This window comes from Melospiza melodia, chromosome 3, assembly GCF_035770615.1.
Source record: "Melospiza melodia melodia isolate bMelMel2 chromosome 3, bMelMel2.pri, whole genome shotgun sequence".
NCBI lineage: Eukaryota > Metazoa > Chordata > Aves > Passeriformes > Passerellidae > Melospiza > Melospiza melodia.
The window spans coordinates 37,120,246-37,238,843 of NC_086196.1; the positions used below are offsets into that span (position 1 = coordinate 37,120,246).

The 118,598-nt window shown below is 39.2% G+C and overlaps 3 protein-coding genes across 9 annotated transcripts; 2 read left to right on the forward strand and 1 right to left on the reverse strand.

Annotated features, from left to right (window-relative positions):
* The first annotated feature begins 977 nt into the window (after window positions 1–977).
* On the forward strand, window positions 978–89,875 carry TIAM2 (TIAM Rac1 associated GEF 2). 5 transcript variants are annotated; one of them, XM_063151329.1, is made up of 26 exons: window positions 978–1,091; window positions 2,151–3,353; window positions 9,074–9,509; window positions 13,411–13,583; window positions 14,595–14,819; window positions 24,209–24,394; window positions 25,341–25,487; window positions 28,938–29,000; window positions 33,267–33,434; window positions 36,131–36,232; window positions 36,653–36,734; window positions 37,663–37,755; window positions 38,804–39,064; window positions 58,176–58,279; window positions 76,479–76,658; window positions 78,090–78,158; window positions 78,535–78,660; window positions 79,884–79,992; window positions 80,606–80,785; window positions 82,218–82,336; window positions 83,472–83,580; window positions 84,598–84,656; window positions 85,490–85,595; window positions 86,338–86,425; window positions 87,054–87,208; window positions 88,055–89,875. In XM_063151329.1, the coding sequence occupies exons 2-26, from the start codon at window positions 2,157–2,159 to the stop codon at window positions 88,687–88,689; spliced, it is 5,172 nt and encodes a 1,723-aa protein (XP_063007399.1). In that variant the 5' UTR covers window positions 978–1,091; window positions 2,151–2,156; the 3' UTR covers window positions 88,690–89,875. The 5 variants fall into 5 exon arrangements, with proteins under 5 accessions (XP_063007399.1, XP_063007400.1, XP_063007402.1 ...); XM_063151330.1 differs by having other exon boundaries at window positions 33,270–33,434; XM_063151332.1 differs by lacking the exons at window positions 978–1,091; window positions 2,151–3,353; window positions 9,074–9,509; ... (8 more) ...; window positions 37,663–37,755; window positions 38,804–39,064 and adding an exon at window positions 57,897–58,102.
* Window positions 89,217–115,975, reverse strand: TFB1M (transcription factor B1, mitochondrial). Of its 3 annotated transcripts, none has more exons than XM_063151336.1 (8): window positions 115,919–115,975; window positions 115,110–115,267; window positions 113,535–113,686; window positions 109,923–110,031; window positions 108,030–108,181; window positions 103,758–103,877; window positions 92,798–92,925; window positions 89,217–90,134 (listed from the first exon to the last, which is right to left on the reverse strand). In XM_063151336.1, exons 2-8 carry the CDS (start codon window positions 115,240–115,242, stop codon window positions 89,873–89,875), a joined length of 1,056 nt encoding a protein of 351 aa, XP_063007406.1. In that variant the 5' UTR covers window positions 115,243–115,267; window positions 115,919–115,975; the 3' UTR covers window positions 89,217–89,872. The 3 variants fall into 3 exon arrangements, with proteins under 3 accessions (XP_063007406.1, XP_063007407.1, XP_063007408.1); XM_063151337.1 differs by lacking the exon at window positions 115,919–115,975 and adding an exon at window positions 115,544–115,624; XM_063151338.1 differs by lacking the exon at window positions 115,919–115,975 and adding an exon at window positions 115,472–115,573.
* On the forward strand, window positions 96,731–101,991 carry CLDN20 (claudin 20). Its single transcript, XM_063151339.1, has 2 exons — window positions 96,731–96,915; window positions 98,893–101,991. Exon 2 carries the CDS (start codon window positions 98,972–98,974, stop codon window positions 99,629–99,631), a length of 660 nt encoding a protein of 219 aa, XP_063007409.1. The 5' UTR covers window positions 96,731–96,915; window positions 98,893–98,971; the 3' UTR covers window positions 99,632–101,991.
* Window positions 115,976–118,598: the final 2,623 nt, after the last annotated feature.

A 118,598-nucleotide genomic window follows, 5' to 3' on the forward strand; every position in this document is an offset into this window, starting at 1 on the left:
TTGGCAACATTTACCTTTGTTTTTGTTAAGGTTGCTACATACCAATGGATTAATTTAAACTCTTTCAAGGTTCTTATACAGTAAATAGGCACAAAAAGAGTCAACGAGAACAAAATTCAGCATGGTCAAATCAAGTAGCTATTCAGTTAAAAATTATGAACAGTAGCTATGGCATTTAGGCAGAAAGGAAAAATGTTGGTGGTTGTGTGTTAAAAAATAGTTGTAACTTAACTGTGTGTTCCAAAACTTAGTCTGACATCTTGTACTATTTTTTTTATATAGAATGTTTCAATCCCTAAGTGGCTGGTGTGTTCTATGAGATCCAGATTTGGTCCTTTGCTTTGAGTTGCAGTCTTAGTGTGCTAAGTGAAGAGCCAATACTTTCAAGAGGGTTATAAAGAGCTTGTTTCTTTTTACCTCAGGGTCTGTGCAATGCTTGGTACAGCCTTTTTCTTGTTTTACTGACAGATTAACTTAAAATCAGAACAAACCTAAAGAGGGAGGTTACTGAGTGGCTGCTGGAGTGAATTTCATGGTGGCCTTTCACTGCAAAGGTTGTGGCTGGAATCCAGGCATAGGGAGAGATAAACAGATGCTGTGGGACATTGCTCTGATCAGTCTGGTCCACATTGTAATGGACCATTGCACAATACTGTGAACTGTACTTGGTCTCCCAAAAGGAAAACTGGAGAGGGATGAAAGTTGGTCCTGACTTGTCAGTAAGAGGAGAGAAAGACAAACAAAGAGGAGAGAAAATGAAACATTTACTTGATGACTTATTTCTACTAATTCAATGTCAGTTGTTAAAGTCTGTTTGTAAAAATGTATGTCTAAATTCCAGGAATCCCCCTCATCAAATTTCTCTTAATTTGTAACTTTTGATTTTTTTTTCTTTTTTTAAACATTTTACATACAGTTGGAGTAAAGTGTAAGTTATATTTGACTGAAAACGCTTTTTTGTTGTTTTGGTGTTTTCTAGGAAGGCTGTGTGCAGCTCCATTCTGGTTTTGGCAAGCATAGTGGCTGGCCACGAAGACAATGCAGAGCATACTGACTGCTAACCGTGCCCGTGTTTGAGAGTGTTCCTACAGGTTTGCTCTTTCTTTCATACTGTGCTTTTAATCTAAAAGTGCTACGGGCTTGAAGTAGGGATGTTAAAACATAGAAACTCCAGAAGATACTCCAGATTATGCTTTTGCTGTGGCTTGTTTTGACAATTTTTTAATGAGGCAGCCGCGTATCCTCCTCCGGGTGATAGTCTGAGATTCCATGTGTAAAGAAGCGTAGTGCTGATGGAAAAAGCATTTTGGTGTTGTTTCTGTATATTACAAACACTGGAGATTCATTCTGAGTTACGAAAAGAACAGAACTGTCTTTTTTACTGTGGGGTGCACTTTATGCGGGTTTGAAATCTTCAGTCACCTCAGTGGGGCAATTTAACTGGTCCAGTGTGTGCTATTCACTACAGACACTGTGAAAAACTGAAGAGCATTTCACCAAGCAAACTATCAAACTGTGCTGTGCTCAATGAACATAATGCAGTTTTGTGCTGTAGTGGAAGATGAGGCTGTTTGCTAACCAAGTTCTTTTTTATCTGATTTTTTGCATCTTTTTTTCCTCCTAGATGAGCTTCATTTAAACACATAGCTGGGGTTTACTGAACATTTTATTGAGGCAACACTTAGTTGCACAGAAATCAGTCAAGCTGAAACTGCAGTGGGCTTGTCTGCTGGCAGAAGGGATTTCTCTGAAAGTACAGTTCACTTTACATCTAAGTTATGATTATCTTGCTGTCTCCCTTTCATTATGCCATTGTTCTTGGGAGCCAGAGATTTTGTAAGTTATAAGAAAAGGATGTTGCCAAGGGTGTGGGTGGAGGAAGGTGTTGACATGATTTCAATGGAGTTAGATTCCAGCTTTATAACAGAGGGGTAATGAACCACAGAGAAAATAGGCTTTTCTAGCTTGCCCCTAAAATAAGTTCAGTTATGAATTTAATGTTGTACATCGCTATCTAATGGCTTTTTTTGAAACAATTGTTTCATATCATTTTTTAAATAGGCATTTTCCTGTGTAGAGGGTAAAAATGGCCTGTTACTTTTTGCTCTGTCTTTTAGCCATTGTTTCTAATGAAACTCTTCTTAATTTAGTGGAAAATGGGGAATTCAGAAAGCCAATACAGTCTTCAGGGATCGAAAAATCATGCTGCTGCTACAGCTGGTGCCAAGCAAAAGCCTTGCTCTCTGAAAATTCGCAGCATTCATGCTAAAGATGAAAAGTCTTGCTCTATGCATGGATGGGGACATACCAGCAGCGGCTCAAACTACAAATCAAGGTCCCTTGCTAGAAGCTGCCTTTCACACTTCAAGAGTAGTCAGCCTTATTCCTCTAGACTTGGTGACACTGTGATGAAGGTCTCCAAAAGCAATGTCCATGCCAAACACAGGACAAATGCCTCAGGGGACTACTGCCAAGGGAATAATGTGATGTTTTTGCCAGAGAATGGTTTCCACTATATTGGCCTCCAAGCTGGAAGTAATCATGCTGCCTCTGGAGAATGCAATGGCCACATTTTAAATTGCTATGGAAAGAATGAGAGTCTTGCATCAACCTCTCCATCAGAGGACAGGAGGAGTCCTAAAGTTCTCATTAAAACTCTGGGGAAGCTGGACGGTTGCTTGAGGGTTGAGTTCCACAACAGCAACAACAGCAAGGTACCAACCGAGGAGTCCAGCGGGCCAGTGCAGTTGCTGAGGTATTCCCCTGCCTTGGAATCTAAGCCAAATAACCTGCTTGATGTCAGGAGGAACTCCAGTGCAGACTGTTCTTCAAGCCATCGTCTGTCACCTACCGACTCAAGGCTTCGGTCTAGTAAAGGGAGCTCCCTGAGCTCTGAGTCTTCGTGGTATGACTCTCTCTGGGGGAATGCTGGGGATATCAATGAGCTGGATGGCTCATATTTGACCAGGAGCACTCCAGATACAAGCATTCATGCCAGTTTCCCAGCAAGCGACAACAAGAAGTCCTTCAACCAAAGTTCATCTCTTTCCTCACTCCGAGATCTCTATAAGGATACAAATTTGGAAAGCACTCCTCCACCTGGGATCAGGCTGTCTGATGAGTATATTGACACTCCTGGCAGCCTAAGCAACCGTGTCTCCTTTGCCTCAGACATTGATGTTCCCTCCAGGGTAGAGCAGGGAAGTCCTGCACATTACAGCTCCTACACCCTCCCGTGCAGAAAGTCTAAGCCCCTCGGTGAGGATGCATCCAAGAAGGATACATTAAAGAACCGAATGCGACGCATCAGTGACTGGACGGGAAGTCTTTCAAGGAAGAAAAGGAAGCTGCAGGTATGTACAAACCAGCCTAAGTGTGTGAAAGTTGGTTTTTATATTCCTCTTATAAGCATAGCGATTGCATGATATTTGTCTTTTTTGCAGGTTAATTACTTGCTTATCTCATTTAGTAATTTGTGGAATTTTGAGAAGTACTGCATCCCTGGTGCTGTCTGAAATGTCAGCCGCAAAAAAGGATACACATTATTTTGTGCAAATTTTCCCTTCCTATTTTCATATTTTGTCACCTTCTAAGTTAACTCCAGTTTTTGCGGCCTAATATTTCTGTGAATTTGCTTTTGAAATTATTGCATTACTTAAAAGGTGACTTGGGGTTTAAACCTTCTTTTTATTTCAAGTATGGAAATACAACCTCTCTCTATATATATGCTATGGATTATCGTACATTATCTGAAGAGTGTGGAAGAAGCAGTAGAAGGAGGACATTGTATCCATCTTTTCAGATGTTTCCTGTCTGTTTTACTGTTTTACACTCATTTTTTGCTTGTTGGTCCATTTCTATCAAGGCAAGCAGCTGTATTAACCAGAGGTGCATTACATGGAGCAACCTCCTCCTTCCTGTGTGTCAGCTTAGTTCACCAGATGGAAAAACCTGAGTTGCCATCTGGCTTACTGGGAGATGGTAGTGTGAAGGAGATGGGAGGGGAGAGCAAGAGGGAGGGAAAGGATGTTTCTTTAGAAGAATTCAAGACTAATCCCATTAATAGGAATTTAGGATGCCTGTGGTCAGGAATGAAATTCTCATCTCTAGCTGCAGGCCCCAGAATTGGCTCTTTAAATACCAGACTGTGCCTGGTCTCTGTGTGTGAGTTTGCAAGCTGAGATGAGACCATTTTTGGATTTGGTTTGGATTTTTGGTTTTTTCCCTTCCTTTTTTTTCCTGAATCTTCCCTGGTGTTTTTCATAGAGTCACTGTGCTTCCCTAAATGAAGGACGCTCTCTTTCAGCAACATTGATGTGCTGGCCACTTCAGAAATTTCTTGTCTCCTGTGCTGGAAATTCAGACAGGTCTTGTGCTTAACCATGTACGTCTGTCATTGCACTGTAAAACTCTGACAGACCCTTAGGCTCAGAAATGAGCTCAGCGTAAGGTTTGCTGGAGTGTGTCCTGGCGGGGGGGCTACAGAACTGGAAAATGAAAATGAAAGCTGTTTATTTGCATCACTTCTTTTGTGAGTTGGTGCTCATGTACTTTATCAGATGCTGTCTTTTCAGCTGTGAAAGAGAGGGCAAAAAAACCTGGAATCATGGAGGAGCCTCAGTGCTGTGTTCCAGGATTCTTCACTGATTTCAACATCTGTAGCTGCTCTGGATTTTACTGCCAGGCTTTACATATGATTTCTGCATCCCAGACCTTTAGTATGTATTACTTAGTTATGACATTTTCAGAATGGCATTTGTGGTGTGCAATTCATTGCTATTTTGAATTCACAGTGCAGTGCGCTGACTTCAGACGCGGCAAGGAAATTTGGCTGGCGAGATTGCACCAAGCTTGAATCAGATTGTGGTAGAAGGAAAACAGCCCTTACTCCAAAAACGGTGGTTTCTTAGAAAAAGGCATAGGAAATGGTTAATCACTGATTTTAATCAGACAAGTATCCAGCAACAGGAAGGGTAAGAGGGAGGTAGTGAATGCTTTGTAATTTTGCAGTTCCTTGTGTGGCTTTATTGGTTCATTTCCATCTTTCACGCTTTGAGTAACCTGCTGTCTCTTCTGGGGGTTACGGGGTTGTAGTTTAGTAGTGCTTATACACTTAACAGGTCCTTTAGCTTAAAAAGACAGAAGTGTGGCGGATGATTCTGAACTGTCATGTGGTTGGTCCCTGTTTGTGCGACTTCATCTCGTCGTGGCAGCATCTGTGCTCTGCTCTGAACAACGCGTCCCTTCCTCCGTACATTGGTAATGACTGGCTGTGAGTCACTGGGGCTGAACGTAGGTGAAAGCTGGAATATTTCCCTGTAAGTGGGCCTAAGTGCCAGTGGTGGCTGGGTAGTCCCTCAGCTCCCCAGTGGAAACAAACCAGCTGAGCCCCCTGCTTCATGGAGTACAGACCTAGGAGCCACGGGCTTGGGATATTGAGGCCAGACCCCAAACACTAGAAAGGCAGTAGAGTTTAATCCTCTTTGTGAACAAATTGCAGCTAAAACACAGGTAGGATTTTCTCCATCTTGAAGGCTCCTTCCAGACCATTTTATTCAATGCTTGCTAACAGGCAGAGTAAATGTAGTTCCAGACAGTTTGTTCTGATGTCAGTACTGCCTTCTACATTAGTTATTCTTTCCTGTTTTTTAATCTGTTATGATTTGTTTTAAGGGAGAAGTGGTGTCTTTTCTTGGCCTGTGTTTGTGGGGCTATACAGACTTTCCTCGGTCTCCTGTGTTAAGACTGGAAATCTATTTCCTTTTCATTCTGGCACCCTTCCTCCTCATCTGTTTTAAATCATCCACAAACACATTTGCATATGGGGTATTCCAGAGGAGTTCTTGGTTATGCCCTGTCCAGTTACTTGGATGTTTCCTTCTGCCTGCTTGATCTGACGTAACCTGGAATTGAATTTACCTTTCTAATAAGGGTCTTGCATCAAGACTTGCAATAATCTTTTCCAAGACCTAGTTTTCCTTGCATGAGGGTGTCCTAAAGTGTTCCTTCAATGGTAATCACTGGTACTGTACTGCAGTACATACCTTCATTTAGTTTAATCTGTGCTGAAATGGCATTGGGATGATGCTGAGTTGCAATTCAATGTGTGTGAGCTGAAAGGTGTGTGTGATGTATGTGAGACCTGTGGACAGAATTTAGGCAGACTTGCTGCACAGCCAGATATGGCTAAAGATGGTGGTGTAAACTCTGTGCAGCTCTTTAACATGGAGAACATAAGCAATTTCTGTGTAAAATGAAAATCCATCCATGAGAAACAGCTCCTGGAGAAAGGTTCTTGAATTAAGTAAAATAGCCTCACTTCAGGAATTGTATCTGAAATTTTATGACTTTATAAGCCAGAGCCCTGATGTGGGCTGTAAAGACAATTTAAAAGTAAAGTACATTGAATGAACCTTTTTATTTGACTTGAAGACTGGTATTAGATTCTCCTTTTAGCATGGCTCCTGATGAATGCAGCAGGCTGCGTTTTTCCTGTGCTGTTCTTTACAGCTAATTATTACGTGTGTCGCTTTGTCTAATTGGTATCTTAGCCACTTCATCTTTTGCCTTGTTTTTAGCTATTCCAGAGTGTATCTGAAACATTGAGAGATGTCCTTGAATGCAGCTGAGCAGAAACAGAGATCGGTCATTACTACCTTCAACAGAGCAAAAACCAGCAAAAACCAGCCTGGCAGGGAAGCCACCTGGCCAACTTAGGTCAAACCTTTACAGTAGTGGCAGATATTGCTGCAATGACAGCCTTCTCAAGGACCAACAGAGACTGGCAGACTGACAATTCAGTTCTTTAGGAAAATAAAAATACAATTGATGGTGTCCTAGTGAAGTGTATATATTCATTTTGGATTCTTTATCCATTTTCTCTATTCTGGTACTTCCTCATTTCTACCCCTTTCTATGTGTGAGGAGAAAACATAGGATTTGGTTAGTGGCTTGTCATTGACAGGTTGCATCCCACACTTTTCCTTAGTGTTTGCTGTTCCAGTGGTGGGTTTTCACAACAGACCCCTTCTATGTATTTGCCTTGTGTTGTGTCTCTTACTAGTTCTTTGAGACTAAAAGAAATACATATTCTTAATAAGCTGTACACTACTGTTTTCCAGGGGACACTGGCAGTTCCTGGAGAATAGTCAAACAATTAAAGTGCTGGATTTTGGCACACAAGTACAATGGCAGTAATTAAAACAAGGGTGGAGAAAGCTTTCAGTTTCCCCCTGAAATACAGATTGCCAGCACAGTTCTACAATCCATTTTCTGGAGTTGCTTTGTGGCATAAATGCATTACATGTGGGATTTTATCCTGGCTTGCCACTCCATGTGCTGATCTTCCTCCCTCTACCATATAAAAACCAGTTAAATTGTTGATGTTTAGGGAGTTACTTGGGCAACTCTGGGCAACACTGATTAACACTCTGCAACAAGATTTGAGGAAGGTGTTCCTTTCCCTTGGAATTGTGATCTGAAAAGCCAGACTTGAAGTTCAATGTACTGTCGGTGAGTGTGGGTCTCAGGTCAAACTGGCTTTTGTGAGGCCACAAGCAGCAGTGTCCTGCTGCTGGAAAAGTGGTTTGTCTGGCATTGCCTGGGAGGTGTACAATCCCAGTCTTGGCTGCACACTGGAGGTCCTGATGCTACCAAAACATAGCACAGCTTTTCTGCTGCAGTTTTGAAGAGCATCAAGTAAGAAGCAAAGAAAAAGTAGCTGTTTTCAAAGCTGCTGGGGAGAACAGCTCCCAGGAGACCAATGTTTATTTACTTTGTTCTTAGTACAGTAGTCTGTGAAAAAATAAATGCTTTTAGAGAGGCAGTCTAAACTTGAAAGTATAATGGCTTTGTTATTACCGAGGGTAATAGCTTCACTTCTTGAATAGTTTATTGCAATATCTTTTTTTTTTTTTCTTCCCTTGCACTTTTACTGCAAAAGGCAACATGTCTTTTGTGTTTTAGGTTCTTAAACCTTGGTTGCTTTTAAATAGCATTGGCATCGCTTGAGTTCGGAAGACAATAAATGGCTTCTTAGGATGGATGGTGTGGTTCTCAACAGTGAAGTTAGTACAAGGAGGGCTGTTTTGGGTAGTAGGAAAATCCCTGTCCATCCCTGGAGCTTGGGAGAGTTGGGATCAGAGAGCATATTACTTGGAAAGGCTTAAAAGAAAAAAGGTCCAAACTGCCAACAAAGTCCCACGTTGACAAGCAGTGGCAAGAAATAGGCCTACTCTAGCATCCATATCAAAGGCAAAGTTGAAGTCATACCATCAGGCCTGATTATTTCAAATAAAATTAGCCAGCCCTCTCAATCCAAGGGATGAAGTTGCACAGTGCAATTAGGAGAAAGGCCTGCCAGTGCTTGATGGGATGATCAAACTCTCAGGGTGTTCCCAGCAGCTCAGAAAATACACAGCTCTGCAGTCTGGAGACTGGATTTAAGCCAGTCAGCAAGCATGTATTTCTTTTTTTAAATCGCGTATTGTTTTAGATTAGATTTCAGTCAACTGATCAATTCTAACAAGCTTAAAACATTCTTTACTTTTGACCTTTTTTTTGTTGGTTAAGCACCATTTGTATGACAGATAGAAACTGGAGGTTAAAATCAGCCTTGTTGTGTTGAAGCTAAACCTGGCCACCTTGCACCAATGTGATAGCACCAAAGTATCGAAAACTGTGTAATAATAAAAAAACCTGTTGTGACACTATTCCTGCTTGCACTCAGACAGATGCCAAACATGGTGCCTGCATTTCAGATGGAGGATGTAGTTGTCTCCTGGAGTACTTCAAGTTTCAGACAGTAGTTTCTAGTGAAATTTGAGATTACTCGAAGCATACTGGAATTACCAAAGTGCTCACATTAGTAGATAGGGTTTAATGGGGTTCTGCTGAAAAAACTGAATGGTAACAGTGGTGGTGTGAGTGGCTGAGGCAAAGGCTATGATGTAATGGTGAAAAGATGAAGGAACTGGAAGTGGCTAAACATGAAAAAAAATTAATTGACAAATGAGGTGTGTCTTTTGATCATAGCTCTGGTGGCTGATGGCAGATAAATTCCTTTTATGCACAGGAGCCAAAGTGTAAAGATGGGAGTGACTACTTTGACAGCAGAATGGACAACTTCACTACAGACACACTGGCACCATCACAGCTCTCCTCTTTACTGTGGTCTCCTGGCTCCAGCCATGCCCTGTCCCAGAGAAGCGAGTCCACCAATGCTGTCAGCAGTGATGCCTTGAGGCAGAACATTTATGAGAACTTCATGCGTGAGCTGGAGATGAGCAGGATGAACTTGGAGAACACGGAGACCTCGTCGGAAACAGAAGACTCCAGTGGCGAGTCCCTTAGCTCCCTGGAGCAGCTGGATTTGCTGTATGAGAAAGAGCAAGGAGTGGTGCGCAAGGCAGGGTGGCTGTTCTTCAAACCCTTGGTGACCCTGCAGAAGGAGAAGAAGCTGGAGCTGGTCACACGACGGAAGTGGAAGCAGTACTGGGTTACACTCAAAGGTAAAACCACCACGCTGATCCTTCATCTTGGCAGTTCTTTCTATTGTGTCTCAGCAGCATTTCATGCTTGCTGGCTTCTGTTAGCAGATTTAGGGGGATCAGAAAATCACACCTAACTTTACAAGGTCTACCCACCAGCTAAAGTGGAGCTTGTGCCTAGGCAGCCCACTTAACTGAGGTGCTGCTCAATGTCTTTGGGATTGTGTGCAGCCTTGTGTTTCATATCATAGTGGGAATTGTTTTGTCTGACTTCCTAATTTGTGTGTTCAATCAGACTGGGGAGTTAGAAGATGCTTTTGGATGTTTGGAGATCAAAGACCGAACTGAACCAAAATTTAAGGGTCAGGAGAAGTTGCTGGAGCCCAATTCCTTGTTAAAGATACAGTTCCTTAGGCTCTGCTATGAAATTTACTGAAGGATGGGGTAGTTTATTGAAAAAATGTTTTGTTCATTTCTAGCACATTAGGTCGCAGTATAATGGAGAGGTGAACTCCCAGTGCCAGAGCCTTTACACAGAGAAGTGTGTGTGGTTCAGAGCAGGGGAAGCTGAAGTGGTGCCCAAGGCAACCATTCCCAGGGGTTGAAGGTCTCCCTCCTTTTCCCTGTGAAAGCAGGTCTTTCACGTTCTCTGCTCCCAGCAATACCAACCCCTTCTGGCTTTTGGCATGCCCAGCTTCCCGTCGCCTGCAGCTGCTCCTGATGTGAAAACAGCCCCATGGGAGGGGAATCCGCTCAAGGGGGCTGCTGCAGGTGTGATTGTTGGGCTCCATTTGTGCTCAGAGGGTGCTGTGAGACGTGTACAGGGTTCAGGAAATGTGAGAAGGAAAATAATATCTATTGTGGGGAGGAAGGGAAATTTATTGGGTGAGTTAATACGCCTTTTTTAAATTTTGAATTGCACCCAAAGGATTTGTCTTTCAGTAAATATACTGAATTGCACCCAAAGGATTTGTCTTTCAGATACTAAGTTAATGAGCAAGGAAATGATTAAGCTTGATTATTTCCTATCATATCTGGGACTAGAGAAGAGAAAATGGCAACTTTGCCACAGGTTGCCCTTTTAAAATTGTGCAGTGAGTGTAGACTTGAAGAAAAATGAACAGCAAACAGCAAGTCCTGGTAATGTTCTGCTTGATAGTGCTGATTGAAAAGAAGCAAACTTACTAGAATGAGGCAATTCTGCCTAAAAATTGTTAGAGACTTGTTATCAAGTGATCAAAATGTAGGCAGGCATAGCAGTTTAAATCACTTGTCCTGATAGCATCATCAGATAGTATGATTCATGCTTACAAGCAGTGTATACAAAGGGAAAAACAGCACCTGAATTCCACCCTCTTATTGTGTGTGTTTGTGTTATGGAGTGTGAATATAGTTTAATCTACCTCTTCTAAAATACAGTTTCTAAACAATTCTATCAAAACTCTAAACTGAAATATGTTATAAACTAGTAGTTTGTGCATTTCTGGGATAATGAAGCTCTGGCAAGCAATTTAGGTGCTTCATGTTCATTTTTTTGGCTATAAAGTTGGCTTATTGGTGATTTTGAAAAAATTGTGTCTCTTCTTACTACCTGAATTTCTGCAGCTACCAAAAAAAAAAGGAATAATAAAGTTCTTTGGAAAAAGCTTTAACTTTTAACATTATAACTGTTAGATATAATGCTTTTTACTTCAATGGTTGATCTGGCTTCATTCATGGTACAGTCTTTTGCACTTTGCTAGCTGTTTTAAATATACATTCCTAATTTCCTTGATCTCTTACCTTTATTTTCCTGTGGAGACTTCTGATTCCAAAATAAACTTGCCTGTATGGATATCAAGGCATAATTCTGTTTTCATAATCACTATATCAAGATCAAGGCACTTGCTTTGGTTCTCTTTACACAGGTGTTTGAATGAATCAGTATTTAATTTGTTCTTGAAGTTTAAATAGCCAAGATATTTTAAAGCATGACTCTAAATATGTAAATGGAGAACAGCATGTTTATTTGCACTCTGTTGAGATGTGTTTAATTATAATATGCAGAAGGCTTATAACCATCTAGTTACCTGCCAGATTTAAAAGTATACATGTCCTGAGGCCTCTGCTCTGCTTTCAGGGCCACCAAGACCTGAGCCTGAATAGTAACTGTGTACCAAGAGAAACTCTCTTTTCCATCTGTCCTGTCCAATTAGTTTCCTTTAATGAGGGAAATTGCTTTCCCTTTGCTCTCTCTCTTCAGCTCAAGTTTTAATTGAAATATTTGGACAATAATCAGTCCCTGTGGGTCTGACAGACCTTATGAAACTGGCTGCTTCCAGGGATCACTGGATTTGACCTAAAGATATACCTGGGGTTCCATACACTGAAGCATACAAGCATGCCCTTCAAAATTTTTAATTTGTGTACATATAAACTCTCAGGATAAAATATGAGTTATCTTGAGTTAGAACAAATAGGGGAAATATGGGAATATGGAAGTATTTTAAAATAAATCTTAAAAACTTTAAACTTCTGCACTTTCCTAAAATGCAGAAGTGGAAGTGGTTATAAGTTGCTGCTGCTGCTGAATACAAAAGACTTGGCTCTGTTTGTTTAGTTTGCCCTGTTATGTTCAAGTGACATTTCTGATATGCAGAGTGTTACAAACCATGTCCCTTTTTCCAACTGCAGAGATCTCCAAGTGTTTTGGTGGCACAAAGAAGATAAAGTGAGGGCTGCCCAATGGAATAGATAGGACCAATTCTATAGGATTTCTTCTTACCCAAAATATTCTGCCAGTAACTTTCGACATTAACAGGAAAAGGTGCAGTTATGTAGTATAGAGGTATTTCTATGTATTAGATTCCTTACTCTAGAAACTTGTCAGTTAACAGATGATTTGATCAGAAATCTCTGATACGGGTTTCCCTTTGTAATGGTATTTTAGAAGTGCACTCCAGTCCATGACCCCTTGAACAGGCAGATTGGTGCATCTTGGAGGACAGTGGGTTATACCGAGGCAGGAAGGAAAGGGATGGAGGGCACAGGCCCTTCTCGAGCCAGCATCGCTGCCAAAGGCAACTCGGCCCTGTAGTCATACTGCTGTGGGCTAGGATCAAGTGTCCTCTGCTGGGATCAAATCTCCTCCACTCTCCTCCAGAAGTAATTCCACTTGTTATACTCGGGACTGCTGTCATCAAGGATGAAGTTTGTTTTCTGGATACAAGCTTCATACCTTAGATATTACGCTGTTTACAAGACTGAACATGCTTAAACTCAACCCATTTAAACTATTTTAAATTGCTCAGAATTGTCTGAGTTTCCAATTTTCAGCTAGACTCAAGGAAATCTGGTTTAAATTTGAGAAGTTTATTCACTAAGCATGTTGTATGAAGACAAAGGGTTCTGCAAATCTTTTCAACAAATACAAAGATTTTTTTAAGTGACTGTTATGAGAGAGTTGGTTCAATTTAATAAAGAAACACAAAAGCTGATTTAACTAAGCAGGAGTTAATCACTTCTACATGCCTTAACATTTTAATAGGCTGAGTTTATTGATAGAATATTCTAGGTTAGAAGGGACCTTTAGTCCAGCTCCCCTGCCATTGGCATGGACATCTTTCACTGCAGCAGATTGCTCAAACCCCATCCTACCCTAACCCTTGGATGCTTCCATATTGAGGTGTCCTGATTTATTTAAAGTCCATAAATGTTTGTTGTGGCCCTATTAGATGTCTATTTCAACTTTTCATTGGCAAATTGATCATTAACTGTTCTTCTGTGTAGAAGATCATCCTTTTTTTATCTGTTTCGGAAGAGGAGTGGAACTGATGTTCCCAGTCTCTGAAGGGTGTCTTAATTCACAAAAACACTATGTAATGTTGGGAGATCCATGACTTACTTTCTCCTCATGTTTTTTTGTCCCTCTGAACTGCAAAAGGTTGTACTCTACTGTTTTATGAGACCTATGGAAGGAACTCAATGGAGCAGAGCAGTTTGCCTCGATACGCGCTGTTTGCAGAAGACAGTATAGTTCAGTCTGTGCCAGAACATCCCAAGAAAGAAAATGTGTTCTGTCTCAGCAATTCTTTTGGAGATGTCTACCTATTTCAGGTAATCGGATGCATGCGCAACTTGGTGGTTGTTTCCATTTTAGGATGTGTTTGTGAGTCTACACATGTATCTATATGATGGTATGTACACGTGCACACACACATCATGTTTCTGCCGTTGACTTAAAAATAAAAGCACGACTGCACTGTTGCATTACACTATTATAATATTAAATATATGATATGACTGCAGGTATTACATCAGTTGGCTCAGTCAAATATGGTTCAGAAACAAAAAGAACAAGGACCACAAATCTGCAAGAAGCTCTGGGTACCTGGTTGATCACAAGCTTATAAAAAATCAACTTTTTATCAATTTTTTTCACATTTATTAGCATTCCACCCTTACAGAATGGTGTGTTCAACCCTGAATCTGCTGGCCACAGAGAGTTTGCTTGAGCAAGATACTCAAGAAAGAGAGCTAAAAATAATCAAAATACCTGGGTTGCTCAAGGGCACCACTGGAAATGTCAATAAAGAACAGGGTTATGCGGAACTGCCTGCATAGAAACATGTTGATTCATAGGCACACTTGTACATATCTCCAGAGATACTTCATGCAGATTGCATTCTCTTTACCTCGATGTTGCCTCTCCACTAACTTGGCACATTTTAAGTAAGCAAATACCTCACATATAAAATCTTCTCTGCTGTCACAGCAGTGAAGAAGGTTTGTCTTTGATATCTGGTAGGGATTACTTTAGTTATTTGGAGGGATGAAAGATGCCAGTCACATCTTTCCCACAGCTTATGTGGCTCTTGTCCTTCTGGGGCTTTTAGACTTTGCAGGTCTAAGAAGCAGAAGCTGGGGTTTGGAGACAAGTCATGATGGAGTGTAGGAAAATCTCAGACTACCTTTATTTGCTCAGTTCTAAAGAAAACTTTATTTCACTTGATTAAGTTCCTAAGGCAACAGTGAGCCCATCAAGTGCTTCATGCCCTAGAGCATGTTGATTTTATTTTATTTTTCTCTTATCTGCCCATAACATTGCAGCATTGATTGGTTTCACAGGCAACAAGTCAGACGGATCTGGAAAACTGGGTTACTGCCATACATTCAGCCTGTGCTTCCCTCTTTGCAAAGAAGCTTGGAAAAGAGGACACTGTCAGGCTGCTGAAAAATCAGACCAAGAGTCTCTTCCAGAAGATTGACATGGATGGCAAAATGAAAAAGATGGCAGAGTTGCAGCTCTCGATTGTTAGCGATCCGAAAAACAGAAAGGCCATAGAAAATCAGGTACTGGAAATAATTTATTTATGAGAGCATATTTATCATAATTGTTGCTTTGGTCTCTATTTGTGATTTCTAGGCCTGAGAGTAATTGTCTTAGCATAGCTGGCACAGTGGTTGTAATTACTGCCAGGTTTCTACAGCAATCCAGAGCAGTGCAGGAGGCAGGCTCCCGAAGCTGCACATCAGACTGTTCTGTTTCAAGAGCACAAAGCTTTTTCTTGTCTCTTCTGTAAAAATGTAATTAATTTTTACTGTTTTATGTTACTAAGATCTAGCTGTTACATTGCATAGCACAGAATATACAGTATGTTCTGTGAATAATTTATTATTATATTGCAGAAGAAATTGAAGAGTAGGTGCTTGGCAGTATTGTTCTGCACCTCAAGACAGCACATGAGGAATACTTAGTCCTTCCTCCGACTTTATTTGTGTGGTGGCAGACAAAACCATGTGCTTCCAGTTGAAATTTAGCCACGACTAATGATCACCTGATTGTCTGTGTGGTGATGAACAAACATGAAGCCTTACTCTGCTCTCAGTTCTAGCATGCGAGGCAGGAATGACTCCAGGGATACCTTATGGAAGTACATCGTGCAGTGTTGATGTCTTGCCCATGCCCCCAGTTTTGCAGACAGTAACAGGCAAAAAGATGCTTTAAGTATTTAGACATGCTTAATGTTCAGTCAACGACCTTGCTACCCACAGCTTCTTCTGCACTAAACTTGTCTAGTAGTTTAGCCTACATAAGTCTGTGGACTGAGGCTGCTGTATCTTTAGTTTTATTAGGCCATTTACAGAAGACTTCTGATAATTTGAACTGATTGACTGATCTTTGAGAGCCTTTCCCGTCAGAATAACTATTCCTCTGTCAGTACTTCATGCTGCATATTATGGCCCCTTTAGTAGCGAATGAGGTTTACTTCCTTCAAACCAATACAGCATAATTATTTTTCTTCTGTTAACAAAACACTTGTTGTTTCAGCAATTTGATGCTTATAATATTTAAAATTCTTACTCTACTGGCTTGGACTTGATGAAGAGCAGACTAAGTACTGACGTCACTGCCAAGCTCTTGTGGCACGCTTGAGTCTGAAGCTCTATGAGCCGAGTTCAAATAACATGCAGGTTTGTGTAGGGATTTGCAGTGCAGATGTTCATAAGCCCTTCGTGTGCTCAGATGTTCATAATTTATTTCCAGGTCACTTTATTTCATGGTCCAGAGCTGAGTGAGGTGAATGGAGGAGGAAAAATGTTAAGCATCCTTTTATTGCTGTAGGCTTTGAGACCTAGGAGAAGATACAGATTTCTATAGATGTCTAGTGCTTGTAACATATGATGCACTGAGGAAAAATCCTGATGTATATTAACTTAATTTATCCCTCCCTCATCAGATATTCCTCTTAGTAGTTGATTTAGAGTCAGCTGAAGAGTATTAATGATTTATCTTAATATCTGCTAATTAGGTGTTTTGTCCTTGAAGAATTGTCATTGTTTTTCAGCTCTGTAAGAAGCTAGCTTCATTCTGTAGAACTGAAATCCATCTTCTGGACTGCAGAAGATTTATTCCTGTTAATCTTCTGTCTATGTGTGTCTCAGAACATTGAATGGGGGCAGACCATTGCCACAAAGAATGAAATGGATCACTGCAAGCATCCAGTAGTTAGCAAAGAATAAATTTATAGCAAGAATTTTCTCCATTCTTGATCCCTTTGATCTCTTTAAAATCTCTCCTTACGATTACCTAAGGTTTGCTGGCGTAGTCACTTGAGAGAAAAATTGATAGATAACTCAGTTGCCTAATCTTCTAATTTGTTGTCTCAGATTGGCTTTTGCAAAGAAAAAAGAAAATCTTCATGCAATTAGTATGAAAATTCTTAATATACTTAGTAAGGTAATGATTTTGAGAAAATGTTATTCCTGAGGGAATAGTTTGCATATATGTAGCTATAGTTGTTTAGTAACTGTGGGTGTTTAGTTGTCTTTTGCCTATTTTGAGAAACAAGAAAATATAAATTCTAGTTTTGGTTTTGTGTAAATTTGATGATGTGTCAATCATGGGGCAGATATTATTCCTCCATGCTGAATTACATAGTATTGCCAATACTGTATTTCTCAAGAATGCATTCTGTGCTGGAAATCGTCACTGATGATTTATTTTGGGAAGCCAGCGGAAACAGTGTGATTGACTTCAGAAGGACTGTGGTGGTTTTTTACATAAAAAGAATTTATTTTCACTGGGGAGTTATCTTGGAAACTCTGATTTCTCTAGCCTTTCTCCTTTTCCTTCCTCAGAAAAGCAACCACCAAATGTCAACTTACTCTTTCACTTCTGTATTGACTTAACACCCATACTTCTCTGCTGAAGACTTAATAATTCTCAAGGCTTTAAAAGCAAGCAAAACCTTTTGTATTTCACAGTTTCTACCACCTGAAAGACAGTTGTACTAATGAAACTTGCACTTCTAAAGTTGCTATGGGTATTTTGATATACTTTGACACACTTTTTTTTTGGTGTCCAGCAATTAGACTAGAGAAGCTCATCCAGTTCTGTCTGGTAACTTTTATGAATTTGAAGGCAATCAATTGATGAAAACAGTGCTAAACAGAAGTGCAAACAAACAAACAACAACAAAGACAAGAAAACATTGTTTTTCTAGTGAAATTGTTGGTTTACATGCTATCAAATCTGTTTTATATGGTATCAAATGTTGTTTATATGCTATCAGACTGGTTGGGAAATGTTTTCAGTCTCGTGGCTTACATGACGGATTCTCTCTAGCTGGGTTTACTGGCATAATAATAATAATAATAATAATAATAATAATAATAATAATAATAATAATAATAGACTTTTTAAGTGTTTAAGAGAAAATTGTAGCCCTTCACAAAGCTATTGGTAATGCTGGTCAGTTTAGAAGAGACCAGTGAAGCATCTACAAGATGGCAATGTGGCTGGAAATCTGGAGTCTGCACATGCTACCTACAGCCATGTATGCTTATTATTACTATGTGAAATAAATAGGTTGTATGTGAGGATATTCTCCCAACATGTAACTTCTCTCCTCAAGTGAAGACAATTAGGACAAAAGGTAGCAAGTTTGAAAATCTCCTGGTGCCAAGATGAATTTTAAAGCCTATCTTTAATTTTTTTTTAGTTTTCCTAGATGTTTAACCTGCTAGAGAAACCACAGTGTTTGCTGTGAATACGGAGCCCTGTTAGTGAAAGGGATTATTAGCATTTATTCAGACAATAATCTGTCTCCTAACAAAGAGAGCTCTTTTAACAAAATATTGCACATTAAAGTCAGAAGTGAAGCTGCCTCTGCCTGCAGAACTGGTTTTAATGGGGTGGAAAATCTATCTCGCAAGAGAGACCACTGCAGCCCTTGTGTAATTGTTTATGTACTTGGTGCATAAGTCTATACTGATGTCTCACTTTAGAACAATAGCATGATTAATAGTTGCTTGAAAGCATTATGGAGTTTTGTCTTCAAATTTTAATATGTTGGCATAATCATGTTTTCCGAGCTGTTCAGAGGTTTTGGATGTAATTCATATTTTCTCTGCCTATACTTCTTAACTTTTCAGAGGGTTAGGAACATGTGTATTTACTTGCAGGCACTGAAATGGTGAAGCATTAGTGAGAAGACCAGGAACATGCTTTTTTTGGAGATACTTTTTTTGTAAGTTTTCAAATGTGTCCTCCACCTAAAAGTAGTTTGTCTGTTGCCAAAAAAAAAAAAAAAAAAAAAAAAAAAAAAAGATCAGTAAGATGGTGATCTGTAGTGGTCTCCAGCTTTTTACAAAGAGCATAGCTTCACTGCTGTGTTTTGAAAATTTACTTGACTCTTTCTCTTTTCTCTCACATGTGAAGAAGGATTATTGGAATAGGTCTGGAAATTTATTCTTCAGCCTCCACAAAGCTCAAATTTCATGTCTTAACTTTCTATAAAACATCTGATGAAGTATTTTCTGACATTGAGATCCAAATTCTCAACAACACTCAAAGACAGTCTTTTCAGGGAACTTTGCTAACATACACCATCATTGCTGCGGACAAATTCAGCTGGAATCTCAATGCATAGTAATTTTTCATTCTTCCATATCCTCTTAAACTAAAAAAAAAAAAAAAAAAAAAAAATTAAATGTCCAAGCTTGTTAGAACAGACCTTCAGTTTGTGTGGTCTTTGAACTGGCTAAAGCAGATCTCTGCTTCCTGAGAGGTTGGTTCAATATCTTTCCAGGTGTTACTCTTCAGTTACATTTTACTTCATTGTACCTTCCCTACATCATTAGCAAAGTGCTTCTCTTTCGCAGCAGTAGACTGCAAGTGAAGTGAGTAGGCAGACAGAAGGTTAGGGAAGTTCATCTCCATTCTCTCTGCACTGTTGTTACTGTTTTAGAGATTCGTGAATTTCCCTCTTTGTTTTGCAAAGATTTAGCATAAGGTAATGAAAAATTATTGTGGAGTTGCATAGCATTATCTCATACAATGGGCAGCCTGTTCAGAAAGGGATGGTGGTCTGGGTTTTGGAGAGGGCAGCTGGATAATAAAATTCAGTGACTTCCTTACTTACATTCCTAGCTGTAGACCTATATATGATACCACCAATTTCCATTGGATTTTCAACAAGATGTAACATACGTGTCCACTTTTGTGCTATCAGTGGTATTGGGAATACAATTACCTCGGTCTGTTTTGGTTAAAAATTATGAAAATTCTGTTCTTCCAATGCATCCAAAAAGATGACATTTATTGAAAAAACACCCTCCATTGTCTTGTTATTTCAGGAAGATTTCTTAACCTTTTTAAGTCACCATGCAGATGAAGAATAAAGTGTTGCTAATTTCACATGAGTGTTGTTGTACTCTGTTACAATGCCTTCTTTATTTCTTTAAACTAAAAGTTATGATAGCATCTCAGTAGTGTTTTTTAAAGTAATGGAATTTCTGGAAGAGTGATGGTTTTGCTTCTTCGAGTTCTCTTTAGGAAGTAATGACAATAAAAATCTGTTCCCTGTCCCCAGAAACCAAGTGACTCATTTTTCCAGATGGATACAATATGAATTGTGTCTGAGAACCAGGGACTGGAATGCAAAGAGTTTGGTGTTGTTTGTAATGTGGTTGAAAAGCTGTACATATGAAACAGCAGCAGAAGTTTCCTCTCAATCCACAGAGTTCCCTACATCAGCCTGCAGAGACACTTTCCATCTGGAAATATGATATTGTGTAGGGAAAAATTAAGAATTTTTATTGCTATAGATAGTGAATTGTGTCAGCAAGGCCCTCATGCTTTTGTATCGTATAAGAACTACTACTCAATAAAATCAATTTTGAAGGCTGAAGTATCGGGAGAAGGCCCTCCTTCCTGTGCATCTTTTCTTTCGTGCTCCTTTGAATAGGTGCCAAATGAAAAGCTGGTGTTATCAGGTGAGCTGTCCAGGAAGTTTTCCTATCCTCCTTCTGGGTCCTTGAGGTATTGTTACATTGAGTTGATATGGTGTAATTTCTGGCCTGGCTTTACACCATTCACAGGCTGGTTTGGGTTTTATTATACTGAATTCTTTTTACTTTGTACCAAGCATGTGCTTGCGAATGAAACAGTTCTTCCTCAGCCCCCCAAAAGATACTGTTTGCGCTGTGGTGGATGAAGGATGAGGGGCCAGGGGCCATCCCTGAGCCACCCTGCCTTTGCTGGCACTCTTGAGGCCTTCCCTTTCTCAGCCTGAAAACCATAAACCTGTTCCAGCTGAGGTGCTGGTGCCACTGCAAATGCCACCTGCAGAGAGAACTGTAGAGCATGTAGGAGCTATGGATCCCCAAATCACATGCTGGAAACTGTTAGCATGTATATATTTACCCCTTGTTTTCCCAAGCTCCCACTTTTAAGTTTAACTATAGAAAACTAAGCAGGTTTATTGGTCTGAGAGGGACTTGCTTTCAAATAACTTTCTTTAGCTCCTCTGTTTGTGCGACTTAAAATGTAATTAATTTGCAATTTTTTCTTAGTGTCTGAACTGATTTTTCACTAACCTGGATAACATTTGACTATTTATGTTCTGAAAGTGGTCTTACTGCTGAAGTACTGCCAAAAGTACCATGCTGATCTTCCTTTGTGTGTTAACTCTTAATAAATCATTCCTGCTCTAAGTCTTTGATGCTAAAACTTATCCCTCACGTAATTACTGTCTTGTCCTTGCACCAGGCTTCCTTCCATGAGTTCTCTTGGTGGCCCAGGCTGAATAATTCTCAAGGCTTTCCACATATTTACTCCTTTTTTCTCTCTACCACAGCTTCCTTTTCCGCCCTACCTTATAGGATCCTGCTAGGTTCAATACATTTATTTGGGTGGCCCTCTCTTGCCTTTCTTCCAAGCGGTTTCATGCTGCCATTTAACCAAGAAATCTTTGCTTAACATTTCCCTGGACTGACAATGACATCCTCCCTTTCCTCTGGACAAACCCTTTAATGCTTTCATGTTTCATGTGTGCTCACTTGTCTTGGTATGCCTCATTTCTGGCCATATCTCTTATCTCTTTTTGGACTCACTTCATGCTGGTGTTGGCCTTTGTTGCCCATTCCTGCTCCCACAGCTGTCTGCTCCATCCACTTTTTCCTGTTTGCTTTTGAGCAGATTTCAAAGGGCCGTCTTTTCTGTGCATGATGAAGTTAAGTCCTTGAGCCTTCTTTCGGGTAGTCCTCCCACGTGGGCCAGAGATTTGCCTCACACAATAGCAGAATAGGGATTGCAGCAGCGAGTCTGCAGGCTGTAAATTAACTTCATGGACCAGGTCATACTGTGCTTTGAAGTTGTTGCTTTTTTATTTGTGTGCTTCTCCCGTTTATTCTTCAAGAATATAAATCTCTAGGAAGAATTATCGTAGTTTAAAAGCCCTAGACAAATAGCAGCTGGTATTGGTTCATGGTCTGCAATTGGTTCCAGACATCCCTGGTTTTGATAAGACTACAAGACACTCCCAGAAATTCCTTGCCTACAGCTTTTGCTAATGCCATTAAATGTAACATTGTGATTACCAATGCTTTTGGAGCTGATTAGCCAGTATCCTGTGTGACTGATAAACACTGTAATTTAATTAGTTCTTCAGAATGCCCCCATCTCGTATCCCACTTCCCTTTCTTAGATTTTTTAAATTTTAAAATACAACTTCATGCAAATGTTTACTGGGGATTTTGAAGAAGGCCTAAGACACACAAGGATGCCTGTTCTCAGCCTGTGTTCAGTGAGGACAGGATGCTCCACTCCAGCAGTGCCCAGAACAAAGCTTGCTCTGTTCCTGAGCTATTAAAAGTTGACTTGGCTCTGTACCCACAGAGGTGTCATCTCGAAGGGAAAGACACTACCTGAGCTTGTAGCTTTTGGCTTTGTGAAGAGCTGACAACCATGTTTTCATTCTAGTTGTATGTTGACACAGAGAAAGAGACCATCTTGCAATCTCCTATTGAATTCATCCCATGTGTAAAGTACTGGCAAGCAGAAAAATGCTCTGAGAGGCATCTGAGAGTATAAAGAAAGAAAAAAGAAAAGGGGAAAAAAAGGGGAAATTATGAAATAAATGCAGGGAAAAGAAAGATTATTCTTTCTGTAGTGCAGAGGATGCGTGTTTCAAATGTTTGTGATGAGAGATTAGACAAGGCATCTTCGTTATGTGTATGTCTCTGCCCATTTTCACTAGATTTCTGAGAATTGATCTCATTGTAAGCTTTTGTAAATTCTCTCTTTTGCTTTTAATAGCCATTCTTTGAAAGATTTTTCAAGTGTAATGTGAATTACAGTTTAGCATTCATACCTGTACAAAATGGTATATTGTCTTCTATTTCTCACCCTACCCACCAAATAAGATTTACCTCTTATTTCCAAAAGTAACTGATGCAACAATTTGTGAGCACACATGTAAGGAAGCTGGACTGAGTGGGATCTCTATCAGTTGTAGCAGAAACCTTAGCACCATGTTGTTAACAGGGCCTATTTTGCCCTTTCTCCGCTTACGTCTTAATTCTTGAAAGTAAAGTGGCAAAATACTTGTTTAATTCTTGAAATATTTGGCAGCATTATAAGGAAACTGAACTGATTTTTCTTCTAAACAAGCCTAAAGGGCATAGTCCACCTGAGTTTTTTATATTTGTCAGCTTGTTTCCTGAGCCACAAAGGTGCTTGTCCCAGCCTTGGCTAATCCCAGTGTGAGGTGATAATGTCCTGTGCATGTGGGGACAGGCAGGTGTGCCAGGAAAAGGTATGAAGCCAAGGCTTATTAGAGAAAATGTGATGAACTTTGTCCACAGACCTAAACACCTGTTGAACAGGCAGCCTGCAGTGGTTGGAGCTGACATTGGAAGCTCAGTGTTGTCAGGGGCTCAGTAGTCGTCAGTACCCAATCTGTGTTCCTTGCCTTTTCTACCTTCTCATTTAACAGTGTGCTTGCTGCCTTTTTTATTTGCACTACCTATGGGTATTACTGTGTGATGTACATTAATTGTACAATCACCAGGACAGAATTTTTACTGCTACTACCAGTATGTAAGTTGGGGAAATGAAGAGCAAAATTTGACTTTGGTGCAGTGCATAAGAATGTATGTTTAAATAAGTGTGTATGTTTTAAATGCATGTGAATATGTTCAAATGAGTGTGTATTAACACAAATACTTAAAGTCTGTAATCTAAACCTTGATTCAGAGCTTTCAGTCTAGTAAATATTTGAGTCTTCACTTTCTAATTTTACATTGAAACTGGGTTAAATTGTTACATCTTCATGTACCTGTGCTAGATATATTGTAAGAATTGCATGTTTACATTCTTTCTTTGGGTACAGTGGTTTGCATTGGGTCTATATAGCTGATTTTTTGCAGTTTGCAGTATTGTCTCCTGTTTACTACCATAGGATGGTAGTAAAGAATGAAGAGAACCTACCACTGTAGCTACTTTGCTTTTCACAGTGTGTTAGAGTATCTGTTTTCTACTTTGCTTTCAGCCAGCCAGCTACACAATCTAAGCTAAAAAACCCCAAAACTAATTTCCAAAAGGAAGGGGGTGGTGGGAGGGAAGGAAAAAAAAAAAAAAAAAGCAAGCTTTTGTGAACCACAGGGTTGTGTTTTTATGTAGCTGTTTTTGTGGCTATCAAACTACCCGAAGTTCATGGTATGTTCATCTTGTCAGTATGTGTTTAAGACCACCAGCTTTGTTTTATTTCAAGTCATCTTTTGGGTTGATGTAACACAATATGACTGAATGCGTTTTGGCAGGGAATAACTAATCTAATCCATATACTACCAGATGAAAGCAATTTACTCAGGGTTTGGAGAAGTGCTCGAATTTTCAGTGCAGCCCACAGAGGCATTTTCCCCCCATTTAATTGTCCCTTTTTATATCCAAACAGATCCAGCAATGGGAACAAAACCTGGAAAAATTTAACATGGACCTTTTCCGAATGCGATGTTACCTTGCCAGTTTGCAAGGTGGGGAGCTCCCAAACCCCAAGAGCCTTTTGGCTGCTGCCAGTCGTCCTTCAAAATTGGCACTGGGGAGGCTCGGCATTTTCTCTGTCTCATCCTTCCATGCACTGGTAAGTCCAAATGCACTTCCATGGGTGTAGTACACAAAACCACCATGTGCTTAGATGTGGAATTGTGCTGGGATAATGCATGGCTGCACCCACATGCATTGCTGAGGCAGCCCTGTACCCTTCTCACCCTCTCTGCCTGCTCCTTGACTGTAAATACATTTTCTTCTGCAGGATATGGCCATGGCTTTTTCTTTTTTTTTTTTGCCCCAGAGGACTCCAGACTTGCAGTCCCTCCTAAGAAGGAAGTATTCTTAGAAAAGGCTAAAGCTAGAAACAATTCAAAATTAAATATCACTTTTTTAAAAAACTGTGGGCGTGTTTCTAAAGAAGGGGTGAGATCCTCAGCTGTAACCTGTTGCCACCCCGTCAGCTTCAAGGGAAGTACAGCAGTAGCAGGGTTCGCCTCTGCCCTTCAACCCTGGAAGGGCTGAAAGGCTGATCTTGGCAGAGAGTCCACATTTGCTGCATGAAAAGTCTGAAGAGTGGCACTGAAAGACCCATCATGGAATGTGTTCCTCTCTGCCACTGTTTTTATCTGTATGGTTTGTGCATTCCTTGTTAATAACACAAAGCCATAGCATTTACCTCCTATGTTTGGCAATTTGAAGAGTCTGTCTTCCTCTAGAAATTTCATATCTGAATGATAGGTTATCATTCTTATTCAGAGCCTTTTCATTAGCTTTTGTTTAACAGAGCAGTACTTTCTCAGATTTTCCCTTCCTATGGCTTCTAATTTTGCCCCATGACAAAAAGGTTATGCTGCCATGCCACTGGAATACTGAAACTAGCATCACTGCTGAAAGCCTGAAAAATTGTCCTTGCACTTTGGCATGTTACACTGAGATGAACTGAAGTAGCCCCCATCTGATGCCTCAGATTGAAATAACTGTCAATGTTTTGCTGTTATGAAAGTGATACAAGAGGCTCTGTCTCTGTGTTTGAATAGATCTGCTCCAGGGATGAAGCTGCTCTCAGGAAACGTACCCTGTCTCTGTCCCAAAGGGTTCGAAATAAGAAGGGTTTATTTTCTTCTCTAAAAGGACTGGACACATTGGCAAGAAAAGGAAAAGAAAAACGACCTTCCATAACTCAGGTAGATCTTACTTGCTGGGGATGGCATAGAATGGCTTGTCTCTCCTGGAGTTCATCCTGCAAGGTGCTGTTGGTGCACAGGGTAGAAGACATTTGTCCATCAAACCTTCATCCAAGGTTTCAGTAGGTTTAGCAAACTTGCAATGGGATCATCACCTGTGAAGAGTATATGTCTAATTTGGGGTTTTTTTGTGATAAATAAGATTGGTGAATGACAGGCTTTGACCCAGTAATTTAATTATTGTCAGCATAAGAACTTCAGGCTGGAATTTGTAACAAAACTTCTCTTCTGGTCCATTGCAAACTGTTTGGATGTAAGGTTTCTTTCAAGATAGCCTCTCTGTGCAGACCTTAGTACAGTATGTGCTTATTTGTGCTGGGACTCTGAAGCACTGTTGCAATTCAATATAGCGACATAGGTGAGTCTTCAAGGGGAAAAGAGACTGTGCAAAGACAGACATCTTTGGCATGGCCTCTTAAAGCAACATACAGTGTCTGGAAGTACATTTTAGCCACTGGAGAAGACTGCTGTTGTGCAGGGAGTCAGCTCTTAGTACAGACAGCTGACAAATAATGCCAAACCAGTTTGCTGAAGACTTGGCACAGGTCTGGTGTGCAGGGTCAGGCTGGCTCTAGGGAGAGGGATTATGCTGATGTGTGCCCCCACTTAAGGGCTGCACCATTGGTGAAACCACAGCATCTTTTTCTCTTTCTGGAACTAATGGCCCATGCTTACATTTAGTGCAAGCTCCACACTTCAGGAGTCTGTGTTTTCTCAATAAAAGCTCAGTTATATGCAAAACAAAAGTTTGCTGCCTTTTCCCTGAAAAAAAGGTAAATAAGAGCAGAGACGCTTCTTGACAGTGAGTCTGAAGTTACAGAGGTGCATTCTCACTCAGAACACTACTGTATTCACTAGCCTCTGCCATTGCTGCTGTTGCTACTGTAAAGCAGTATTTTGTGCATTGTTCATTAGGTAACTTTGCTCCTGGCCCTTGATTTTATTAGTCACAAAATCTCTGATCAGCACTTGAAAATTGGCTGTTCTTGCATGTGTGGTAGTGTGTTGTGGAATATTTAAGCAAGCCTATCTGTACATGTCCTGCTATAGACACAGAGCTGATCCAACAGATTTCATGTTGCAAAATAACACATCAGGATTTTCTGGTCTAGTGGTTTATATTTTTAGTAGGTAAATATCTGTGTATTACACTGGCATCAAACTTCTGCCTGTTACACATTTTAGCATATTGATCGAGGTGTGTTAGCATGGTGAAATTGATTAATGAAACTCTGCCTTACAATAGAAGGAACCAAAGGAGAAATTTTCCCTAGGTCATCCTTTTCACATAACTTCCCCTGTGTTCCCCAGCAGCAGCGTGTGGTCTGGGAGTCCTGCACCTCTATTTCTTTATTACTATGAGCACTGAGGGAAGGAATGTTATACCCTTTAGCTCTGTTCCCAGCAGAGCTGATACCTTGCCCTGTTTTTAACTGGGTAATATGTCTTCTCTTATGCTTTATAGCCCATGAAGGGGATTCTGTGGAGCTCAGGGACAGGGAATATTGCAGCTCTGGCAAGGAGAGGAGGCTCCTGCTGCCCTCCCAGTGCTGTTCTGAGCAAAGAGAAGGGAGGCCTGTCGCAGGCAGAGGTGCCCCCAGTGGGTATTTATCCTTATTATTACAAACCTTGCAACCAGGTGGTCCAAAATTGTTTTCGTTTTCATAGACAAGCTGAAGTTCTTGATTTTTTTTTTCTTTTTGTAATTAAACATCCTGCAATATAAGTAAGGAAATTTAAATGCTTAGTGTTGCCCATAAAAGTGAGGAATTTTTATGGGCATGGCTTGGAAACTGACCCATGAACCTAGAAGATGGCTGAATAGAGAGCCACATCCTTGCTCAGACTTGTGTATATGCACATAATTCTATATCAAAATCAGAACAGGCCTGAGGATAACTTTCTTGTCTCTTTCAGCCAACTGGGTTAAGCAGAGAAGTGGAGGTTCTTTCTCTGCTCATTGTGTTGAGGTGTTTCTGTCAAACAATAGATTAAAAAAAGTCTTGCTTTCTTGGATTTAAGTTAATTTGACTGTAGCTGGTATGCTTTAATCTACAGTACCCTAGCTTCAAAATCAGATGGTATGTTCTTGAAGATCATTGTGTCAGGGAAGCTTTTAATTTTATCTTGTTTATTTTTATGGCATTAATAAAAATGTTCAGAGTTTCTGTGCTGGGAAGCTTTCATAAACATTAATGGAGTGGCTCAGTCTTCTACAAATCAGTTAATAAAACTGCACTGTAGCAGATGGGGGATGTCTAGGCTCACATTATCCTCAGTTTCTTAAATGCTTATCTGCTTTCTTATGGCTAAATGGTGAAGTGTTTTGACAAATCATAGGCAATAAAATACTTTGATTATATCTGTGGGTGAGACAAGGAAGTTCAGAAGTGGTACCTTTTATTTGCATTGGCAGAAACTGGATTTTGTATGAAATCTAGAGACTTTGTTGCCTTGGATTATCTGAAAGGCTTTTGCTAATACCAGAACCCCCCAAAACCTCAACTGTAAGTCCGATATTGTCCTAATTTGTTGTCTGCAGAAGGAGTTGAAAAAATGGTTTTTAAATTTGCAGTTTAGGAGGGCAATGATATTACTTGCAAATCTCAATGTCATATATAAAGTATATAGGTCTATCCTTGTGTTTGCACCAGCCTTATTACTGAAATATTTGTATCCATAGCCATTTACTTTGTTAAAAAAATAATAAAAATCTTGCCAACTTTGTGAGATATCAGTAGTTAAATTTCCAGAGCATGTGGGCAATGCACATCTGAGGTCCTGCCTTCATCACTTCCAAAGCAGACACAGTAGTCAGCTACTTTCATTGCTTAATAGTGTGGGGTTGGGTCTACTATGCCTTTAAAGCTAAGCTAATAGTTTCAATCAATAGTGCCAACAAAACTGGTTAGAAAAGATGAAAAACTGTAGGGTAGGAGGTTTTAGAAGCCAGCAACAATGATTTGAAATAGTCTCTTGAAGTCATGATGAGATTTGTAGCTCTCCCTAACAGTATCCTGAAGGGTGAAATTTATAATTCCAGTACAGTGTATGGTTTGAAGGCAAATGACTTTAATCTTATTACTAAATAGTAGATAGGAAAAAACAAGAACATATTTTATACATATTTGAATCTGAGTGTGCTTGTAGCTTAAAAGAGAAAATCTACTTAAATTTCCTTTATATGGAGAGAATTGTATTTCTTTATTACTTCTAGTCAGAATAAATCAAAAAAAGGTACAAAAGATCCCTGGGGCTTAGCAGGTTGATATATATTCCTTAATTTAATTTTATTTTTTGTTTTTTTTTCGATGGGTTTATCCAAAACAGGTCAGAAGCAAAGGTGTTTATTTGTTCAACCTACTTATTTATCTGTGATGTTTTCAATAGGTTTTTGATTCAGCAGGAGGACATGGGTTTGCTGGTGTGCAGAATTCAGCCAACTCTGCTGAGGTATGATATGCTTGTTCTCATTCTGCATCATCATGTCTTTGAATTCCTGAATGCATTTTTTTAATGTAATGGTAGGGCTGATTCAGAAACCCTGAAAAGGTTCATAAAATGTATTTATTGTTAGATGAGAGGATTATAACTCTGCTAATGAAACCACTTCAACATAAGTTTCTGAGCATTCACGGTAAGCTTTAAAAAACCAAACCAAAACCCTAGAAGCTTCTTCACACACTAATGCATACAGTCTGAACACTGTGAGAGAGACTTGGGGCCAAGCTAGTTTGAAAGCATCTTTCACAGTATGGCAAATCATAGGATGGGTTGGACTGGAAGAGACCTTTATAGGTCATCCAGTCCAACCCCCTGCAAGAAACATGAAAATCTTCAACTAGATCAGGCTGCTCAGAATCCCATCCATTCTGATCTTAATGGTTTCCAGGGATGAGATGAAACCCAGGATATATTTTTCCCCTTTGTCTTCTTCAACAGAACCTTTTTATTTTGAGTTTTAAGGCAATGAAGTCTGTGCAAAGTCTATGGACCATCCCATCAGAGAAGTGAGATTTAATATAAAGCTGGAGATTGCCCAAATAAAGGAGAATAATGGAGCATCCCTCAGCATCATTATCCAGTAAATAGCTGTGATCTTCCCTGATACCCAGGAGAAGGAGATCTGCTGCTTTTGCCTGCCTGGCCTCAGTCATGGTCCTTCTCCATTCCTTCAGCCTCCCTGGGGCACAGTGTTGCCATCCCCCAGTCTGGAAGGACATCTCCCACTGACAGCAGCTGTCCTGTAATCCTGTAACACTGTTTTGCCTTCTGAAAGTATCTTTACGTTTTGTTTGTTCTTTGAAAAATGGATTGAAATACCAGAATTCCCTTTATTACTTAGCCACTTGCCAGTTAGTTTCTGGAGTGGGAAAGTATTTAAACCAAATCACTCCTCTGTTTTCAAAATAGATTGTAATTATCGGGTTGAAATCAACTCCTGTAGACAACACTCAGAAAATTCCTCCAGAATGTACCATGGTGTGAGATGGCATCCATCTCCCATCTCAGAGACAGCAACCACAATCCATTCCTGGTCAAACATGCTGAAACGTGGAGAAGTTTGCTGCATGAAAAGTGACCAAATCTCTTGGGCACAGCCCTGGAAGTTTCTCCTGAAGGGCTGTGACACCAGTCCCTTGGTTGATTGGATGCCAAACCCCTTGGGGCTGGGAGGTTGATGCGGCTGCCTTATACAACAGGGTCTGCTGTGGTTCTCCCATCCTCTGGCTAACAGGAGCATTTACTCCTCTGAACCCTTCTTAGGAGACAGAGAAATGTTTTGAACTAGAGAGCAGGCAGAATGAAATGCTCTCCCTTTGGTGAAATGTCAGCAAATGGATAAGGTCTGTCTTCTTGTCCCAGCTCTAGGTAAAACAGCCTTCTCCAAATTCAGGCAGAGGCTCACAGTCCTGTTCCACAGGTAGAGGGGGACCATCAGAGGTCAATGTGGCTGAAGGTTTTGGGCCAGGATTTAAAAATTTAGCAGGCTTGTCTTTCAAGACTAGAAAAACACACACAATTTAGGGTGCTGAGCAGACCTCTGGAGCTAGAAAAACATTTTTTTTTTCCTTATTATTTCAGTGCTATTTCTGAAACCTTTTTTCAATGGGGATTAAATACAGCGTGGGCATTTTTAAGATCCTGACATTTTGGTGAATCATACAACAACTCAGAAATGATTCATCATAACTTTGAAAACCGTTACTCTGGCATCAGCCTGGTTTCGCTGATTTAAAATGAAAAAAAAACAAAAACAGCATCAAAACTTTTATAAAATGCTGCCTGGGTATGACAAATAGTGAAGTCTGCCAGGGAAGCTGTATTTTCCCTGAAAAGGATGATAAAACTAGAGGCAAATAGTGGGAGGAAATTATGAAGTAACCTATTGGTCCTGCAGCAGCCCTGTGGCACAACATGTGACAGTCCTGGCGCCTCTTTCTGGAAAATTGCATGGGTTGTTATAACTTCATGTGGCAATGAATGAATGAACTATTGTGGAATTGGTCACTGCAGGCATAACAGGAAAAAAAAAAAACCCTTTTCATGTCAGATTTTCTGAGACGGAAAATGTGGATCAAGCAACGGTTCCTTGACTGCAGTTAAGGAACACAGTCATGCTTAATAACAGAGGGAAGTTTATCTCAAATTGTATGCTTGAGCATCAGTGTACATGGCAAGGAAAGGATGTAGTTCACATTGGCTGCAAAGCTTTCTGTCCTGTTATAAAAGCTTACATCAAAAGATGGCCTTGAACCTATTTCTCATCACCTTAATCCTCTATGATATGAGGTTATGGGGTTTTTTTCATCTCTGGTAATAGTGAGATTTATTTCCGTTGCATAGATTTGGAGTGCTAGCGTTTCAGGTTCCAGGGCAATAAACCAATGTAGTAGTTGCAAACCTCCCTTGCTGAGGCAGGCATAGCATTGGTTTTCCCCAGAGAAAGCCACCAGGGAAATTCAGCCTGACTCATGTGTGCTAATCTTTCACTGCCTCCCTGCCTTGCCCCCTTTCTCCTTTCTGTTATTTACACTGTAGAGGTAGGTCAGGCTTCATTCTCAGGCAGTTAATTTAGTGCTGAGAGGACTAGAGTTCCACAGGAATTATCTTCTTCAACATCACCAGCATTACGAGCAGGCTGCACCTACAGCCACCAAGGTCAAACTTCTCCTGGTGTGAATTTCAACACTGTTAATTGCAGCAGCAGAACATGACTCCTGTTATGTATAAATTGATGAATTTCAGTAGGACTTCCAGCACCTGTGTTAATTGAAATTTCATGTTCAACTAGTTAAAAGGGATGGTTGAGCAAGACAGACAAGATTAATGAAAAGACTTAGTTCATTAATATTATTTCACCAAACCATTGTTATTCTGGCATCACATTAATACTATGCCACAGTCTGGGTTGTCTGTAACCTGTATTTCTGCATTGTTTGGTAATTACCTGGACAGGATTGCTTGCTTCACTGTTTTTACAGGCACAGTTGTTATTTGCAAAAATAAAGAATATTGGTCTCTCTGTTGCTACTGACAGATTGTTGTCAATAACTTTGCTGCCTGCAGCAAGGAAAAGAGGCTCTGTGCAGCTTTTACAGCAGCTTTTAATTGTGGTGCACCCTTGGGCTTGTGTCCCGGTTGAGAAGGGGCAGAATTGTGTAATCAAGGGTCTTTATGTAGGCAACAAATCCCCCCAGCACAACAAACAAACAAAAAATACTAACAAAAAGCACAAAGGAAGTGGGGATGCCTAGGAATAGCTCAGGATACCTTAAGATATGCCTTGGGTGGAAGTCTTGCCACTCCATTGAGTTATTCTCTATGGCTGCATGGGGAATCAAGGGACCCTATCTGCATAAACTTAAATGCCTTGATATAGATATTTAAGTGATGTGCTGAATAGGCTGACCCAAATAATATCTCCAAATTCTGAACAGCTCTTGGTGTTTGTCTTTTCCTGTGTGGCTTCCTTTGTACTGTGCATCCTGAAGTGCAGTACAGGAGAAAGTGTAAAAGTGAAGGGTGAGAAAGTGACAGGGAATTTATTTAGGACTGATGTTATTTGATTAAGCAGAGTGGCGTTGGAAAGAGGGAGAATGTGAAGCAAAATGGTAAACAGGCAAAATACCCTCTGCTGCCAATGAAACACAATGTTCTCAAACTGTAAATAAAATAGGAGCACTTTATTCCTACTTTAGGCCTTTATTTTTTTATGGCTAGCCTTGCTCCACAGTGCTCTCTGCTGGAATTTTGTTGTCATTTTCTGTCAAAATGACACGAATTCAATTTATTTATTTATCTATTTATTTACCAAGTTATTTTACATGTATTGGTTAGGTAAAATTGTAGTTGCAGTTCTTCTTAAAAATTTATTTCCACTGTGATATAAAACCAGGTAGATACATATTTCCACAGTCAGTTAAATCAGTGATTAGTATGAGACAAAGGCATGAAACTCCATCATGGGAAAGCACAGCAAGTTCAATCTGAGCTCTAGAAAATCAGGTCTTCAACAGTGAATGAGAGCAGGTAACAGAACTCTGCCTGGATTGCCATGGGGAAATACACAGCACTGTTTTTGAATTATAGCCAAATTAGCAAACTGCTAATGTAATTGAAATGTTTTGTTTTGTTTTTTTTTTGGGTTTTTTTTGGGTTTTTTTTTGTTTTTGTTTTTTTTTTAACATTCATATATGTTTTCTCTCTTGTTTCCAGCAGCAAGTCGACGATTTTTTGAATGTCTACAGCTCAGTGCCAGAGAGCATCCAGAAGGAGAATGCTTGGGAAACACAGACGTACGTTCATTTCTGTGATGGCCAAGCTGTGGCACTGACACTCAAGCCAGAGCACAGGGTGGAGGATGTTTTGTCTTTGGCATGCAAGGTACTTATTTTTTATGCTCAATTGCTCCGTGTAAATAGCTGTGGACTTGAGAAGGAACATAGTATATCAGTGGATGCATGAATAGGGAAAACTGTGGTAAGATTATCATTGTATATAATAATACAGTAATGAGATAATATATAATACTAATAATACATAATGAGACAGCAACAGGGAGATGCTTAAGGCACATTGCTCTCTTTTCTTAGTTGTAGTTTTTATATGCTGTAGCTAAGGCAGCAGGGTTGTGGAAAGTTTTTCAAGAGCCCTGCTGGAGACAGCGCACAGGGGGTGCTTCAGGAGCAGCGACAGTGCGCCAGGCAGTCAGAGCTGGGCAGTCTCAGCACGTGTCCACTCTGTGTTGTCCTTGCACCAACCTGGTTGTTAATTAATCACAGAGGAGCAACAGGGACTGGTTGAGCTAGAGTAGGAGATTAAGACATTTAAGACTGCTGTGACAAGGGCTATCATATAGGTTTGCTTCTGAAATGACCTTTATAAGCTTTTAATGAAATACAAGCTCTATTTGTGAATTTCAAAGAGTGAGTTCGCTTGTGAAAGTCAGTGCTGGCAAATTGAGAGGGATTGCTGTAGACCAGGAGCAGAAAACTGAGTCACAGGTTGAAGGTAAAATAAAAATACCAGTTTTAGCTACAGACAAAACACCAGCACCTCTGGAACATTGTAATATACCTAACATTTCTGCCTCCATATGTGTCAGTGCTTGAACTCCATAACTTCACGATTCAAGACACTTAAATGATGCTAAACAGCTTTTTGGAAAAAATTACTCTTTACCCCCAAGTTCTGTTTTCTGGCCAACTGGTAAATATATTTTATTTACTTCACAAGGGGAAAAACAGGAAAAAAGGAGTCCTGTGCCGGACAAGATCCAGCTGTAGCTTTTGGCTTAGGTTACGGTGAATTTCCATGTGAACTCATTGAAGTGGCTTGACGTTAATGAAGTTTGAGGAATGGCTCCTTTCACGTGCTAATATTGGGTGGGGTTAAAAAAAAAAAAAGAAAAGCTTTTAACAATCCAGAGTAAACTATAGTTTTTAAAATGAAAATAAGCGCTCTGATTTAGGCAAGTCCCAATGCGTCTCCAGAGCATCATTAAGAAGAAATTATCTTCTTATTGCTTCTCCTGGTGGAGACTGAGTCCTTGAGAAAATGTTTAATGTTAGGCTTTATTTTTAAAAACTTTGCCGTGCCCGGTCAGGCTGAAGGGATTGTCTGATACAGGGCCTGGCCACCAGGTGGCACGGGAGAGCCAGAACATTCTGAAGTCCTTGGGGTGCCATGCGAGACCCCTAAAGGAGGAAATAAAATTTATAAAAGTAAAATTAAGATGGAAAAGGAAATTCCTTACCTCTCTTATTCTGTCATTCCAAAATATTTTTAATTGTAAAGCTGACTTTTAATTGTCATTGTCTGTATCTCATGAAAATTTAGTTTTAAATTCCTTGATTTTTTTCTTAAATGTTTTTCTGTTTTATTTTGTCTTTCTATTCTGTGTGTAAAGCTTTTCATAAGCATTCTCTAATGCTGAATACTTTCTGCTCATCTGTCCTGGTTCTTTTCCTTCTTACATTTTCATTCTGCTCTGGTGAGTGTAAGGAATCTTTCTTCTTAACAGAAAATGTTTGAATGCTATGTGGATAAGGCTAAAGTTCAGAAGAGTTGTTAGGGTTTTATTTTACCCCTTCATCCATCCTTTATGAGGTTTATCCTTTTCTTATTGCTGTTTTCCATCTGAGGTTTTTGGATAGCACGTATAAAACAACTTGTGCATTTGAATTCAATTTTTCAGGATTCAGAACACATGTAACTTGTAAACTGCAGCATGTAATGAGAGTTAAGTTAATTACCAGTTACTCAGTAGAGTTAGATATTGTAAGCTGCTGAGATGCATTAAAGGGGTTAAATAACCCTCAGGGAGGGTGTCAGTCCTCTTCTTTTGGAAATGTTGCTTCCTCCTGTTTTAGAACTGTTGGCCTATTAATATGCTAAAATGAAGTGTTTTGTGCCTTGGTCTCACCAGTATCCTGATTTTTTCAGAGCCTCCCATCAGGGGCTCAGCACTTTCAGGCTAATATCCTTTGGGAATATCCCTATTTCCCTTTGGCTTCCTGTTGAGACAGGATCTTTGCTTTGACCTCATGTGGTAAAATAAAAAATAGGGGAAACTCTCTGATCATAGATGAAATCCAGCAATAAAAATAAAATCTAATAAAGGCAAACCCTCAGGGAACCTGCTTGCCATCCCATCTCTTCTCCTGACTGCCCATACATGCACAGACATTTTCTACATCAGAAGCAAAAGCTGCTGAGCAGAAGTAAATCATCAGAAGTAGTCATAGAAAAAGGTGCTTGTGAGTGTTAAGTTCAAAAGGACAGAAGACTGTTGGGATATCTTTGGAAACATATATTAGTACTTAGTTAATCTAATAGCCAAGACAGTGTTCATTAAAGGATTTGGGAGGATCATAAGGCAAAATAGAAATAGCACTGTAATCTTATATTTTATTTTGATTCCATCTAGTTTTGTTTATACAACAAAAATAAGTAGAAAATTACTTTTTGAGATTTGGTTTTGCATGATTTTAGAAGCTTGTTGTGTGTGTCATTTCTCTGTCGTCTAGGATTCTGGAAATAAATAATGAATTCCAAACTCCATTCTTTTTCTTCTTTAGATGAAACAGCTGGAGCCAAGACACTATGGCCTGCAACTCAGAAGACTGGTTGATGAAAATACTGAGTATTGTGCTCCTGAGCCATATGAATACATAGTAGACCAGGAAAGTGTAACTCTTTTTAGATAAAGTTTTGTGATGTTGGTTGAGCTGCAGTTGAGTTATCATCTACAAACATGTGAAATTTAGGTCTAAAATGAGGTTTTAAAGCTGTTCTGGGACTGCGTTTTAGTTCACAGTTTTGAGTAGCTAGGCACTGCAAACACTTTCTTCAAGAAATGTTTGAAGATATGAATGAGGCTTTTAGTACAAAAGTAAAGTGTCAGCTTGTACTGCAGAGTGGGTTTTTGGTCTTTAACTTTAGTCCCACTAATAGCAGTAATGCTTACAAAGTAGCACAGTTCTCTGTGTAAAGACAGCAAGTCTTGATGCAAAGAATTTTGTGCTTGTTTCTCATGCTGAATCTGGGGTTTGATGCTTGCATTTTCATTTTTGATGACTTGTGCTACTGTTCTTTTCTAACAGGTGTATGATGAAATAGAAATTTGTCCATTAAATGTTTATCATGTTCATCTTACAAAGACTGAAAACATAAGTGATTATGGTAAGCTCTCAGGAATTCTTCTTTTTATTCTTCTCATTTGGGACTTCTTAGTTTCTGAGAGCAGACAGAGCCATCCTTGATAGCTCAAAATGTGACTCTGCAAAGAACTCAAGGCATTATAACAAAGACCCAAACTGATTGTTTTACACTGGCAAGTGCATTTCTTAGGTTTTGGAAGGGTCCACTTTCTAATTTTCCTACGGTGGCCAAATAATTGAAGCATGGACTTGTCAGAAATATGAATGTGCTTTGCCAGGACTAATATAAGTGCTCTCAGTCAGGCACAGGTCAAAGTCTGCCTTTTTTTTTTTTTTTTTTTTTTTTTTTTTTTGTAGAGATCCTCTGTTGGCACAGTATCAAAAGTACACTTTGGAGCTAATTCTGACAGGCTTTTTGTCCAGGGGAGGTAGTTATGCCTAGGAATAATTGCATACCTTGGAAAGATACCTCTGTAAGGCAGCTTTGTGCTGTGCTTTAGCTGCAAGTCAGTTTTAAATTATTATTTTCTGGCCTTTCCCACTCATTAGTCTAGTATAGTTTGTTGCATTATAGTTTGTGTTTCCACTTTTTGGAATTGTTTAATGCACCTCTATGTCTGATGGATACTCTGCAGAGTTCTTACTGCAAAGATGGACTGTGCTGTGTTATGCAAATGTCATGGAGCTGTGGTAGAAAATACTTTTTTTGAAACCTTTTTTTTTTTTTTTTTGCATCAGAGCATGGCATTTTCTGGGAGTTGAAAAGTCTTACTAATTTTAACAGGTCTTACAATGGTAAGACTGGGTAACCATGTGATAATTTCTATATGCTCTCTGGGTGTGTTCTCATGAGAAGTATCTTTCTTCTCATGTTAAGTCTGCTAAATACAGGAAATAAAAGGGAAATATTCCCAAGAAAGTTTATTTGATTTAAACCTCTTTTGCTTCAGGCTTTGCTGTCACAGCCCAAGTTGCTGAGAATGAACATCTCACCCATATCTTTGTAAGTGATGTTCTCCCTGACGGACTGGCATACAAAGAAGGTATTGTGTCCTGTTTGTGTTTAAAACTATTCATTATCTTTTTTGAGTCCAAAAACTTGAAGGAGCTTTAGTAATGCTGTCTCAAATATTTCTCGGCTTTTACTGTTCACAGTTTTCTTTCCTGAAGACCATGGAAAGTATGTAACAGTAGGGAAAATACTGTGTACAGAGTAACTGAATTATCCTTTCAGTGTAGTGGGGACAGTTCCTATTCACCCTTGGAGACAGTCTGTATTCAGCCATCCAAATGAGTGCTTTTGCACAGAGGAACAGACTGGAGAAAGAGTTCATCTCACACCAGGGAACTTCATGGGCTTGATCAGTTTCTATGACCCATTGCTTCCACTTCTGCTGGCAAAAAGCCTTCCTCCCCAGAGCAGTTTTCTGCATACATTTCTGTGAGCACCTTCCCACTGCACTGCTCAGAAAATGTGCCTCTCTTCATTGGCACGTGTGAGCATCATGTGAGTTCTGCTAGCTGAAAAATAGCCCCAGAGAAATGGAGACCAAGATCTGAATTTGCTACCTGATGGTAATATCTGCTTGGTTTTGCTGACTTAGAAAGACAGCACTTCCTACTGTTTAGATTTATATAAAAGCTGATAAAAACCTCCATCTTTAGTTGTTGCAGCTTTGCATGAATAATTTGATCTGTGTGACTAGTGCCTTGCTCTTCACAGCTGATGAAATATGTGTTATGGTGCTGCATAGTGATGGTATCTGGTTGTGAGAGGTGCCTCTATTCTAATCTTCTTGAAAGCTGTGCTACTCTCCCACCCACCCAATTCTGTAGCATCTTTAAACAAAACCAACTTGATTGCTGTACTGTGGGTAGCACCTATCAAAGTAAGCAAGCATGAGGTCAATCTGTATAATTATAGCACAAATAAAGCTCCCACTGGTTCTAATGGACTTGTGGTAGGATTAGGGTATTTGAATTAAAACCAAAAAGATAAAAAGCAAGTCAGCATAAGGTTTGAGTTGTTACCCTTTTTATATTATATTACCTTTTTTTTTTTTTTTTTCCTTTGCTTTCACATGCTGCCAGGGCTCCGAGTAGGCAATGAAATCCTGAGCATAAATGGAGAGGATGTGTCTGATCTTGATCTCAGGCAGATGGAGTTACTGTTTTCAGACAGAAGCGTAATGCTTACAGTGAGAACAAGCTATTGCGGGACCCAGCAACCCTTATGTGTGTCCTGGTCAGATGGTGACATTTCCAGAGACCCAAAGAGTTTGTTGCCCCCTCCAAACCAGTCACAGCTCCTGGAAGAGTTTCTAGATAACTTCAAAAAGAACACAGCAAATGGTAAGAAATTGACAATAATTCTATTACTTCCACCTCACTTCAAATATAACTGTTTTTTAAAACTCAGTCATGATCAAAATTGTGTGCTTGCCTTAAAAACACAAGTACAAACTGTTTAAGTTCCATTTAGGCGCAATATCTGTCTGTTATTATTTTTTTAGGGAGCAGAAATGGAACAGAATATGATTGTGTCTGCAGGGAAATGATAATATTTTAATCTGTTTGTCTTTGCCATCCAGTATTATCAAGTGTTCACTTAAATGTTCTGTGTCATCTCAAGTATCTCCAGCACATCCATTTCCCAGGCATCAGTGGTTGAAATGATGTGATGGCTTTCAGAAGCAGAGTATTGTTCTGTGTTTGCCATGCTTTCTGTGTGGCAGAGTACCACTTACTTATATTCAGGGTATCTTCACTGCAGTAGTCATCATCACCTCAGAAAGGAGTCATTGAGCTCTGCTCCCATCTGGTGACATGGTGCTCCTGTTGGGTACAGAGGCCATTGTGTAGAATAAAGCCTACGGAGAGAGCTTTTGTGGGGATTGTTCTGCTTCTGCCTGCTCACATTCCTTACTCAGTGTAATACCTCTGTTTTAAGCACTGGGTGGAGGATGTCTCCTAAGAGTGCTGTGTCAGGGTCAGATCCTGGTGGGATGTGAGGAGTGCCAGGCAGGGAAGGTGCCTATGTGGTAAGGAATGCTCCTGGATGACATCACAGCCCCCCAGTCCCAAGGAGGTGCCAGTGCCCACTGCTGGGTTGCCTTTTCAGCTGGATATAGGAGGTGGCACATAGAGGGGCTCTGTACTGGGGGTGGAGGCAAGCCATGGACTCCCTTCCTTTCCTTTATCTCATGTTACTTCACTGGAGCACCACATCTTGTGATATCAGAACACTTGTGAATGTCTGTCTGAAATAGAAAGTACGTGGGGCTTTGCTCCCCTTTCGTCCCCCGCCTTGACTATTTTTCAGACAAGGTAGAAGGAAATTTAACAAGATTTTCAGGGTAAAAGGTGCAGTTTCGTCGCTATGACTCTGGAGGGTGCTAGTAAAATTCTGCAGGAAAGCTAGCCAGGATGCAGTGCTGTGTGAAGGGAGCAGCAAGAGATACAAAAAGAGATCGCTGATTTTTGCATATAATTACGATGGCGAGTGTTTTCTGATTGGAATTTTTTTCGTAATTAAAAATGGGAGAAGAGAAAGAATCACATAGGAGAAGTTAGAGTGGATTTAATTATAAAGCAATTTTATTAGGTCATCTTTTGAAATTAAAAGAAATCTGAATACAAGATTTGTGATTCAGTAAGTAGCATCTCTCTCAGGGGCCTTATTTCAATTTAAAATGCCATTAAATTGACTAGTGGCACATAAAAGTTAGTGTCATAAACCAAAAATTATGATAGAGCTAATTAATTACATAATTATATCAGGGCTATCATCAAGCTTGTTGGCTTGTTATCATAGGCCAGCATTACCTCGAGTATTCAGTGTAATAAATGTATGTGTCCATTCACTAGATTCCTCATTCCTCAGGGATAAATTTGCAACCTGTGCAAATATTCCATTATAATAGGAAATTACTGTAGTATGTATTATACTTTAAGCACTGGTGGATAAAGGGACATAGTGTATTTGCGTTTCTGCTTAAAAGCAGTTAAGGAAGATTTATTTTATTCTGAAAGAGAACAAATAGTTCTAAATTAAGCTTCGTGAGAAGAACTTTTATGTTAATTGAATTCAGTGCTTAGTGTCTGATTACCTGATCAGTTCAAATGGAAACAGAAGAAAATGGCATTACTTTGAATTAATAGATAATCATAAAAGGTTTAACTATTCTGTGTCCTGTTACTCAGGAATTGAATAACATTTTAGATTAGTGGAGGTGATATTTAATGATGCAAGCAGGTATTTGGAGGTCAAGGACTCTTAAATTCATATCCAGTCTTTAGGAAATTCATAGAATCATTAAGGTTGAAAACACCTTAAAGGTCATCGAGTCCAATGCTTGACCAAATGCCGCCATGTCAACCAAACCACAGCACTCAGTCCCACATCCAGCTGTTCATTGAACACTACTGGGAATGGTGACTCCACCACATCCCTGTGCATTCCATTCCAATGCTTAACCTTTTCAGTAGAGAAGTACTTCATGATGTCTGACCTGAACATTCCCTCATGCAGCTTGAGGCCATTTCCTCTTGTCCTGTTACTTGCTCTCTGGGAGAAGAGGACAACCCCCACCTGGCTACACCCTCCTTTCAGGGAGTTGTAGAGGACAACAAAGTCTCCTCTGGGCCTTCTTTGCTCCAGGCTAAGCACCCCCAACTCCCTCAGCCATTCTTCATATGACTCACTCTCCGGACCCTTCACCAGCTCCGTTGCCCTTCTCTGGACATGCTCCAGCCCCTCAATATCTTTGTTGTAGTGAGGGGCCCAGAACTGATCACAGCCTCACCAGTGCTGAGTACAGGGGGACAATCTCTGATCTGTTCCTGCTGGCCACACCATTGCTGATCCAGGCCAGGATGCCATCGGCCTTCTTGGCCACCTGGGCACAGCTGGCTCATGCTCAGCTGCTGCTGACCAGCACCCCCAGGTGCTTTTCTGCCAGGGCACTTCCCCAGCCTGTAGCCTTGCCTGGGGTTGTTGTGTCCCAAGGACAGGACCTGGCCCTTGGCCTTACTGAACCTCGTAGCCCTGGCCTCAGCCCACTGCTCCAGAGATCCCCCTGCAGAGCCTCCCTGCCCTCCAGCAGATCAACACTCCAACCCTATTTGGTGTCACCTAAAAACTGACTGAGGGGGCATTTCATCCGTTGTGCAGATCATTGATAATACATTAAACAGGACTGGCCCCAGCACTGAGCCCAGAGTAGCACCACCCGTGACTGGCCTACAGCTGGATGAACTCCATTCACCACCCCTCTCTGGGCCCAGCCATCGAGCCAGTTCTTAACCCAGTGAAGAGTGCGCTTGTCCAAGCCATGGGCTGGCAGTTCCTCCAGGAGAATTCTGTGGGAGACCGTATCAAAGGCTTTACTGAAAGCCAGGTTGGCTGTGTCCACAGCCTTTTCCACATCCACTGGTTGGGCCACCTTGTCATTAAAGGAGGTCAGGTTGTTCAAGCAGGCTTTCCTAAACATGTGTTAGCTTTCCTAAACCATGCTTTTCCTAAACCTGTCCCCTGGTTGTCCTGTTTAATACTGTTCTGCTTGTGTAGAGTTGAGTGAGTCACTGTTAAGACCACAGTTTTCAAAAATAATTTCTAACATTTGCTTGTCCATATTGAGTCTGTTCTTCTGAAGTAGCACCTTTGAAAGTCAGTTAGTGCTAGAAGAGGGGACCTTTTTAAAAAATCAAGCTCAATTTGGCTGAAGGTACATACCAGGAGTTAAAAAAACCTCAACAGCTTCTGCTGTTGCTTTCCTGTTTTTAGAAATTAACCCTGTCTTTCTACAGTGCTATGAGGATTAATGAGCTAAAATTAACAAAGTGCTTAGAAAATGGAAATTTTCAGCACTGAGTCATACAGTAATGCCCTGCCTAGTGGTTGGTGATGACCACCATGTGAAAGCAAAAGTAAGTTATGAATCACTAGCTTCATATAACTTGGACAGTAATAGTTTGTGCACATTTGTTTGCAGTTCTGTAACTGTTTGTAGTAACTCTGATGAATGCCTTTTCCTACATATTCTGCTGTGTTGAGGATACCCAATTATACCTCGTGGCAAACCATGGCAGCTTTTACTGTACGGAAGGGAAGTGATTGACTTTCTCCAAAGCCACTAATTCTGCCACTCCTGAAAATTATTCCCAGGGAATTTTTGATGGGAGTGATTCATTTTCTCCAAGAAGTTGTTATACCCTTGTAGCTGTATTTTGGACCTGCTGTGGTTGTATCATTTGATCTCCCACGTGGCACCACTATGTTCCTGCTGCTTAGCTGCTTGGTGAGTAATAAGCTTATCCTGGAAAAGAGATGAGATTAAATACTTTTAAAAAATGCACTCATAAATGTGGAGCAACTAAATTTGTTCCAAGCCCCAGTGCCAAGAAACTTAAAGAAATATTTATGTAGGATTAAAAAATTATGTAGGATTAAAAAATTATGTAGGATTAAAAAATGAGGAAATTGCAATGAAGTTCTTACAGCTGTGGAGCAAAAAAAAAAAAAGGAAAAAGTGCCTCATTTTAGGATGGCATGGATATTTGAGGAAAAAACAACAGAGGAGGCACAAGAATTGAAAGCTATATTTAGGGCAATGCTGTGTGGGTTTATGGTATATCTATAGATATACTATATCTATGGATATCTATGGTATGAGGCAGGAGGTGGAAGCATTAGTAGGTGTGAAAATTGGTTGCAGAATTTTAGTTACTGTCAGAGTTGAGCAGAATTTTCTTTTTCCTCAGAAAGTGTGGTTTCTGGTTAGCTGACACTGTTAAAATCAACCCTAATTTGTAAATAGAAATCTGTGATTAAAAAGCAAAAAAAGAGAAAAAAAAAGGTGGGGATGGAGGGTTGGAAATGCTTTAACAACTTTCCATTATGAAACACTTTCATCTCTGAGGGTTAGAAAGTTAAATGGGAGCTAAATGGGAAAGAAACCACTTTAAATAAAAAAGGGAAGAAGAAAATTAGAAAGTAAAAAATAAATGGGCATGTTGTTCCTGTGCTCCATGTTGTACTCCTCACCTGTGGGGTGGGGTGCTTCCCTTCTGAGCAGGGTCTGGGTTCCTGTCTGGCCCGTCCTTCTGGAGGCGCAGTCCCAGGAGCAGTGAAGAAGCCCTGGGTGCTGCTGACAAGGAGGAGGCTTGCTCCTCCTCCTCTTCCTCCAGCCCCATAGCACTCCTCCCACCGCTGTGCTGGCAGCAGCGCTTGCTGCAGCCCCTGCAGCTAATCAAGGAGAAATATTCCTCCCCTGCCCCCACAGTCAGGGAGTTGAACTGATGGGTGCAGAGTTCTGACAAGGGCCAGAGCCAGGTAAGGAGGAGGAGGAGCGGGAAGCAGGCAGGTGCCAGGGGAGAGCTGGTTGCAAGGAGAGCTACTCTCAGAGGCAGAAAGTTCTCTTTCAGCTGAGCTGCACACAGAACACTGCTCTAGCCACTTTGGAGCAAGGCTTTTGCCCTCTGCTTTCCCTCCTCTTGCACTAATGCCTGGGCAGCAGTGTAGTCTGGGATGTGCTGCTCTGAGTCACTCCTGCTGAAGGTGTTTTGTGCTGTAAGAGGCATGGCTGGAGGGAGAGTCAGGCTTCGTGCTTTTTGACAAATGGCTGGGCTGTGTGCTGGAGAGGAGCAATTACATTTTAGTTCCTGATCTGCTAAACATTGAGATATTTTTGCAGTGTCAGTGCTTCAGGAGGAGGATCAGTGGTTTGAATCCTCACATGGAAAGTGGCTCTTCTGTTCACCAAGACATGTGCAGCATCTGATTTCAATCTTAGTAAGCACCCACAGAAGCAAAGCACATCAGTTGGCCACAAGTTTAATTTTTATATTACTAGATTATTTTAAAAATGACCCTAATAATAACAACTGATTTGGATTCAATTCCAAGGTACTTCCTGTTTCAAATGCACTTTGCTAGGTGTTCTAGATGCCTCTGTAAAGTGTGATTACAACTCACTGCTTCTCCAGAAAACTTTGCTCCATTAAGCTTTGTCAGATACCACTGTATCTGACCTCCCAGTAAGGGGAGGAAAAGGAAGGCAGAGGCTGGTTCTGTTGCCAGCTGTCTCTCTGCAAGTCGTTGTGCACACCCTTCCACACAGCACCCTGTACATCCTTTTTCAGCCCCAATCTACCCTGAATATCAGAAAGACCTGTGTGTCCTTCTTAACAGAAGAGATAAAGTTAGGAAGAAGTTGACACTAAGGTGGCCTCTAGCTCTGACAGCTGGAGGCTGTGCCTGCATCGCTGGCTCAGAACACTCTGCTTCTTTCTGTCTGCCCCTAGCTTTTTGTAAATGTCTTTAATGTATTGCTGAAAGCATTTTGTAAACTAAAGGAGAACTAAAACTTAAAGGAAAAATATGCCTAAAATGAGTTCTACTTTTAGTTCTGCCTAATCAGGTCCTGTTTGTTTGCTTAGATGCTGTTTCAATATATAAATTGTCTATGTTGTGCTGTAGGGCATCTCTTTCCTTGTGGTTTGTGTGTGAGATCTCAAAGAAGTCTGGCTTTATTTTTTCACAGAAAATTCCTTTGAGTTCAGAAGAGCTGAATATTGCTTCTTAGCTTTTCAAGTCCCAAGGACACCCACAGTCCTGTTAGATAACGGGCCCTGGTATCTGTTAGTTGCGCAGATCTGCATACATTGCTCCCTCTTTCCTGGTGGATCTAATACCAGATATAAGATGCTTTTGTGTGGTGTAAGGCAACGTACTGGGAAAGCCTCTCTGTAACACGGACATGTATCTGTCTGTGCAGCATGACTGCTTATCTGCCTGAAGATAGATGACTCTGCTGGGCTTTCTTTTCCTTACTTGTTACCCAATTCAGTGGGAAACCACAAAGATGTGATAGGACATGCTCGTCAGAGCAAGTGCAAGGGGCGGGCTGTGTGTTGACAGTAGTCTTGGACAGCTGTGGAGGGTTGGCTCCTGCTCTAAGCTGTTTGTGCACTGTGGACACCACTATCTTTGTCCTGCACTCTTGTGAATCGCTGAGAAAAGACTAAGTCTGACCTGTGGCAATTCCTGGGACTGTAGCAGTGTAGGGATCAGTTCAGAGAAAGCATTTGTCTCTTCAGAAGCTGGATCCATTGGAGCACTTGTTGCCCTACTGCGTATTTTGCAATCCAAGTGTTACCCAAGAGTGGCAGTTTAAAGAGCTCTTGCTGACACTTGACAAACTGTCCTGTTGGCTTTCTGCTAGGTGTGTGTGCACCAAATTAAAAAATTGCTTATGCTATAAAATGCTCTTCGTTGTGCTTTCCTACTGGAAGAGCATTCTGTTCTGCTTTGCTAAATGCTGCTATGATTTAATCCCTGTGAAGTCAGTGGGCCAAATTGTTGGGGTTTTTTTTCCTGGTGTAAAATTCATTAAACCCTGTATAGCTGCACCTTCTGGCTCAGTGATATGTAGGCATAAATCGTCATATTGCCCTTCCTACTGAATTCTGTAGAGTGACAATATGGATAGCAAGGAGGTTTATTAATTATGATAAAGTTAGAGACATCCACATATAGACTAGTGCCGTAGGCATGATTTAAAATGCATCAAACAGCAGATGTTCTGTTTCACAGAGGTAAGGTAGGTTGAGTAATGATAAAAACTGTCTAAGCTAGCCACGAACTCTTGCTAAACTATTAAGTAGGTAACTTTTCCTCTCCTTTTTCCTTTCTGTTTTCATTACTTTTGTGCCTATAAATCTGAGATGGAGAAGAAAATGTGCTGCTGAGGTGATGTACTTGGAACTTGGGCAGGGCTAGCTCCATTTGCTTTCCAGCTCTCCCCAGCGCAAGTGACCTCTGAGGGCAGCCAAAGCTTCCCATGTGAGCAATCCTGCAGAAGCAGCAAAAACAAGGAGAGGGAACCCCAACAGCACCCCTGCATGTCCAGCAGCTGTAGCCTGGAACACCTAATGGCAGCAGTGGGTTGCAGCCTTTGCTGACTTAGAGGGGATGGTGGTGTTGAGGAGCCGGCTTGGGCTCTGCTGTGTCTTCCTGCTCCTACTGCAGGCACACATGTCCAGCTGTTGAACTGGAATCGCAGGGTGATGCAGTAGCTATGGCTAACACCGGCCTCCAGTGAGACTGTATGGGAGGAGGCATTTGTTACACACTTAGGAAACAAAAGCATTTAGATAATAGTCTGAGAAGCCGGTGTGAATTGTTAAACTTCAAGCTGAAAAGGCTGAACAGCTGCCCAACCAGAGAAAGTTTAGAATGTTAAATAACCGTATAGAAAGAAATCACTGAGATGCAGGGGCTAATCAGGCATTGCTACAGAAGTGCAGGCAGCAATTTCCTATTGTGTCGCTAATTTGTATCTCCCATTGATAGTTGAATTAGCTAATGAGTCAAATGACTTAACCTCAGCATGAGCTGTTAATGGACAAAGGAATCTAAAGGACTCTGCTTCAGCGTCAAAATGGATGTTGCTGTAGATATTTAGAAAAAAAAAGAAATATAAGAGCATAAAGCAGCCTATAGAAAGTCAAACTTGTACAAGTAGGTGGTTGATTGGAGTGAAGCCACTGTTCAGCATGTTGCCCAAAATGTCTTAAGAAAGCTATATGATACAAGAATATTTGCATGAACATGCTGCCTTTTTCTATACTTGAAAATGTGGAATGTTAAAAGGAGAAATGTCACTTTCCTCACTGAAGGGTGAGAACAAAGGAGAAAGACTTGTCCTGCTTGATCATTTCAGATCCTGGCCAGAAGCAGGAATTTCTCTCTGTCTAGGCAGTATCACGTATGCAAATAGAAGCAGCAAGGTTGAATTGTACATTGGGAAGCATGTAAAGCACCTTGTGATGTTTCATAGTTTGCTCCCTGAAGCCAAAACATATGGATGAAAGGGGCCATGAAGGGAATCTTCTTGGCTGGTATGTAACTGCATGTCTTGTTTGGTAACAATTACTCTAGTTAGTGACAGACCTCTAGTAATGCTGTGTTTAAGAATCCTGTCTAGGAAGTCTGATGTTATGACAGCTGTATGCTAATTTTCTTTCCAGATTTTAACATATGGAAAGGATTCCTGAATGAGTTTCCAGCTACACCAGGGAGTCATTTGTTACAGCCTAACTTGAGAGTATACCTTCTAGCCAGTCTCAAAATGTCCAGACCACCAAAAAGTGATAAAAGCCAAATTATCTTACAGAGATTTAATCATTTCTGAATTACTAAATTCAGTTAATTTTATTTATGTTCTTCTAACATTCAGTTTTCTAGAGACTGAAGTTAATAGTGGTAGTAGATTCAGGTCATGATAATATAGCAATAAGTACTTGAGCTAGTTGTTACCTTAGTTAGTTCAAAGGCTTTCAGAAGAACTTGAAAATTTCCTAGGCAAAAAGAGGAAGGTGGTTTTGAATTGATAATAAATTTAATGTTTCAGTGTCTTTTGAACTTTTGGTTAAAGCAGCATGAAAGCTCTATAGTTAGTAACCAGAATTACTGCCTGCAAATACATTTGGGCTTACTCCAGCATTGGAGTGAACACTGTGAGTACCAGCTGTGGGGAAAAAAAATGGACTGGCACTGTGTAATAGTTAAAAACTTACACAGATTCCATTAATTGAGCTAACATGAACACTCAGTTAATTGGAGATGAATAAGAATCTGCACTTGGGGTCTATGGTACCTCAGTCTCTTGCCCAAATCCACAGAGAACCTCAATGAAGATAAAAAAGTGAACCAAATTACTTTGGCTTTCAGCTTGAAGTGGTAGAGAATATGGTGGGTTTCAATGGGCATTTCTCATCTGTGGCTGCAATCTACCCACCTTCCCTTAAAAATCTGTTTTCTTAATGCAGAAGTTACCTAGAGACAGTTTTCAGCCTAGAAATCAAATATGACCATACAAACTCCTCATGAGTGAGCTCAGTGTATAGCAGCCATTTTTCATATATTGAGGGTTGTACTAGTAGTATGTAAGATGCAAAAAACTGATTTGTGTATTTATTTGCTACTATGACATGCACAGGATATAGATGAATAATGAGGTAAAGTAGGACCTTACAGTCCACTTTTCCTAGGTGGAAATTAGATCTCCACTTGTTACTTGGGCTGGACCATTCTTGGGCCATGGTCTTTGAATTTTTCTTCAGCTGACTTATCAGCAAATTTTGGATAACCTTTCTCTGGCCAAAGATTATTTAGAGTAAAAAACCTGCTTTTATTTGAATGTCTCCAAACACCTCTTGATGTTTACCCAGACATGGGCCTTCATGACAGAAACCCTGGAGCAGAAACTCCCATTTCCTCTTGTATCACAACTTCACTAAACTGACCTAGGTGTGTCGCCAAAACTTCATCTTCTAGACCCTCCTGACTTTTACTTGCAATTTTTCCAGTGCAAATGGCCATTGTGGGACAGTTAATGAATCTTCCATGGAGTCCTCTATTGCTTTTCTTCTTTCAGAGCATAATTATTGTGTTCTTTGCAACCTAGAGAAAAATCTAAAGGGCTGTAGAGATTGTGTGGGCTCTGTCATGTATACTAACTGGTGGGTGCCCCTTGCATGCTGATCCCAGGGGATAACATGAGCCAAAGAGCTGAAAATACTTATCCTCTCATAAGAAGACATATGAGTTATTCATAGTTGAACTAGTGAACCCAGAACCCTTCATCTCTCTGGTGAAACTTGGATGTCTTCTCTAACAGAGACTGTGAGAATGTCTTTTGAAAGCCATTCAATAAATTATTTTGGATCAACTGTTACTTTTTGAAAGATATTTCTTGAAGTTTTTCAGAAAGGAAAAGGATACAGAAGGAATGCTTACAGACCTATTTTTCAACTTCATTACAAAGGAGTAAATATACTGTTGAAAACCTGAAATGTATTAGGTTGTTTAAAACCAAAAGAAATAAGCACATGCATGCTACCTGCCAGGCTGAACTGTTTAACTGAAGTTATGAGTGGTGGTCTCTGAGGGAGCATTTTAGAGCTCAATATGCTGATATTTATCTTCTCCAGGCTGTGCTGGAATGGTTCGCCTACCACTCCCTGTTTTTCAGTAAGTCTGAAGGCATGAAGACCACCAAAACTTTGTTCCTTTCTGAGAGTTGGCTCAGACTTTGGTATTATTTTTGCACCAGGGATTTTGGAAATATTTGTTATCTTCTCTTGGAAGTTTACTTTTCTCTTGATAGTAACATTGGCTAGAAAATGATAACTGTAAGCTTATCATAATTAACTGATCAGTCTGGGGAATTTGCAGAACAATGAAAAATGCAGCTTTCCATACACCTGGCTTAAATTTATTACCCAAATGTAATATCTCATTTCCAGATAAACCATACAGGGGATTATGGAAACTCTCTGTAACAGGGAGTGGAATATCCTACATGCTGAAGATCAGCTGAGTTGTGTTTTGTTGGTGGTTTCTAGAACATTTGGGAATTACTGAAAATATTGAATACATTCTTTCCTAGTGGACATTCTGGACCTCCTGCAATCTTTTACAGTTGTGGATCCTATTTTTCTTTCAAGCTAAAATTCATATTACTATTCTCAGAAATAAGTTGATGCCTGCTTTATTGCTGTTTTGCATAATCTGTCTGAAATCACTGGACAATACTGGTGTTTAAAAAAGGCTGTCAGTTGCTCTGATCTGATGTCAGGATATCAGTCTTTCACAGACTAGGCCAAGCCCATCACAACTGCTTGAGTGCCCCTGTATCTACAGCATCTAACTACTGCAGATTATAAACTGCAGCAGAGAGGACAGGAAGTGAGAATCCTCTTTCCCTTTCAAGTGCCAGAGAACTACAAACAAGAAAATTATCATTTTGTTGCAGTGGAGTTGTTAATGAACATCAGAGCTGGAGTCAGCAAGAAACTGGGTAGGACAACTGTCAGGGCTCATCACCCACATGCACTTGTGAAATAAATGTTCTCTTAGTCGTAAACATTCTTTGCCAGTATCTTTAGGCGCCAGTACTGATGAAACTTAAAGTATTTCTTGTGTTCTACTGAAGATACAGAGGCTTCTGGCTATTTTAACCTGTGTAGCTGGTATGAATGTATGTATGTATGTATTTGTGTAATATTTGTGCTATGCTGGTGATAGATAAACCCAGCATGGGAAGGAATTTCCAGACTCAACATGCCCAATCCTCTGCTTGTTATGGCTTTGGACAACCCTATTGATACATTTATCCTATTCCATTTTAAAATATATTGTTTGCAATCTTTGTGCCTAGGTAAGTCTGTTCTAGAAATTTATTTGTGTGATGGTTGAAAACCAGTCTTCTGATTGCCAGCATAGACAGATTCCCGGCCAGTGGAATGACTGGTTGGTATCTTCTGGCCTTTGCCATTGCTTAAGTAGCTCTAGCTCACAACTACATGTTGTCAACCCCTTCTCCACACTTCCACATTTTTCTTTTGTGTTTCCAACTCAAAAGTCCCAGCTTACAGAAGCAATGGTTCTTACAGGTCCCTGAAACTGTCTTCCATGTGATTTCATTCTAGGACTGTGCCTTCATCTTCAAGGTCATCCACATCCCCTTTATGCATCTCCAGCTGTGCTCCTAATTAATGCTCTGTAGTAACTTTGAATGATTTGAGTATTTAATTGGAGTACTTACTATTGTACTTTCTTTGCTGAGACAAATAATGAAAATATCAAATAAAACTAGTCCCCCCAAACCCACCTTGAACAAAATCTACAATCTAGCCTTTCCCAGGCCTAGGAGTTAATTCAGACAAATTGATTCTCATCTTACCTGCTAGTCAGTTTTGTCTTGTTTTAATTCCTATCCTTTTCATTTTGGCTAAAAACTTCCCCAGGGATATGATAAAAGTTTCCTATTTCTTTTTTTCTTTTTAAACTAAGTTTCCAGAAGGTTATTTTTATCCTTTATTTTTGTCTTTAAAAAAATACTTTATTGAAGGTGGATGTCAGATTAGTTTGACACCATCTGCTTACCCATAATGTATATATGTTATAGTCCATTTATCTTCAGGCTTCTGATTTTTCTTTCCTTGAATTTATTGTGAGAGCCTAAGGTTACTACATAGGTTATAGATCTGTATTTTCCAAAACTAGATTACCCCAGAATTCTCATTCTTTCTTTAAGCATAGGTATTGGATGTTATTCACCAGCTGTATAGCCTCATCCTCTTTTCCCCATCATCAGTTGAGTTATTCATTGATATCTTTGCTCCTGAGTTTCAATTTCATATGCCAAGTTTTATACGTTGAGAGCTTAAGTTTAGTCCTCTGCTCAGCTGCTTGAGTGCAGCATGGCTTACACCCACCTCAGACATGGCCATTTTCTGATCATTAATTCCTGTCCTGCCTTACTCATCCCTCTTGATTACAGACATATTTCAGCCTGGTTCAGCCAAGCCCTGTGGGACTGGTTTTACCATGGCCTTTAGAGTCAGACTCTGTTTTAGTGAGTGTTTGGTGATGTGGTAAGTGGATCAGGTGAAGTCAGGGATACCAGGAAAGACTCACAGCTGCTAACTGTTAATGAAGCATCTCCACTTACCTGGGTGCAGTTCCCTTGCCTGATTCTGACAAAACATGAGACTTCATCTCTCTCGCCTTCTCTCTCCTACAGCTGAGGATAGTTATCAAGTAGTGCCCAGAGCTGCTGCTCCTCACAGATCTGAAAATGATGCCCTGCAGTGGTCTTAGTTTGTCTTGGAGTGAGAGACTGAGTACATTTAATTTATCTGTGTTGTCTTCTTATGTAGATGTAGAAGGAATTTTTATTCAATTTATCATTGTCTTTGGAGTGGCAGGTGGAAACACTCCTCTTTGCCATAGTTTGAAAAAAGAGGTGGTTACACCACCTACACAGTGCTTGACATTTGATAACACTTGACGTGCTTGTGATGGTTATTTGGCATTTTTTAAATCAGTGAGAGCAGTCTGAAATGGAACAAGTTCTGATGCATTATGAAAAGAGAACTATGAATAAAGAAACAGGATCCTCAGTTCCTACTCTCTCCTCATGATGATTGTGGCTTTGCAGTGAGCAGCTGAACTGGTAAGAACATCTATGACTTGAAAGTAATTAAGGCTTCTTTGTTAATTAAACAGAAGAAGAAAGATAAGTGACATTTGCAATTGCTGATGGCTTCTTTATGGTAAATGAATTGCCGGATGGTCGGTGTTGATGTTTTCCAGTTGATTTCCTTTGGATTCTTGGCTGGGATTGCAGCAGAGATTATTATTGTCTCACACATCTGCTAGACGATGAGTTTCCATTGTACCTCACTGCTCACAAACACATGAATAACTTCCACATTCACCACTTGTACGTGTGTCACTGCATCAACATGGGAAGAAACATTCCCGTAGGCATAGAACTCTTGGATATGCTGCATGTGTTTGTTTTTCAAACCAACTGTCCCATCTGTGTGCTCTGTGCCTGTTTTTAATTGAATGTTGAGCAGTGAGGAACACGATTTAAGAAGTATATTTTCTCTCAGTTTTGAGTGGTTTGACTGTAACTTCTCTTGAATGATTGAGTCACTTACCTGCCTGCCAGCAACAGGAGTACATTGCAGGAGTAATGGCATTCTTTGGCGATGCTGTTGGTAACTAAAAGTGTGAGTGTGTTCTTAGTACTTGATGGTTCTTTGCTAGACACCAAGCAAAGTGTTTAGTATGCATTTCATGTGATGTAGTTTAAGCTTTTCACGAAGATGTAGTTTAAGCTTTCCCCCCTGTGCTTTTCTGGGAATCCTAGCATTTATCTGCTGTTGCTACTCTTCTTGTTTGCAACAAGCTGATTGCATTGGGTTTGTGTTTCAAAGTATTGGTGGCAGGGGCCTACAGGGTTGGCTTCTGTAAGATTTTAGATGCTTCCCAGTGCCAGTTGGCTCCAGTATGGACTCACCACTGGCCAAGGCTGAGCCCATCAGCAGTGATGGTAGCTCCTCTGGGATAAGATATTTAAGAAGGGGGGAAAAACCTGCATGATCACAGCTGGAGAGGGGACTGAGAATATCTGAGAAAAACAGACAGCAGGATCAGTGAAGAAGGAAAGGAGGGCTGGGATGTGCTCTGGGTGCTGGAGCAGACCTTGCAGCCCTTGGTGCAGACCATGGTGAGGCAGCCTTTCCACTGCAGCCCACAGAGAGAGATCGACCTGCAGCCTGTGGAAAACCCACACCAGAGCAGATGGATGCAGGAAGGAGGCTGTGACCCCATGGGAAGCCCATCTTGGAGCAGGTTTGCTGGCCAGATTTGTGACCCTGTGGGGGATCCATGCTGGAGCAGTTTGTGAGGAACTGCAGCCTATGGGATGGAGTCATGCTGGAGAAGTTCAAGTAAGACTGCATTCCATGGGAGAGTCTCCATGCTGGAGCAGGGGAAGAGTGTGAGGAGTCCTCCCCATGAGGAGAAAGGAGTGGCAGAGCCAATGTGTGATGATCTGACCACAACCCCCCATTCCCTGATGCCCTGTGCTGCTCAGGGGAAGGAGGAAGAGAAAATCAGGAATAAAGTTTAGTCCAGGAAGAAGAGACGGGTGAGGAGAAGGTGTTTGTAAGATTTAGGTTTATTTCTCATTATCCTACTCTGATTTGATTAGTAATAAATTAAACTAATTTTTCTAAGTTGCCTTGGTTTTGCCTGTGACTGGTGAATGATCTCTCCCTGTGCTTATCTCAACCCATGAACCATTCATAACATTTCTCTCCCCTGCTCAGCTGAGGAGGGCTGTGATCGAGCTGCTTTGGTGAACACTTGGTGTCCAGCTAGGGTCAACCTGCCACACTATTTAGTATTTTCTTTTCTGGGGACACTCCTGTTTGCTAGGCTGGAAAAAAGCATTTGTTTCAGAGGTTCCTGTATCCCAGCTGGAAGTGATAAACATTTCAACTCAGCAAGCATGAATGTGTGTGTAAACAGGACAGAGGTGTACTGCAGCAGAGAAAAATTATGTTAAAAGATTTAAACCATGTTTTGTTTAACTCATTATTATCAGTCCCATTTTTCTTCCAGACAGTTTTATAACAAGTATGTCAGTAGAATAAATCAAATGTACTACTGTAATGGAGCTGTAGGGGCAGATTTAGCCGTGGCACACTCACCATTTACTATGCTGGAAAGCCTTGCAAGCAATGTATTCAGTGAAGTATTCCATGTTTTCTTTTAGTAGAGAGAAACATAATTCTAGTAACATCAGAGTTTTCCAGGTTTTCTTTAATCATTATTTTTTAAAAAACCTAGTGCTGGTTTTACCTTGAATTTCAATGATTTTTCGGAACATATATCTCTCTACATGCATCCTCATGGCCAGCAAAGAACTAGAATAATATATACTGGAACAAATTTATACTTGCATGGTGATAGCATCTTTCTAAATCTTGTGCAAATTCTATACAGTTTTGTTGCTAGTTTTACCTGAAAGAATAGTGGTTAACCAGCCTGTAAGAGAACACTTTCAACTTTCACATTATTATTTGTGGACATCTTTGATAATGTGAATTCTATTGTAGAGCTAAATCCAAATTTCAGTGTTTAAAGAGAATACATTTTGTAGGGTTTGGCTTTACTAGTCCCCTTGCATATATCACTGGAAGTAGAAAGAATTTCAGTGTTGAACTTTTTGCTGTGTTTATGTGCTTAAGCTTTGCATTTGTAATTACCCATCCTCTAATACTACCTCTTTTTTTGGGGGGGGTTGAGCTATGCAGCTGATATTGGTGCTTCTGTGCTTTTTGGGAATAATCTGTAGGAGCAGATCCACAGGAAGTCCCCTTCCACAGCAAAAGAAGGAAGAGGAGACAGGATGTGGACCCTAAACTGATCAACAACCCATACATCCTTCCTTCCTTTCTTACTTCCCTCCCCATGTTAGTTCTGCATACAATGTAGGATGCAGTAGGATGTCTTTTTTCACCTTGGATTCTTTCCGTGTAACTTTTTTTAGGTTTTGCTATTTAAAATAACATTTACTGTTGCTTCTCCATCGTCAGCAACTCGTTCTGCCAACAGCAAATGCTATAAAAATGGGCAAGGCTATATAGACCTGGCTCTGATAGTCCTGTACACTACAAAGGAAAGAGAAAATGAGGGTAAAGGCAGGAAAAGATGGGTCATCTGGAAAAGGCAATACAATATTCTATTTGCCTTCTTTGGGTGTTGTTATCCTGATTCCTTCTGTTTATGTTGTTTGCTGATTGTTTTACCCTATTTTCCTCTTCCCACATTTATACTCTCGCTTCATTGCTTGTGTAAGTTAGTTTTACTGCTTCATGAAGGACAAATATGTTTAATGATCACTTTGTAAAATCAGGGAAATAGTTTTTTTTTTTTTCTTTAGCTAACTACCTGAGATCAAGCTCTTGATCCTTTATGCCACTGCAAAATATAGCTCAGGTACATGCTGTTTGGAGGGGAGAAGGGCATTAAAACCCAGAGGGCAAGTAAAAAGGGTTCACCTGGGAAGCAATAGGAAATAATATCTTTGGCATCACCTTACCCTGAAGAAAATGTTGTTTAAAAGTCAATTTAAGTTTTAGGGCTTGGCTTACGCAGGAGTTGACAATGGTGGAAGTCAATAGGCATTCATGTGTTCTTCATAGACAGAAGAGAGCCTCAAAATTACTTTAAAAGTCTAGAGGGAAGGAGAAAATTATTCAGACTTGGTGGAAGAAGAGAGGTAAAAGCATAATCAGGGAAATAGACAAGACAGACTCTTTCTTAAGGTCTTAAAGATGATGGATGGCTGGAGTGGAGTTGTATAAAATGTGTTTTTTCTGCAAAAGTGATAACTCCTGGGGTATTGCATGTTACACAGGCTCTTATATATCAGGAGCAGCACCTGGCTGGGAGCAGAAGGTAAAAAAGCCTGAGGGGAGAAAAGTGTGACCTTGTTTCTGTAAGGATAGGGAAATGAGAAAGTGGTCAAGTATTTGACATGTGGGTGGAAAATGTCAGCCTCGATGCTAAGCTTGACCTGAGCATCTTAATAACAGATAGAAAAACCCAAGCTGACATTGTGCTGAATTATTTGCATGGCTTTCTCTGAATTGCCTCTGGAGTCTGTCAGCCATGTTTTGTCTTACCAGGAAGGCACTTTGTGGGTTGCAAGGTGCTCTTTTGGGCCTAAAATTCCCATTTTCCTCTCTGCTTCAGTCTATGTAGTTCAATTCTCTCTGAGAGGAACTGGTCCTGCTCTGCATTGACAGGAGAACAGCAACACCCAGGCAGCTAAATTCTCTTGTCCTTCTCAATTTCTTTATTGCAAGCTGTCATGATATTACTGCAAGATGGGTGGTATTTGTTTTAATTACCATTTCAGTTGCTGGTGTTAGTGATTAAATAAGACTCTTACCTTTCACTTAAAATAAATCTTCAGAATTTGTAGGTATTGAGAAAGAGTTTGAAAATGTGGTAATGTGGTGTGAATTATACTCTGGAGGTTTAAAGGCTAGGAAACAAAGCAGCAAACTTTAACCTCCCCTTTATTTTATTGCTGTTTTAGCATCTGAGGTTGCTGAAAATCCTCTTTCCTTTATCTTTTCTGTCCTTTTTTTTTTTTATTTGTTGGTTGCTTTATAATTTTAAGCTACATGGATTGATAATACTGCAGATCAAAAATCACTTCTTCACTTCTAGAATTTTTAATTAGAATTTCCACATGAACATCTCTGCAGATTTTCAGCAGCCAATTGAGGAAATATAAAGAGAAAGAACATGATTTTTAAATGAATGCTCAGCATTGTTGGATAGCTCTTGAGTTTAAATGTAGATGTTACTGAAAGCTACAGTCTGTCAGTAAGTAGAGCAGGGCAGTGCTCTGGTTTCCAGCTACTGTGTAGATAGACTGCAAACTTGAGAAAATTGGTAAAGTGTTTGCAAGAAGAAGGGATTGTGTCTGTATTATGAATTACGGTGATTGTTACAGGGCAAAATTCTTTTTTCTTCTTAAATCTTTAAAGGATTGAGGACTAAGCCATGTTGAACAATGGTGTGCTCATCCAAGGAGAACTGCTGAGTGCATTTAATAATCTTCACTGGTTGTCTCAGCACAGAATGTGCTGATTATAGATAGTGCTGCCTTCAAAAGCATGCTGTTAGCAAGAGCCTTACGTTTATTTTGGTAGATCAGATATGCACATTGCTTCAGACACTCTCCCATGTCCAGCTCCTGTTTGGAAAGCAGAGTTTCAAGGCATTGTTGCTTCTTGCTTTGACCTCTCCCATTGTTTGCTGAGGGGTGATTGCGAATTTTGTATTTTTTCTGGACATGGCACTTAGTGTCCTGGTCTGGTTGACATGGTGGTGTTAGGTCATAGGTTGGACTCAATGGTCTCAGAGGTTTTTTCCAGCCTAATCAATTATGTGATTCTCTCCTGCTGTTGTAATTGTACTGGACAACTGAACATGTTCGCCAGGTAAGAGCAAATACTTTTCCTGTTTCTGTCCTATAACCCTCTAATTTGTTTATGTGTTTTATTTCAAATGCAGACTTTAGTAACGTGCCTGACATCACATCCAGTTTGAAAAGGAGCAGTACTGATGGCACTCTGGACCAAGTGCCACACAGGGAGAAGACTGATCCACCCTTCAGGGTAAGAAAATGCATGACACAACAATCCTTATGAACCAAAAGACAATGGTGTAGTGTTAATGCTCTGCATTTTGTTGGAAAGAATTTACCATATGGCATTAGCTTGAAAAAATTTTTATGCATATTAGGTGCACTTGGAGTTTTAGTAAATTGACCCTGACAGGTCAGCATCTACAGCACAGCTGCTGCATCTGCAGGAGCAGTGTGATGGGGGCAAATGGCAAGCAGGTGGAGACTTGTCAAATTCATTCTTCTGTGTGGCTTGAACCCAGTTCCTGCAGAGAAGAGTAAAGCTGCTACAGCTTTCTAATTCATTCAGTTTATTTTGTCTTCTCTTTATGCTGATATTTCCAGGGCTTACTGATAATATTGCAGTGACCATAGCAATACTACTATGTCAGTTGTTTTAGACTGGCTACAGGCTTGGAGAGGTGCAATGTTCAAAAGACAGTGATTGCCACCCTCTAATCTGGAGACCCTTTATGTGTCTGCAGTTTCTATCTGACATGGCTGGACTAATGGTTCTCCTTCCTTCAGCAAGGGCTTTGGGAGCTGAGGCAGGAATGCGCAGAATTAGTGCCCACCTTCATGCACTGGTCTCCAAAGAGCAGCTTTTTGTCCATTTTGCTCTGAGTCAGGCTAATTGCAACCTGTGTCCAATTGGAGTGCATATTGTTTGGAACCTCCCAGCTGCAAGTGTGGGTAGTGTTTTTGAGTTGGTGGCCATGATTTTACCTGGCATTGCTATTCTGACAACAGAGATGTGTTTTTAAATTCTGTTGATGAGTTGGTTGTATCTTCAAGCAAATTTGGGATAACACTTGTGTTAGCATTCTTGCATAACAGGAATGACGTTAGAATTTTTATGGTTCTGGAATATATTACTGTCCTTGGTGGGTTGTATGAAAAATTGGTAGAGATCAGACAGAATGTTAAAACTCAGAAGACTGGAATAGGAAGATACATTGTGCCTTTAACTATACCTGCTGAGGGGAGCTGTCAATCTTACTTTATTAATTACTTCATAACCTACTTCAGTCTTATACAGGTGATTTTATGCCCTTTCCCTAGAGAATAAGGAGAAGCCCGGTGATTGTGGGTCCTCAGCCCATCTCCTGCTGCACAAGGGGATTCCCACAGAGATGATCTGTGTCCTTATGCTTCCCCAAAGTCTTTGCAACCAGACAAGAACAAGCTGGATTTTCTCCCTTTAGGACACATTGCATTGCTCCTTTGAAAGAAGTATTGTGGATTTCTCTGCTCTGCTTGGCTGTGGGACTTCTGCCTGGCTTTAGAAGGCAGGGATCTTTGTGGGAGCACAGCAGAGGTGACCCCAAGGCTTAGGATGATTTGATGGCTGTTTTCACCAGGCCAGGCTCCCCGAGTACCTTGGGGTGCCCTGCTCACCTGGATTATGCAGTGTCCCCCATGCACTGTGTGGACATAAATGCTGACCTTCTGTCCTGCTGTAGGGGAGGAGATTCTGGGGCATCAGCTTTGCCCTAGCAGAAGAACAAAGCCAGTCCTGATTGCCTGTGTCAAATACACCAGGTGCCAGAAAATTAGGGAGAGTTCTGCGAATTTAAATACACAGGGAACAATTGATGTACACTAGTTGCTGCTTCTAATGCACTAAATTTGCTCGAATGCTCTAAATTGCATGCTGCAATTAAAGCTCAAAAAAAGAGGGGAAAATGGACAGGTCTGCTCCCTGTCCTCCCTCCAGCCTCAAATTTGTCAGATTCAGCAGTTATTAGGGCTTTTGCATGATTTGCTGAAGTAATTGCCCATTCTGTATTGCAGTGCACTTCTTGAGCTGACATGCAGGTCTGCTAGTATCATTTTAAAAATTATCTGAGGCTGTCCTGGTTTTGTAGGTACAAGGGTGGAAAACAGCCTGGCAATCAGAGGCAGTCAGACTGCAGCTGTAAACACATATGTGACAGGTCTATAATTTCTGCAAATGGTTTGTAATTGATTGCTGTCTTTCTGTTGGAGGGTGCCTATTACCGTCAGAGCTTTTTGTCTGACCCTCTTGATGTCCCCAATACATGTAGAAGTAAAGAAAACCCAAACCTAACAGTTAAGTTCAGGTGGTGTACATTGGATGTGCTTTTGTTGTTATGTATAACAGGAATTGAAATTATTTCTGTTTTTATATCTGTGATTTGAGACTGCTCACCAGATGAACAATAACTATTGCTAATAAAAGCTAGTTTGAGGAAATTGTGCAGCCTTGAAAAGTGTAGCATCTGGATTTGGGGTTGTGGAATTTTTTTTCCTTTGCCTTCTGTTTCCTGCATGTGCTGCCTTGACCTCCCACGCCTGTGGACACCATTAGTGCAGTAGGCAAGTAGGCGATGCTGCAGAAGGATGGGGGAGAGGAGCTCTGTAAGCACAGCTCTGTGGAGGAGAGGCTGGTGGTGCTGAGAGGTTCTGAGCACAGCCTGGAACAACAGGCAGTTTGGGATTATTTCAGGGGAGACACAGCTAGAGATGCTCACTTTCCAGCTGACAGCAACCGTAGATGTGCTTGTTTGGCTCTGAGGGAGCAGGCTCCTTTGAAGTTTGGTTGATTTTTGTCCCATAACATGTAAGTAAATAAAAAAAACAGTCTTAAAGCTTTGGATTTAATAGCTGCATGTCTGATTTCTGGACTTTATGTTTCTTGTTTTGAGCATTTTCATTTGTCTGTTTTTCACTATTTTCTTGATCTCATACCAAGCTAAGTTTAGGCATCATCTTAACTAAAAGTACAGTGAGGCATTTGAGAAGTGCCTTATAATCTCAAAGAAATACATCTTTTATTGCATGTGAACTACATGCAAACATGCCTTCATTTAGTCAGTCATTCTTGGATTTTTTTTTTTTTGTAGACTGGGAAGTGAATGCATTTAGGAGGGCAAGAGAGGCTAGTATCGTTCTGGAAATGGAAGCTGTTCCTTATGTTATAAAATATTATTAAAAATACATGGATATCAAGAACCATCCATTCCAGATGCACATTTGTTCTGACAACTCTCTATTCTCTGGGATACCCCATCTGTACTTTAATACCTTTAACCTTATCTTCAATTTTATTTAACAGGGGTAGATATTGTGCTTGTAACACATTGTGCTGAAGTACATTTCTGAACTCTGTTAAAATACTTTTATGTGGCAACAGCATGTTGTCCTTGCTCTTGTTTCTGGAGTATGTAGATGTTCTGTTGACAGAAGAATATGTGACCTCAGAAAATCTGTGAATTGAGCATGCCTGTCAATGTAATTAAGTTTAGTTATGTTTAATCATTTTGAGAAGTAATTGTCTGTGCTCCTGGTGCTCATTAAATCCTGGTATGTTGGCAGTTGCCAAGAATCAAGCTCTCTTTACATCAAAATAGCATGAAGTCGAATGAAAAAAAATTGCAACTCTTCCTTTAGCTAGTTGTGATTTCCAATTGCAAACTATATTGACTAGAAATGTTTTCTCTAGCTCACTGTTTAAGATTAAGGTTTAGTAGTCTTTTACTAACTCACTTATCTTTACTTTGTATTTTCAGTGTATTAAAAATAACCTTTTATGAAACATACTTAGAAGGGGAAATTTTACCATTTAATTACCTATTATTTTAAGGTCTCTAGAAAGAGACCTGCTGTGATCTGAATCTTGGTTGCTCTAAATCTTTTGAGTGTCATCAGAGATACACATTTCTGAAATCACATTAAATCTAACAGACATAAAAAAGTAACTTCATATAAATGCATGTCTGAGAAGGGGAAGATGTATTTTCACTTTAAGTATTTTACAGATCATAAGAAAAACCTTAGGGTATACTCTCTGCAAATATTTCACATAACTTCATTATATCCTCAGCTGTATCTTAGAGGTCTTTAAGAAACTCAAGAAACCCAGTAAAAATAGCTAGTGTGATGGCTTTTAATCATTAAAGAAACAGTCAATGAATACTGAATTGTTTTATGGTGGCATCCTCAAAAATTAACATTGCACGTGCAGAAATGGAAGCTGCTGTGTGAGAAACTTTGAATGTTAACAAGAATTGGCTTTTTAAAGAATGGCCAACTGGTTTCACTTTGTAAGGCTTTGAAATGCTTCCATATTTCTTTCAAACAATGAAGGAAAATTGGTCCTGGGAATAAGTTCAATATAGAAACTTGGGGAAATTTCCTTTGGTGTTGCCTCTTGAAATAGTCACTTTACTCTCAGCACGGGTTATTGATCATACATGAATGTGTGTATATGAGGACAAATCTATCCCCATCATCTCTTATTAAAAAAGAAATCTATACACTGCAGAGACAAACCCCATTTTTTTTCCCTTGACAACACCATTCTTAATGCAATGAACAGCAGTTACGGTTAAAAATCCTAGAACACCTTTCCCTAGCTTGAGCTTATTTAGATTATCTCAACTAATTAATCTTTCCCTCCTGTTGATGACCATGTTCCCTTTTCCTTCATCTGATAAGGAAATGAGAATCCATGGCAAGTCTGATCAGTGGAGTTCATGACACTTTTGGCAAATGCAAACCTGCATCTCCTACAGGATGGAGCATTTTCATCCAATGGTTTCAGCTTTTCATGGGGATGAGGTCTAGGTCAATATGATGGCCCTACTTGAAATACCCATTTTTACAGATATAGCAAACAAAAAGAAAGTAGAAAAAATACGTCCTTGTGTGTTTCAGAAGTCTTGTTCTTGGATGCTTGAGTTTCCTGTGTAATATCAAATCATCCTTGCAGTGTTTTTGAAGCTTGTGTGTTCTGTTTATTGTGGTGCCAATTGTGGCCAGTGCAGTGAGAAGTACATTTCCAGGAAGTCGGCATGTCTGGGACCATGGTGAGAATTCTGGTTTTTGGTTTCCCTGCACACAGCGCCGCTTTTTGTGTTCAAGGAGCCAACGTGCACATATGCCTGACTTGGGCAAGTGTTCAGGTTTTTTTGTAGCCCTTCCAATCAAAAGTGTATGTGCAATTGAGCAGCTCATTTGCTCATATCTGATGGTGGTCAGGAGGTGTGAAAGCAGAGAGAGACTGGGTCAGAAAGCAAACTCATCTTCCAAGTTTTACATCATGCAGCTACCTTAGGAAGATTCCCAAAACAGTGCTTTGAGCAGATGCAAAATACATGTGTTGGGATTTCAAAAAGGAAATCATTCTGTTATCTATTAGCTGATTTCACACAGCTCTTTCTGTAATGAAAATCAGTGAGCATTGTAAAGAGCTTTCTGCTTTTTGCAATTTTGGCCTCTTGTATATACAACATAGCCACAACTGGAAGGGTGGTTTTCATAAGTTGAAGAAATTAGCATTTTGTCTTCAAAATCTCTAAAGCTGATTTCAAAACCCCTCCTTTAGTAGCATGACCACAGCCATCAACTTCTGATGCAGAATAATTCAAGGGTAAAAATCCCTAGGTACAATATATATTGAGGTCTAAGTTCAAACCAGGATGAGAGAAAATGTATCTGATTGCTTGTCTGCCTGAATGTTCAGTTGTTAAAGAAAAAAAGCATGGTTGGATTTTTGGGGAGAGGAAGGGGCAACTGTGGTAGTTGCCATGGAATGGCAGGAGTGGAAGGTAGTTGGTAATCATTACTCATACTTTCAGTCCAATCCCAACAGAAAATTCATGCAATTGTTCAATGTTTGTGGAAGATTTGAATGGTATTTTCTCTTCCAGAAGAATGCAACTGGATGCTGGTAATGATGTATTCCTATGATTTATCACCTAGAAAACATTGTACATTGTGATCTGTAGCAGATGGGCTTTGGAGTAGTTTGGGGCACTGTTGTTCAAAACACACCCAACTGCTTTCTACTGCTGCTGTCCGTAAATGTAATCCTATTTTTTATATGGATCATATGTTATTATATATATGAGGTGGTTCATTTATTTATTTTGATCTGGTGATGACATTCATCACTCTCAGAGATGAGTATGGGATCACCCGTCTGACTGTGTGTATATAGGCAGTGTACATGAAATAATTTTGTTAAGCAGCCTGTAAAAATTAAAAACCTTGGAAAGGGAATGTTAGTACTAACCAAGTTGTTGAGCTCCACTGAAAGAAAACCTAGCAGAAATGACCAGAAGCTTAACAGAGCCCCATACCCACTTCTTGCATGGAGGCAATTCCAGCTGAATGTCGTGATGGCTTCTCATTAGCTCTGTTTTGCATTGCCCGGGCAGTTCCCACTTGCACAGCATGTCATTAATTGCAGGAGAGCTGCCTGCCTCAAGGTGTACTCAGCATCCATAGGACATGAAGGATTTTTCCTTTATTTTAATCATGAAAACTTCTTTTTTGCAGTTGATGACATCCAAAAGCCTGGGGAGTAGTCTGCAATTAACATCCTTTTTTTTTTTTTTTTACTTTGTAGGAGGGGAATTAACAACATGGTATCATGTATAGCCTCTGCAATCCAAGTGTCATTTTCTTCCAGATGTGACATGCATTTAGGGAATCTCAGAGCTGACACGGAAAAATGGCATGTTTCTCAGCAGTGGTTTCCTTGATTCATTTGTGCCTGGAGGGGACTGTTCTGCATTGAAAGCATGACAAGCCTGTGGGGAGTTTTGCTAATTATTGTGCTTCCCTTGCACATAGCCCAGCCTACGGTGACCCTACCAGAGATGGTGGCTCCAGCAGTGGGGACCTGCTGCTGGACCTCTGCTCTCTTCCTGTGCCTTTTGAGAAGGGTATCAGTGAAACTGTGGTCCTTCAGAAGTTCATAAGAATTTTGCAAATTAATCTAATTAATTAGATTAATTATTCAGTGTATTAATCTATCACTCAGAGAAGGCACCAGAACTGGTAGACTACAGGTTACAGAAAGCCTAAACCTACCAGTGAGTGCTACTGCCCAGTCCTGGATTTCACTTTGTTGTGTTGATTCTGGAGTTCTGCATCCCCTATGGATGGCCCAAAATTCAAGTGTAAGATCTGTGAGTCTTGGCTAACACCGCGAAGGAGCTGCAAAACCACAAGGCTTAAAGCATGCAAAGTGCTGTACCTAGTGTGAACCTGTAACCAGGTCAGGCTGTGGATGGAGACCTGCTTGCATAATTACTGCTAGGGAGGCACAAGAAAGGGTACTGTAGGGTCTGCACAGTATGTGCAGTTCCTGCATGCAGAGGTGTGACCTTGTGCAGCTTTGTTTTGTGCTGTTACATTGAGGCCCTGGGACTTAGGAGGGGGTATTTGTTGTCTTTCCTCCAACTGAAGAAAACGTCCTCTCAAAAGTACTGAGACAGCTTTTGATGTAAAACATACAGATGGTTTTGATCAGGAAAAGAAATTGTGTTGTGTTGATGCTTGCAAATGAAGGAAGCCAGTGGGAGAGGACTTACAACACAGATTTTCTTTGTAGTCATCTGGGAAAAATCCATAAGGCTTACCTGCAGATGAAAAGGGAAGCATATGACAGGGGCCCTGAATATTTGCAACAGGATATGGTTAGCAGTGTCTCTGGAGACAACTGTGATTTCAGTGATGAAGGGCAGGAAGCTGCCTGGAGCCCACCACCCTGTGCCTCCAAAAGCACCCCCGGTCACCTGCAGTGCAGGATATGATGCCAGTGTTTCACTTTGCAATGAAAGGCAGAGATATCTAATCACACTTCTGATAGACACAGGGAACTGCGTAACCTCTCTGCCAGCTGCAGAATATTTGGTGGTTTGGTTTTTTTTTTTAATTAAGATACTGTTCAGTTGCAGTGTTGACAGTAATGTATGTGTTTTTTCCTTGTGATGCAAAAGCATCTAAACCCAATTTGAGTGTGTGCCAAGGTATATGATGTGCCCAGCAGTCACCCATAGCCCACAAAGTCACTTTAAATTTGCACAAAGTTTCAGTATAGGATTTCAGATAAATACTGCATCCTGGATACCATCATAACTTCAATAAAGCTTTGATTCCTATTTTGCTCTGTCAGGAACATGTAATAACAAAGGTAGACCTGAAATCCCAAAACTGAAAAATGTCTGCTACCTGCAGCAAATTCTGCAAAATAAAAGGTAACAAAAAGGTACATGAAAGAATGGAAGAGGCAGAAGAATTAAAAAAAAAAAAAAAAGGTAAGGGGTCAGTTGTGTCAGATGCATAGGGAAGTTCCACCAGACTTTCAGGTTTTGTTACCTTTTGTCTCTTGTTAACATATTGTGAGCAGACATAGACATCCTCTCACACGGTGATTATTTCCTTCTGGGACAGCGGAATTCTCCTGTACTTCCTAAACAAAGCCTTGCCAAAACCAGGGGAGAGGTTGGTGTAGAGTTCAGAGAATCTATATTTGTCTTTACAGGGAAGTTACTGCATCTTTTAACATTTGGAATGCAGAATGCTGGCTACTAACAAGAACACATAGGCGTTGCCTTCTCTGCCTCCAAAGGTGTCACACTGCAAAACTGTGTTGTGAAACATGAGTGCAACTGCAAAGATAATGTCTCAGTGGTTGCTACAGTTTCTAACGCAATACTTGAGAAAAGTTTTTGCATTCAGCACAAAACATTTTGAGTGAGAATGTTGCAAGCAATATTTAAGATGCTTGAAATTTAAAATAAAACAAGAATTCACTTTAAACATTTGGAATGCTAACTGATTTTTTTAATCTCTGGAATTAAAGCAAGTGTCTTCACTGTGGTCAATTATGCTTTGAAAATACATTTTGACGGGATTTTGAAAACCATGTTATTAGTTTAATAAGCATGACAGGAAAATATGCAGAAAAATTATCCACCCACAGTTATAAAAAGTAAAAAACAGACTCCCTCTAGATCAGTGCAGAGGTCTGGAGACAAGCTGTATTAATCCTGAGCTTATAATGCTTAGAGAGCACTAACATTGCAGAGCTCCTGTTAGTGCAGGGTAAGTACACGTATATTTTTAAATATATGTGTCTGCGTGTGTGTCTACATATGTATGTTGTGTGAGTTATATGAGTTATGCTTCTGTGTCACCAGTGGTCCAGGCTGGTGTGACAAAGCAGCCCACAAGAGCTCGGGATTGTCCTGCGGGCAAGCCAGTGTTTCCTTTCATTCAAAGTGTGCACTGATGGAGCAAAATTAGCCTTTTACCTTGATGCATTTAGGGCAAAAGCAGGATGGGAAATGAACTGGAGGCAGATAAGCACACCTACACGTATGGGGACAATAGAGGGAAGCCCGTATTATGAAGGATGTCACTGTTATGGTAACTATCAAGGCTGGTGCCACTGAAATGGAAAGATGAAAACCAGATGTCGGTAAAGGGAATGTGCGTTATTCAAAGTACACAGGAACAAACAACAGGGCTATGTCATTTTTCCAGTGATCTTAAAAATATTTCACAGTGATGGATTATTTCACTTGTTTTTGAAAAGTGCTTGAGTACTGCTTGTGTGCTTCTAGAGAAAAAGAAAGGCTAAATGAAAAGCATTCATTCATTTGCTTTGCTTTAGTTTGTGTTGTTCCCCTTTTTGATTTGTCCAAGTTCCTCAATAGGAGATGGAAAGATTACTGAAACATAATTGTCTTTTTTCTAATGAATACACATTAAAAAAAAGCTGTTAATTGGTAACATCTTTTAGCTGACATATGGCTAGCTAATAATGCAGGCTTAATTAGCAAATCTGGGGAAGAATAACTTCCTAATATGGAATTAAAAAGGCCTGTCATTGTTTTTCATCAAGATTGACAATATTGCTTGTACCTGAAATTTAGCAACCTTCTTTTTTTTTTTCTCAGTCCCAGTGGATGAGCTGTGTTTTTAGATGTATCTATTAGAAAAAATAGAGCTTGAAAGTGCCACAACTAATGCAGATAGAAAACAAAGAAACAGTAACTCTCTAGAAAGTATAGTTATACTCTTAATACACTCTATTAATCTTAATCTAGTGACCTGGCCTGTGTTATTTTTAAAATGCCATATGCAGCACTTGAAACTTTTAATTTCCATGAACTACTTATTTAATTTTGTTTCATGTCTTCAGACTTACTCTGTGGATCCCTACAATCTGTGGACTACTGCAGAGGCACGTACTAATGGTGGATAAGAACAGTAACCATGTACATGCTACACAGCAATCTATGAATTTGGATTTTTAAACCAGACTGTGCGTCCACTGAAAAATGAAATGTTAGGGAGCAGGCAAAACCTCTGTTGGTCCTTCAAGACCATTTCCTCAATTTTCTGTTTACAGTCTTCTCCCCCAGTGACCCTGATATGTCTCCAAGAGGAAGAAAGGGCACGGTCCATCTGCTAAGCAAGAGGTTCCTGCTGCTGTGATGTGTTCTGCATGTCTTATCAGCAGCATGTTGTTTCAGGGCTCCAGCATCATTTTTCCTCTGATAGGCAGCCTCTCAGTGACTGAGTGTACAGTTTGGCAAATGCTGAGCTGTCAAGTTGTGCTAATGATTTGGAAAGAGATGGATGTAAGTTTAATTGCAGTAATTAAAGGAGAAAGCTGTGTTATTCCCTTGCTTGTATGAAGGTGAACATCCTTGAAACCTTGGAAGCAGTGCACTCATAACCAAGGATACAGATACCCAGGCTTGGTGTATCATTGGGGTTCAAGAAAAGGGTTTCCTAGGGAGCAGTAGGTGCTGCCAAGGGGGCAGTGTTGAATGAAGCCTTACAGCTCAGCTTCATTGCACTCTTAAGAGTGCTGTGATAGGGGCAACATGGGAGTTGCTGTGTTTTATTATGCCACTGGTGTAGTTCTCCTTTTATTAATGAATTGCTTGTCAGTCTTTTATCTCTTCAGTTCAGTGTTGTCATGTCCTATAATGTTTTATTTAAAGCTGCATTGTTCTTAGAGTAATCTATCTGTAGACCCAAATGATTCTGTATAAATATGTCACCATCAGAACTCTTACTTTCAAGCCTGAATTTATTAGTGAGATCATTTTAAATTTCTTTTTATTGATGTAAATATGGCTAAAAAGTTCAAACAAAGGACAAGCATAATTATATAAAAAAAACATTGAGAGAGCTGCCTATTTGTTTTTCATTTTATCATTGTAAGAGCATTTGTATGCCTCAACATTTAGCAGCATATACCCTTGACAGAACATCAGTGCTATTGACAAATTATGCTGACCTTCAGGGCAGTCAGCACCCTCTAGATATTTTTAGGTATTTGGCTAACTTTCTCAAAGCACCTGATGTTTTGTTTATGCAGTAAATTTCACAGGCAGGGAGGCAGGTATATTTCTGGGGAGATCAAACCCTTGTCATAACTGAACTTTGTCCTGCACTCACCACATCAAGCTATTTGTAAAAAAACCTTCTCATCTAGCATGTTTTTCCTTCATTTGTAGCAATAAAGGGAGGCATGGCAGGTCTGTCTGTACTCTCAAACGCTGCTTAGCCTCCTCTCACTGGGATGTTGTCAGCATCTTTGATTTTTGGGTAATTGGCACAAAAGAGAAACTTGTGCAGCTGAGCTCAGAGGGAAGGTGTGTTTGTGGGGGATCACAACATCCGCGGCTTCCTTCCGAGGGCTCTTTCCTTTGGCAAAGTTTGCGCTCCCGAGCCGCAATGCCCGCCTTCAGGAGGAGTAAAGCCAGAGCTAAGAGTTTGGCGCTGGCTCGCAAGACCCAGCAGCAGGCAGCAGCAGCTTACGGCTCCCTGCACAGGATGCTCTCTGTGGTGAGTTCTGCAGCTTCTGCCGTGCCTTCAGCCGGGGGTGCTGCTTAATTAGGCTGGGGTTGGGGTTAGGATGAGGCTGCAGGAGCATCCAGGCTGCCTGTGCCTAATAAATAATGACAGTCCCAGCATTAGTCATCAAATGATGGATTCTCACTGTGTGTAGTTGGGGGCTGAGTTTGTACCAGTGCTCTGCATGGGAAAAGGTTTGGGGGTTTCTGAAGTTTGGGGGAGGGAAGGGTGGGTTGGTTGCCTGCACTGCTTGCTGCTGGGCTCGAGCAAATTGTTATTTCTTGCATCTCTCAGAGAAAGGACTAAGTAAGATCCATATTTTGACAAGAAGTGGGAAGGTTTTAAAAAGATTCCTCATGGAAATTTGGAAATAACTGCAGCATGAATATTTTAACTGTTTCTCTGCTTTTTCAGAATCCAGTTAGTATTGTGGAAATAGGGAGGGGGAAAATATGATCTATAATCAAGGTAAAGATGGCAAAATATATGTATTACACAGATGGCTGTATATATGTATATATATATATGTGTTACACAGGTTGCAGAAAAATACCATGAGCCTCCTGCATTAAAAATTGACAACATCGGGATAAGGACCTGGGGTAGGAAGAACTGACAGCTTTTTACAAAACCAGAGTTTGGGAAAATTTTTATTGTGTGCTTTGATGTTGCCTTATAAGACTCTCCTTTTTGTGACCTGGGCTGTCAGGGTTCCTCTTTCTGTTTTCCTGATGCTCTCATCTTTACATTTTGTACAGTCAGGATTTAGTGTCCTGTGATGGAAGTCACTTCTGTTTTGCTTTTGACTTTGGTATGAGTTGGGTCAGATGACTTTGGAGACTGATTCTAGAGAAGTTGAACATTGCATCTATGAACTCAGTGGCTGCTGCTTGTCCTGGGGACATGGTCAGTGCTTGGGCTCTTGGGCCCAGGTGCCTGCTGCATGACATGGTTTATAGCAAGAGTTTTGGTCAAGTATCTCAGTCACCACTGATGGTTCTTCTGTGCTCAAAGAGAAAGATGGGCATCTCTCTGTGTGGCCGGTGAGCGGGAAGATTTTCCACCATGCAAATATCAATATCTCAGGCACCACATAAGTGGGTTACATCTTGGCTGTGTTACACAGCTGTATGTTCAGCCTTTTTTCAGGCATTACCCTGTGCTCTCTGGAAAGAAATACTGGGTCAGCAGCCCCTCCCTCACTATTATCACAAATACTATTATCACAAATAGTATTTGTGATAATTCTAAATGAGCTTGGTGACATCCGATTCTGTTAACAGGCTGATTTGCTAATGTAAATCTCTCTGAAATTGGGAAATTCTAACTCAAAGACAAAAGTTCCTTGTTAATTCCTTGCCTTTTGTGTGATCTAGTAGTGTGTCTAGCAGGGCACCTTCTAATCCTGTGGTGCAGAGGATTTGCTTTTCCCTCCTTAAAACATAACTCCAACTATGATTTACATATTTCTATGAAGCAACTGAGTAAACACTGAAAAAAATACCCTTCTTTTAGCAAAGTTTTAAATATTATTATTAAAAGACAAGCAAGAGACAGAGTGAAACAAAGCAGACCCCATAATTTTATTATCAGTCAGGAACAAGTTCATACTGAGTGGCCTTGGAGTTGGGAAAAGAAGGAGCAGAAGATAACTAATGGCTGAGGCTACTGCTTTGGTTTAGCTTCTATTGCTGAAAGCTGAGCAGCACTTTTGCCCAGACTTCTGTGGTGAAAATGCCACAAAGTATTTTTCAGTAAAGCTCTGCTGTCATTTTTCAGTTTCAATAAACAAATTACAGGAGTGAGGTACTTCATTGATCTCTAACATAAAGCAACTTTTTTTCTGTGGTCTTTAAGGAAGCTAGAGCCTTCAACTTTCTAGCCTTTTATATTGCTTGGTTACAAAATACTTCCCAGTATGAGGAGATGCCACAGATGCCCACAGAGTTGTGCACACAAAGTAAAAGGGATGGACATCTCCAAGAGCTTTCCTTTTGCACAGAGAGAGGGATGTAAAGGTGTCTCAGGCTAGTTATTCATTGCTCAAAATTCCATGTAATTGTACTTCTTCTGGTGCATTCAGTCTTCCTGGAAATACATCCATCAGATAGAGCTGATATGTTAGCTATTCATGTTTGGAGGGAACAACTCTATAATCTATTTTTGCAGGATGTTTCTGAGCATGTTTCCTCTTAGGGTAGAGAGTTCAAAGGATTGGTGATCCAGCCCATAGTGTGTGTCCTGCACAAGGATACTGAATCCTGAACACTCTTCAAAGGACAGGCATGGCTTTCACTTCACCAAGGAGTCTTTCTTAAGTTGTGTAGAGTTTTCTAAGTGTACTAAAATATCCTTTCCATCACTGTTTCAAACAAACCCTGACAGACTGGGGTAAATGAGGGTAAAGTAAACAGCAGTGTGCAGGGACCCTGTAACACTAATTGACCTTGTGCAGCGTTTATGCTCAGTCAGTATAATTCAGTAGAAAGTCGCAGGATAGCCATGAAATCATTGTGCTAGTTCTTAACCACTGCTGATTAATGTCTTCTGCTCTCTCACTGATTAATTTTATGGGGTTTTGTTACTCTGGTGGGGATAGCACAACCTCAAATGATGTTGAGGAGCAAAGAAAATCTGTAAGACATCCTTGTAAGAGTATCTTTTTCCTCACTTTAGGGGAATAATCGGCAATATTTCTTATTGCAACTATTATTGAAAATGGAATGTGCTGCATCTCCATCTAAGCACCTCTGTGGTTGCTGGCTGCCGTGGGTCAAGGTGACATCTTTGTGGGCTGGAAATTTCCAAAGGTTACTTTGAGCAGTCCACATTCACAGAGATTACTCCTTGCAGAAGGACATGGAACCTTAAGTCTGAGTCTCAAACATGCAGGGACGAAAGAAACGTTTCTCCAGGCTACTTATACACATCCTTCTGTTTTCTAAGAGGCCAGGAGATGTTGGTCAGGAGGTTGCTTCCCCTGACTGGTAGATCTGTAGAATAGTTTATACAATTTTGTTGGAAAATATTGAATATGGCCAATAAACCATAAAGTTTATTAAGCACAGTGCTCCTTAGCTTCCTTCTCCCTGAAATATATGTGGGGTTTTTTTCTCTTTAAGCCTGCATAAACTCCATTTTTCTTTCCCACCTCTAGCACTGTTAGTCTAAATTTTTTTATATTTAGCCTTATCTGTCTGCTCTTCAGTGCCAAAGGTAAGCTGAAGCCACTTTTAGTCCCCCGTACATGTTGCTGAAAGCAGCATACATAAGCTCAAGTAATGGATTTTGGAGGAAGTTTACTGCTTCTATTGTAGTTTTTCCTCGACTTTTATCTGTTCCCAGCTGTGCTGCAGCCTCGTCTGCAGTCAGTTATCTGGACTTTTCTTTTTTACTGATTTAAATGTTTTTATTCTGATAAGCTGCACACTATAAAGGTTGGCATAAACAATTTTTTTTTCCATTTACTAAGTAAAAACAGTCTTGGTCCTGTGCAAATAAAATCAGCTGTGTGCTTGAGGAATTGATCAGTTTTATCTGAGAGTCATATCTGCCTGTATTAACCATTGCAATGTCAAGATCAGAGCAAATTCAGTGTGAATTCCCTCCTTAATTCAAGATAGACATGGATGTGTGTCATATCAAGAGGGAGTTCCTTTTGAGACTTCTGGGCTTAAGGGCACTGGACTACCAAGTTTTGATTTGATATCCAGAATGTCCAGATGGCTTTGAAATCCCAGCTGCAGGGCAATCCCAGTTAGAGGACAGAGGCTGAGCCTCTCCTGCCCACACATGCCAGATGTAAAGGAGCTGATCCTAGGGGCTGTCACTCAAGACTTTCTGGAAAGGATCTGTTTTAAACAGTTTAAAAGAGCAGGAAATTGTCAAAGGCAGAAAGTAGCATCCAGAACACTAGGGAAAAAGGGTAGAGATCCCGACCTGGGTGATAAGAGAGTTTTGGGAAGAAACATGGAGGAAGAATTGTTTTATGCTTGTTAACTTATTTGTTGCTATGTTCTCACTTATACCAGGCTCCTAGTCAAGAACCAGTGGTTCCATTGGCAGAATGGGTTCCTTCATCTTCTGTGGTCTATGCAGTGTATATGAGTGCATGTGAAACACTGTGACCAAGTAGCATTTCATGCTTGCTTTGAGCCAAGTGTAAATACCACAGTGGGTACAAAGAGTGAGATCTGGATATTGCGTGGTCTGGAAGACTCTTCCCTCTACAAGAGGGAATATCTTTAATGCCAATTTTGCAAACAAATCCAGGAACATATTAAAGTTTATAAAAATCAGTGCTTGTCGGCAGTACAGAGAGGTAATCCTGTGCCTTGGGCTAAGGCCAGCTATGCAAAACAATTTCTGACAGCAAAATTATATTGCTTAGGTGATCAAAAAATATTTATATGGAGGAGTATCATCTATTTCCATATGCTTTCCCATACAGTGATTCTTGATGACAGATGCAGCACTGACCCCAAAACTCAGGGGATGTAGAAATAGCACATTCCCCAATGTCTGCCTGCTCTGTATGCAAAGGTGGTTGAGGAGGAATAGAGGACTTCTAACTCTTCCTTGTAAAACTGTGTCTGATGATGATGCTTGTGACTTGCTTTCAATAGGCTGCCTTGCATCCTTGATCCCAATGTCCTTGATCAGTCATCAGGCTGATGTAAATCAAGCTGCCCATGTGCATCTTGAGCTGTAGAGAGTGTAAAATCTGAAACATTCTCATATAAATACAAACCTTTCTGACATCAGAAACAAAGAAAACAGAAGTGAAGTGCTTTGGCATTCAGTTGTTTAGAAACTGCTTTAAAATAACCCACATACACACACACCCACACACCACTTCCTAAAGGATTTGTTTGCAAGCCACTAATTAATTTCAGTGTCACAGACTGACTACAGTTTTAAAATTTATTCCATCAGTGTGGAGCTATAATTCTAACAAACACCATTCAATTCATATTGCCATTTTTCGGTCCTAATAAGTGTTGAAAATACTAAATGTATCTAAATTTCATAGTCCTGCAAACTGTTATTATACTGGATTATGAAGAAAGTTCCACATATCAGTGAGGAAAGTAATTTCATTTTTTTTTTAAAGTGGTGGCATTTTTCAAAACTGAGAGCTGGGAAGCTGAGTAATATGGATTACATGGCAAATATCTGACATTTTGACATTTATTTTCATCATATAGATGTTTAATCACAGGAATGGTTGAGATTAAATATTGCTAGTCCATTTAGCCTCCAATTTACTGAAAGACTTGGTATAGCTCAGTTCATTTTCAGATTAACTTTTGCATTCATTCATTTGATGGCCTAGTGTGTTGGTGAACCAAGCTACACAGGTGATCAGTGGTGAATCAGGACACCCAAAAAGGATGACTTGAAAGAGCTTGTGGAATAAATAAAGTGCAAATTAAGACAACTCTGAAATGCACTCATGTCCTGATATCACTATAAAAGGACTGACACATGAAATAAGGCAGGCTTCATATAGTCCTCATTTGAATGCACTTGCTAAATACAAGGTGATAAATGTCACAGCTTATGCAACTGTCCAGTTTGTGCAAATGTCTGAATGACAGAAGCACTAAAGAATTGTTTCATGTACTACAAAGATGTGGATACTGAATGCTGTTAACATAGATTTGGGTAATGGTAGCAATGTTTTAGCTTCCAGGGAAACACTATGTAAGAAAGAGAACAGTGGAATAATTTCAAATTGAGCATTGAAGATTATGGCCTGCAAAAGTTGCTCTTGGATATCAGTTGTGGTCATATAAGAGCAAATGACATACTTATTTCATAGTGTCAGAAATATCTCCTTGTCTTCCATCTTTGCATTATAAGATTAACTGTTGTCATTGTATCTTCACTTCTATCTTGTTTGAAAATTTTCTCTGTTTTATTTATTCTGTTTTTAATAATTCTTCTAAAGAATATCAAATATTAATTTTCCATTTACCTTTTTTGAAAGCAAAGGATCCTGATATGTAGTTGTTTCCTTGGAAAGAAAACATCTGACCATCTTTTTACATCCCTAGAAATGGGAATCTGAACCCTCAGGCTCATGTCTCATTGTTTAGAAAGCAATAAGACAACACACAATACATGTTAGAGATGAAATACAAAAGAATTATTGTGGATGCTTATAAGATATTTATCTGCTTATTCTTTCCATTTTGATGCAATGAGTGTTGCAAAATAAGAGAGGTGCAAAACAGTGTGAAGCTAGTGTCATAAGTATCAAAGTATGTGATATATCCGAGTGCTCTGTCATCTTTTGCACTCTATGAACTTGTATCTGAAGACTGAAAATAATTTATGCTGGAAAATCACTAGCAATTTTAAATTCCTTTTACTGCTCTGATCTGGTTCTGCTATAAATTAAAGCTGTTCAAACCTGTCAAGATACACATCTGACAAAAATCGATGGCATGCTGAATTTGCAACAGGAGCAAAATTGGAGGAATTTAGAAATAGTTGTAGTACAACTTGTATTCTAAAATATCATTGCTTGTTTGTTTCTTCTCACTCAACAGAGCGCAGAGCAGATCAGTGCATTGTGCCGAAACTTCCAAGAAGTCCAAGCAAGCAATATGGAAGGACAGAAGGACAACCAGGATCCACCTCCACGACCACTGGCTCGCCACCTTTCTGATGCAGACAGACTGAGGAAAGTCATCCAAGAACTTATGGACACTGAGAAATCTTATGTCAAGGTACAAAAAACGAACCATGGCTTACTTGTTTTTGAGGCTGATTGTGACTTGTGGACAGTGTTAACATATTTTAACACAACCAGCCTTCCACAAGGGCCATGACCTACAAAGTCTCCTTATCTAATTGTTCCTGTTGCTTCTGGCAGACTTGCTCCTGCAGCTGAGGCTGTAGGATCTGATGTAGTAGCATTAATTGCAGTCAATTTATAGTTGTATTGGAGAGCAGTCATCTGTGTGGAGAAGATACCTGCAAACAAAAAGGGTTTTTCCAGGGGATGTCTCCTCAGTTTTCAAGATGAAGATAAATCTGGTAAAAGAACAGAATAGTCTCATACAAATGAGTATGTGGAAAATAGTGCATGATTATTTTTGAACCAGGAAAGCTAAAAGGCACAACTCCAGTGGTTTTTAGCATGACAGGGAAGTTATTCTGACTGATAAACCTGCAAATTGTTCAATGTATCTCTCTTCATTTTATGAACTCTAAAATCACGTGACTGGCTGTCAAAGGAAACATAAAAACATCGATTTCATTGACCTCCAGCAAGAAGGCATCATCTCCTTTTCTCTATTTCAAAGCCTGTATTTACAGATGTCAGTACTTGCTGCAATAATGTTTGTGGAAGAGAAAACACTTCATCCACCAGTGCACTGATATAGCCATATGCTGGCCATATGCCCTCATTTATGTCCACCTGATATATCTTTTAGAGGAATCACTTGAACAAAGCATGACCATGGAGACCACTGATATACATGAAATTTTGCGTCAGGAAAAATTGTGGCATGTTGCAATACTTGTTATGGCATTTTCAGGGAGCTGCTCATTATTCCTTCTATGTACAATTTCTGGTGTGTCACTTCCCAGGGTTGGAGAGCCCTGTAGTGGGCCCCAGCCCTGCTGTCATGCTTTGGTGTGGGACAGTGAGTCTTCAAAAATGGCATTAGTTTTTTTTAAGAAGTGACTGACAAAGCCCTTGATCATACCTACCTGACAAAATAACTGAACACTTTAATAACATGTAGGGTTTTAAAATGCTACATGTCCTTCTGAATATTACTACAGATGTTTAAATAAGTGGCTATTTATATTGTTTATGTAACATAAATAATTAAAACATTTATGCTGTTCATATGGATGGACTCATTCAAAAATAAACAACTGTAACAATTCTTCCTCATGCTAAGCTAAAATATAATTTGTTGTAATCAAGTTGTAAAGCCTTAAGGATGAAAAATAACATTCTGCTGAAATCACTTTGCCTCTAATTTAGCAGTAACTTCAGTGCTAATAATACAGAGGCTATTTTGTTACTGAAAAGGAATTGTATCTTTAGTTCATTCTGCAAATTTACCACTATCTCAGTGTTACCACATAAAGAACAGTTTCCAAATGGTACAGAAAAAGTGAACAAATATTCTTTTTTGCAGGACTTGAGCTGCCTCTTTGAGCTATACTTGGAGCCCCTTCAAAAAGAAACCTTCCTTACTCAGGATGAGGTGAGGGAATATCTGAAAAAGGTCCTTGTCATTCTCTTATGGGCTAACACCTTGACACTTGGATTTTTTATTGCTGAGAGTGGGACAGAAAAAGCAAACAACAAAGATGTCAACAGGAATGACACCAGTCAGTGCCTTTCTCTCTGGTGTGCGCATCACTTCCTTTTCTTAAAGAGTAATTGTTTCTCTGAATTAACTGCTGAGAAACCTCCATTTTTTTGCATGGATTTTTGATAAAACCTGTTTGAAAAGTATTAACAATGACATTACTAGCCTTTGCAATCTCATTGTGTGTTACATCTCCTTAGTCCACTGATTTCAAAAGACCTTTTAGGTCCATGGAGTGCTATGCTTCATGGCCTGATGTTTTCCACAGATGGAGTCCTTGTTCGGCAGCCTGCCAGAAATGCTGGAATTCCAGAAGGTGTTTTTGGAGACCCTTGAAGATGGAATATCTTCTTCCTCAGATTTTAATACATTGGAAACACCATCTCAGTTCCGGGTAAATATTTCATCATTTCATACTTTGTAGTGTGCCTGCAAATGTTTGTGAAAATCTGGCTTTAAGAAGTTTCTGGCTCTTAGAAGTTTCGTAGGGTTGCTTTGAAGCTTTACTTTGGATTACAGAGTTCTGGTCAGCAGTGAAGGGTTAGTGCTATTTTTCATGGTCTCATCTTCCTCCCCATGGCAAAATTTGCAACGTGGGAAAAGACAGAGTAGACTTGGAGTACATGATGTTTGGCAATGTTTGTGAGGCAGAACTCCTTTGTAGAGAGTTTATTGTCACTGTGCTGACAATTCCGCCCTGCCTGTGCTTTTCTGCTCTGTGCCCAACTAACCCCAAAGAGACTGGGAGCTTTTCTTGTTTAATGCCACATGGGTTTCCCATGTAGTGAGGTCCAAGAAGCAGGAATTGAATTGTAAATGGCTGCAGCACTACCCAGTATCTGTCCTGACTGGAGGAAGTGGATTCCCTGGCAGTGGAGTCACTGGCTCAGGACTGAGCTGGCAGGCCTCCTGAACACTTGCTGCATTTTGTGGAGCAAACATTGATTAAAATAAGGGAGAGGGCTGATTTCCTCCTCCCTCACTACTCTTTCTTATATTTGCTTTGGGAGGCATTTTTCTAAAAACCTCTTTTGTGATTCAGTCCCTCCCACATCTTCCCAACCTCCTCTTCATGCAAGAACATCAGAGGTGTCCTGTAATTACCACCTGCCTGAAAAAAGGAAAACAGCTGGAAAGCAATCCTGTATTTGTTTTACTCTGTCCCTTCTGGCTTTGGCACTTTTATGCCTTGCTTCCTATGGCTCCTGTTTTCTTCCTAGAACAACATAGTTATATGTCTGCTGATTTTTGTTCCTGTGCTGCCTGAAATATAAAGTAAAACAGAATACCTGCTCAGGAAGATAGGAGAAAATTGCAGGCTGACCTCTACACTCAGCAAAATACAAAAATATCATCAAGTTACTACCAGTAAAAATCATCAAAACTCTACACTCAACGAAATACAAAAAAATCATCAAGTTACTACCAGTAGTATATTCATGTTATATATGTATATATATATATGTATATATATATGTATATATATATATGTATGTATATATATGTATATGTATAGAAAGATAGCCAATAATTCACCATTGAGTCTGTTTGTTGTATGCCTGAATATATATTTAGGATTCTAGTAGGGAACTAATATTTTGATTGTGCTGATTTCAGAAATTGCTGTTTTCCCTTGGTGGCTCCTTTCTGTATTATGCTGACCACTTCAAACTGTACAGTGGCTTCTGTGCAAACCACATCAAAGTTCAGAAAGTTCTTGAGAGAGGTAATTTATTGTCTTCATTATTGTAATTGACTTGCATGAATTCAAACCGCAGTGAGCTACTGTTACAAATCTTGTCAACTTGCAGAGAATATTGGATAAAATCAAGGAATAAATATTGGTATCAAACAAGGACTAATCAGGTATCTTTCAATAGGAAGATCTAAGATCACAGGTTCTGCTGAAGTATGGTATAGACCTGAAGAACAAGATTCCTTTTGTAACCTCCAGGCATTAGCCTGGAGAGCTGTAGAAACACCTTCCACAACTTTGTGCTGTCTGCAGGCCCAGTCTCCAGAAAAGCAGCAACAAATGGTAGAATAAATCAGGAATTACTTCCTCTGCCATTCACTGCAATGCAGTGGAAAAATTAGAGGAATAATCTCACCTTCATAAAATTGCTCTCTCAGCCCTTTTGAATGTTATTGGATGCAGGAAATTATAATGAAATTGACAGTATATGCTACTCTGTAAATCATCCATTGAAGAGGGCAAGAGTTTTGGTGCTGGGTTCAAATTGCCATTCCACATTTTTCAATTATTGTAGCTTCCATGACTTTCATATTCAACTGACATTTTTTTTCTTTTTTTTTTTTCCTTTTTTTTTTTAATCTAGCCAAAACAGATAGTGCCTTTAAGACCTTTCTGGATGCTCGAAATCCCACAAAGCAACATTCTTCCACACTGGAGTCATATCTCATAAAGCCTGTTCAGAGAGTGCTGAAATATCCTCTGCTTTTAAAAGAGTTGGTGTCTCTGACAGACAATGAGAGTGAGGAGCATTATCATTTGACAGGTAGCTTCTTTTCTTCTACAGGAATGAATGAGTTAAGTTTTATTTCCTGCCCTTTCTGAAGATACAGGTAGGCATTCTGATAGATAGCACAGAACTTGTCAAAACCTAGAGAGAATTCTGTCACTCTCCTTAAAAGTATTAAGTAATTTTTTTGTTGTTGTTCCTTTAGCTAAAAGTCCTACTTGGTATGTCCAAGTCCCTTTGAGAAGTAGGTTTGGCAGATTTGCCATGGCAAGTAGGACTGGGATCTTTATCCTCATGCACAGGAGCATGTCAGGTCACAGTGTTGCCTTTTTTTTTTTTTTTTTTTTTTAACCTACTTGAGAAATACTGACCAAGGCTCCATCTTGTGGTTATTATTTAGTTCTTGGAATATGTCAAAAAGTTTAAGAGGACTACAGAAGGAAATATTTGTTGTTTGAGGTCCTTCTGTGACTCTTGTTTGTGTAGAAGAGATCTTTGTCAAATGTTTGCAGTCTCTCCCATGTGGAGAGACTTATCTGACATGCATTAGAGTTGATTGCTTTTCTAGGTTCACATGCCTGGGACTTCACCCTGGCAAATTCCAGTTCAGGTCTGTCAGCACCTGGTGGATGAAAATCAAGAGATGTATTTTATGGATTGACTGTCATTTTCACAAAATGGATGTAGACAAAATACACTGTCAGTAAAAACTCATGAGGATCTTACTGACTTCAAAAGAAGCTTCAAATATTGTTCCCTTTCCCAAACAAGCTGGGGCTGGGGACTTATTTACAGGTCAGGGTAGATGCCAAACTGCTAAAATTAACAATTGATGAAACAACTGTGCCATTAAGAATTGATGAAACAAAGGTTCCCTGTCCAATTCCATTCTGAATTAATACAAAAATCTAATGGAAACTAGTGACATTCTTGTTTGGAAAATGTAATTTAAAAAAAACCTGGCCACCAGCATTTAATATGTACAGCCTATGAGGAACTTGTACAGGCTAACACTGTATTTTTTTGTCCATTCTGGGAGGAGACAAATGCAATTTGTTTCTCCTGAAGATCATTAGATAACTTATTCTAGGATGAGTGTAGATTACTCCAGAGGATCACTCCTGTGGCCCTGTATCTACAAGATGCAAAATTTAACCATGGTACTATCATACTGCCATGGTACTATCATACACCCCCCCAGCTTTGGGGGCTTGTCACTGGAATGCTTATTGCAGCCTTTTCAGCCACTTAAGACACTACATGAGCATTTTTCACTTACTCTGACCAGGAAGCTTTTCTTTCACTGTTGCTATGAGAAAGTATTGATACAGAGCTAGAATTCAGTTTGCCAAACTTTCAGAAGGCAACATCATTTTACATGCCTCAAGGGGAATTGAATTTAAAATTACCATATTTAGAAAATAAAAATGAATTACATAGCTGTGTATGAAATTTTTAAACCTTACAGAAGCACTGAAGGCAATGGAAAAAGTAGCAAGTCACATAAATGAGATGCAGAAGATATATGAAGATTATGGCACTGTATTTGACCAACTGGTTGCAGAACAAAGTGGAACAGAGAAAGAGGTAAGAGAAAAAACAACATGTCACATTGACTCTTGAGGCATTATCCAGCTTGCTCTAGGGGCTTCCTCTCTTCCTGAGGTAATTTGGGGAACTTACTTCCACTGGGCTTGCTCCATTCTCCTTTAATATTTTGACTTCTGTCTTGTATCTGCCTGTCAAATTTCTTTCTGTCAGTAGGTTATGGTAAAGTTTGCAGACAGCTGCCAGAGCTGCATTCTGGACTGACAGGAATTGCAAGCAGGAGTAGATATAGTTCTCAGTAGGAAAAACTCTCTTGTCAAAACATTGCAGAGATTACCCATGCCCCAAGGCATTCAGATTTTATGCTATTGAGTTCTTAAGCTCTTAACATATTTTTTCACCCGTATAAATGAAAATGGCAATTTGAAGGATTTCACATTAAGGTCTGTTATTCTCATTCTCTGCACTTCCAGTGCTGAGGCATCCATGGGTATTTGTCAGAGCAAAACCCATTAGTTATACAGACTGTGGGCAGTCATCTCCCAGAACTGGAGCAGCAAGGCCTCAACTCAGCCATTCACATCAAACAATTACTAAGCAGATCAAATCTGTACAGTTGGATATCAGATATGAGAGATGTCATCTCAGTTGTTTCATCTCCTGCTAGTAAAAGTCAAATTGTCCCTGTTGACTACCTGGTTTCTCATCATTTATGGGGAAACAAAACTTGACAGCCTTTGATATTCTTCAGTATTATGTTGTGTCCCACAGAAGAAAGGAGCCTCAGAGTACAAGGCCTCCATTAATTCTGCCATTGGTAGTGTCATTAATACTAATTACTCTATAGAAATTAAAGATATTTACAACTAATAAATCAGGCAGTTCATAACTGGCTATATGGAAGTGTAAGATTATCAGATCAGCTTAGTATTCTTCTAAGTTATTAATAGTAAGGACTTCTACCCAGCTTTTGTAACTTAGGGGCTATTACTTTGTATATTTGTAACCTGTTTTAAAAAAAGGGATTACTCATACTTTTCCTGCTGTAGTGAGGATCTCTTTCTATACATAGAAAACATAGATCCTTAAAGATATCAATGTATACTAAAATGCAGCACTGATGTAGATATTTATACTGTTTATTTATTTTACTTACTGTTATAATTTAATCCAGGTGACAGAGCTTTCAATGGGAGAACTTCTGATGCACTCTGCAGTTACCTGGCTGAATCCTTTTCCCTCACTGGGCAAAGCAAGGAAAGACCTTGAACTTACAGTGTTTGGTAAGTGCCTTTCTTAAGGACTCTGTGCTTTCAAATCTGAAGATAGCCACATTAGATCTCCTCCCTGGATAAAAGTCCCAAACTCCATTCCCTGCAGTCACGTGATATGTAGGGTGGATTTATATGTGAAAAAATGCATACTTGTGTTTTCCTAACATGAAAAAACTTTCTATTTATTTGCTTGCTTGTACTGTTTTGCTCTGTGAGCCACCCTCAGCTGCTGTCTTGCCTATATTTAAACTATGGAAGATTTTCAAGAGGCAATATTAGAGTCTTCAGAACAATCTGTTAAATGAGGCTTTCAAAGGAGGCTTGTGGAAAAATCATGATTTATTCCACTCTTGTGAATTCAGACTAACTTCTGCTTTACAGCTACAGCATTGACATTCCCATCCAGATTATTTTATCCTGAAACTTGGTGTGGAAATGAGAGCATACAAATAAGAGTCCATTTCTTAAAAAAAAAAGATTATTTTACTACTTCAATGGATAAACACCTTCAGAAGAACTCCAGGTTAATGTCAGACAGGTTTCTCTTTCTCAGGGTACTCCTTTCCTGGGAAGCATGGTTAGGGAAGGGGATGCTCCAAACAGAACAACCTGTTGAACTGCACGAAGAACAGACTGTGTCCTCTCCTGCTACAGGCCCTTTGCTCCACTTGAAAATGTCCACTGTCTACAGAAAGAAAATTTTTACATCTAACACACATCTTCTGTATTTGTTTATGTGAAGAGTTACAGAGGACAGATAGGTGGTTACTATTTAAATGTACAGAATGGCTTCATCCTAAACATTCAGAACAAAATTGGAGGGAAAAATACTGCCATTGCATCAAAGTGCAGAATGAAAAACCCAGTTGTCATCTCAGCACATGGCAAATGCTTTTCTGTGTTTGCTTATCTCATCCTTCACATTCCCATGACTATACTTCTCCAAGATAGTATTTTCACTGAATATTGTAATATTATGCATATAATTAATGGTTTTCCTTTTATTTTTTTTCTTTTTCTTTTCAGTTTTTAAGAGGGCTGTAATACTGGTCTATAAGGAGAACTACAAACTGAAAAAGAAAATGGTAAGTCTAGTATCAGTGGAGATGGTGGATGTTCAGGATATTACTGCAATGTGAGATGGACTATAACAGTTTTAAAGGGGGAGTTACTGAGGTGAAACACTCCTTTCACTTGCTAGGCTGGAGTTCTGGCTATCCTGCTAAAACAAATGCTCAGTTATCTGTGTAGCAATAAATATTTTTTGTTATTTAGTAAGCAGCAGCATCATCTTCTGTGTGAGCCCTGTGTTAATTTTATCAAGTGGAAAATGAAACATTGCTATGCAGAAATAACTAATTCTTCCAGATAGCATTTATGACAGCCTACCTTACCACAGGGTGCAGGTGAAAGACCTTTCTTTTATGGACCCTAGATACTCCTGGAAGGAAAGGAAGAGGGGCATTATATACATAACCTTCTCTGCACCCACTTACAGACCTGAAATGTGGAAGCCAGGTAGCAACTTGTATGTTCCAAGTACCAGTGGTGATATACTGCACCATGCTCATTGTAACAGATGGAGGAGCTCTAAAAGTAGCAGCAGCAGCCACATGATTAATGTATTCTGCTAATCGACAGTCTGTATGTTCTTTCACAGGAAACTTCTTCCCAGTAGTACTTATAGGCAAAGTTTTATTTTTATCAGTTAAAATCAAATGGCTTTTAAAAGTTGAAGCAATTATGAATTCCAAAGGTTGTGTCTATCACCGTTTCAACTACATTTACAAGTTCATTTTAAGGTAGTGAAGGAAAGTTCAATCAATTTAGTTTTTCTTCTTTTTGTACTTAAGATCTAAGTACAAAACACCACCACTACTTCTACTTCTTAGAAATATCCTTTGTTTTCTTTTTACAGCCTACTAATGTTCGTGCTGCACATAATTATGGTGACTTGGATCCATTTAAATTTCGTTGGCTGATTCCTTTATCTGCTCTTCAAGTTCGACTGGGGAACACAGCAGGTAACTCTCTTGCAGTAAATACTTTAGGACTGAATGCTTTTCTGGAATTTTGTAATACTGCTTCTTCCAGATGTCTTTCTGAGCCTCTGGAAACAAGCAGGTGTAGAGAAAGTATTATCTGTCCACTGTTGTCTCTGCACTCAGGGGATACAGGCTTGATACATTTACAGACTTTTTTAATTTGGTATGCTGACTTCTGTGCATTAAGGGAGATGTAACATGATGTGAAGGAATGACAGAATGGAAATTCCCAATAAAAGGCAGGTAGTTTACTGTAGTTGACATCCTGATGACACGCTAGTGCTGTGTGCTGATCCTCACGTTTTTTCAAACAGCAGAAAGGTGACTGTAATTTGTGGTAGTCAAGGGCTGTGGGTTTATTTTCAAGCTGATCTTTATAGTCCTATCCACTTCTGTAAAGTGTCACAAGGTTTTAGAGCACACCTGGGTGAAGGCCTGTTAAGGCTGGAAAACATAGAGAAGCAGCAGGAATGGGGGAAAGCAACTCTCTTAGAGAAAAGTTATCAAAGACAGTGCTGGGCTGCCACAGCAAGGGAGTTCACTGGGGTTCCTTGGCTTCCCAAGCTTTCTCTTGGGTTCCACCTTGGGTGAGATCTTCTGTAGCTCCACACATGGCTGAGTTAACACTGCCTTCTGGAGAGTCAGGAACTCTACCCTGGTCTTTCTAATGCCAAAGGTTTTGGGAAGTGTATGCAAAAGTAATGTTTCCTTCCATGCACAGGAACAGAGAACAGCTGTATCTGGGAACTGATTCATACCAAGTCAGAACTAGAAGGCAGGCCAGAAACAGTTTTTCAGTTGTGCAGCAGGTAAGCTTTACATGGAGGTTGTATTTTACAAATCACATCAATGGCATTTAAAATAAAGTATTTTCTCCTATGTAACCTTTACATCATCAGTTTCAAAGTGGGACTCTTTACTTGAAGCTAGGCACTATGCCAATCTTTAACTGCATAAAGTATAACAAATTCAAATGGGTGAATTAGGTGTAGTGATCCAATGTCAGAAATCTGCAGCTATATGAACATAAGCTCCAGTATGGGCAAAGTAACTAATTTAATCACTATGAGCTGGTTAACAGAGATTACTTTCTCATAAAGACCGCTTAAGGTTGTGATTCTCTCATACAGAAGCTACCTGTCAAGTAATTTTCTAAGAGGAAGCAACTAAGATCTCGAAACACAAGGTGTGTGAAATGTCTAGCACTGTTAAGATGTCCCTGCCCAGGGTAAAGAGGTTGGAACTTGATGATCTTTAATGTCCCTTCCCACCCAGAACATTCTATGATCTTATGATAGCTTTAAACCCACTACTAAAGCAAGCTTTTGAAATAAAACACTGCACTAAAGCCCATCAGCAGAAAGGCAGTGGGAACATTTTATCCCAGTGTCTTACTTCAGCAAGGAAATTAAGTTTTGTGTTTTCTTAAACTTGCAGTGATTCTGAGAACAAGACTAACATTGTGAAGGTCATCCGTTCTATTCTGCGGGAGAATTTCAGACGTCACATAAAATGTGAGCTACCACTGGAGAAAAAATGTAAAGATCGCCTCGTCCCACTTAAGAATCGTGTACCTGCAACAGCCAAACTGGGTAAGAAACACCTGCTCAAGTGAAAACTAAAGCATCCAGACTCTGGTGCTGGTAGGGCGTTCACAATTACTACCATAGAGTGATCATAGAGTGACATGTGTCAGACCCACAAATCCCATTTCTTCTTTTTTTGGACTGGAGCAGGACTAGTTTCTCTACCACTCAGTATGTGACAAGGGCTAGAGGAGATAAGCACACTGCAATGTGTCATTAGCTGTCTTCAGAGAAGACACTTAATAAGGCCCAAATTAATTTTGCTGGGAAGGAATACACACCCTTTGCCATACAATATTAGCATTCTTTCCTCTGGGCTCCCTTTAGTAACTCAGCCCTAATAGCATTTATAGCTGGAACAACAGGGAAAAGGCAGGGGGGTCTTGGTTCTTTCAATGCACTAAATCTGCATCCCAGCTGATACTGTAATGAAGTACAGGATTCAGACGTTTTAGTTAAATGAGCAGTTACTAGTATTTCAAGTTCTCTATCAGATCAGTCCTCTGTAAAATCCTCTTAATGTCACAGGATCTGGAAGAGTTCAGCTGCTGCCTACACCTGGGCCCTTCAGTGTTTGATGTGCCCAAGTCAATCTTTCTTTATGGAGAAGTGTGAGCATGACTACACTTTTTTGGAGGATTTCATATATATTACACATGAAGGAAAGCACAGAACCCTAGGATAGGTGTAATGAAAACTGTGACATGAGGAACACACTGTCGGTATCAGAGTGCTGACACATCTGACTTGGAATGACTATATCCACCATAATTGTAAGTGGGATATGAAGATAAAAGGTGTAACCAAATTTTTTTTCTGAAAAAAATAAACCTGCATTTTTACTCTGCACAGCTTCCACAAGATCCTTGAAGTTACTGAAGAAGTCATCCAGCAGCGAGTGGAACGGTGACCAGGGGAAAGGCACCTTCCCAGACTCTGATGAGTGCAGCCTAAGCAGCAGCACCCAGAGCAGCAGCTGCCACACTTCTGAGAGCATCCAGGAGCCCAAAAATTCATCTCCCGATAAACATGCAGAGAGCACTGCATCTGACTTTTCTAATGTTCTTGTCAAAGAATCTGACATTCTCAGTGATGATGATGACGATGAGGACTATAAGAAAGGCAGCCCTACAAAAGACATTGAAATACAGTTCCAGCGGCTGAAGATTTCAGAGGAACCCAGTGCTGACTCTGAACAGGATCAGGCTGCTGAAAATGAGGCAGAAGATGGCTTTCAGATTGCAGAGCATCCAAAGCTCGTGCGGGGCCATTTCTGCCCAGTGAAGAGAAAAGTAAACAGCACAAGGCGTAGCAGAGGAACTCTAATGGCAATGCAAGAACGTCACCAATCCCTTGACAGTCACTCTGATGCTGCAAACATGGATCTGAACTCTATTTTAGAGAGAGAATTTAGTGTCCAGAGTTTAACATCTGTAGTTAATGAGGACTGTTTTTATGAAGCTGTGGAGAGGCACGGAAAATCCTAGCTTAATATTAAAACATTCATTTGAAGTCCACATAAAATTCAACAAACATTTTGCTTTAAAACTAGTAAATTCATGGAAGCTGCAGGAAAACTACTATCTGATTTTGTGCACTAATACATTTTTGCTCAAAAACAGCTGTAAAGGATTCTTAAGTTATTTTAATTTATTGTGGATTAAAAATAGATTAAGTTGCCCCAGGTTTGTAAATTAGTTCATCCCTTTCAAGCATTTATTAAGACGATCTAGTGTTCTTGGGGATGGCCTCATTAATATTTTAAGTAATGTGGAAAAGATGCTAGTGAGTGGCAGAAGGGTTTACAATGGAAAGTAGCATTGCAAACTGAAATTTTTAGTACCTTGGGCATTTTATTTCTTTGGTTTTCATGTTTGCTTTATTTAAAGCACAATTAAGTTATTTTAATGTGTTTTAGTGCACAACAGTGCAGAAGTTTCATTTTTGTATGTTTCAATGCTGTTTATACTTTATACATATGTGTAAATACAAAAACAAAGCTTGGCCTGTAATCTTTTATTTGACTGTATTTTTTATTTTCTCTACGAGCCTGTACAGTAAAAGACAAACAAGTATTGTACTTAGCCATGTTTTCTACTTTTCATTGTGCTGCTTTTCTGTAGTTGGAGCTTTAAATCCGAAATTCTTTGCTTCTGCATAAATGAGAAGAGTATTAGCAGACCTTGAGGCAATTGGTGCACTTTATCCTCCAGTAAGCCAGTCACTTGAGTGTATTTATAAGAGTCTTGGCTTCTGTTTTTTAAATTACTCTGCACAGGAGGATGTTCCAGGATAAAAAAGCACAAAAACCCAAACGCCATCTTATGTAGTGATGTCTGAAAAGTATTTTTCTTCAATATCAGTAAAGCACTTTCATTCATACAAAATTCAATTACATCAGAAGTATTGCAGCTTAATTACCTTTCTCACAACGTACCTTGTTTTTTCGTATGTATTCTAACCACTCCCCTGAAGTAAAAAGAACCTGGATTGCCTTTTCCCTTTTGTCTGCTGCTGACTGGAACAGAGAGATGCCCTCTCTCTCTACCACTTTCTCAAAAGTAGGTCTTTCATATCTGCCTAGATGTAGGACCATCTAGACTTTCTTTTACCGAGTCAACACCTGTAGATCAAGGAGCTAAACTAATAAAAAAAATCAGACTTGTGCTGTTACAGCTGATTTTCCTCTTCAGTCTGTTCAGGTTGACCAGTACTTCCAAGTAAACTTCTTGTCTTCTTCTTTTGCCGTAGTTCTTCTCTGTAGTTGAACACAAAAAGGCTTGGGTCTTCATCACACATTTTCCTGTATACATTGCACAAGTTTCTAAACTGTGACATAGAGAGCTGAAAAGGACGCAGAGTTGGATCAACATCTGCTGTCATCATCAGCTGTTCTGTTCTTTTCAAGCGCCCATTTTCAGGAAACAAGGTCCTAAAAGATATGGGGTGAAGAAAAATTTCAGCAATTCAGACAGACAATTACATTTCCCTTAAGAGTAAAGTGGAATTAAATGATAAACCTACATTAATTATGTCACCATTTTAGCTCTTGCACTCTTAACACATCTCACAATCTGAGCAATGGAAACACATAAAGGTCCTTTTTCTGCTTATGACACCATAGAAAAGCACATGCAAACATTATAGACTAAACGCATGTATGTATGTTCATGTTTGTTAACATTAAATAGAGCTATGGGTATGGATACAAGCACAGAGCCGCCTTAGAATTAGCCTCATTTTTAGAAAGCAACAACAGATTAAACTGCACAATACAGATCAGATTCAAACAAATATGACTTTTTTCAGACTATTTCATTGCAATAGAAAAGACAGTTATCACTTGTCATTAATACCCCAATTCTAATATCAGAAAAAAAAAGCCAAGAAAGAGGAAAGGAGCATTTAATTGTCATTCACTTTTTAATATTTAGAATGTGGGAAAATGTGGCAGGAGTCCTTGATTTTGTTTACAGCTTTGTCATTGATCACAGATGGGCATATCTGTACATTTACTCTAGGGCTAGATGCATTATCACCTTTCTCTCAGAGGTTCCCCAAATGTGAATGAAGACTACTAGGTAAGTGATTGTTAACGTTACACAAAAAATACATACTACACAGTGCAAACTATTGCAAGGACCAGCTCTTATTGCCAGTACTTCTCACTCTAAAATAAGCCAGAAATGCAAAAAAGCTGCACGTGACTCATGGGCACTTTTCAATTTTCAAGTTCTATCTGTGCTATATACATAATACCTAAAAAATATTGTGCATCTAATACAATAACACATTGCCTTCCACCCCCCCACCCAGATGTGTTTGGCAGGTTGGCTGGATAAACTACTCAAAAGGCTTTGTAGAAGAAATGATAGTTGGTTCCTGGTAGGTACATAGAACACAAAGTTAAGAAGGGGTTTAAAATCATAAGTGAAAAATGAAACTTCTGGGAAACCTGTTTGTAGTATATGTTACTTCAGGCCTTTGTCAAAATGTTCCCATTAGTGCAGCATCTAGGTCAGCAATGGGTTATTTCAATATCTCTCTTTCCTTTGCTTCTGTAGTTAAAAAACATACCTGGAGCAAAGTCTACCTAGTCTTTTTTTACAGACTATGAACCATCATATAAATGCTGTGAACCAGAACTCAAACTACAATATGGACTTCATAGTGCACTCTTAGATTTCACATCTCAAGGCCCAGAATCCATCCACAAATAGGAAGTGATTCTATTGCCTTGTTTGTATATAGTCTGTGTGATAGAGAGCCTTATAATGAACTTAAGAGCTTTTTTATACACCAGAATTTGCTATTTTTTTCAGGTCAGCTAAAGAATAAGAGGATTGTGTTTTTTAGCTGCACGCTAGGGCTAAGGTATGATAAGCTGCTAGGGGAATACGTGATGTCCAGAAGTTCAGTTTCCCCCTCCTTGCCTCAAAAGAATGTAAAGCAGTTATTTGCAATTTGAGATTACACAGAAGCTGGGAGGGTTTTCTGAAAACTTTGGTAACAATATTGTACACAACACAGATATGCTGACTGCATGTGCCTTTTGCTTACATTGTCAAGAGAGACCATTCCTTCACAGTAGAAAAAAAAGAAAGAAAACCACCACCACCCTGTAAGTCAAAAACAAACCAGTCTAGAATTTGGACACCTCATTTTCTAAACACTTTGAAATGCATACTCAGACTTTAACACAAAGAAATCTGTACTCATTTTAGATCCAATGTCTGCACCCCACATATCAATGGCATCTACGGCCTCAAGGAAGGAGAACCCAATAGCCCAAAACTAGATGCAAAATGCTTTGGTCACCTTTAAAACAGTGACATAGAAGGCTTGAAGTACAGTAGTAGCTATCCCTATTCTAGACTGCATCAGGGCCAAAACTATGCCCAGCAGCCTTCAGGGAGCCCAGGCTGCATGAGATGCCTCTAGTCATAACAGCATCTCTGTCACACGTTCTACTGTGCTGAATGCTGGGGGTTGACCGCAGTAAGTCAGACACATGGCAGTGTTGGAGTTTAAACAGGATCCTTGGCAAAAAGACTGCAGGTTTCTCACATCAGAGAACCTAATAAATTCTAATAACCTAATAAAGATACTGAGATTTTTTTAAAAGCCAGTAAGAACTCCATAAAAGGGCAAGCACAGAAACAAAAATTTGACCTTTTGACACTATCCCCAAATCAGTAAAATTTCCTTCAGATGATGTTCTCCTCACACTGCCATCTTTGGTTCTGGATTTTGATACTTTCATTTTTTAACTCAATCATTCTGTACTTTTTGTGGTTGGGCTGGGATTTTTCATTTCTGAGACAGACAAACTATTGAAAAGATGACCACTTTATCCTAGGGATTTTTAACAACTTCAACTGCACCAACAAAAATGCACAAGTAATTATTACATAATTACTTTAGATACTAGTCTCATACTTTTGTGTCCAGAAATCATCATTCTGAAATAGAAAGAACTGATGAACTATGATGACAAATTTAAAATTGGAAGAATAAAATCAAATGCATAGGTGATTTAGTAGCTGGTGCATTTACAAAAACATTACCTGAGAAGTTTTCATTAAAAATACTTACTCAATTCCACGGAAGCAATATTTTCTTCTAAACTGAAAAACACTTTGAACCACCTTTTCTACCAGCTCAAATGGCTGCTGGATCTTTGGTTGCACCAGTGGAGTGAAATGCACCACAGCCACATCCACCTATATGGAAAAGAATGAAAAATTCGAGTAGACATCTTCCTCTGAGACACATTACTTCTAAGTTACCTGGCTAGACATCAGCAAACAGGCACAATGTAAGAAGGCATTCTTGCAGCAGATAAGCCAGCCATGCAGTGACTAATGGCATGGTATGGAATAGAAAGATTTGCCTTAGCTTTCAAGACCCTACAGAATTTTAGTCTTAGTTATCTGCATATTTCCAATTAGTTCACATGCCATCAGTACTTAGGACTTTTTACCCCCATGGCACTTTGTCCATTTAGAGCAACTTTCACGTAATCTGTAAAGTAATTAGCACTTCTGTCTTCAGATCCTTCCACAAGATAATTCTGACATAATACACAAATTAGATAATATTTGATATATAGGCTGAAGGGCAGCTGGAGAAAATTGGTATTATAATTAGAAATCAAACTCATTCCCTATATGTTTTCTGTTGCTCCAGGGCTTTTCTAAAATGTAAGCTAAGGAATTGCTTTTTAATGTATCAAGATTGCTAATCTATTTAAAGGAATGGCAGGTAGAAATACGTGCACTCAGTTTAAGTGACCACACAACTCTGTATTTACACTGTGTATCACAGTTCATCCAAAATTATGTTTGAACAGTTCTAGGAAGATAAGCTTGTATATATTCTTTTGTAGTTCTCAAATCAGACTGGTTCACAGAGTAGTCACTTGCCCTGTGTCTGAGAACAGAATGAAATAATATGTACACACTTTTATGTTTTTTATATGTGTATATATCTGTGTATGTCAAGCAATTACAGAGACACTGTATTACATAGAAACTTTCTGAATTCAGACTTCTGTACTAAAAATTAGGAGCTGGAATAAAACTCCAGTTCTGCACAACAATGAATAATGCAGATCATCTTCCAAACTAGATATTAACAACAATAAAACAGAAAAATTTCTGTGTAGGAGCACACTGAAAATTTGTAAAATGTGTACAAGTACTGTACAAATTTTTAAGTGCCAGATTTTAAAAAATATTTAGTCTCTTATTAAAAACTCTGCTAAAATGATGGGCAATCACTGAATTTTTTAAAAAGATTTGACAGTCAATACTGGCGCTCAGAGAACATGAATTTATCATCACATGTGCTAGTTCTGACAGAAAAGAGAGGCACAATCAGACCAAAGAACAGCTGCTGCTTGAACCACAGTCTCAGTGTACCAATTGTTCAAAACAACCCAGAGCATGAGAGTACTTCAAAAAACAAAGTGTTCCTCCTACTGCTTCAACCAAAACTGCTCATAGCAACCTCTGATGTGACATAATCTTACACAAAGGTGCCATCCATCCATTTTGTTCTTTCTGTGGGAACAGCTCAGCTGTTAAGTACATCTATCCACTACAAATGCTTCTACAACACAAATTTCAAAGGAATTCTAAAATCCAAACAGTATCAGTTTTTGATGTAGACAGAACTTACAAAGCCAAGCAAAAATACTGGCTAGAGAAAGGAAAGAAAATACCAATTAATGGCACTGATGAAGAAAAAACCCACAGCAAGTTTCCAGTGTTAGCACTGCTGATCCCAAGTATATACCACTGGAGTATTTTTCTTTAGTTGTCCACCTTCTCTGAAAGCTAAAAATACATCAGAAAAAATACTTAAAATTACTGAAATGTGAAGCACAAGAACTTATTTAAAAATCAGGTGACAAAATCACTTGATGTACAGAATCTGCAGTGAAGCACACATAAATTATTTCCCAAAGCAGATTTTTAATTTTTCAAGTGTCAGAGCATCTGCCTTTGCCATGGGTTGCTCCTACCAGGAAGATCACCGGGATATCGAAAAAAAAAACTTGTGTTCACACTGAATAGAAGAAAAGTTAATCTTTTTGAACAGAGCAAATACATAGTTCACATGTCCAATCAGCTCCTTAAACAGAAATACTAAGGGCACATGCATATGTTTACCTACATTTTGGCCAGGAAATATAACAATATTACCCCCACAAAATGAAGGGTAAGAAAACAACCATATGGCATCACCTAGTCACCTCAATTCTGCAGAAATGCTCACAAGTGAGAAATGAGGGCTCTTTGGGAGTTAGAGACACGTCTCGAACAAAAATTTCTGAAAGAAAAAAGCACATAATCTAGATACAGTGTACAGCTTCAGAGCCAAACAGCTCAATTTGCAATCTCAAGGCCAGTAGGCAATAATTTCTGCTTCTGAAACAAAACACAGCACTTCTCAGTTCCATTACAGACATTGTTTTCTTTGGACCCCAGGAAAGCTGCTTGGTTACTATAGCAACAGATACAGGGGAAAGCTTTTCATTTGTAAATGGCCACTCCTTTAAAATCACACATGCTATTTTCCCCATACCTTTTAATATGCATCAAATAGAGAGTAGAATTATGAAAGCCAAGAGAGTACATAAGAGCACTTAAAATACACATGTTGATTTGATAATTTTACTAGTAACACTTTTCACCCAACCAAGTATTTTAGAAATATTTACAAAATAACACTCAAGTCTTACAAAATAATGAATAGCAAAATCATTCAACTGATATATCCCAAATTGTCACTAGTACAGCAATTATTCACCCCTTACTGTTTTAGTATAACTGTACAATGAAGGTTTATGTTCTGGTAGGGTAGGAGGAACACATAACAGAGTACAATTTAATTCACACAAGTCTGCTGCCTTGCTAATGAAATCAACACACTAAATCAGAATAAGCTTAAATGAGACAATTTTTACTAATTGTTGACAACAAAGGTCTCATAATGGGCAATACACGTACCTTGCAACAGGGCTGTATTAAAAGCAAACCCACATAACCTTTCCTCAGGATGTAATTTGCTTATAGGGAACTAAAACCAGAATATATTACAATTTCATTAAAACAGACTGCTTGAGATCCTACTGAGAAAGTTCTAAGCCAGCACTTTCACAATCCAAGCATTCAGTACTATTTTATCTGTCTACTACAAACAAATGTTAGGTCTAACACTAGATATGTGCAACTCATAGTGCAATCTTGTTCTGATGAGAGTTTACTTTTGGCTCACTTCCATTAGAAAGCAACTATGCTGCTACACTAATAGAAATTATTTCTGTGCCAGAGGAGCTCTGCAGTAACTCCATTCACACCAGGCTCACAAAAAGAATCACAAGACACCCAAAGTCAGGTATATAACTCACAGATGTAACCTGTGAGCATATCACTGCTGCAATGAGCAAGACCTTTCTCCCATCTTCTTGACTTCTCACACCAGCTTGTTGAGGCCACTTCTCTGATGTGCTGCATTTACCATGGAAGCCTTACCAGCAGCTTTATTCCCTTATTCTTTTATACAGCCTTATACAAAGGTAACAAGTTAGAGGATAAACTATGGAAGGCTAAAGCTATCAGGAACAGACAAGCAAAGCCTGCAGTTGAATAGGAGTGTCCTGCTGTTCCAATTACAAATTAAAATAAATTGCCCAGTTCTTTTCTAGGAAATTTAAACTCTTAATAAGATTATCTGTGATGAAAAGAACAACAACTGACAAACAAGAAAACTCTCTGGCTCTCAGTGCAACTTAAATGATTCTCCCTCCAGTCTGCAAGTCTACAGTTTCTGGATTCACAAGATTTTACTCCATTTAATCACTGCTCACACTTTCCATCACAGAACCTGGATATCATTATGTATTTAGGACTAAGGGCCGCCGTCTGTTTTATTCCATAATCTCTTTGCTTTCCCTCACTGAGTGTTTTTCAAACAAAACTCATTAAACAAAGTACTCCTTTATTCTCGGGTAGATGGAACTAAGAGAGGGAACAAACAGCAGTAATGCACTTGCTGTGGAGAACAGAAAAAAAACAACATTCCAAGAAATTTTGTTAATACATGCCAATGCAGTTTTATATGAGAAGGGATAGCTGCATTCAAGAGAAACTGCATTTACCAGGACATCTACAGTGAAGAAAACATCTCAGACCTCACAACCAGCAGTAAGTCCTACACAAACAGATATGAAACATAACTGTATGTTTAATTACAACTGTAGTGCTTATACTTGAATTTATCATGCCTTTAACTTGGTTCACCCCATTAAATGTAATGTATGGCTACCATTTGCAGTGTTTTGTGTTTATGCCTGCGTGTTTTTATATACTGATTTTAAAAAAGGAAGCAATGAAAAAGGCTGATTCAGAGTACTAATTATCTTTTTCAGAATATGAATGAGTTTTTGAATGAGTTTTGAGCTACCCAGATCTGTCAGTTCCTTCTGTAAAAGGAAGTTAAGCCATATTTCCCACGGGCCTGTACAGCAAATGATATGTATTTGCCAGAACAGCTCTTCCCAGCCTGAACAAACTGAAGGGATTTGGAAATAGGCAGGTCCTTGAAACAAGGTTTTAACAATGAACAGCTGTTAATATTTTCACTCTAAATTTAAGCATTTTTAATATATATATATGCTGCACACAGTTAGCACATCCTTGAACAATTACCTGAAATAAATACAATATAAAAATATTAGAGTATAAATATATAAATCATATATATAGAGAGAATTATACTATATATTATAATAGAGGATAACAGTGTTATACTTATAAAGGATAAATATATTAACTGGTTCAGAAATGCCATTAAAGACTGATAGAATACATACTGATCAAAATCTTGTTGTCTTATGTATAATGAACTTAAACAAGAGTACAATGCTACAGATATTTTGTATTCCTCTTATTTTATCCCTTATGGCTTTTCAAAAAAGTTCTAATGCTGCAGACCAATTTTAATATCATGGTACATATTTAGATAAAAAGTCTGGATCATGCTTTCTAAGACAGACGCCTGCCCTTTGTCTACCACTGATAAAAGACAAAATGTGCCAATTACACAGACCCACGCAAAAGGCAAAGCAGGGTACCACCTTCTAATCCTCCTCTCAGAGGTTTCAATCCACTGTTCTGCATCTGCAACCCCAACAGTCCAGCTGAGGTGACAGCAACAGTTCTGTCTTCCCAGCTGCACAGTTATCATTCTGCCCAAAATGTTCTCATCTGTCAAATGAAATTGGACACTGTATAAAAGAATAGCAAGGAGCTTTTTCAATGAATTTTTTAAAACTACCACTTCATGGCAGATTTGCAAATTATTTCAGACAGGTGACTGATTCAAAAAAAGGCACTTCCACAAATGAGCTGTTTCATACTAGCATAAAAACATTTTAGAAGCAGATCACATTCACTCTTATGACTTCCTAAATATTGCTTCTCTAAGTCAAGAAATGGAAATAACTAAAAAAACCCCACCAACTTGTAAGTTTAAATAAAAAGAATAAAATAAAATATTGATTTAAAAAGTCATGAGACTAACTGTAAAAATGCAAAAACTAAATTCCATTTTATTCTCCTCAAAAGCCAAGATATTTGTAACACTTATTAAAAAGATTAACAAGTAATATTTAAAAAAGAAATAAGGGGTTACCTTTAATTTAAGTAAGAGCTAGTACAACAGTGCCTATTATTATAAAGTCAACAGAAGCTGACAACAGCTATCAACACACTTAAACAAGGTACCTGAAGAGTACAGTACCTTTTCTACCAGTGTGTTTTCCTACCACAATGGGTTCTAATCTGCAAGTTTCTAGTGTTCCATTTACGTGCATCTGTCTAGTAAGCCTGCAATTTGTATGCTATTACCAAAACCAACCGCAGTAAAATAAGTTTTGCTTGATGGCTTGCAATCATGTATGAAAGGGCAGCAGCTCCTTTTTACAAGCAATTCTAAAGCACTGTCCATTTGCCATCATCTCTGTTCAAGTACCTTGTGTACAGCAGCTCAGCTGCTGCAGGGTCATTTTCAGATATTCATTCAGATAGCTCTAATTTTAAATGCAAGCTTTTTTTGTTTGCTGATTTCTTTTCCTTTCCCCCTCGAACTTCTCCTCCCCCCCTTTCCTCCCTGTTGCACAGGCGGCCACAGCTTGGCTACGAAGCTCCCAGTTACTCATTCCCACGAGAGAAAAGGCAGACAAAAGGTGACAGAACCATCATGGCATCAGCAAGCCTGCAGTTCTTCGCTTTCATTCTGGCTTTGTTTGGCGTTTTTGGAGATATCGCAGCCACCTTGCTCCCAAACTGGAAGGTAAACGCAGACGTTGGCTCAAACATCATAACAGCTATCACACAGATGCAAGGGCTTTGGATGGACTGCACATGGTACAGCACTGGGATGTTCAGCTGCACCCTGAAATACTCCATTCTCTCTCTCCCTGTCTACATCCAGGCTGCACGGAGCACCATGGTACTGTCGTGTATCCTATCAGCCTTTGGGATCTGCATCACTACGGTCGGAATGAAATGCACAAGGCTGGGAGGGGACATCGACAGCAAAAATAATGCTTGTTTTGCTGGAGGAATCTGCTTCATTCTTGCAGGAATCTTTGGATTAGTACCAACGTGCTGGTACACGAGAGAAATTATTTCAAATTTCCTGGACCAGACCATTCCAGAGAGTAGTAAACATGAACCCGGAGGAGCAGTTTATACTGGATTCATCTCAGCAGGGTTTCTGCTTATCGCAGGTGTGATCTTCTGCTCTTCCTGTTTTAAAAGGCAGCAAGAAGCATGGATTTACCCTCCAAAGCAGCACCATTTCCCATCCACAGAGCAGGAGAGCAATGCAGGTTACAGCCTGAAGGACTACGTATAAATAGCTATTTCTATCCATTGAAGTATTTCTATTCATTTGAGGGTTTTTTTTGTGTGTTAAGTGTAGTTTGGTTATTTCAACAAATGTGTAACATAGCACTTAATCTTTCTTGTATATGGGCTGCAGATATGCTTATGCAAGGTATTTCATTTATAGGGGCATCCACAAAAAGGAAAGAGTAGTAAAAGATACTTGTCTGCTACAAGAGTACTTTATTTTGTTGATTTTTCAAACCCTTCTTTCTAACTTCACAACTTCTTCACAAGTTACACTTATTGAAGAACAAGGAACTATTTTAAAAACATAATTGACTGTACAATTTATACATCAATATCTTGTCACAGCAAAGATGATTAAAACCTGCTTTCTGTTTAGTCAATCAGACTTTCAATAACATAAGACATTTTATAGTGTATTCTACAGTTTTATCTTGATTTTATTTATGATGCAAGGAATAAAACCCAGAAAGTATTTGTTCAAGAAGAGCAATTCAAAGGTTTTAAAAAAGCGGACACATCTGCCTTTCATTTTCAATTCTAAATTGCCTTGGTAACTAGATTTTGTTAAAAAAATAAAAAATACCAAAAAATCAACCAACCAAAACAAATCCACAACAAAAGCTCAAGGCTCCAAACTTTAGCTGCACTGCATACTCTGCATATCAGGCCGAAGGATCAGCAGTACCATTCAGCTCTTGCCAAACCCAGCTCTCCAGCCCCAAACTGCCACCTGCTGTGGGTTTCATTTATTATTGTTATAGGAAAGTATGCTGGATAGTCACCAACTGCTACTAATCTATCACTACACAGTGAATGTTAGAGATGAGGAGCAATACAACAAGAGAAATGTAACTATAACTGTGAAAACACCTGAAAACTGCAATGAGCAGAATAGAAACCAAACTATCTGTGTTCAAGAAACACCTGTAAATATTCTGGCTTACACTTGCTAAAGGCAGTTATTAACAGCTCAAATAAAACAGTAACCACTTATTGCCTTCTACATTTCTGACCTTCTGAAAGAACATTTTAAGTAATTTTAATTATTCCTGTAGGATCTGTTCCAGGCCCACTCCCAGGTATTCTATTACTGTAAAATGAACTGTAAAATATAAAACAGTGATAAAAGACACAGCTTCTTTATTTTTTTAACTGCCTTATTTTCAATAATTACCTTAAATCCTTTAACCTTTTCTTTCACCACACAGATTTTGTTTTGTATTGGTCATTGGTAAAGTATGTTCTACCAGAATACTTCCCTAGTGAAGTCAAGAATGAATACAGGTATGATACACCCCTTTAAATTCAGGAATACAATGCTGGATGAGTCTCTCAATATAATCAGCTGCTATTTATTCTGAGTATTTATACACAACTTCCATTTCCCGCAGTACTAGTCTGAAATTTGCTAAAAGAACGTGAAGGAGCCTGAACATGAAATGTTTAGTATGTTGGAAAAAGATGTTTTATTACAGCATTTGGTAAAGTGGATTGTTTTATGGACTTAATATGTAAGTAGTCTTTATTCATAGAAAGTCTTCATTTTTCACACACAGAATGGCATTACATCTTGTTTTTATTCTACTGTTCTATTCTTCCTATTTTGAGTTTCCTACGTTTTAATCAAGGAGCTTGATTTGTCCTATTTCTAATGCAACTATTAGCAGTTATTAGGTATCACAGAGACTTCATTATAACAAAAAGCCAATTTCTTTTTTTTCTAGACACAATGTTGTGCAGCACCACTCCATTAACCAAGAATCTTTTATGTCTCAACACTCATAGAAACGTTGAAATAATATTAATGCATTGAGCAAATGAGATAAACAACTCCTTCTCAAAGCATCTTCACCTTTAGAAAGGGGTTTGACATGACAGTGAGCTGTGATCACTACCATTAAGTCAGTTAAATGTATTTGCAAAAAAATTAAAATCAAGAGCATTTTTACAGGAGGGTGAAAGAAAAAGGTAATAGTGGCATACCATGAGCACAACAACAAGTTCATTGGTTACACATACTGCAAATTTTTCTTCCTGAAACTTTATATAAAGTAGCTGTACTTCATACGGCTATGAAACAAAAATCAAGGACAGAGCCATTTCATTCACACTATGCTGCAAGAGCTTTCCAATAAAACAGACTCTATGAGAAAAAGTAACATCTAAAACCATGTCAGTCTACAGCTAAAAAAACAAGGACAAAACACAGGATCAGTCTACAACAGGTGTGTGAAGGAAACAAAATAATAGTGAAAACAGGTCCCCATCCTGTCTGAAAGAATTCTACTTTCTGCTTTTGCAATATAAGCAATACTTGTCTTAACTCAAAAAATACATTAAATAAAAACATGCCTGCCTTTAGTTGTACTGCTTTTTTTATTCAACAGAGCACCAACTGACTCTAAGATGTTTTTATACTAAGATATTTGTCATAACTCTGTGTGTTACCTCTCTTGGTCAACTACAGCATTTTCAGTACAGGAAAATGGAAATATCAGTTACAGCTTCCCAATTCTGGGACACAGTCTGCACAAGACTTTGCTACATTAGCTTTATTACTACTCAAGTTGTACCCACGACTGAAAAATCCCCACCATAAAACTGGAATTTTAGCCTTACTTTAAAGTATTTCACATGTTTGACAGTGAGAGGGCATCCTGAAATTATTTTCCATTCAGCTAGGAAACAGGGGAAAAAAAACCTAAGCCAAGACCTCAAAGCAAAAAATAAGATTTCTTAAGCATGGTCATTTTCTTTCACAACAGATTTCTGTAATTTAACATGTCTGAACAGTTACTTGCTCAAAAAATACTAACAGAATTTTAAGAATTTTAACAGAATTATACCCAGACAGAGGCCTTAAAATTCACTGTGATAAATGAGAAAATAACCTTCCAAAGGTTCTCAAGAGATATGCCAGAAAAGTAAAAAGGACCAAGAGAGAGAGACTGATAAAGAGGAAGAGAGATGTATTGAAGAGCTGAACCAACCAATTGAAGAGGAACTTTCAGAAGCTGCAAGTTCACTTCTGAAACAGATCAACAGTTTGATAGGACAAGTAGTAATAGTTTTAAACTCCCAGAGGGTTGATTTAAATTAGAAATAAGGAAGAAGCTTTTTACAATGAGGCTGGTAAAATACAGACACGTTGCCCAGAGAGATGGTGGATGTCCCATCCCTGGAAAAATTCAAGATCACATTGGACAGAGCTCTAAGCAATCTCATGTAGTTGAAGATATTCCTGCTCATTGCATGGGAATGGTACTAAATGACCTTCCTTCCAACCTAAATACTTCTATAAGCCTATGACTTTCACATGCATTTAGGGACACAGAAATCACTTAAAGTTAGGCACAAATTTTTACCAAAAAATCCAAACCAAACCAAAACAAGCTTCTTGTCCAAAATACTGAATTATTTCTTAATTTTTGATTCCTGGACAGACCTGGATTCTGTCATAATAGCTATTAATAAAAACTAGTGGCAGTAGATAAGAGGACAACGAAGACATTGTTCTTTACTCACTCAAGAATACATAAGAGGGAGAAAAGATTGTTACTTTTTTAAACAATCAGTGGGATACAGCTGACAAAGTGCTGTAGCAAATAGGAGGGAATAAAATATGCTGAAGATGACTGGGGTGAAACATAAAGATTATAGACATGGTAAAATTAGAGATGTTTGACAAAGTTGATAAAAGAAAAGCTTTTCTTATCACCCTCTTTCAAAAGACCCATCAAATTCTTAAGGCACAATTCCCAAACTGTTTATAAATGCATATGGTAAAATAGTAGGCTTTTGAAAAATACTCCAATCCTAGCAGACTATCCTGACATTAAATCCTAATCTCCCTCCTCCCTCTCCAGAACACCCAAAGAAGTATGCTGACCTTGCAGATAGGTTTGAAGGTCAAAGCCAAGTTCAGAGGAATAAAAAAAAAAAAAAAAAAAAAAAAGCACTTTCTCAGAACAAGCATGCTTCATTTATAGGAATTTCACATCACTCCACTTCGTAATACAGAGATGTTCAAATAGAGCAGCCAACCAGCAATGTTCCTTGGTGAAAGTAAGATAAATTGCTTGACTTACATATTAACAAAAACCAGAAATAAATACAGGGAAACCTACCTCTGGTTTTGGAACAAAGGCTTGACCTGGAATTATGAAACAGTTTTCCACCGTGCAGAGATGCTGAGCCATGATGGACAGTCTGCTGCGTTGGTTACTTCCTGGATTAGCTGTGAGTCTCTAGGGGAAAATCAAAACATGTACATCAGTGATACTGAACTGGCCAAGTGACCAGTTGTATTAAAGCTTGATTTTCAGTATAATGAAATTTAAGAAAAAGACACTAGTTAATCATTAAAAACTTGTATCAAATCACATGCCCAGTTAATATAAAATTTTCTTCTCCAATATAGCAGCATTTCACTAAGATACCACACTGATTTACAACCTCAGCCCTGCAATCAAATGCATGTGAAAAGGAACTCCTAGAAATTCTGCAGATCTAAATGAATGTCAAAAAAATTTTGTATGGATACAAGAGAAAACTATTCTGACTGCAGGATTCAAAACAAACCAAACACCAGCTGACAGTACTCTCACAATCCTTTCCTTCCACTGTTTCTGTATATAATATTACTACTCTTTTTCTTCTTCAAGATGAAACAAAGCTCCATAAACTCAAGATCGGATAGAAACCAGAAGTTCTTCATAATTTACTGGTCCACTCTTACAATATTTGCAAGGAAGCTGGGTCTGCTTTATATAAATTTAGAATGCCTAACAGTGAGAGCATTAAGTCTTAAAATTCAATTTAAGTATCCTCTGATTTTCCCATGATTTTTTTTACAAAATAGTAGCCTGGACAGAGGTTTCCTATGCTCTTGTGACCTGGCAAGAAACACATTTTATTGTGTTTTGCTTGCACAAACATAATTGAAACATATAAAGCAACTTGTAAAACAACTCTCAAATTACAGAAGTCATTTCACTAACACATGCAAAAACAGAATCATGATGATTCATGTTCTTATTGACCACCACCTCAATAAAAAAAATAAAAACTGAACCCCAATTTGCATATCTGGTAATATTTGTACAGCATGTAGCTCCATATGAAAACCTACTCATAAAATGCTGCCATGCTTATTCAATTTATGCCCGAAAACTAAAAGTTAAAGCAGTTGCCAAAGTTTCACATTTTTTCAAACAACTCTTCCTAAAGGCAGTTTAGCATGGAGCAAATAAAATATTTTTCAATGACTTTTTGGAAAGAATGGTCAGAGATTCTTTGTGCCTATGCCAGCATGTAAAGCTACCTTCATTGTTGTGTCAGAGGAAATTATTATTCTCTAAAAAAAAATCCAGACTGCAAAGTCCAACAATGCAATCTGACACGCACTTCCTTAACCTCTGCAGTGGAAATGAAACTGAGCTAATGGCAACACTTGTAGCAATACTTCCAGTGCCAATTCACACAAACCTATCTTTACTTCTCCCACAAACCAACTAGCAAGTCTCAGGCAGTAAGCTCCTGCTTCTCATTTACAGAAGGGATAACTCAACATCTGGATAGTAACATCTTAAACCACTTCAACCACAGCAGCAGGAGCACACTTGTGTACAGCACCCATGCACGGATGAGCCACACAAACCCCCAGACACAGGCAGGGACATGCACAGCTAGGCCAGCTTGCTCAGAGACCCGACCTGCCTGACCTTCAAGGTTTCCAGGGATAGGGCACCTACCCCATCTCTTGGCAGCCTGCTGTGGTGTTTCACTACCTCACTGTAAAAAATCCCTTCCTTATATCTAAATCTCCCTACTTCAGGTTGAAAATCATTACTCCTTGTTCTATAGCAACAGGCCCTGTTAGAGGATCAATTTTAGAGTAAGTGGGCTGGAAGAACCTGGCCTAGGGTGACAGATTAGAGATGAAGCACTGAAGAATTTGGGACAAAGCAAAAGTTCTTAACCACAAAATGAATAGCAATTTTAGAAACTTTAGAAAAACTACAAAGTAAAAAAAATTATCTGCTTGACACTCCAAAGTGCTATTTTTACTGATGTGGGTATTTGGCCTTATCCTCATTAACAGCCCTCAGATTCAGCATATAAAATAACTGCTGGCTCTCATCAGCTTTAATCAATTTATTTATATCAGAACACAGTGGGCTGCAGTTGTAGGTGTCTAGTGACATAACTCACACCAACATTGCTGTGCTACAAGGAAACAGAAAAGTTAGAATATATAACCAGCAAGAAAGGCAAAGGTATCTACTTCTCTATTACACCGGCAAAACAAAGTCTGATAATAAATAAAAGAGTACATTGCTTCACTTTCCTACTGTTAACATCAAGTTATCCTAACTAATTACAGAGCACATCACTCCATTCCATGATCTCATGCTTTTGCTGAGCTTATAACATATACACAGACTTGGTTTGAAATATCCAGGGAGGACACCAAATTCCCATATCAAGACTATAAATCCAGAGATACACAAAATACCAGTAGCAACTCACTATGATCTGCATTACACTGTTCTCTCTTTCCTGACACTGACTATGCCTGTACACACCAATTTACAGTGGTTATCTTAAGCAACTCCAGAGAGTCAGGAGAAAAGACACAGAGCCTAATTACTGCTCTTTCTCCTCATCATAAAATAAAATCATATCTTTAAAACAATTTCTTTTCATGGTATCAAACCAATAATGGAAATGCAAACCAAAAACCATGAACAATTCTGTCTTTGAGGAAGACCTGTGTTGAACAAGAATCAAGAGATCTCAGAATGCAAACTCAACAATCAACACTGTTTCACTGCATGACCTTGAACAACATACTCCATTTCCTAGTGTTTCTAACTCCTCAGTGTTTTAAGCACAAAAGCTTAAGTGTGCATGGTATTTTGCACCTAACTGAGCTCCACTGGGTGCAAAAGAACTGTAATCTGCATGTCACCATTGGCACATGCAGCTGGGTACAGCAATGTAAAGGACAGAGTGCTCTCACACAGTGTCAGGTGAATTTTTGCTGTCACAAAACTATGCATCTTACCTATCATCACCCTGCATTTTACATCACAGTCCATCACCCTTATTTTGCAACAAGGCCTAATCTCACCTGACATGAAGTCCTTTTGGGAAACAGACCTGGATTCTGTAATGCCTGAAACCAAATGAGCCCACAACTGAATTAAGAAATCTGGTTTATTTCATAGCAAATGTTTGTCCCTAGTGTTCTCTAGAGCCACCTACTGGAAATACTTCTTAAATCTTGATTGCAAGGCTAGGGCAATGATAGCACAATATGGTTTTCTTTGACCCAAAAAATGTCAGCAGACATCCCACTCACATATATAATTATTACTAATTTTCACAGAGAAAAAAAAATCCTATTTGAATTTTTTCTTTGAAGGATTAAAATTAAAACAACATACACACTGAGGCTGCACAGACAAAACACAGTTTGTAACCCACAGTTACAAACAGTGGGGTAATAAGATGGAAATTCAGTTTTCAGGCTGATGGGCAACTCCTTTTTTCACTCTAAATGCAAGTGACTGCTTCCATAACTGCAAAGCAAAAAAGCTTTCCATTCTGTATGTTTTATATGTTTCATGCAATGTCAATAGAAATAAACTGTTAAGTCAGAAAGCACTATGGAGTAAGCCAACCTAGTATCAACTGATCTGACATTAACACTGCTACACTGCAGATCAGTCTGGCCTTCCTTGAGAAACTACTAATACAAAGCAAAATATCAATTTGCTCTTGGACTTGTGGTGACTGAAGTCAATTAAGAACTTTTTACACACACAAGAATGGTAGAATACATTAATAATTCTGATATCAAGTCTCATTCAAGAAAGTCAATGCAAATTTCCATGGTCTTGACAAACGCCTCCTGCGTTTCAAGTGCTTAATCACAAGTGTAAATAATGTTAACCTTCCATTTTTCCTTATTTTAAGGAAGGTGTTTCTTAAAAATTATCTTAATAAAGAGGACAAAGAAAAATATAAGTGTATTTCTTGAGATGGATGAAAGGTAAGAAAAAACAGATTGATGACATGCTGCACAAATGACTGTGAGAGAATCAACATATTTGAAAAAAGAAGAGTGCTGTGCAATCTATTCATGTTAAAGAAATCAGACTACAAAAAAGAACAGAAAGAGTACCTTAATGAAATATAACCCTGTATAAGACATAAAAAAAATAAATAACATTCTTGTGAAAGGATCAGAGTAGATAATTAACACATCAAAATTCATAATTTATAACCACATAAACTAAAAACTGAACTAATCTTTTCCTCTCTTTTCAAAGTCAACTAAGACAGGGCTTGTATTAACAATATGCAAAATTGAAAAACTGCCAAAATTTTACCTCCCCAACTTCCTTTTGGAAAGTCAGTGTCATCTGTGTCCTGCCGTAAATAAAAGGTCCATCCCTTTTGGAAACATTCTCAAGCCACTTGATGATGAGAGGAGTTGAAACACTGAAGGGCAGATTCCCAATGATATGTATATCTGGTGGTTCTGTTGACATTTGACAGAAGAAAAACAGCTGTGAAAATGTTTTGGGTAAGATTTTGCCAAGAAATAAAACACAAGAAAGATACATGCCTGTCAACCTAGACTTAAAATATGGAAACAATTTTTTATCATGCCACACCAAAATGATGCCTGTCCATTTATACTCATCTTACACTGACAAAACTATACTACTCTCCTGAGTATTTACTTGGACAAAAGTGGTTAGGTCTAGTTCTCATTAACATTTGAATAAATCAGTAGTAGCTTTCAGATGATTTTTAGCTGATGAGTAAATTCTGAGCTAATCTAGCATGGCAAAACCATAACTGTTCCTGTGATTTCAAACTATGACTATTAGGAACAGAGTAAATAGCCATACTCATACTTCTGCCCAACACATCCTCCCAGAGGCATTTTACTGAGTCCTAACAATCCTCAAAACAAGCTCCTAACTGACACTGGACAAGAGCTCTCTTTCTGTATAGAGCCCTCTGAAATCAAAAGGTGTCAAAGTACAAGACTCGGCAATAAGAAGTGGTACCTGTTTTTCACTTATGCATCACATCAGTAATTGTGTGTGCTGTATGACACAACACAGGGATTTCAGCAGCAGGGACCCTTATGTCTAAGCAGGAGTGCAACAGAAGTGGGCAAAACCCAAAAGCCAGTGTGTTGTTTCTCAGATATGACAATATCTTATTCATGTTTAATAACATGCATAAGAGATGACAATATCAAATTCAAGCTGTTTTTCTGGCACACTTATTAGCACTTTTTAGGCTGTGATATTTCTAATCTATCGGTGGTATTACACATTTATCAGAGACGGTAGCTTTTGAAACCCATCAGCTTTTGAGATTTTCATATGGAAATAATACAGAAGAAATGTATCTTGCCTCTAATTGGTCAGCTCAAAACCTAATAGTGACTCTATGTTCAAGAAAGGTAAATTTTTAAAACTACTCTACACTCTCACATGTACATTTTATCATAGTTTGTTCTGTGAAGCACTTACCTTTTGCAATGAGGCAAATACAACATATAATTTTTCTAGGTGAACATGATGTGCCACGGTCTTTTATGTCCTGAATCAGAAAGCACTTAACTATTCTTCAGGCATTGCAAAGAATGACTTTACCTCATATTTGCAAAAGGGGACTGGGAGGTTATATCTGATTTATCTAATAGTATTACATGTTTTGAAATGGAAGTGAAATAGTGCCCTATTGCAACCTCAGGTTTAAAAAAAAGCAAAAATACCACAATCCTGATGAGATGCTACTTTTGACAAAACATCCAGCTGAAACCAAAGCAATGAGAAAACTAAATTTTTGAAGTTTTCCAAAAGTTTCAAAGCAAGTTACAGAAATTTCTTCAGTGGAACAGCAGCAGTGGTGATTTCTGACTTCTTCAAAAACAGGAAGAAGCCAGGAAGTGCACCATTTGATCTCCTTTTATGCCTTCCAGAAGTCATTCCTGTACAGTCAAGACACTCTAAGGTTAATAACTGCAAAGCTCCTCGGTTTAAACTAAGGTCAATGTCACACAAATTTCACTGTTTTGTATTAGAAATGGAAGAAAGTTCTCTGCTTTCTCTAGGGAAAAAAACCAAACAGTTGTCTCTTTATCTTCAACATGTACCAGAAGAGAGTAACACTGGCACTGAGTAAACTTCAGCTTTATCACTACTTAAGACAAACTCAGAAGCTCCAAAAACTGAAGCAAACCAAATGCAAATACTAACCATCCTCCCAGTTCTTTTTTAAGTGCTTTGGAAAAGCCTTCTCCATCTTGTAGGTCAGGATATCTCCGTGAACAATGCGCACTTTTCCTGGAGCTGCTTCAGATAATATCTGTTGTAAACAAGCAAGCAGTGAGTGTTAACCAAACTGATTTCCAGTTTCAGCCACTGCAGGAATCAAACCGTTGCTATATATTTATCTTCAATATACAACAATGCACAGTAGGAGGTAAAACTGAGAGCATATTAGTAAGTATTTAATTTCAAAAAGCAAACACTAGGTATGGATTAATGTGTGATACTGGAAACACTTAACTATTCACAGATGTAAAATTCTTGATAGAGATTTCAAACTTGCAAAGACTGCTAAGAGTCTCTTCAACAACAACAATTAAAAAGTCCCAGGTCACTAGCAGGACCTCACCTGATTTAAGTAATAATGTAAGCAAGAGTTTTTGAAAGGTTTTTAGATCAATTACCTATGAAAACAAGGGCTTATGTTGTTTATTCTGTTTCCCCCACAGGTTTAGGGATTATTATCCAATTTCAGCCATATGTGATACAAGGCTGCAGAAATACTAATTTTTCCTTTAACACGAAAAATGTGGAAGAGATTCTCTTAATATTCCCTGTAGTAGTCAACACTTGTACCATTAAAAAACAAGGAATCAAATGATGGAATGAGTATCTAGCAGGAGGGAAGATCTCAACAATTTCTATCTTCCTAGACATTACAAAATCATCTCCATTGTCAGCTTCTGCAGCCCACTTGCACAACTTATCTAGTATTTAATAAAGCGGATATGCAAACTCAGCGCTGGCTGTAGTCTAACAACCATTTCTTTCATTTCTGGTGTCAGTTCCCATAATCAAAATTAGATAAGCTTTACTAATGTTGTACTAATCTTTTCTCTTACACTATGAAACTATGCACAAACAGCACAATTAAAAAGCAGTGGAGACTTTTTCAAGATGACATTTGGAGATATTTATTGATCCTATAAGACAATAATGAGAAATGGCTTTAAGAACAACTTTGCTTTTCACAGAAATCCAAATTCATAAATAGTTAACTGCCAGTGGCCTAACAGCCAAAATAAACTGCTCATCATTGTTAGTCCCATTTTCAATCTGAATGATGTTTATATGCTCAGAAACACAGAGAGCTTTCACAATTCTCTGAGCCAAAGGAAAATACTGCTTTTTCCTACTGTTCACATAATGTTGTCATGAAATTTTTTGAGTAAAAGTTTAGGGTTTTTAATTATCAAAAAAGCTAAGTTTTATGTACAGTAATAAAAGCTTAACAAAAAAACTAAGTATTCCTACATGTTTTAAGTGCAATTATTTCCAAACAGAAAAAATAAAACTAATCTCAACTCCAAACCACTTAATGGACTTTTCAGCATTACACTAGCAATTATATGACATACAAATTCACTAATCTGCCATGGCTTGTCAAACCTTTCTTTGAAGTTGTTATAAATGCTCTAGCAGGATTATACTGAAAGATAATGTAAGATTAATAAAGTTAGAAAATAGTGTCATTTGCTAATAACAGTTTTCTTATCAAGATTGAGTTTAGGGGCTGCTGAGTAACACACTTTATGTAACTGAGAATTGCATTTAATTTGTGACCAGAAAATCATTGTCTTATATTTCTAATTTGAAATAAAGACTTGGAAACCCAGTGAGGCTTTTTTAATTTGAAGGGAAAATTTGTGCAGCTCCAGGAGCTGCTGTGCATCAAGGACATCAGCCAAGAGTGTTCCATCATACACAAACTCTCATTCTTCACACACAAAAGGGCACAAAGGAACATAAGGGGCATGTTTCAAAGCATGAAATGGTGTTCTTGGAATAATTTAATATTCAATATATTCTCTTGCTCCCTTTATCAATCTTTCCAGCCTAAAAACTATTAGGGCATATGGCATAGAGAGGTTGGGATTCTTTAAGACTGAGACAGAACTGACAGACATTCAGCTGGTGTAAACTTTAACTCAGTACACATATGTTCTTCACTGTATTTGAGTTCTGCAGTAAAGAATATCCCCCCTTCAGTTTTGTGAGAGACCACAGCTTGAAAAACAGTTAATGAAAAATGCTGTATGCTTTACACCAGTGATTTTAAAAGTATCTAAGAGACATTTTAAAGTAATAGTCTCCAGTTGTTATCGTCATCTCTGACATTTCCCCTCATTCAAATCTCAACCATTTTATGAGCATGAGTTTTGATTGTTTGGGAAACCAGAAAAATTATTACAACCTATATTATTAGAAAAGCAAGATTCACTGCTATGTTTCTTATTTGTATGGGGAAAAAGCAATACCAAATGGAACACTAATGGCTGCAACACATTTCTGGCTCATTCACATCCGCTGTTACTGAGTTATACCACCTCTATGTTCAATAACCTCATTCAGACATTGACTTCTACTCTGAGGAGATTGGCAATCAAAAATAATGACTAACATTATGTCAGTTGAACAGTAAAGATAATTACATACCAAAAGCTCATTTTAGATGCCAAGAAGTATACTTTTATTCAGATAAAACTGTTGCAGAGGACGCATTTTGGAAGATCAGAAAAAAAAACATCCAAGTACTTAAAAAGCTCTCTTAAGTAAAACAAGTGTCATTTAACCTCAAATTCTCTCCAGTCCCAAACCAGTTCTCAAAATCTAAAACAAAACTATTGACTGCCCCCACTCAAGTAAAAACTTGGTTTCACATTTCATAGGATGAATATGGCATATTATATGTTATTAATGGCTAACCCCACAAAGATATAATTACATGAACATTCAAGTTTCAGGGCATGAGCAGTTTCATTCATACTTTACATTATTTTTATCATATAAAGAGACAGTAGCAGTCCTCAAGTGAACTACTTATTTATTTTCACTGCTGATTTACCGAAAAAGACACAGTGCAATTTAAGAAAAGCCCTTTGAATTGCTTTGAGATTGTAGAGACATAAGAAAACACATTTTAAAATTTTTGGATTCTATTTTTCTTGCTGGATTTATACAGCCAAATTCCATAAAGATCCAGCAACACAAATAGTGAGTGCTTGAAAATGGCACAATGAGTTGTGAACTTATACCAACTTTAAAAGAAAGGAAGAAAAGCTTAAGAGTGTATTTTTGAAAATGTAAAATAGATGCTTGATTTATTCTTCTCTACCTGGATGTTAACTCACATTGACTGTATTAACTGGAGCCTTCTCAATTTTATAAAGCATAATTATTAGGATTAAAATCAAATATAAGACCCCACATAAGGACATTACATTCAGCCTTCAAATCATGATTTCACTAGCATGATGAAACGCACCTGAAATGTCTCAGCCTGAAAAAACCCCCACAAAACCAACAAGCCTTGGCAGTAACTGAGTTGCAGGATAAGGTCCTAAAGGGCCTATGAGAAAGCAGAAACAACGAATTGCTATACTGTGTATCTGCAAGCAAATTAGAGCTCTGGTTTCTGCCACAGAACCAAACCTATTTTCAGTGCTGAGATTCCAACAGGACACCTGGAATCTCTCTAAGTTCTCAGAATGTTATTTAATGCTGTGGTTACATGTACACAAATTACTCTCCAGCTGGTACCTGCAATCCTGGAATAAATCGAGCATCTTTTTCAATTAAAAGGAGTTGTTCAACACCAGCACTGAGAATGGATCTGGTAATTCCTCCTGGCCCAGGGCCCACCTCGCAAACATGGGCATTCTTCAGCTCACCAGCCTGTTTCACTATCTTGTCTGCAAGACACAAAGAACACACTAAGCCTTTATTTTGCAGGAGATTCAGTTCACCAAGATAACCTCATTGTTTACTGTTACACAAGCACAAGCATGCTTATCTCAGTACAGACATAAACAGTGACACATCCCAGTTAAATCATCACGCACCCGCCAGACTGCACAGAATTCAGATTTGTTCCATACTACAAGATATACTGAGCTATTTAAAAAAACCACCTACTTTTAGTTTTATGTCTTTAGCATTTGTTGTGCCCTTTACAGAGTCAAATAAAAAGAGAACATCACTCATCTGTACACTAGCAATACCATTGTGCTGCAAGCAAGTGCTTGTGTCCAACATCCTAAAGTCTCACTACTTGTCCTTATAAAGGAATTTCAGTACAGCAACCCTATTTCAAGGCAATTTAAGAAGTAAGAAAGATACAGCAAAGCTCTTTGAAGATTGCATTATGTACAGAGCAACTTTATGAGGGAGAAACCAGACTAAATAAAGAGCTGGAACACAGGTAACTTGTAGCTATAGAAAACAGGGCAGTTGAAAGGTGAGGAGGGAATACCCACATGTAAGTGAAATGATACAACATTAGGAAATATTATAGACACTAAAGAAGACAGATTAAGGGTTATAAAATTTAGCTAATGAAACAAAGGGATCCTTGGGAAGCATGGAGTGAAGACACTGACAGAAATTATGCTGCTCACTCCACGATCTCTTATGTTAAAAAATATCCAAAGACCTGTCTGCTTGTGAAGTTTTACTGACAGCAGGCAGGCATTTTTATTCCGGGGTAGGAGTCTGGTTGCTCAGGAAGTGGAACTGAGTTTCATGTTCTGAATTTTTATCAGTCTGAATTGTCAAACAAAATCAAATTATTAGCTACATGAAACTGCACTGCATTTCTAAATGCAAAATCTAGCCACCACCGTGCCAGTGAAGACACCCACCCCCTGACTGACGGAACAGTGCCAGCTTTGTCACCCACCGCTGACACAAAGCTGGAAAAAAATTAATTGCTCAGAACAATGCAACTGGTTCAAAAAAGCCACACATCTGATAAACTGAGACAAATAACTCTCCTATCTACAGCACATAGCAAACTCTAAAGTGCTCAACGTGTCACATACTTTCTACGATACAGAATAATCTGAAAAAAATGCTGATTTTTAAGTCAAACTTATAAACCAAAATAATACCCAAATGATACAAGTACTACTTTAGCTTTGATTTTTTGCATTTCAGTCAATAACCCATATTTAATTTAGGAATACAGTTTTAGAAGAGGTCTTTATTATAAAGGTTTACCATTGAGCTGCCATTACTCTGACAAATGCTGTTATGCAAACATCACGTCCTTAGCTGTACTCTGGATTCTGATACATAATCGATGTTAACTAAAAATATGAAAATAAAATATGTAACCTGTCAATCGCAAATCCAGTAGAAAGTTCTGGGAAAGCTGTTTCAGTGCTTTAAGGCGAAAGAGTTTAATAATCTCTCCAATAGTTGGCAGGGGAGGCAGACGGAAAGCTGCCACCTTTCCTGGAGCAGCCATAACACAAAACTCTCATTCCTTCCTCCTAGGGAGACACCAAAAACATTATCCTATGACACACAACGAACTAAAATTAATATTAAAAACACTACTAAGCTTACAAACCAAGGCGTGATTTACAAACCACTATGGGAGGACTAAACTCCAAACATCACTACTTTGACTCCTGGGTGCAGTGTTTATGCTAGGCACGAATTCGGGGTATTTGGGCAAGTCCTCTTTTGCAGACCTGCCAAAACCTCGGGTAAAACCAGACGCCAATCTTTCATTACTTTAGAGAAGCGTCCGTAAGCAGAATGACCTGACGGCACCATGTAAACACAGAACGCGTTTAATTCACGTGTCCCTAAGAAAAGCCAGAACAGCTCCGCCCGCCGCCCGCCGCCCGCGCCGGCTCCTGGCGGCACCGCCCCACTGCGCAGGCGCACACGCCGTCAGCGCGGCAGGGGCGGGGCCACGCGTGCTGCCGCTGCACGCACCGGGCTGGGCCGGACCGGGAGCGCCCCGCCACCGCCGCACGGGCTTTCTCTCTCCCCCGCTCCCGCTGCGGAAAGGGACGCTCGGAGCGGTGTCCCGGCAGCGCCGCCGCTCCTCACGAGGCGCAGCGAGCGCCAACCCGGAAGAGAAAGGGCCGCGGCGCTGCGCATGCGGCTGTCCCTGGCTTACATGGCCTTACCTGGCTGTGCGCGGGCGAGACGAGGCCCTGCGCGGCTCCAGCCCGCGCATGCGCGGTGGGAGCTGGGGGCGGGGCTCGGCGCTGTGGGGGAGTAGGAAATTAGCAATGGAGAAGCGCATTTAATAATAGTGTTCGTATGCGTAATTACATTATGTAAGTGCGTGTGCTTACATGTATTTGCAGGTGTATTTATATCTAGGGATGTATTCTTAAGGCGTTTTCTTGTTTTGTTCGTCCTGAGATACACTGGTCCCACCAAAAGCCATTTTGGCAGAGCATTTCTGCAATATCTGCTGTCACAGTGGATTAAGGAAGTTCTCTTTTCCACAGCACTTTTAAATAAGTATTTTATTTTAAGGCTCTTTTTCAATTTTGCCTTTAGTGTTCCATGCTATTATGAGTCCAACAATGTTATGAAGATATTTGCTGGAAGCAAGACTTTGTTAAAAAGCCAGAGGTAATAAAGGATATTACTAGGTAGATGTAAAGAAATAGCGACATTAAAGGATTTGCAAAACATAAGTTCTCACTCAGGAGAAATAATGGGAGTAATTCTAAATAGTTTTCTACATTAGGCATAGCTTCTACCACCAATGGCCTACTCCCGTTAAGTAATAACAGCAGATGCTGTAATGTATATTAGTGTTATCCTGTGAAGAAGTAAATGGAAGAAGGCTGAAACACAATATTTGCATCAATATCTCTTTACAGCTGTGGGTTCAGCTTTGAGATCAATGAAGTTTATTGCATTTGAAACCTAGGTGTGTGAGATAGATGATGCGTGTATGAAGAACCGGGAAAAGGTGGTGTTGATAGGAGAAAGAATATAATAGGAGGAACCACATTTACAAAGAAGTGAAAATGGATCTAATTACTCAGTCATTAAAAATATAGGGAACTTTGCAACTGGTTTCATTAAGAAGAGGACCTGGCCTAGGGTTTATTTGCATGCAGTGGAATATTGGCATAAACGATCATGCTCCTAGTCTTATCTGAAATACTAAAGTTTTGAGTCTGTGAGGTATAAAGTATAATTTTTAATATATATTATTTGAATTTAAAGTCATAAATTGAATATAAAATGTAAGCTCCACCTGTTGGTGAAAATGTAGGATTTCAAATTATATTTGCTACTAGCCCTATGAACTGAGCTACTAGCTCAGTTCCAGAAGGGCTTTACAAGAAATTGATAAAAGGGTGATTTTTCTGCTTAAAATCCGAATAAATTTGAAGGAATATGGGCTGCATCTCAGGAGAAGCAAGTATGAAAATGGCGTGGGATCAATCCATTTTATGACCAGCTGAGGCATCCAGGCTGTTTTAGCTCTCAAGCAAAAAAAGATGCCAATTTAAGTTTTTCTCTATGTAAAAAGTCATGTCAGAACAATTTTTTAATAATGCACTTTGTACTTGATTGCCACCAAGGCTGAACTGTTTCATCTCTCAACCTCAAATCTCCTCAGTATTTGTATACAAGTATTGTTCTGACATAGTTAAAAGTAAACACTTTTTCTTGATTAGATGCACTTGCATTAAAATTTCTAGTTTATTTCATGTGGTCATAACTCTTACTGTAATAACAAACTATGATAGATGTAAATTAATTAGTTGAATGAAATCCAGTAATCTTTGCTAACACTTTCACCTGTGGAAACTTTTTGGTAGAAAAATTGCTAAAATAACAATTGCAGTTCACAGCTGAATTGTTTTCAGACCATGTTGTGAACCATTGTAACATTGGATCAGTCAGACTTCTGCAAGGAATTTTTTGTGTGCAATCCATCCTTGTTTATACACTGTTGTTATTAGTATTACTGCTGTTATGATTTGTTTTCTGTATTTAATTGCTGTTTTTCCAGTAAATTATTATCTCAAATAATAATCTCTGCCTTTTGTCCCTTTCTTATTGGAGGAGGGTGGGGGCAGTGTAAATGGCTGATTGGAGCTTAATTTCCAGCTAGTTTTAAACTAAAACAACTGGTCATTTCTAGAAGGTGTCTCCAACTAAGTCTTGCATATTCTGCAAGAGGAAAAGTGAGCCTTCCAAGCTTTCATCTGTTTAATCTGCTTATTCCAGCCCTTTCATGCAAGTTAGGTAAAGCCTGCAGGAAGAGAACTTCCTTCTTGTGGTCCTAACAAAGTTCATAAAAAAAATGTGAGAGAAGGAAGCTGGAAGGAATTTTCCATTCCTGTGAATGCCTGCCACCCACCCTAGGACTCTCCAGTCTCTTTGTCTTTTGATGTTCTAGAGTTGTCCCTGGAAGATATTTACCGCAAAGGTACTCATGCTCACAACAAGGGATTGTGAGCACCACAATCAAAGCAGTCCTTAAATATATAGAAAGAGGATGGAATATGAAGAGCACTTGTATAAATAGCAATAATAAAACCTTAATGATCTCCCAGACTTTGGACAAGCCCATTTTTATACTGGAACCTGGCCCAAGAATCTACTAGAGAAGTTCTTTATCTGTTTTCTTTCATTCCTCCAGGGTTAAAGCAGTTGGAAAAAAATCATAAACAAAATAATGCAGAATTTTGGAGTGCTGGAAAAATGTTTTCGTTTGCAAATGGCAGGAATCCACCATCTGCTTATTTCATCATTCAATTGTGTCTTAACCTTACATGCAGAGCCTGCTAATTTTGAAGCCATAGAAATAGTCAGCACATGCTTCACAGA

Coding starts and splice junctions, on each gene's coding strand:
- TIAM2 (XM_063151329.1), top strand. CDS start 2,157: ATGGGGAATTCAGAAAGCCAATACAGTCTTCAGGGATCGAAAAATCAT. Junction 76,659..78,089: donor CTGAGAAATCTTATGTCAAG/GTACAAAAAACG, acceptor TCTTTTTTGCAG/GACTTGAGCTGCCTCTTTGA. Junction 87,209..88,054: donor ACCTGCAACAGCCAAACTGG/GTAAGAAACACC, acceptor TACTCTGCACAG/CTTCCACAAGATCCTTGAAG.
- CLDN20 (XM_063151339.1), top strand. CDS start 98,972: ATGGCATCAGCAAGCCTGCAGTTCTTCGCTTTCATTCTGGCTTTGTTT.
- TFB1M (XM_063151336.1), bottom strand. CDS start 115,242: ATGGCTGCTCCAGGAAAGGTGGCAGCTTTCCGTCTGCCTCCCCTGCCA. Junction 113,687..115,109: donor ACTGGATTTGCGATTGACAG/GTTACATATTTT, acceptor TGTGTCTTGCAG/ACAAGATAGTGAAACAGGCT. Junction 90,135..92,797: donor TATTGCTTCCGTGGAATTGA/GTAAGTATTTTT, acceptor CATATCTTTTAG/GACCTTGTTTCCTGAAAATG.